The sequence below is a fragment of the Nicotiana tomentosiformis genome, chromosome 2 (genome assembly GCF_000390325.3).
Source record: "Nicotiana tomentosiformis chromosome 2, ASM39032v3, whole genome shotgun sequence".
Classification (NCBI taxonomy): Eukaryota; Viridiplantae; Streptophyta; class Magnoliopsida; order Solanales; family Solanaceae; genus Nicotiana; species Nicotiana tomentosiformis.
Genome location: NC_090813.1, coordinates 70,119,305 through 70,263,483, shown reverse-complemented (window position 1 = coordinate 70,263,483; position 144,179 = coordinate 70,119,305). Strand labels below are relative to the sequence as shown.

The window sequence follows — 144,179 nt, the reverse complement described above, 5'->3', positions numbered from 1 at the left end:
GATTCTTTAGCTCCTGAAAACTATGTTCACAAGCATCAGACCACTGGAACTTGGTAGTTTTCTATGTTAACTTAGTCAATGGTGCTGATATAGAGGAAAACCCTTCTACAAACCGCCTATAATATCCTGTTAGCCCCAGGAAGCTGCGAACTTCTGACGGTGTTGTAGGTCTCAGCCAATTCTTCACTGCATCGATCTTCTGAGTGTTGACACTAATACCCTCATCAGATATCACATGGCCAAGGAATGCTACTGAGTTCAGCAAGAATTCACATTTAGAGAGCTTAGCATATAACTTATGATCCTGAAGGGTCTGGGCATAAGCCTGAATACGGGAAATATCCATGCCCTCTACCAAGGAGGCTGTTGTGCACTCATTTATCAGATGTGGTCACCCTATCACTCATCTCGGCCACCATATGGGGAGTATACCTTGATAAAGAATCAAACTATATACTATACTCTCATGCACTCATATTACCCTGTCGAAGGTTCAAGAACTTATCAGCTCTAGCTCATCGTATCTCAGCTGGTAAGTAGTGATGAAGAAAGGCCTCAGAAAATTCCTTCCACACGGCTGGAGGAGCGTTCGGACCCCTAGATCTCTCCCAACTATCATACCAGAAAACCGCTAAATCCCGTAACTGATAAGAAGCCAACTCTACTGCCTCCGTATCACTAGCATGCATAACCCGCAATGTACAATGAACCTGATCAATAAATGTTTGCGGGTCCTCCTTGGGGTCTGATCCGGTAAACACTGGAGGGTCTAGATTAATAAAATCACGAACTCTCGCACTAACCGATTTATCAGCAGCACTGGTATTCTGCCTCTGAGCCTGAGCAGCTACCAAGCTAGTCAACAACTGCACCGCACTGCATATATCGTGGTCTGTAGTGCGAGACGGAGGAACTGGATGTACTGGGTGCCTCCTAATATCCTCTGGAGGAGACAGAGAGGTATGAGACGGCATCTCACTCTGAGGCTCACTTTGGCCTGCTATAGCTGGAGGCACCTGAATGTTACCCTTTCCCACAGCTGTATCAAGCCGTTTAATAATCGCTTGCTTCCTAGTCGAAGGCATCGCTAAAAGAAAACAAGGTGAATATTAGATATGAACACATACGACTCAACTCTACGCACGATCTAGATTCAGGAAGAAGGTAACAACCCTAGATGTCACGTAGCCTCCTGATTATAAATGTGGCGCGCTACACATCCATAATCAAAACTCTACTAGACACGGCTCATAGACAACCCCTAGGACAGACTTGCTCTGATACCAAGTTTGTCACGACCCAACTGGAGGGTCATGACTAGCACCCGGGCCATACTTGCCGAGCACCAACGTACATTTTATCTAACCTTCCTTATTATCTTTAAGGGCCGACAAGATCAATATAAATAGTAGACATGGATCATGAACATCCAACAATGAAAGATAATGTCATGAACATACATAACATGGGACGACAAGACTGTCAAGAAACTATATATAAGGTACGAGCTATCATGATGCCATGAAAGACTATACAACAAAAATCAGCTGAAAAGGCATTCTAAACCATACATAAGTCGACACCTGTCTATGAGCCTCTAAAAGAACATAAGTGCTACAACATTGCCGGAACAGGGCCCCGACATACCCATAAGGTCTATAACAAAAATGCATACCAAGACCACGGCAAGTCCGGAGAAGGGATCTCGCCAATAACCGCTGAACTGGACAGCCTACTGTGGTGGGGGAGCTACGTCTACCTGTCTATCAGGACCTGCAGCACGACATGCAGCGTCCACAAATAAAAAGGACGTCAGTACGAATAAAGTACTGAGTATGTAAGGCAGAATAGCATAAGTAAGAACAATAATATAAACAGTGATAGGGAATATACAACCTGTGACATCTGGGTACCTCTGAGGGCTACTGACATGAAATACATGATACATACATATATATATATATACATAAACGTTTAAAACATATGCCTTTGTGGGCATCATCATCATCATATCGTACCCGGCCATAATAGGCTCGGTAAAACGTACCCGGCCATCATAGGGCTCGGTAGAATCGTACCCGGCCACGTGGAGCTCGGTAAAACCCAACTGATCAGTGGTTGCACAATAGGTGCCGTACCCGGCCGACTATAGCGCGGCTCGGTAGAGTAAAATAGATACATATATATGATGCATGCTGGACTCATTGGAATCACATTTTGAACCTTTCGGAGTGACATAAGGTTGGTATCCTTCGTACACGTTATTAGGATTAACTCTTCATCAAGAATCTTATAAGAATCAGGAACTACCAACAAAATTGATAATATAAGAATAAGAGAAGTAACATCAATATCAATCGTTTCATAAGAAGGGCAGCAATGTAAGTACTGCTAGCTTCTAAGAGTAGAGTATCTTTGGGAGCTCGTTCATTACATTATGTACAATCGGAGTCGTGCAAAAGAATGAAGGGGATAGCCTCACATACCTTTTATATACTGCCCAACCTCAAGCTATGCAAATATCACGACTCCTTAGTCTACAATAAGACAAATGACACTATCATTATCGTTTAAGCGTCGTAACTATTATGTATCGACCACAACCTATTTTACGAAGAAACGGACAGCACCTCCCCTATTTATATGACTTCCCACAAGTCAATACAATCACCAAACAGCCCAAACAACATCATTAATAATTATATTGAGCCTCCAAAATAGTCCACCAACCAACAACATTACTACCAAGCTTTTCGATATATATTTCACAAGTTCTAGCTTCAACGACTTAGCTGCAACTTGGATAATCTTAAATATATATAGAGTAAGAGGTTCCTTACTTTTAAACAGAAAGAACAACTCCAATTTGACCTTAATTTTCCACGAAATATCCCTTCAATTCTGCCACAAGAACAAGGAAGCGAAACTAGCAATTAATTCGGGTTTTTCGGCACTAGAATTACTTTAGAAGACTTGAAATCACCTAGGGTTTATATTAAAAACTTGGAGGTGTATTTACAGGACATAAAACACTTAAAACAACCTCCCACACGAGCTGGAACAACACAAAAATCAGCAACAACAAGAAAAACAAGAAACTTACTAGCACCACGGGATTCCCGACATTTGATTTGTGTTGTTTGCCCTTTGTTTGGGTCTTGGATCATGAGAGAACCTTGAGAGAATGTTTTTAGGGTTATAAGGTCTGAATATACTGAAAAATAATGACTTAAAACGGGGTTGAGTTATCTTATATATGTCCAAATGTCTTAAACCGCCTTTGTGGGCCCCATAGAGAGCAGCTTGGCGCACTCTCGCGAAAACGCGAATATCTCTCTATTCCGAGATCGTATCGACGAACGGTTTAATGCGTTGGAAACTAGACTCATAGATCTTCAATTTGATAGGTAGATCACCCCATAATTCCAAGCACATTGGGAGTAAAATGCAGTAACATTTGACCTAAAGTTTAAGTAAAATTATAAACCTAAGTTGCGACAACTTTTATCGACTTTTATTTCATAACTCGCTTGACTTCAAGACTTATGATGCGGATATTATATGATTCAAATACATTAAAACAAGACCTCTTGGGACAGTTAATCACCTCTAGTGTTACCCGAAAATACGGGTTACAACATCCTTGATTCGTTTAACTTCTAATATTTGTTAACCACTCTTATACACCCTTGTATCGTTTAAGACCAATAGGATTAACTTCTTATCATCTCAAAGATAATCTCTTCTTGGATTTACATCGACTAACTTACGACGTGATCTATGGTATGCGAATTTGGGTTGTAGCAATAACCCTCTTGGTAGAATGACCAAGAGTCCCTTTCCACTCTAATCGAGGCAACCCCTGCAAGGCTAAGGTCACCATCTTGGCGTGACAATCTAATATAGCATGATAAAATAACATCCAATTCATACCCAGTTCGACCTAAAAATTAACCATATCGAGAAGTAGAAGATCTACATGAGTCTCATGACTCCCAATGGTGACCACACACGAACGATAAATATGATCTACAACAATAGCATCTCCCACTGGTATAGACACATACACATGAGCACTCAAAGAATCACGGGGCACAAACAAATATGAAGTAAAATAGGATGACACATATGAGTAAGTAGATCCCTGATCAAATAGAACTAAAGCATCTCTACTGCAAACTAAAACAGTACCTGTGATAACTACGTCAGATGACTCAGCCTCAGGCCTGGCTGGGAAAGTATAACACCAGGGCTGGGCCCCACCACCCTGAACTACGTCCCTGTGACAGCCTCTAACTAGCTCGTCTCCACCTCTAACGACCTGACCTCCACCACTTATAGTCTGGACTCTACCTCTGGCTGCCTGACCCCTGCCTCTGGCTGGCTGAGCATGTGGTGCAGCAACTGATGCCGGAACCATGGCACGAGAACTCTGATACTATGAGCTACCAATTGCCCAAGGGCAAAATCTAAAAATGTGCCTCGGATCACCATAACTATAACATAACCTCGGCTGCTGTGACTGCTAACCCTGAAACTGACCATGTCGACCTGAGTAATCACCCTGATAACTCTGGAGTGGAGGTGCACTAATAGGAGCTGGTGGTGCACTGTAAGCTAGCTGGTCGGAATAAGGCATACGAGGACCACGACCACCTAGGCACCATGGGATGCCTGGAGTGCTGAATAAAATGGCATGGGAAGATGGCCTCTACCAAAAGTACCCCTGCCTCTAGATGAGGCACCACTGAACTCACCGGAGTAACGAGATCTCTTTTCACACCCCTGACCTTCTTGAGCAAGAACCATCTCGATTCGTCTGGCGACATTAGCAGCCGTCTGAAAAGAAATTTCACTCCCAGTCTCCTTAGCCATCTGCAATCTGATAGGCTGAGCAAGTCCATCAACAAACCTCCTCACCCTCTCTCTCTCTCTCTCGGTGGGAAGCAGAAGAATAGCATGACAGGCCAAGTCCACAAAATAGATCTCATACTGATTAATAGTCATACTTCCCTGCTGGAGACGCTCAAACTGAAGACGATGCTCCTCTCTCAATGTGATAGGCAGAAACTTCTCTATAAAGAGCTGAGAGATTTGGTCCCAAGTAAGAGCAGGCGACCCAGCTGGTCTGGTCAACAAATAATCTCTCCAACATTTCTTGGCGGAACCAGTCATATGAAATGCAGCAAAATCGACCCCATTGGTCTCCACTATACCCATGTTCTGTAGAACCTCGTGACAATTGTTAAGATACTCATGGGGATCCTCTGAAGGAGCACCACTGAAGTGAACTGGGAAGAGCTTGATAAACCTGTCCAACCTTCATAAATCCTCAAAAGACATAGCTGACCCGTCACCGGTCTGTGGCGCAACAACTGGCTGAACTACTCCGACTGGATGAGCTACTGAAAGCTAATACTGGGGAGCTATCTGCTCTAGAGCGGGAGTAGTGGGAGTCTGGGATCCTCCCCCAGCCTGCGAGATGGCTGGTGCCATAGGAAATGCGCTAGTATGGGCCACACTCTCCATAAGGCCCACCAAACAGACCAAAGCGTCCTGAAGTACTTGGGTGGAAATGAACCCCTCCAGAACCTGAGCTGGCCCGATAGGAATTGTCTGGGCTGGAACCTCCTCGTCAAGATCTATCTGAGGCTACACAGCTGGGGCTGCTGCTCGGGCTCTGGGCTGAGCCCTGCCCTTACCTCGGCCTCTGGCACGGCCTCGGCCTCGACCTCTACCCCGCGTAGGAGCTGCCACTGGAGGCTCTGGCTGCTGCTCAGGTGAGGAAGCGGTACGTGTTCTCGCCATCTGCGAGAAAATAAAAGTAGAAGAGTTCAATCAGTATTGAGAAAACAACATCGCACGACAAAGGAGAATTGAAGTGAAATTTGTTCCTAAACTTCATAGCCTATGGAAGATAAGCATAGACATCTCCATACCGATCCTCCAGACTCTACTAAGCTTGCTCGTGAATCGTGAGACCAAGGCAACCAAGTGCTCTAATACCAACTTGTCAAGACCCGGAATTTCCACCGTCGAGACCGTGATGGCGCCTAACAATTCACTTGCTAGGCAAGCCAATACTAGAGAATCATTAAACCAATCCTTATTTCCATTCAGTAAATAACAATAATTAGCTAAGATGAAATATAGTCCGTGCAGAATAATATAAAAATTGTATTAATTACTACCACCCGGATCTAGAGTCACAATTCATGAGCATTCTAGATTTCACTACAAGTAATAGTCTGAACGAAATACAACTATCTGAATGAAAGAAACAGTAGAACAAAAAAGATAGGAGAGGACTTCAAGGTCTGTGAACGCTGACAGATTTACCTTGAGTCTACGGATAGTGGTCCAATAGCAAAATCTCGATCAACCCGAGCCGGTACCAAAATCTGCATAGAAAGTGCAGAGTGCAGTATCAGTACAACCGACCCCATGTACTGGTAAGTGTCGAGCCTAACCTCGACGAAGTAGTGACGAGGCTAAAGCAAGGCACCTACAAATCAACCAGTACAATTTAACAGTGTATATATAAATAATAGTAATGAAGTGCTAGACAGGAAATATCGGGAGGGGAAAACATGCTGGGGGAAATACGATATAAGGAACTACAGCAGAATGATAACTGGAATTACCAATATACTATGAATCAACAAAAACCACGAATACGGTAAAGGAAAAATGCACGACATCACCCTTCGTGCATTAACTCTCATATCATGGCATCACATCACCCTTCGTGCATTAACACAAACAATATGGCACGACATCACCCTTCGTGCTTTTACACTCACAATATGGCACGACATCACCCTTCATGCATTAACACTCACAATATGGCACGCATCACCCTTCGTGCATTAACACTCACAATACGCCGCTCACATGAATTTCACATAGCAAATAATCTGATGTTCGTAATTCCCTCAAGTCAAAGTTAGAAACAACACTTACCTTGCTCCGAAGGTCACTTAATTCTCAATCACAGCTTTTCCTCTAGAATTCACCTCCAAACCACTCGTATCTATTCAAAAATGACTAAATAATATTAAATATTTCTAAAGGAATCAATTATATTGCACAAATTAAAATTCCCAAATTTTCCTCCAAAAAGTCAAAAATTGACCCCGGGCCTGCTTGGTCAAAACCCGAGGTTCGGACCAAAATTCATTTACATATTCACCCCCGAGCCCGGATATATAATTGGTCTTGGAATCCGACCTCAAATTGAGGTCTAAATCCCCAAATTTCTGAAATCCCTAGTGTCTACCCAAACCCCTAATTCTACCATGATAACCCTAGATTTTAGGTTGAAAACTTATGAAATGAAATGGGTAATTGAATGAAATTGGTTTAGAATCACTTACCAACACTTTGGGGAAGAGGTTGGTTTAGAATTACTTACCAACACTGTCGCATTCGTGAAGAGTATAGGCTGCCAAGCCTTCGGGTTCGCGAGGCCCTGCTCGCGTTCGCGATGGTTACTCCCCCGGCCTTCGCGTTCGCGAGACATTGCTCGCATTCGCGATGAAGGAAGGACTGACCCTCCCCCAGGTCCCAAATGCTTAGTGTTCGCGATGATCCGGTCGCGTTCGCGTTCGCGAAGGGTAAATCCCCCATCACTTCGCGTTCGCAACCAGGCATTCGCGTTCGCGAAGAGTAAAAATCAGCCATCCCAATTTCTACTTCGCGTTCGTGAGAGTGCCTTCGCGAACATGAAGAAGGAAACCACAAGGTACCAGAATCTGCAGAAAAATAGATTTTCCAAAGTCCAAACATTTCATGGCCTATCCGGAACTCACCCGAGCCCTCGGGGATCCAAACCAAACTTGCACACAAGTCTAAAAACATAATGCGAACTTGCTCGAGAGATCAAATGTCCAAAATAACACATAGAACTATAAATTTAGCACCAAATCATATGAAATTCTCAAGAACACTTTAAAATTTCTATCTTCTCAACTGGACGTCCGAATCACATCAAATCAACTCCATTTCTCACCAAATTTCATAGATAGGTCATAAATATTATATTGGACATATACCGGGCTCCGGAACCAAAATACGGACCCGGTATCAACAAGGCCAAACATCAACCAATTCTTAAAAATAATAAATTTTCATCAAAAATTCATAACTCGAGCTAGGGACCTCCAAATTCGATTCTGGACATACACCCAGACCCCATAATTCGATATGGACCGACCGGGACCGTCAAAACACGGATCTGGGCTCGTTTACCAAAAATATTAACCGAAATCAACTAAAATCAACTTTTATAGCAAAAATTCTTGTTTTCATCAATTTTCAACATAAACATTTTTCGGAAACACGCCCGGACTGCGCACACAAATCGAGGAGGGTAAAAATGAGATTTTTAAGGCTTAAGAGTGCAGAAACGAGTTCTAAAACATAATATGACCCTTTTGGGTCATCACATAGATGCTTATGCATTCGTGACACCGGGGTTTGGGAATGCTTTTGGGTTGTTCTGTATCAAGGTTGTAAAAATATTGCCATTTACTTTGTAAATTTTATCTTTTACCATTTAATTAAAGGAAATTTACGATTTCAAAAATACTAAAATGAGTAATTAAGTTAAACTTTTATAGTTGGCTGGCTTGACAGTGGTGTTAGGTGCCATCACGACCTTTAATGGATTTTGGGTCGTGACAACATAGTATAAGAGCATTAGGTTCATTTAGGTCTCACGAATCAAGAGTCTTGCGGATCAGTGCGGAGACGTCTGTACTTATCTTCGAGAGGCTACAGGGCAGTTAGAAGCACTTCCCCTTCTTAATTCCCCATCGTGCGATTTGATTCCTTTGAGGCTTATGCCTTTATATCCTTCCTACTCATTCTTATACGATGTTCAACACTCGTGTCAATTGGGCATCAAGGAGATGTAGTGGTACTACAGATGTGTGGCAGGGTATTTCTCCCTGCGCATTCGAGCAAGTCATTATCATTTTTTTGCGGAAGGGTGTTCTGTCATTTCGGCTCAGTAGCTGTATTCCTGATGGTTTTGAGGCTATGCACATGTTACCATGATGTTCGTAAGTTATTATCGCACATTAATGATGCAATGGTAGGATGCTTGTCTAGGCGTTGAGGTAGTGAATGACTTGAAAGGAGGTTTTACTCAGTGCATGATTCAGAGATTCAGAATTTTATTTTCGGCGGAGGAAAGGCAATCGGACTAAGAATGTTCAGATTTGGGTTGATGGAGTAATGAGACTTGGTATTTTTGAGCGTGGTGAAATTTTCATCTGTGACGTGGTGCCGTTGTCCTTGTTGAATGTGCTAAGTTCGCTGGTATTATGGTTTTCTTTATTTCACCTTTGGGGTGGGGTATTGTGAAATGGTACCGGCGAAGCGGGTGTCAGAAATCGTGGTGTGTAGTGGTTCAGAATCGAATCGGTGTTCCTAGTGTTGATGGCTCGAGAAAGATGATCTTCGGGGAGGTTTAAAGTTGGTAGCAATTTATTAATCTAGGTTCTACAGAGATGGATTTTTGATTTAAGGCAACAACTGAGCAGCGAAGGATAAGTAAAGACATGTGGGAGGCGTTTTGCGGTGGTTAAATTCGTAGAAGGCCATGTGTAAGAAAGAGGAGTCAGGTAGTTGCTTAAAGGAGAGGGTTTGGCCAAAGTGGGAAGTGGCAGGATAGCATATGGGTTCTGTGGTAGGATAGCTGCACGCCTTGGGGAAAGTTTAGAGTGATTTGGGATTTATGGTGGACAATGACTAGGTCTACGGACTAATTTGGAATATTGGCTACAATATTGAGGAAGATTGGATACGACAGGAAGGAGTTGCTTCATATGAAGAAGAATGCAACATGACTTCGGATTGGAATGTATTGTCGCACCTATAGTTGATGTCAATGGGGAGTGAATGGACTTACACAGCTGGTGGAGGAGCACAAGATCATAATGGTTTATTGATTTCATAGTAATTGTACCCAGAGCAGCGTCGTTCGAAGATGCCAGCATAGAAATTTCCACAGGTGGGTTATCTACTGTGAGCAGGTCAGCGGTTGCATGATTTCGATGAAGTTTCTACAAAGCATTCTACTTACTACCCATCAAGAGGTCGAATATGCGGTTGTGGTTGATGGTTCAGAATGTTTATGCAAAGTTTAATATGGGATGGCAAGAATTTGGTGGGTTGACGGTGCAAGATCATGGTATTTGAGAAGGAAGAGTCGTTGTGGGATCTATATTTTGTGATGGTAGCTTAAAGCTAAGTGGGGGAGCCCACCGTCTGTGATTGGATCGCGTGGTTGTCTTCTTGTGCGGAATTCTGATGGGATCCGATGCGTTAGTGCTGGTATGATCGCATCCAGTGCAGATTCTGCTCATCGGTGTGTTGGTGGGTTATTATGACTAAGGAAAGAAAAACATTAGTGGTAATTTGAGCAAAGGATTTGAGGAATATATGCTATATTTTGGTCTTATCGATTTATGTTCAGGTTTTGGAAAGACTTAAAGTTTATGCTTCCCTGATAGGGTATTCACATGTTAGCAGCGCCCTAGATTGATTATATCCGTGACCAAGTCAGAGTGGGTGACTCTCAACAACGATCCTAGTGGGTTCAAAAAAGTTAAAGTGTGGTGCCCAAGGGTTTCGTGTCCGTGGTATGGTTAAGTATCGAGCTTTTGTAGTGGATTATGAAAGGGACTTGGAGTGTTCTATGTTATCATCAGTCTGCGGTGCAACATTAGATATATGGGAGAAAATAACTACGGATTCGTAGAGGAATTATCAGAATGGGTGTACCAGTTAAAGATGCGAATGTGCGCAGAAAGAGGGTATGAGATAGTTTGTGGATTTTGAGACATTGTGGTCTCGTGACATGGGGTCACTCGGGATGAGTGCGGATTGAGTTTGTTATATTTTGATTGGAGATATTGTTATTTCTAGGGCAAGTCCAGAGTAAATTAGAAGAAGTTGGTTCGGTTAGCAATGGTTGAATCGACATGGTGGTGGCAATGATCAGTTCCTTCAGTGTGTTAAGTTATACAGGTGATTTGTGGCGGTACGTGCGAGGCTTGACGACTACTGTAATTTGAGTTAATTGGAGGAATTTGATTATTATGGTCTGTTATGTGTAGATGGATCCCAGAAGAGTTATGGTGGTTTAGACCACAACTTGGAGTTTGTATTTTCTGCGGTTATGGGAATTTAGTCGCGGGTTGCAATGGTTCTCTTGAAATGAGTTAGGTGAAAAGTTTCTATATGATGATGTGTTTATTCTATTCTTGGTTCAGGATTTGTGGTGAAATTCTTGTACTTTCACATAGTGACAGGTTAGGTGCAGTGAGCGGCATGGGAATTGGAAGTTGCGGTTCGGTGTTGACAAGAATGTCATGAGCTCGGAGGAGCAGGAAAGAATTCAGATGATTAGTGTAAGATGGTATTTTCTTTAGCGTCACCTGAGAACGGTGTCCTGTGTAGGAGGATTTGTGTACTGATTTGCGGGTTCTCGATTTGCTTTACAACACTAGTATGGCCGGTGGTATGGATATGCCGACTTTGCTACCTGGTGCGGAAGGTCGTGGGGGTGTATCCCACGAGAAGATTATGTAAGTGTGATATGTAGTCACTTGATTGATTAAAGAGTGAAACCGAGTATGGAGATTATGGTACTATCACTAATGTGAGAGTTTAGTCCTGGAAGGCGCTCTATTCATTTGGTTGTGAACTGTGGAAGTTTGTTCCGGATTGGACAACTGCTCTTATGTGTCACGAATAGGGTTGTTGTGGATCCTTGGGAGGTTATTAGCCCAGTTCGATACGATCATAATCAGCTTGAGGTCTGTGGATGGAACTAAATGTGAATGTGTTCTCTACACCAACCTGGGTATGTTCATTCAGCATAACATTCCTTATGGAAAAACGTTCAGGCGTTGGATGTTATTTTCGTCGTCAACTATTTCATGTAATACTCTATTGTGCTGTGTGGGTTGTGAGACAGCTTGATTATTCGCACATGTGTTGAGATCCTGTGTATCTTGTGCTGTTATATGAGCATGATCGCTCTCGATATGCAGGTCATTTATCGCACCTTAGTCGTGCTTGAGTTTTGTAGCGTATGATGCTATCTGTCTCCCTAGGATTTGTATTATGCACTTCGCATTCTTGTGGTTGATATTCGGGTATTTCGTAGGTATAAACATTTCTGGCTTGATAGGTATTTCCCTATTTATTATTATGTGCGGATCGGGTGGCACACCGCCACAGAGATGTTGTTTGGATCGGGTGGCACGCCGCCATGGGTATTATGGTTGGATCTGGTTGCAAGACACAACGGTATCATGTGTGGATCGGGTTGCACGCCGCAACAACGTTATCTTGAGTACATTTCCCATATCTATTCTTGTGTGCTCTGTTTCTCACTTGTTGAGGAAGGTTCATAACATCCTTTCGGTTGTTTAACTAGTTACGAGGGTAGAGTAGCTCTTTCCAGAGTTCGTTTCCTTATGTATCACCTTCGAGTTTGTAGTTTGTTGGCACCTTGTGGCATCATATGAGACTTTTGGCAGTGTCTAAGATGGCTTATCGCCTGAACAACTTATACTGTGTGAGACGAGATCATTGGACCTGGTATTAGTGTGATCAAATTTATATGAGGCACATTAAAGAGCAAATATCATTATTTGGTTCATAATGAGGTGATGGTTCTTGTCAAGAAGAGAGACTCGATGATTTGTTGACTTGGAAGTTGGTTATGAATTTCTACACATCTCTTCCATCGTGGCGGCATCGCAAGAGTTGGAACAAGACTTATATATGTTATGAGGTGCGTTGTGAGCATCAGATTCGTGGGATTTCGACTATTTTTATCAGAGGACATTATTATGGTCATGTGAATTATGCGGTTCATGGTGTGAATCCAGTAAGGGTATACAATCATGTTTGGTACAGTTTGTCATGATTGATACGATGTTCATATGCTGGAAACAAGCCTGGTAGAGAATTTCAGATGTTGGAATTTGACTCTAAGGCTAACTTGACTGAATAAAAGGGAGAATCTTCAGATTGCTCTAGCTAATGTTCTCAACTGGGTTGTGGTAGCACGAGTAGGTGCACGAGGTGTTGACTAGTGATTTCGGACAACTCCAGAGAAGTTCTTAGCATGTTCGAGGACGAACGTATGTTTAAGTGGGAGAGAATGTAACGACCCAACCGGTCATTTTGAGCTTTAGCGCATCGTTCAGTGGTTTGAGGCCTTGAGTACTTTCACTTCAGGTATTATGACTTGCGCGTGTGGTCGGAATTGAATTTTGGGAAGTTCAGAGTTGATTTGGAAAGAAAACTCTCATTTCAGAAGCTTTAAGTTGGAAGAATTGACTAAGGTTTGATTTTTGAGTAAATGACCTCAGAATTGGGATTGGAAGGTTCCAACAGGTTTGTATGATGATTTTTTACTTGGGCGTATGTTCGGATCAGGTTTTGGATGACTTGGGAACATTTCAGTGCCTATTATGGAAAGTTGGCCTTTTGGAAGAATTTCATAAATTTGGGTTGAAGTACATTTCAATGTTATTGATGCCCCTTTGGGATTCTGAGTCAGGGAATAGCTCCGTATGGTGATTGTGGTATTGGGAGCATGTTCGGATGTGGATTTGGAGGTCTGTAGGTAATTTTGGGGTCCTTTGGCGAAAGTTAGAAATTTGAAGGTTTTTTGAGAAGCTTGACATAGAGTGGACTTTTTGATATCGAGATTGGATACCGATTCAGGAAGTTGGAGTAGGTCCGTAATATCAATTATGACTTATGTGCAAAATCTGAGGTCAATCGGACGTGGTTTGATAGGTTTCGGCATCGATTATAGAAGTTTTAAGCTTCAAAGTTCATTAGGTTTGAATTGGAGGGTGATTTGTAGTTTCGATGTTGTTTGGCGTGATTTGAGGCTCGACTAAGTTCGTAATGTGTTTTGGGATGTGTTGGTATATTTGGTTGAGGTCCCGAGGGCCTCGGGTGTATTCCGGATGGTTAACAAATCGAGTTTGGACTTGGAAGAAGTGCTGAGGCAGCTGATATCTGGTGCAATCCCACCTGCGTGAAAAGGGCCGCAAGTGCAAGCCCGCAGGTGCGGCGATGTGGTCGAAGAAGCGACATTTGGACGGAGCTAGGATGGCCGCATATGCGAAGATGTTTCCGTATCTGTGAGCCCGTAGATGCGAGGAAAGCTCCGCAGAAGCGGAATGCGAGCTGGGCAACTGGAGTTGCAGAAGCAGAAGATCTCCGCATGTGCGAGACCGCAGAGGCGCGTTTGGCATAGCAGGTGCGGAGCTGTGCTGGGCAGAGGGTATGTGTAGGTGCGAGGTTTTGGCCGCACCTCTGAGCCCCTAGGTGCGGTAGTCGGGCTGGGCAGTGTTCTTTTTAAACAAAGGGGTTGGATCAATTCCACTTCATTTTGTCCGTGGGAGCCGCTTTTGGAGTGCCATCTTCATCAGCTATTATGGGGTAAGTGATTTCTTCACATTGTGAGTTAAATACATAATTTTTATATGGATTCAAGCATGAAAATTTGTAGAAATTTGGGATTTTGAAGAAAAACCTAGAAATTGGTATTTTTGGATTTTGATCATGAGATTAGACTTGGAATTGAGAATAAATTATATATTTGAGTTCGTAATGTTATGGGTAATGGTTATCTTAAAAGATTTTCGGAATAAGGGCACGTAGGCCCAAGGGTTGCCGTATCGACTTTTCGAGCGGAGTTGGGAACATGTTTAAAATGATTTGTTATGAGTATTAGAGTGTATGTTTATGGGTTTGCACATTGTTTGACTAGTTTTGGAGCGACGGGCACCGGTTTGAGGTGTTAGAGTGGCATTGGATCCAGTTTTGGCACTCCGGAACGAGGTAAGTCTCCTGTCTAACTCTGTGAGGGGGAAACTACCCCTAGGTGATATATTTAATATGTGTAACTTGTTACCGGGACTATGTACGCACGAGGTGACGAGAGTCCGTACGTAGTTAAATTCATGTTATTGTCTGGGTAGACTTAGGTTTACATCATGTTGTACATGTACTGTAGGGATTATCCTTACTCGTCTAATTCTTCTATTTCGCATTATGACTTGAGACTAGACATGCGTAGAGTGATGAAGTTGCCATTGTAGAGGTTTCGCGAGTTTTATAATTTGCCATGGAATAATGGTGTTCCTCTTACGAATTTCTCGCTCTTTATGTGTTGTCATCGAATAATTTTACTTAAAAATTATAACTCACATGTTCATTCGTGAGTGAGAGTCAAGGACCCGTTCAAACTTCTTATTCTAATGGGATCGGGTCGTTCGGCTCGGCAAGATTTATGTACCACACTCTCATGGGAGTGGGCCATTCGCCTCGGCAGTTTAATAGATGCATCTATGGTTCGTGCCGTTCGACCTTCGGCAATGCACAATTTAATATTTATGTTGGATTGGGCCGTACGCCTCGGTATTTCTATAAAAATATCCTCATGGAATCGTGCGTAATATTTGGCAAGAAGCTAGAGTATCTGCAAGTTTTTCCTTGATTCGAATTATAACAACCTATTTGGTGAGGTCCATTATACATTATATATATATATATATATATATATATATATATATATATATATGCTCCGGTTGAGGAGGAATTTGCTAATTAAGATCTTGAGTTTATTGTAAGTGTAATGACCCAACCGGCCATTTTGACTTTTAGAACCCCGTTCCCTAAAAATATCAAACACCCCGAATGTGCTTTTAATGATTTATGACTTGCGGGGATGGTTGGTTCGGGATTTGGAATTGTTTGGGTTGAAATCAGAACACTTGGTTCCTTAAGTTAGTCTTAAAAGGCCAAGTTTGTCTTCGGCCAACATTTTGAGAAAACGACCCCGGAATCGGGATTTGATGATTCCAATAAGTTTGTATGATGATTTCGGACTTGGGCGTATGTTCGAATCGGGTTTTGGATAACCCAGGAGCGTTTTGGCGCTTAATAGTAAAAACAAATATTTGAAGGTTTAAAGTTCTTTAAATTTGGTTTGGAATAGGTTTTGGAGTAATCGAGGTCCGTTTGGAATTCCGAGTCTGGGAATAGCTCCGTATAGTGATTTAAGTCCTGCACGCAAAATTTCATGTCATTCCGAGTAGTTTAAGTACGTTTCGGCGCATTGGAAGTAAATTGAAGAACTTGAAGTTCTTAAGTTTGATTCAATTTGGTTTAAGGTATGATTCTTAGAATTGATGTTGTTTTACACGTTCCGTGAGTTCGAGTGAGTCCGTTTTATGATTTCAAACCTGTTTGTATGTTCGGGCGGGGCACCGGGCCCCCCGAGTGTTAACCGGACGAGGCTCGGACCAATTTTGGAAATTTGAGCCAAAGCTGAAGCTCCCAACTACTGTCAGAATCGCACATGCGCTTGGCTAGCCGCAGGTGCGACCCTCGCAGATGCGGGTTGTATGAGTAGAAGCGGAAAAGGGAAGGGGTAGTCGACCGCAGATGCGGATGTCTTTGTGCACCTGCGAAAGCTAAGCATTTCGTGCAGATGCGAGAGGGGCAAGCTAATTGAAACTCGCAAAAAGGTTTTGATGAAATCTTAGAAATCGCAAGTGCGAAGCATTTCACCATAGTAAATCTTAGAAATCAAAGGTTTTGATGAAAAACCTAGATTCTTATAAAAATGAGATTTTAACCTCGAAAATGGTTATGGAATTGGATAGAAATTATATATTTGAGTTCTTGAGATTATGGGTAACGTTTTCATCTGAGAATTTCCGGAATCCAGGCACGTGGGCCCGCGGTAAATTTTAGGATTTTTACCATTTTGGGTTGGGTAATTTATTTAATAGACTAAATTCTAATTATTGAACATGTATTAATTATTTTGTATAACATTTGGATAGTTTCGGATATTTCGGCATCAAATTGAGAATTTAATGCGATGTGGTAATCGGAAAGTGGACTTTGAGACAAGGTAAGTCTCTTGTCTAATCTTGTGAGGGGGAAATTATCCCATAGGTAATTAAAGTAATAATTGTTGCTAATTGTGGAGACTACGTACGCACGAGGTGACGAGAGTCCGTGAGTAGCTACTATTAATGCTAAAGTTTAGGTAGTTTAGGACTCACAACATGAATTTCTTGTGCAAATTATATTCTTTGTGCTAAAACTCAATATTTACATCACGAATATGGCTAAATATGCACAGAAACACAACAAAGAATTATCAAATAAGCCTAACAGGCATGACTTCCAATCAATACAATAGTACAAAATTTTAATTTCACAAAGGGAGAATTTAAACACTTAAACTTTCATCACAAGGATCTTGTCCTTATATAACTTCCACCATGGTTTGTAGCCAAATTTAAATATTTCACATCATATAAAAATGCGAGGATCTCATCCTCAACTCCGAATCACAAGTATTTTGCATATTGTGCCAACTGAAAATTTCAATTTCTTTCTTTCTTCTTTTCAATAAATTTCGTAAACAATTTTGTTTTTCACAACACATAATGAACCCTCATACCGGTAGGGCATATAATTCATAAAATTGAATTCAATTATTCCGAAATCACATTGAAACCCACTGTAGAGAGTAATAGAAAGTCACCTTTGGACTCATAGCCCACAATAATGTACAAAACAAAAATAATACACACGGGCTAACACCATAAAATCTCCCAACAGGGATAAACACATGAGTGGAGTACAAATTCACTAATCCACTATATAAGGAGCATGAAAGGAGTTGTCACCTTGATAATCGGAATCGAATCAAAATAAGAATGGTGCTCCTTTTATTATAAATTAAATCATACCTGTACTACATCATTTGGTGTATCGGCCTCAGCTAATTCATAGCAATTATATCAACGGGTCGGGCCTCCACCTCTTGGGCACCCTCTACCCGCCTGTCCTTCACCCCTAACTGGCTATGCACGTGGATTATTAACTGGAATAAAGCTTGTAGCATGAGTGTTCTGATGAAATCCACTCCTCCCAAATTTGGGACAATTTCTCTTGATGTGTCTAGTATCACCACTCTCATAACAACCCCTCTGCACGTGCGACTGCTCATACTGAGTCTCTTCCGAATAACTGGAATAACCATTGTAAGAACCCCGTACCGGTGGTGCACTAAAAGTATTAACTGAAGCACTACGAGTATTCTGAATTACGGACTGGGCTGACCGACTGCCCGAGCCTCCGCCATGATGAGTCATAGTTGCAGACTAGAATCCACTGAATTCTCCAAAATTCCGAGACCTCTCGGCCTCTTTAGACATTTTCTTCATTTTGAACACGCTCTAACATGCTAACAATCTCTACTACTTGCTGAAATGGAATGTCAGTCTACAACTCTCGAGCCATATATATTTTCAAAAATCATAATCGATCCCTTCAATAAATCTGCGAACTCACTCTCTAACTGTAGGAACCAAGATAGGAGTATGACATGCTAACTCACTGAACCTGATGGCATATTCTGACACCGCATGGTTCCCTAATGCAACCGTTCAACCTCTATACGCCACGCATCTCAGATAGTATGGGAAACAAACTCTTTTAAAATATATCTGAAAATACAGTTCAAGTTGGTGGTGTTGCATTGACTGGTCTATCCTCTTCAAAAACTTGCCATCATTGATACGCTGCTCCTGACAGCTGAAATGTAGTAAAGGAAACTCCGGTTACTTCTACAATACCCATGGTACGGAGAATACAATGACACTGTTTCCTTCTAGTGGGTATTCAGGTCCCTAGGGCCAGACACTTAGTCAGCAGGCCATCTCACCAAAGAGTTGTTACGAGTGCGGGGATCCAAGTCACATACAGAGATTTTGCCCAGGCTTCGGGGTAAACTAGTGCAACAGGGTCAACAACCTATGATTACTGCACCAGTTGCTCCACTAGTAGTCTGACCACTTAGAGATGGAGGACTGGTGGGTAGGGGCCGTCCTAGAGGTGGAGGTCAACTAGGTGGAGGCCAGCCAGTTGGCGCTCCAGCTCGTTTCTATGCTTTTCTGGCCATACCAGATGTAGAGGCCTCAGATTCCGTGATTACAAGTATTATTTCTATTTGCGGCAAAGATGCCTCAGTATTATTTGATCCAGGATCTACGTATTCATATGTATCATCTTTATTTGCTCCATTCCTGGGTATTTCTCGTGGGTCCTTGAGTACTCCTGTTTATGTGTCCACTCTTGTGGGTGATTCTGTTATTGTGAACCGGATCTACCGGTCCTGTAATATTACATTTTGTGGTTATTAAACTAGAACAGATCGTTTAGTGCTTGAGATGACTGACTTTGAAATTTTTCTGGGCATGCACTGGTTATCTCCATATCATGCTATTCTAGATTTTCATGCCAAGACAGTTAGCTTGGCTATGCCAGTGTTGCCTAGGCTGAAGTGGAAGGGTTCATCTGTTAGTTCATTTAATCGAGTTATTTCTTTTATAAAGGCTCAACACATGGTTGAGAAGGGTTGTTTGGCTTATCTAGCCTATGTTCGAGATACTACTATAGAGACTCCGGCTATTGATTCAGTGCTTGTAGTTTGGGAATTCTCCGATGTATTTCCTTTAGATCTTCCAAGTATGCCACCTAATCGTGATATTGATTTCTGTATTGACTTGGCTCTAGATACCCAACCTATATCTATCACACCGTATCGCTTGGCTCCGAAAGAATTGAAAGAACAACTTGAGGAGATTCTATCTAAAGGGTTCGTCAGATCGAGTGTATCACATTGGGGTGTACCGGTATTATTTGTGAAAAAGAAGGATGGAACAATGCGGATGTATATTGATTATCACCAATTGAACAAAGTTACTATTAAGAACAAGTACCAGTTGTCGCATATTGATGATCTATTTGACCAGTTACAGGGTGCTAGGGTGTTCTCTAAGATCGACTTGAGGTCGGGGTACCATCAGTTGAAGATTTGGGATTTGGATGTTCCGAAGACTGCTTTCCGGACTAGATATGGTCATTATGAATTTCTGGTGATGTCCTTCGGTTTAACTAACTCCCCGACATCGTTTATGGATATGATGAACATGGTATTCATGCTATATATTGATTCGTTTGTCATTGTCTTCATTGATGACATTTTGATCTACTCGCGCAGTAAGGAGGAGCATGAGAAGCATATAAGAGTAGTGCTTCAGACGTTGCGGGAACAAAAACTATATGCTAAGTTCTCCAAATGTGAGTCTGGCTAGTGTCTGTAGCATTTTTGGGGCATATTGTATCGGGTGAGGACATTAAGGTTGATCCTAAAAAGACTGAGGCAGTTCAGAATTGGCATCATCCCACTTCGCCGACTGAGATCAGGAGTTTTCTAGGTTTTAGTAGGTTATTATCGTCGGTTCGTGGAAGGTTTTTCATCTATTGCAGCACCTTTGACCAAATTAACCCAGAAGGGTGCTCCGTTCCGATGGTCCGATGACTGTGAGGTGAGCTTTCAGAAGCTCAAGACAGCATTAACTACAACACTAATATTAGTGTTGCCTTCCGGTTCGGGGATGTATATAGTGTATTGTGATGCTTCTCGTGTTGGCTTGGGTTGTGTATTGATGCAGGAAGGGCGAGTTATTGCATATGCTTCATGTCAACTGAAGCCCCACGAGAAGAACTATCCGGTACATGATTTGGAGTTAGTTGCGATTGTTCACGCTCTAAAGATTTGGAGGCATTATCTTTATGGGGTGTCTTGTGAAGTTTACACTGATCATCGTAGTTTGCAGCATTTGTTCAAGCAGAGGGACCTAAATTTGAGGCAGCACAGATGGCTGAAATTACTGAAAGATTATGATATTACTATTCTATATCATTCGGGAAAAGCAAATGTGGTTGCAGGCGCCTTGAGTAGAAAGGCGGAGAGTATGGGTAGTTTGGCTTTCATTTCAGTAGAGGAGAGGCCATTAGCTTTGGATGTTCAATCCTTGGCTACTAGGCTTGTGAGGCTAGATATTTCAGATCCCAGCCGAGTTCTTGCATATGTTGTAGCTTAGTCTTCACTATTTGAACAGATCAAGGCTCGCCAGTATGATGATCAACACTTAATGGTTCTTTGAGAAACGGTATTACGGGGTGGTGCCAAGGAAGTTACTATTGGAGCGGATGGTATTCTGCGACTCTAGGATTGTCTATATGTTCCTAATATGGATAGACTAAGGAAGAAGATCCTAGAGGAAGCACACAGTTCTCGGTATTCTATTAATCCAGGTGCTACGAAGATGTATCGTGACCTGAGGCAACATTATTGTTGGCGACGAATGAAAAAGGACATTGTTGAGCATGTAGCTAGGTGTCTAAATTTCCAGCAAGTTAAATATGAGCACCAGAGGCCAGGTGGCCTACTTCAGCAGATGACTATACCGGAGTGGAAATGGGAACGCATTACTATGGACTTTATAGTTGGGTTGCCACGGACCTTGCGGAAGTTTGATGCAGTTTGGGTCATTGTCGACAGGTTGACCAAGTCGGCACACTTTATTCCTGTTGTGACTACGTATACTACAGAGAGGTTGGCCCAGATATATATATTTAGGAGATAGTTCGGTTGCACGGTGTGCCAATTTCCATCATATCAGATAGAGGCCCTCAGTTTACTTCACATTTCAGGAGAGCAATATAGAGTGAATTGGGGACCCGTGTAGAGCTCAGCACAGTCTTTCATCCGCATACCGACGGACAGTTAGAACGAATGATTCAAATTTTGGAGGATATGCTCAGGGCATGTGTAATTCACTTTGGAGGTCAGTGGGATCATTTCTTGCCTTTGGCCGAGTTTGCTTATAATAACAGTTACCAATCCAGCATCGAGAAGGCTCAATTTGAGGCTTTATATGGTCGGCGATGTCGTTCGCCCATCGGATGGTTTGAGCCCGGTGAGTCTAAGTTATATGGTACTGATTTGGTGAAAGATGTTTGGAAAGGTAAAGTTGATTCAGGAGCGACTTCGTACAACACAGTCCAGACAGAAGAGTTACGCAGATCAGAAAGCACGTGATTTATCATTTATGACGGGTGAAAAAGTTCTCTTGAAGGTTTCACCGATGAAGGGAATCATGAGTTTTGGGAAAAAAGGGGAAATTGAGCCCAAGGTTTATAGGCCCATTTGAGGTGTTGAGACGAGTTGGGGAGGTTGTTTATAAGCTTGCATTGCCTCCCAGTCTATCAGGAGTGCATCCGGTTTTCCATGTATCTATGCTCCGGAATTATCATGCCGACCTATCACATGTGTTAGACTTCATCACAGTTCTGATAGATAATAGCGTGGGTTATGAAGAGGAGCCAGTTGTCATTGTTGATAAACATGTTTGCCAGTTGAGGTCCAAGAGGATTTCTTCAGTAAAAGTCTAGTGGATGGACCAACCAGTTAAGGAAGCGATTTGGGAGGCGGAGGAAAACATGCGAAGCAGATATCCACACTTATTCAGCACTCCAAGTATTATTTTAAACCCGTTCGAGGAAGAACGTTTGTTTAAGAGGTGGAGAATGTAATGACCCAACCGGTCATTTTGACTTTTAGAACCCCGTTCCCCAAAAAAATAAAACTTCCCGAATGTGCTTTTAATGATTTATGACTTGCGGGGATGGTTGGTTCGGGATTTGGAAGTGTTTGGGTTGAAATCGGAACACTTGGTTCCTTAAGTTAGCCTTAAAAGGCCACCTTTTAATCGTGAATTGTTAGGGAATAATATTAAAGATGAAAATCTCATATGCTTAATTTTCTGTTTAAATTAATTAATTATTAAAAAAAATTGTTCATCCTCTCGAATTGATCTTATAATAAATATACTCTCCTTCCGGAGGTACATAGGAAAATGTCCTCCTTTCTTGTGGAGCGGGCCGAACGCCTCGGTAAGATAGATGCATCTATGGATCATGCCGCACGTCCCTCGGCAGTGTACACGACACTCTGGATTGGGCCGTACGACCTCGGCAGAAATTATGCCTAATGATATTAATTACACGATACTTTGATAGTTTATTGCAGCTTGTGAAGCTAATTGATAAATTGGAAATCCTTGGAATATAAAGAATTATTATCCCTGCTTGATAAGGAATTACTGTTATTCCTGTAAATGAGATTAATTGATAAATTGAAAATTTATTGGAATTTAAGGAATTTAATTACTTCTGCTGGTTAAATAAATTATTGTTATATTCTGTGAATCATTCTGATTTAGATATTCTAGTTTTATGTCAACTGTTATTATTGACCCATAGTGAGTGTCAATGTCGGCCATCTCGTCTCTACCACTTCGAGATTAGGCTTGATACTTACTGGGTACACGTTGTTTACGTACTCATACTACAGTTGATGCACTTTTTGTGTAGGACCTAAGGCAAGTACTAGTGGAGGACCTATCATCTTACACCGACGTTATCCAGAGGCGGAGCGGTGAGCTGTTTTTCTGAACCGTTGTGGAGCTACCAGTGCCTCTTCTTATATTTACATTTTGTCTATTTTATTTCAGATAGTACTTGGAGTTTTGTATAATCTAATAGATGCTCATACACTTATGACACCCGGTCTTGGCATACATACATTGGTAGAACCAATGGAATCATTTTATAGCTTAGTTGGAAGTGTTCAACTAAGAAATCACCAAATTGAATGTTTTGAAAATGTTGGTTAAGGAAGACAATGAATAGTAATTTGGCGGTTGTTGGAGAATTAATTATTATCATTGATGACTTCAAATGGGTATTAAATTATAAGAGTGGAGTTGAATGTGCTAGTAAGTGAACCAATTAGACAATTTGAGCTGGAGGCTTGTAGCCAACTTGTGAGCCATAAATGGATATTGATAAATATTTTTGAATCATAGTTTGAAGTTAATTGGGATTGTAATTGTAGATATCAATTTGTTGGTGGCGTGTGAGCATTTTACTCAATGTTACGATGTCGGAGGAGGATTAAAAGCTTGTGAATGTTAATAAAGTGAAAGCGAGTTTTGGAGCGTTGGGCATCGGTCAAGTTGTTTGAAAGGCTTGGGAGCCGGCTATGGAACTTCGGAGCGAGGTAAGTCTCTTGTCAAATATTGTGAGGGGGAATTTACCCCATAGGTGATTAAATTAATATTCATTGCTAAATGTGGGGGCTACGTACACTTGAGGTGGCGAGAGTCCATGCGTAGCTACTATTAATGCTAAAGTCCGGGTAGTTTAGGACTCAAAGCATGCATTACTTGTGTAAATTGTATCTTTTATTTAATTTAATTATTTGATATATATTATGAATTTTTAATGTCACGACCCGAAATTTCCCACCGATGGGACCGTGATGGCGCCTAACATATCACTTTCTAGGCAAGCCAACATTAGAAAATCGTTAAATCAATTCCTTATTTCCAATCAGTAAATAACAATAACTAACTAAGATGAAATATAATAAGTGCGGAATATCGTAACACTGTATTAATTACTACTACTCGGATCTGGAGTCATAATTCACGAGCATTCTAGAATTTACTACAAGTAATAGTCTAAAAGAAATACAACTGTCTGAATGAAAGAAAAACAGTAGGACATAAAAAGATAGATGGGGACTTCAAGGTCTATGAATGCCGACAGATCTACCTTGAGTCTCCGGACAGCAAACCAATAGCAAATCTCGATCAACTTGAGCTGGTATCAAAATCTGCACAGAAAGTGCAGAGTGCAGCATCAGTACAACCGACCCCATGTACTGGTAAGTGTCGAGTCTAACCTCGACGAAGTAGTGACGAGGCTAAGGCAAGGCACCTACAAATCAACCTCTACAATTTAACAGTGTATACGCAAATAACATGAATGAAGAACTAAACAGGAATGTTGGGAGGGAAAACATACTGAGGGGACTACAAGATGAAGAACTACAACAAAATGATCATCGGAGCAGTCAATATACCATGAATCAATAGGAATAGTGAATACAGTATGGAAATATTCACGGCATCACCCTTCGTGCTTTTACTCTCAATCTCACCATAAAATTAATAGAAACGACACGGTATCACCCTTCATGCTTTACTCTCATATCATGGCACGACATCACCCTTCGCGCATTAACACTCACAATATGGAACGTCATCACCCTTCGTGCATTAACACTCACAATATGGCACGACATCACCCTTCATGCATTAATACTCACAATATGGCACTGCATCACCCTTCGTGCATTAACACTCTCCCTTACTATAATGCAATGCATAAATAACAACAGGGAGACAGAATAACAAGTACAAACCTTACTTCAACATTGGTTCCATAATATCAACCTCAATTTTGAAATAAAAACTCAGTTATCACCAGAAAAATCCGTAAACATGATAAGAACGATAATTTGAACAACACTAGTATAACACGTAGCAATTTGGCATAGGAATGAGACAATATTAGAAAAACAGAGAAACATGGAAAAATAGGTAAATTGGCGGCGCATAGGTACTCGTCACCTCACATATACGCCGCTCACATGAATTTCACTTAGCAAATAATCTAAGGTTCCTAATTCTCTCATGTCAGGGTTAGACACAACACTTATCTCGCTCCGAATACCACTTAATTCTCAATCACAACTTTTCTTTTGAATTTACCTCCAAACCATTCGTATCTATTCAAAAATGACTCAATAATATCAAATATTGCTAAAGGAATCAATTATATTGCATAACTTAAATTTCCCAAATTTTGCACCAAAAAGTCGAAATATCGACCCCGGGCCCGCTTGGTCAAAACTAGAGGTTTGGACCAAAATCATTTTACCCATTCACCCCGAGCCCGAATATGTAATTAGTTTTGGAATCCGACCTCAAATTGAGGTCATAAATCCCAAAATTCCCGAAATCCCTAGTTTCTATCCTAACCCCTAATTCTACCATAAAAACTCTAGCCTTTAGGTTGAAAATTCAAGAAATGTAATGGGTAATTGAAAGAAAATGGTATAGAATCACTTACCAACAATTTGGGGAAGAAATAACTCTTGAAAAATCGCCTCTCACCGTTTGGTTTTTGAGAAAAATGAATTTTTGGCTAAAATCCCGTTTTTGGGTTCTGTTAAGTGCTGGGCGACAGTGTTCATCGTGTTCGCGAGAGCACTGTTGCGTTCGCGAAGTGTATGGGCTGCCAAGACTTCGCGTTCGCGAGACAGTGCTCGCATTCGCGTAGGCTACCTTTCCCTGGTCTTCGCGTTCGTGATGAAGAAAAGGCTGACTCCCCCTCCCCAGTGCCTAACGCTTTGCATTCACGATGGGCTTGCCACGTTCGCGAAGGGTAACGCCCCCATCGCTTCGCGTTCGCGACCTAGCCTTCGCGTTCGTGAAGAAGAAATCCTCAGCTGCCCAGTTTACTCTTCGCGTTCGCGAGAGTACCTTCGCGAACGCGAAGAAGGACATGCCACAACACAGATTCTGCAAAAAAACCAGATTTCCAAAGTTCAAAACATCCCGTGGCCTATCCGAAACTCACCCGAGACCTCGGGGCTCCAAATCAAACATGCACACAAGTCTAAAAACATCATACGAACTTGCTCGCGTGATCAAATCGCTAAAATAACACCTAGAACTCTAAATTTAGCACCAATTCAAATGAAATTCTCTAGAACACTTTAAAACTTCTAATTTCTCAACTGGACGTCCGAATCACGTTAAATAAACTCCATTTCTCACCAAATTTCACAAACATGTCTTAAATATCATAATGAACCTGTACCGTGCTCCGGAACCAAATACGGACTCGATATTAACAATGCCAAATATCAATCAATTCTTAAAAACAAATAATTTCCAAACTTTTAATTTTCATCAAAAATTCATAACTCAAGATAGGACCTCCAAATTCGATTCCGGGCATACGCCCAGGTCCCATAATTCAATACGGACCTACCGAGACCGTCAAAGCATGGATCCGAGCCCGTTTACCAACAATGTTGATCGAAGTCAACTAAAATCAACTTTTAAGGCAAAAATTCTTATTTTCATTAGTTTTCAACATAAATGCTTTCCGGAAACCTTCCCGGACTGTGCACGTAAATCGAGGAGCGTAAAAAAATGAGATTTTTAAGGCTTAAGAGTGCAGATTCGAGTTCTAAAACATAAGATGACCTTTTGGGTCATCACAATTTCCACCTCTAAAACAACCGTTCGTCCTCGAACGGACAAAGAAAAATACCTGGGCCGATGAAAAGGTGGGGATATCTACTCCGCATATCGGACTCGGACTCCCAAGTAGCTGCCTCAATAGGTTGACCTCTCCACTGCACTCGAACTGAAGGGTAACTCTTGGATCTCAACTGGCGAACTTGCCGGGCTAGAATTGCCACCGACTCCTCCTCGTAAGTCAAGTCCTTGTCCAACTGGACAGAGCTGAAATCTAACACGTGGGATGGGTCCCCATGATATTTCCGGAGCATAGACACATGGAATACCGGATGAACTGAGGATAACCCTGGAGGCAACGCAAGTCTATAAGCTACCTCCCCCACTCTCTCGAGGATCTCAAATGGTTCGATATACTTAGGGCTCAACTTGCCCTTCTTTACGAACCTCATTACACCCTTTATGGGTGATACCCGAAGTAACACTCTCTCTCCGACCATGAATGCAATATCACGAACTCTACGGTCGACATAACTCTTTTGCCTGTACTGAGCTGTATGAAGTCGATCCTGTATAATCTTGACCTTGTCCAAGGCCTCCTGAACTAAATCTGTACCCAATAATCAAGCCTCCCCCGGCTCAAACCACCCAACTGGCGACCTACACTGCCTACCATATAATGCCTCATAGGGAGCCATCTGAATGCTCGACTGGTAGCTGTTATTGTAGGCAAACTCCACTAACGGCAAAAACTGATCCTAAGAACCTCCAAAGTCAATAACACAGGCGTAGAGCATATCCTCCAAGATTTGAATAGTACACTAAATAGTACGCTCAGACTGCCCATCCGTGTGAGGATGAAATGCTGTGCTCAACTCAACCCCTGTACCTAACTCACGCTGAACTACCCTCCAAAAGTGCAAGGTAAACTGCTTACCTTGATCAGAAATGATAGACACGGGCACACCGTGAAGATGGACGATCTCACGTATATAAATCTCTGCCAACCGCTCCGAGGAATAGGTAACTGCCATAGGAATGAAATGCGCTGGCTTAGTCAGCATGTCCATAATGACCCAAACTGCATTGAATTTCCTCTGAGTCTGTGGGAGTCCAACAACAAAGTCCATAGTGATACGCTCCCACTTCCACTATAGAATATCTAACTTCTGAAGTAAACCACCAGGTCTCTGATGCTCACACTTTACCTGCTGGTAATTTAGGCACCGAGCTACATAGGCAACTATGTCCTTCTTCATTCGCCTCCACCAATAAAGCTGCCTCAAGTCCTGATACATCTTGGCGGCGCTCGAATGAATAGAATATCGGGAACTGTGGGACTCCTCAAGGATCAACTCACGAAGTCCAGCCACATTAGGCACACAATACGACCCTGCATCCTGAAAACTCTATCATCTCCAACAGTAACCTGCTTGGCACCACCGTGCAGCACTGTGTCTCTAAGGACAAGTAAATGAGGATCGTCATCCTGCCGATCTCTGATACGCTCAAATAAAGAAGACTGAGCAACTGTACAAGCTAGAACACAGCTGGGCTAAGAAACATCTAACCTCACAAACTGGTTGGCCAAGGCCTAAACATCCAATGCAAGCGGTCTCTTACCAACTGGAATATATGCTAGGCTACCCATACTGACTGACTTTCTACTCAAAGCATCGGCCACCACATTGGCCTTCCCGTGATGATACAATATGGTTTTATCATAGTCTTTCAAAAGCTCCAGCCACCTCCTCTGCCTCAAATTGAGTTCCTTATGCTTGAACAAATACTGCAAGCTCTGATGATCAGTGAATACCTCACATGGCATGCCGTAAAGATAGTGCCTCCAAATCTTCAGCGCGTGAACAATGGCTACCAACTCTAGATCATGAACAAGGTAATTCTTCTCGTGAACCTTTAGCTGCCGTAAAGCATATGCAATAACCATATGCAATAACCTTTCCACCCTGCATCAATACCGCACCCAGACCAATACGAGATGCGTCACAATATACTGTATAAGATCCTGAACCTGTGGGTAACACCAATACCGGTGCCGTAGTCAAAGCTGCCTTGAGCTTCTGAAAGCTCGCTTCACACTCATCTGACCATCTGAATGGGGCACCTTTTTGGGTCAATCTGGTTAACAGGGCTGTTATAGATGAAAACCCCTCCACAAATCGACGATAATAGCCCGCCAAACCCAGGATACTACGGATCTCTGTAGCTGATGTGGGTCTAGGCCAGTTCTGGACTGCCTCAATATTCTTAGGATCCACCTGAATACCCTTTGTTGATACAACGTGACCCAAGAAAGCAACTGAACTCAACCAAAACTCATATTTTGAGAACTTAGCATATAACTGGCTGTCTTTCAGAGTCTGAAGAACGGTCCGAAGGTGCCGCTCATGCTCCTCTCGACTTTGGGAGTAGATCAAGATAACATTAATAAACACAACCACAAAGGAATCCGGGTAGGGTTTGAACACCCGGTTCATCAAATCCATGAATGCTGCTGGGGCCTTTGTCAGCTCAAATGACATCACTAGAAACTTATAATGCCCATACCGAGTTTGAAAAGCTGTCTTAGGAATATCGGATGCCCTAATCCTCAACTGATGGTAGCCAGATCTCAAATCAATCTTTCAAAACACCTTGGCACCCTGAATTTGATCAAATAAATCATCAACTCTCGGTAATGGATACTTATTCTTGATGGTGACTTTGTTCAACTACCGATAATCTATACACATCCTTATCGATCCATCTTTCTTCTTTACAAACAACACAGGTGCACCCCAGGACGAGACACTAGGTCTAATGTAGCCCTTATCCAGAAAATCTTGCAACTGCTCCTTCAATTATTTCAACTCTGGCGGGACCATGCGATATGGCAGAATGGAAATAGGCTGAGTGCCCGGAGCCAAATCAATGCAGGAAACATCTCTGGAAACTCACGAACAACCGACACCGAATCTATGGAAGGAACCTCCGCACAAGAATCGCGGACATAAGCCAAATAAGCTAGATACCCCTTCTCGACCATATGCCGAGCCTTCACATAAGAGATAACCCTGCTGGTAGAATGGCCAAGATTCCCTCTCCACTCTAATCAAGGCAACCCCTGCAGGCTAAGGTCACCGTCTTGGCGTGACAATCTAATATAGCATGATAAGGTGACAACCAATCCATACCCATTATGACATCAAAATCAACCATGTCGAGAAGTAGAAGATCTACACGAGCCTCAAGACTCCAAATAGTGACCACACGAACGATAAACACGATCTACAACAATAGCATCTCCCACTAGTGTGGACACATACATAGGAGCAATCAAAGAATCACGGAGCACACCCAAATAGGAAGCAAAATAGGATGACACATAGGATTAAGTAGATCCCGGATCAAATAGAACTGAAGCATATCTACTGCAAACTGAAACAGTACCTGTGATAAGAGCGTCAGATGACTCAGCCTCAGGCCTGGCTAGGAAATCATTACACTGGGGATGGGCCCTACCATCCTGAACTACATCCCTGGGACGACCTCTAGTTGGCTGGTCTCCACCTCTAACGGCCTGACCTCCACCTCTAACTGTTTGGCCCCGGCCTCTGGCTAGCTGAGCAGGTGGTGCAGTAACTAGTGCAGGAACCATGGCACAAGAACTCTGATGCTGTGAGCTACCCGTTGCCCGAGGGCAAAATCTGGCAATGTGCCTCGAATCACCACAAGTATAACATAACCTCGGCTGTTGTGACTGCTGACCCTGAAACTGACCATGTCGACCTGAATAACCACCCTGATAACTCTGGAGTGGATGTGCACTAATAGGAGCTGGTGATACACTGTAGGCTAGCTGGTCAGAATAATGCATATGAGGGCCACGACCACCTGAGGCACCGTGGGATGCCTGGAGTGCTGAGTGAAATGGCCTGGGAGGATGGCCTCTACTATAAGTACTCTTGCCTCTAGATGAGGCACCGCTGAACTCAACGGAATAACGAGGCCTCTTGTTAGACCCCTGACCTCCCTGAGTAAGAACCATCTCGACTCGTCTGGCGACATTAGCAGCCGCCTGAAAAGAAATCTCACTCCCAGTCTCCTTAACCATCTGCAATCTGATAGGCTGAGCAAGTCCATCAATAAATCTCCTCACCCTCTCTCTCTAGGTGGGAAGCAGAAGAATGGCATGACAGGCCAAATCCAAAAAAAGGGTCTCATACTGAGTAACAGTTATACTGCCCTGCTGGAGACGCTCAAACTGACGGCGACGCTCCTCTCTCGGTGTGATAGGCAAAAACTTCTCTATGAAAAGCTGAGAGAACTGGTCCCAAGTAAGAGAAGGCGACCCAGCTGGTCTGGTCAACAAGTAATATCTCCACCATTTCTTGGCTGAACCAGTCATCTGAAATGCAGCAAAATCGACCCCATTGGTCTCCACTATACCCATGTTCCGTAGAACCTCGTGACAGTTGTCAAGATATTCCTGGGGGTCCTTTGAAGGAACACCACTGAAGTGAACAGGGAAGAGCTTGGTAAACCTGTCCAATCTCCATAAAGCCTTAGAAGACATAGCTGGCCCATCTCCGACCTGTGCCGCAATAACCGGCTGAACTAATCCGATTGGCTGAGCTACTGGAGCCTGATACTAGGGAGCTATCTGCTCCGGAGCGGGAGTGGTAGGAGTATGGGCTCCTCCTCTAGCCTGAAAGATTGTTGGTGCCATGGGAAATGCGCCAGTCTGGGCCACACTCTCCATAAGGCCCACCAAACGGACCAAAGCGTCCTGAAGTACTGGGGTAGCAATGAACCCCTCCGGAACCTGAGCTGGTCCAACAGGAATAGTATGGGATGGAATTTCCTCATCAATCTTTATCTGAGGATCCACTGTTGGGGTTGCTGCTCGGGCCCTAGGCTGAGCCCTACCCCCTGCCTAGGCCTCTGGCACGACCTCAGCCTCGACCTCTACCCCTTGTAGGAGCTATCACTGGAGGCTCTGGCTGCTGCTCAGTTGAGGAAGCGGTACGTGTTCTCGCCATCTGCATGAGAATAAGAGTAGAAGAGTTCAATTAGTATTGAGAAAGCAAAATCGCACGACTAAGAAGAGTAGAAGTGCAACTTGTTCCTAAATTTCATAGCCTCTGGAAGATAAGCACAGACGTCTCCGTACCGATCCTCCAGACTCTACTAAGCTTGATCGTGAATCGTGAGACCTATGTAACCTAGTGCTCTGATACCAACTATCACGACCCAAAATTTCCCACCGACGGGACTGTGATGGTGCCTAACATTTCAATTGATAGGCAAGCCAATATTAGAAAATCGTTAAACCAATTCCTTATTTTCATTCAGTAAATAACAATAACTAACTAAGATGAAATATAATAAGTGCGGAATATCGTAACACTATATTAATTACTACCACCTGGATCTGGAGTCACAATTCACGAGCATTCTAGAATTTACTACAAGTAATAGTCTGAAAGAAATACAACTGTCTGAATGAAAGAAAAATAGTAGGACATAAAAAGATAGACGGGGACTTCAAGATCTATGAACACCGATAGATCTACCTTGAGTCTTCGGACATCGGACCAATAGCAAATCTCGATCAACCTTAGCCGGTATCAAAATATGCATAGAAAGTGCAGAGTGCAGCATCAGTACAACCGACCCCATGTACTGGTAAGTGTCGAGCCTAACCTCGATGAAGTAGTGACGAGGCTAAGGCAAGGCACCTACAAATCAACCTCTACAATTTAACAGTGTATACGCAAATAACAGGAATGAAGAACTAAACTGGAAATGTCGGGAGGGGAAACATACTAAGGGGAATACAAGATAAAGAACTCCAACAAAATGATCACCGGAGCAGTCAATATACCATGAATCAACAAGAATAGTGAATACAGTAAGGAAAAATGCACGACATCACCCTTCGTGCTTTTACTCTCAATCTCACCATAAAATTAATAGAAACGACACGGCATCACCCTTCGTGCTTTACTCTCATATCATGGCACGATATCACCCTTCGTGCATTAACACTCACAATATGGCACAACATCACCCTTCGTGCATTAACACTCACAATATGGCATGGAATCACCCTTCGTGCATTAATACTCACAATATGGAACGGCATCACCCTTCGTGAATTAACACTAACAATATGGCACGACATCACCCTTTGTGCATTAACACTCGCAATATGGCACAACATCACCCTTCATGCATTAACACTCCCCCTTACCATAATACAATGCATAAATAACAACAGGGAGATAGAATAACAAGTACAAACCTTACTTCAACATTTTGTTCCATAATATCAACCTCAACTTTGAAATAAAAACTCAGCTATCACTAGAAAAATCCGTAAATACGATAAAAACGATAATTTGAACAACACTAGTATAACACGTAGCAATTTGGCATAGGAATGAGACAATATCAGAAAAACAGAGAAACATGGAAAAACAGATAAATTGGCGGCTCATAGGTACTCGCCACCTCACATATACGCCGCTCACATGAATTTCACTTAGCAAATAATCTAAGGTTCCTAATTCTCTCAAGTCAGGGTTAGACACAACACTTACCTTGCTCTGAAAGCCACTTAATTCTCAATCACATCTTTTCCTTTGGAATTCACCTCCAAACCACTCGTATCTATTAAAAAATGACTCAATAATATCATATATTGCTAAAGGAATCAATTATATTGCATAAATTAAATTTCTCAAATTTTCCTCCAAAAAGTCGAAAAATCGACCACGGGCTCACTTGGTCAAAACCAGAGGTTCGAACCAAAATCCTTTTACCCATTCACCCCGAGCCCGAATATGTAATTAGTTTTGGAATCCGACCTCAAATTGATGTCATAAATCCCAAAATTCCCGAAATCCCTAGTTTCTACACTAACCCCGAATTCTACCATGAAAACTCTAGCTTTTAGGTTGAAAATTCAAGAAATGTAATGGGTAATTGAAAGAAAATGGTTTAGAATCACTTACCAACAATTTGGAGAAGAAATAACTCTTGAAAAATTGCCTCTCACAGTTTGGTTTTTGAGAAAAATGAGTTTTTGGCTAAAATCCCGTTTTTGGGTTCTGTTAAGTACTGGGCGACAGTGTTCATCACGTTCGCGAGAGTACAGTCGCGTTCGCGAAGTGTATGGGGTGCAAGCCTTCGCGTTCGCGAGGCAGTGCTCGCGTTCGCGTAGGCTACCCTTCCCTGGTCTTCGCGTTTGCGATGAAGAAAAGGCTAACTCCCCCTCCCTAGTGCCTAACGCTACGCGTCCGCAATGGGCTTGTTGCGTTCGCGAAGGGTAACGCCCCCATCGCTTCGCATTCGCGACCAAGCCTTAGAGTTCGCGAAGAAGAAATCCTCAGTTGCCCAATTTACTCTTCGCGTTCGCGAGAGTACCTTCACGAACGCAAAGAAGGACATGCCACAACACAGATTCTGCAGAAAAACCAGATTTCCAAAGTCAAAAACATCTCGTGGCCTATCCGAAACTCACCCGAGCCCTCGGGGCTTCAAACCAAACATGCACACATGTCTAAAAACATCATACGAACTTGCTCGCACGATCAAATCGCCAAAATAACACCTAGAACCCTAAATTTAGCACCAATTCAAATGAAATTTTCAAGAACACTTTAAAACTTCTAATTTCTCAACTGGACGTCCGAATCACGTCAAATCAACTCCATTTCTCACCAAATTTCACAGACATGTCTTAAATATCATAATGAACCTGTACCGGGCTTCAGAACCAAAATGCGGACCCGATACTAACAATGCCAAATATCAATCAATTCTTAAAAATAAATAATTTCCAAACTTTTAATTTTCATCAAAAATTCATAACTCAAGCTAGGACCGCCAAATTCGATTTTGGACATACGCCCAGGTCTCATAATTCGATACGGACCTACCGAGACCGTCAAAGCACCGATCCGGGCCCGTTTACCAATAATGTTGACCGAAGTCAACTAAAATCAACTTTTAAGGCAAAAATTCTTATTTTCATTAGTTTTCAACATAAAAGCTTTCCGAAAACCTGACCGGACTGCGCACGCAAATCGAGAAGGGTAAAGAAAATGAGATTTTTAAGGCTTAAGAGTGCAGATTCGAGTTCTAAAACATAAGAAGACCTTTTGGGTCATCACAGTTAGGCAAAGATATTAAAAGATGAAAATCTCATATGCTTAATTTTCTGTTTAAAATTAGTTAATTCTTAAAAGAAATTGTTCATCCTCTCAAATTGATCTTATAATAAATATACTCTCCTTCCGGAGGTATATAAGAAAATGTCCTCCTTTCTTGTGGATCGGGCCGAACGCCTCGGCAGGATAGATGCATCTATGGATCGCGCCACACGTCCCTCGGCAGTGTACACGACACTCTGGATCGGCCGTACGACCTCGGCAGAAATTGTGCCTAATAATAATAATTACACGATACCTTGATACTTTAATTGCTGTTTGTGAATTTAATTAATAGATTGGAAATTATTGCAATTGAAAGAATTTAATTATTTCTGCTGGTTAAATAAAAATCATTGTTAACTCTGTGAATCATGTTGATTTAAATATTCCTATTTTTATTTTACTTATTATTATTGACCCTTAGTGAGTGTCAAAGTCGACCATCTCGTCTCTACCTCTTCGAGATTAGGCTCGATACTTACTGGGTACACGTTATTTACGTACTCATACTACACTTGCTGCACATTTTATTGTACAGGTACATATATATCTAGCGGCCTTGTGGGCGCAGAGGTGTGGTAAAATTTGTGGGGACATAGGTGAGCTGCATTCTGTATTACTATCCCCAGCCAACAGAGTCTCCTTCAGAGTTATTATATTTTTCCTGTCTAATTTGTATTCCGAAAAAATGCTGTATTTTATTTTAACTCCCTAGTAAATTCTCATGCACTTGTGACACCGGATTTTGGGAATGGTTATGAATTGTTTAGAAATTTAGTTACTTAAAATATTTATCATTTACTCTACGAGTTTTATCATTATTATTTCACTGAAGAAATTTTGATTTAAAAAATACTAAAATGGGTAATTAAGCTAAGTATGTATTGATGGCTTGCCTGACAGCGGTGTCCGATGCCATCACGACCTTTAATGGATTTTGGATCGTGACAACATGGTATCAGAGCACTAGGTTCACTTAGGTCTCACGAGTCATGAGCGAGTCTAGTAGAGTCTTGCGGATTGGTATGGAGACGTCCGTGTTTATCTTCGAGAGGCTACAGGGCTGTTAGGAATACTTCTCTTTTTGATTCCTCATCGTGCGATTCGATTCCTTTGAGGCTTATGACTTCATTTACTTCCTATTCAATCTTATTCTACGTGAAGAGCTTGTTATAAATTGGGGATCACAAAATTTTTAATGGTACTACAGATGTAGTGTAGGATGCTTCTCCCTGCATAATTAATTGGGCTATTATCATCGCCTTGTTGAAGGTCGTTCTGTTGTTTCAACCCAGTATTAGTACTACCTAATGCTTTGAGATTTGGCATTGATTGTTATGACAATTCGTGCATTGCTATCTCACAGTGTTTATGTAATGGTAGGATGCTTGTCTATGTGTCGGGGCAGTAAATGACTTAAAAGAATGTTTTTCCCAGTACATGATTAAGAGGTTCAATGTTTTATTTCTAGCGGAGGAAAGGCAATTGGACTAAGAATATTCAGGTTTAGGTTAATGAAGTAACGAGACTTGGTATTTTCAAGCGTGATGGAATTTTTATTTGTGATGTGGTGACGACACATGTGATTGAATCTGTTAAGTTCACCGGTGTTATGATCTTCTTTGATTTTGCCTTTGGAACAGGGTATTGTGAAATGGTGCTTGAGGGACAGTTGTCAGATAGGTGTGTGCAACGGAAATAGCGGTGTGCGGCGGTTCAAGATCGAATGGGTAATTCGAATGTTGATGGCTCGAAAAAGATGATCTTTTAGGAGATTTAGAATTGGTAGTAGTTTGTTAGTTCAGGTGCTACAGAGATGGATTTTGATTTGATATGACATTTGGGTAATGAAGAATGAGAAAAGACATGTGGAAGGTGTCTTGCGGTGGTTAAACTTGTAGAAGTCCAAGTGTAAGAAAAACAGAAATCGAGTAGGTTCTTAAAGGAGAGGGTTTGACCAAAGTGTGAGAGTGGTAAGGTAGCATATGGGTTACATGGTAGGATAACCACACGCCTTAAGGAAAGTTTGGAGTGATTTGGGATTCATGGTGGACAGTGACTAGGTCTATAGACTTAATTTGGAATATTGGTTGTTATATTGGGGGAAGATTGGATGCGACAGAAATGAGTTTGCCTGATATGAAAAGGAATGCAACATGACTTTGGGTTGGGATGTATCGTCGTACCTGTAGTTGATGTCAACAGAGAGTGAACAGACTTGTACAGCTAGTGAATGAGCACTAGCTCAGGATGGCTTATTAGTTTAGTGGTAATAGTACTCGGTGTAACATTGTTGGAGGATGTCGGCTTGGAATTTCCACAGGTGGGATATCTCTCATAAATAGATTAGTGGTTGCACAATGTTGATGGAGCTTCTACGAAGAATTCTATTTACTATCCAGTAAGAGGTCAAGTATGTGAATGTGGCTAGTGATTCAGAATGTTCATGAAATGTGTAACATAAGGATTTCGAGGAATTTGGTGGGTCGATTATGCGAGATTGTGTCAATGGGGGATAAGGAGTCTTGGTGGGTTCCAGAGTTATGTAATTGTAGATTCAAGCTAAGTAGGAAAACCCCACTGTCTATAATTGGATTGCATGGTTGTCTATTTGTGAGGTTTCTGATTATCGGTGTATTGGTGGGTCATTATAACCAAGGAAAGAAAACATCAGTGGTAATTTGAGCAAAGGATTTGGGGAATGTGTTCCATAATTGGCCTTATCGATTCATGTTCAGGCTTTGGGAAGACTCAGAGTCTATGCTTCATGTTGATGTGATGTACAAGGAAGGTGATTTGGCCGGGTGCTTCTTTGAGAGAGTGTTCAATTGCTAGTAGTGCCTTGGAGTTGATTATATTCGGGACCAGGTCGGAATGGGTGACTCTCAACAATGGTCCTAGTGGATTCAAAACGTTAAAGTGCGGTGCCGAAGGATTTCGAGCCTGTAGTATAGTTGAGTATCGAGCTTTTGCAGTAGATTATGAAAGGGGCTTGGAGTGTTCTACATTATCTTCGGGTTGTGGTGTAGCATTGGAGGAATGGAAGAAAAATAACTTCGAATTCATAAAAGGATTTTCCAAAATAGGTGTACCAGTGGAAGATGCGAATATGCGCATGAGTAGGGTATGAAGTGGTTTGTGGGTTTTGGACGTGATGAGTGCAGATTTGGGTTCATGATGTTTTGAATGGAGCTATTATTATTCCTAGGGCAAGTCCGAAGTAAATTAAGAAGAAGTCGGATCAGCTAGCAATGGTTGAATTGGCATGATGGTGGCGATGATTAGTTCCTTCAGCATGCTAAGTTATACAAGTGGTTGTAGCGGTAGATGCGAGGCTTGACGGCCACCAAAATTTGATTTATTTGGAGGTGGTTGATTCAAATGGCTTTGTTGTGTAAATGGAGTCCAGAAGAGTTATGACGGTTGAGATCACTGTTTGAGGTGTGTCCTTTTCTACTATTTGGGGAAATTCGGTTGCGTATTGCATTGTCCCTTCTGAAATGATGCTAAGTGAAAGGTTTCTAGCCAGTGAAGTGTTTGATTCTACTAGTAGTTCAAGGGTGTTGGTGAATACGTGTATTATCGCGTAGCGGCATGAGAAGTGCGATGAGAGATATGGAATTGGAAGTTGAGGAACGAGGTTGCGGTTCGGTGTTGACAAGAATGTCACAAGCTCGGACGAGCAGAAAATGATTTAGAGGTTTAAAGCAAGCTGATATTGTCTTCAGCATCATCTGAGATCAGTGTTATATGTAGGAGGCTTTGTGTTTTGATTTGCGGATCCTTGATTCTCTTTACAACATTAGTATGGCCGGTGGTATGGATGTGCAGACTTGTTATCTGGTGTGGAAGGTCGTGGAAGCGTATTCCACGGGAAGATTGTATGAGTATGACCTATAGTCACTTAATTGATTAGGGATTGAGACCAAGTATGGAGATTGTGGTACTATCGCTAATTTGAGAAATTATGCCTGAATGGCGCTCTATTCAGTTGGTTGAGAATGGTGAAAGTTTGTTTCGAATTCGATGGTTGTTCTTGTGTGTCATAGGAAAATGGTCCATAGGATCAAAAATAGGTTTGAGGTCTGTTGATGGGTCCAAATGTGGATGTGTACTCTACACCAGCCTAGGTGTGTTCATGCAACATAACATTTATTACGGAAGAATATTCGGGTGTGGGATGTTAATTTCGTCGCTAGCTATTTCATGTGATACTTTATAGTGTTGTGTGGGCTGTGAGACGGCTTAATTTTTGTACAATGTGTTGAGGTCCCGCACAATGGTGGTATTATGTAAGCAGGATGGCTCTCAAGATGCAGATCATATATTGCACCTTAGTTGTGCTTGAGTTTTATAGCGTATGATGCTACCCGTCCTCCCAGGATTCGTTTTATGCACTTGGCGTGCTTATGGTTGATATTCAGGAATTCATGTATGGTTCGAGGTGTGTTTTCCTTAGATTATTATGTGTGGATTGGGTGGCACGCCGCCACGGGTATCGTATTTGAATTGGGTTACACGCCGAAGTAGCGTGATGTTGACCACAGTTCCCTATATCTATTCCTGTGTGTTTTGTCTGCATTTTCTAAGAAAGATTCATGACATCTTTTCAGTTGTTAAATTAGTTACGTGGGTCGAGTAGTTCTTTCCAGATTTCATTTTTCCTTATGTATCACATTAGAGTTTGTAGCCTGTTGGCGCATTATTGGCGTCATACGAGATCTTGGTTAGTGTTTGAGGTGGTTTATTGCCTGTGTAGCTTATACTGGGTGAAACAAGACTACTGGACCTGAAATCAGTGCAATCGGATTTATATAAGGTATATTAAAGAACGAATATCGTTATTCAGCTCAGAATGAGGTGATGGTCCTTGTCAGGAGGAGAGACTCCATGATTTGTTAATTTGGCAGTTGGTTATGAATTTCTACACATCTCTTCTGTCGTGGTAGCATTTCAAGAGTTGGAGCATGGCTTATATGTCATGAGGTGTATTGTGGCATCCGATTTGTGAAATTTCGGCTATTGTTATCAGAGGATGTTATTATGGTTATGTGAATTATGCGGTGCATGGTGTGGATTTAGCAAAGGTATGCAACCATGTATTGGTGCATCGTGTAGTGATTGATACGGTGTTCGGATGATGGAAACAGACCTGGCGGAGAATTTCGGATATTGGAATTGGGCTCAAAGGCTTATTTGACAAAAAAACAAAAAAGAGAATCTTCAGATTGGTTCGAGCTAGTGAGCTCAACTAAGTTATGGTACCACGGGTAGGTGCGCGATGTGTTAAACAATGATTTCAGAAAACTCCAGAGCAGTTCTTAGAACGTTCGAGGACAAATGTATGTTTAAGTGGGAGAGAATGTAACGACCCGACCGGTCGTTTTGAGCCCTAGCACGTCGTTCGGCGGTTTGAGGCCCTAAGCAGCTTCACTTCAAGTATTATGACTTGTACGCATGATCGGAATGTAATTTCGGAAAATTCAGAGTTGATTTGGAAAGAAAATAAAGAAAATTCTCATTTCGAATGCTTTAAGTTGGAAGAATTGACTAAGTTTGGAGTTTTTAGTAAACGACCTCAGAATCGGGATTTGAAGGTTCCAGCAGGTTCGTATGTTAATAAGTGTACTAGACATAATTATAAGTGATGTGGGGTCTAAGGAGCGCTCTAATTCTAAGTCAAGTTGGAAATTACATGATAGACTAAAGTCCCAAATGAGTACACACAAAACTAACTTTGGACGAGTATGCCTATATATATATATATATATATATATATATATATATATATATATATATATATATATATATATATATAGTATACAACATATCAAATGAAAGATCTTCGAGTCTAGTTTCTAACGCTTTAAACCGTTCGTCATTTCGATATTTCTACAAGGAGTTATGTACGTTTTAGTAAAAGGTGTCCAGCAGGAGAAAACTTTTAATATGAGGTACAACCTGCAAAGCACAAGGTACAACTCGATGAAGCACCTGTGCCTATATAAGGCAGTCACGGGCAGAAACCATTTTTGGGGATTTTCTTGAGCTAGGGATTGGTTCTTTCATGGTGTATTCGACCTTGGGGACTACTTAAGAATACAATGTGAGTTGTTTTTGGATATTTTAAGTTAATAACATCCTATTAACACTAGTATTAACATCTTTCAATCTTTGAAATCCCTAGAAATCTTTCAAGTTGTTCAAGAACACCAAATTTTCCAAATATTGGAATTTTAAGGAAAAGCTTCAAGAAGGTAATACTAATGCTTCAAGCTCATTTCTTATGAGTCGGTGAGAATAATTCTAATATTTGTTTCAAGTTGTTATGGTTGGATAATTGATTTCATAAAGCCTAGTTCATGGCATGAATAGTGTTCTTGAGAAAATGAGAAAAATATCAATAGTGTTCTTAGAAATGAAATTAAAGGGTGCAATGAACCTATGGATTCATTTTCTAGCTTAGTTGGAAGTGTTCAACTTAGTAATCACCAAATTGAATGTTTTGGAAATGTTGGTTAAGGAAAACAATGAATAGTAATTTGGTGGTTGTTGGAGAATTAATGTAGTATCATTGATGACTTTAAATGGGTATTAAATTATAAGAGTGGAGTTGAATGTGCTAGTAAGTGAATCTATTAGACGATTTGAGCTGGAGGCTTGTAGCCAACTTGTGAGCCATAAATGGATATTGATAAATATTTTTGAGTCATATTTTGATTGTAATTGGGATTGTAATTGTAGCTATCAATTTGTTGGTGGCATATGATCATTTTACTCAATGTTATGATGTTGGAGGAGGATTACAAGTTTGTGAATGTTAATAAAGCGAAAGCGAGTTTTGGAGCATTGGGCATCGGTCGAGTTATTTGAAAGGCTTGGGAGCCGGCTATGGAACTTTGGAGCGCGACAAGTCTCTTGTCTAATCTTGTGAGAGAGAATTTACCCCATAGGTGATTAAATTAAATTTTGTTGCTAAATATGGGGGCTACGTATGCATGGGGTGACGAGAGTCCGTGCGTAGCTACTATTAATGCTAAAGTCCAGGTAGTTTAGGACTCAAAGCATGAATTACTTGTGTAAATTATATCTTTTATTTAATTTAATTATTTGATATATATTGTGAATTGTTAGGGAAAGATATTAAAAGATGAAAATCTCATATGCTTAATTTTATTTTTAAAATTAGTTAATTGTTAAAAGAAATTATTCATCCTCTCGAATTGATCTTATAATAAATATACTCTCATTCCGGAGGTACATAAGAAAATGTCCTCCTTTCTTGTGGAGCAGGCCGAACGCCTCGGTAGGATAGATGCATCTATGGATCGCGCCGCACGTCCCTCGGCAGTGTACAGGACACTCTGGATCAGGTCATACGACCTCGTTAGAAATCGTGCCTAATAATAATTATTACACGATATCTTGATATTTTAATTGTTGTTTGTGAATTTAATTAATAGATTGGAAATTATTACATTTGAAAGAATTTAATTATTTCTGCTGGTTAAATAAAAATCATTGTTAACTCTGTGAATCTTGTTGATTTAAATATTCATATTTTAATTTTATTTATTATTATTGACCCTTAGTGAGTGTCAAAGTCGACCATCTCGTCTCTACCTCTTCGAGATTATGCTCGATAATTACTGGGTACACGTTGTTTACGTACTCATGCTACACTTGACACACATTTTATTGTGCAGGTACATATATGTCTCGCGGCCTTGTGGGCGCAGAGGTGTGGTTAAAATTGTGGGGACATAGGTGAGCTGTATCTGTATTACTATCCGCATCCAACAGAGTCTCCTTCAAAGTTATTATATTTTTCCTGTCTAATTTGTATTCCGGACAGATGCTGTATTTTATTTTAACTCCCTAGTAAATGCTCATGCACTTGTGACACCGAGTTTTGGGAATGGTTATGAATTGTTTAGAAATTTAGTTACTAAAAATATTTATCATTTACTCTACGAGTTTTATCATTATTATTTCGCTGAAGAAATTTTGATTTCAAAAATACTAAAATGGGTAATTAAGCTAATTATGTATTGATGGCTTTCCTAACAGCGGTTTCCGACGCCATCACGACCTTTAATGGATTTTGGGTCGTGACAAGTCTCCTCCAGAGTTATTTATATTTTTTCTGTCTAATTTGTATTCCGGACAGATGCTGTATTTTAGTTACTTCTTAGTAGATGCTCATGCATTCGGGACACCGGATTTTGGGAATGCTTTTGGGTTGTTCTGTATCAAGGTTGTAAAAATATTTTCATTTACTTTGTAAATTTTATCTCTTACCATTCAATTGAAGGAAATTTACGATTTCAAAAATACTAAAATGAGTAATTAAGTTAAACTATTATTGTTGGCTTGCCTGACAGTGGTGTTAGGCGCCATCACGACATTTAATGAATTTTGAGTCGTGACAGTAAGTACATGATAACAATTACTAGTATTTCACCTAGTGAGCTTACAATACATTTATCCGATATGGAGGAAGACCTAAAATCAACGCATAAATTTATTACTCACTTGAAATTAATAGTGAAAGGCAATAGAAATATATTTCTATAACCACTTAATCATAATTGCATTTTAATTACAAAATTGATTCAACCTTTAAACTCAGATAGATAGTCAATACATGTTATCAATAACTTGTAACTTTACCCTGTGAGTTCATAATAAATTTATCCGATATAGAAGACGACCTAAAGTCAACACGTTAATCTATTATCCCACTATAAATAAAAAATGGAAACCATAGGGGTTAATTCCTATCACCACGTGATCACAACCACAAAATTTTCTCTAAAGATTAAGTTTCTTAATTTGTTTAAAAAAAATGCTCAAACCCATCCAAACAGTCTTAAAACGCTAAAATTAATGCTTTTCACTGCATATCAGTGAGTATTGATCACTAGGTTATTTCTGACAAACCTACCAAATTTCAGACCAATCGGAGAAATTAAAATCACAATCTCCAAAACTGCGATCAAATTTGGGAAATTGCCATTTTAAGCACTTTTTAAGAATTTATAATATGACCTACATTCTTATCATATACCAATTCATGTCAAATCAACATGTGTTATCATATTCCAGATTCGACATAAACAAAATGATAGAAATAATGACTTTTCGTATATAAACCACATTTTAATTCGTCAAATCTCCAAAAAAACTCATCTAAACGATCTCGAATCGTCAAAATACGATGTGATTCTTAACTGATCGTTTTCGATGATCCTACCAAATTTCAGGTCATTTGGAGATTGTAAAATTCACGATCACCAAAAAACTAGACTAATTCGAATAAGTTAATTTTTGGCGTATTTATTATCAAATCCATGTGATTTGCATTCTTGCTATATATCATATCAAGTTAAATCATCATGTGTCATCATGTTACAGATTTAACACAAATATAGACGATATATAAAGAATAAATTTTCATATTTATAACAAATCCAATTTAATAAACTGCTTGAAAACTCATCTAAACGACTTCAAAATGCCGAAAAACAGCATGATTCATTGCATAGCAGTGAGTTTTACTCACTAGATCGTTTTCGATAAACCTATCAAGTTTCAGGTCAATCGAAATTCGTCAAATTCATGACCGCCAGCATGTTACCAAACTTAGAGAATAACCATTTTAAACAGTTTCATGAATTAAAATAAATATGATATTAATTTTCATTCTCCTTATAATTATACTATGAGTTCAAGGCATATATTATGTTCTTCCTATTTGTATGATAAATAATATCTTTTGCAATAAATTATCCTTTTATTAAACATACAAGAATCCAAGATATTATATTTTTTTCCATTTCGGTGAAAATCCAATATCTCTTCTCATGGATGGAGTTGGTGTCACTAGTACCCAAAGATAAAACTCTTTGTCTAGTTAAAACCTCCATCGCTAGTGTAGATTTATCAAGGATAACTTTCACATGTTCCATTATGCATATTCAATGACTCAAATAAATAGACCATTTTTGTAGATCCTACTTGTTAATCATAATGTTCAATTCATGAATCGACATAATTACACATGTATAAATTTATTAAGAATTTTCCATGAGTTCAAATAAACAAACCACTTTAGTGGCAACTATTTATTACTCACAAAATTCTCAATTTACGGGTGACATGTAACTCATAAAAATTATTTAACAGAAGAATATGGACCACAACTTAAAAGCCATATCAATAATACAAAACTCATGCAAAAACCAGTCATATTTTACTTAATTACAATCTCCAATCAGAGAACAAAATTTTTCATCGAAAATCCAAAACTAGTAATCACGTAGGGTATGAAAACATAAACCAAAATTTGAGAAATGTTTTATGCACAAATATGCCAAACGCACCAATCATTATTCATCCACGATATCAAACAAATGATTTCACTTTCTTACAAAATGATTATATCATCACACAATATCAAGCAGTGGCGGATGTAGCGTAGTATCAATGGGTTCAACTGAACCCATAACTTTTGACGCGGAATAAATTTTTATATGTAAAAATTCACTAAAATTACAAAAATAGTAGATATGAACCCATAACTTTAAAAATATAATAGGTTCAATGCTTAAAACTTTAAAAGTTGAACCCATAGAATTTAAATCGTGGATCCCCCTCTGATATCAAATATACCTTGTAAGACCTAGTTAATAAAATCCTACACCTCTATTATTGAATTTAATAAAATAACACATCTATTTACTAATAGTCAATGTGTAAACCCATTATATCACTAGTATTTAATCATGGAGACAATGGGGAGTCACCCCACCACCATTGAATTAAAAACGAATTAAAATTATTAAAAACTAATTTCCAGAAAATAGAAAAACATCCAAAATACCATCCAAACGACCTCAAAACACCGAAAAATCACATGATTCACTGCGTTGCAGTGAGTTTTCTCACCACATCGTTTCCGATGGAGCCACCAGATTTTTGCTCAATCGAAGTCCATCAAGTTCGTTGACCTCCGAAAATACGAGCAATTCGGTCAAAATCGGGTTTTGCGTTAATTTAGGGTTTACACAAAAAATTCAGATCATCCCAATCAAATATCAATAAAAAAACAGATATATCATGATTACAAGAATAATCCAAAAACTTTGCACAGTTAATTCATAAAATAATAATGCAATTTTTCAGAAAATAACATATCCTTGTAATTCAAAGACGCACATAAATACGACCTTGATAAAATTATAGAACAAGTTATTGTCAACTTGTCTTTTCCCTGTAAGGTTAACTATTAGATGAAACTTATCTGCTAAAAACATGTCCAGTTCTGCGAACCAACACTTTGGGCTTGGACTCATGTTCAGCACGGACCAGCTCAATCTGCAAAAGTAAACCCTCCTTGCTAAAGCAAATATTGTAGGTTTGTTTTCATGGTAATGGCCTATGGGTCCAATATTCAGTTTTGGTCCCCAAGTGTTCGTATCAGTTAGCTTGTCACTGGTACAACAATTTCTTTGCAATAACAAACTTGAGGCGCATGAACATTAACCCAAAAGCATAATTTTTTTTTGTTTTCAAAAACAGACTTACGGTTTATCTAGAATGATCCTAGTGAACGTTTGAGACTAGTTGTGAAAGTTTAATCTTAGTCTCAACATATAAGCAAGGGTGAAGCTAGGTGGGCGGAAGAGGATTCAGTAGAATCTCATTCACCAAAAATTACATTATATATATATATATATATAAGGTTAATTTTATTATCACACACAGGTATTTGAATCTCCTTAGCTTATTTGTGTATGTACTTTCTATTTTTTATTTTTTATACCCCTCGGTAAAAATTCTACTTCTGTTGCCGCATATAAGTGCTCCATATTTTCCTTTGGTCTTAAAACACGAGCAATAATGTAATATAAAGTAGACAAATTCTTTATATTTGAACGACAATGATACATAGGATGAGACCTTTCACTTATCGGCTCCTAGCTATACTATAATATTAATTTCGAAAAAAATAAAACATGTGCCTATTTCGTTTTTTGTGATGCCCATTGTTTTAGTCCCTGTCAATGAATTACTTGATATTTTGACTAACATAAAGTGTACTTAAGATTTTCTTTCTTAAAAAAGAGTATGATTACTTGATAATCCCAAAAGAATACAAAAACAGGAGGAGACCACACATCTTGACCTCACAACATCGGTGAATGGAGACCCATTACCAACCTTTAATTTATTAACAATGTAATTAAAAAAGAAAAACTACACAGTCGGGGTTACTTCTTGTAAAGAGAGTTAACCTCCTTTACAGAGCCACAATGAAGATAACAAAAAACATGCCAATTGATACGAACACTTAGGGGATTCAGTTTAAAACTCTTTCCTTGCATGTGGCTCTACACCACTGGTCAGCAAGTTAATTATTGAACTATAATGGCAAATCACTATAAAAAAATTATTGTTATTAACGATGAACCAATTCTTTAAGTTGTCACTCAAATAACCCAGCATTTGAACGTGACATTTCAATAATGTTATCTAATTACTAGTAATTTAATTTAATTGCAATCTACCAATGAATTATGAAACATGTTACGTGCTGATCCATACCACTGACTTGGTTATTCCTATACATATTATAATTAAAAATCATTTAAGAGGTATTACAATGTTATTTTCTACATTGAAATCATTTAACATGTTTCAACTACACGTATCATATCAAAAATAGAGAAAACTCAAGTGGGTAATATTGTCTTTAATTCAAACTTATCACCAGCACGGAGAACGAATTTTTATACATCTCCATTCAATTCGTTGTGGGCTATTTCGATTTCATTTACAAGATCTTTGATTTATAAATAAATACATAATCACTAAATTAAAATATGTTAGTCCATTTATAGGTTCTTTTGGCTCAAATCCTATTAAATAGAACTAAAAAGGAACATAAAAAGGTAATAGAACATTTTTATTAGGAAATTACGCCCCTTCAATTCAAACATAATGCAATTGAATCGTAGTCCCACAAAATTTTCAATTATTTATCATCACACTGCTTAAAAAACACAAGTCAAAGCAACAACTACAGAAAGAGATTCTTTCTAATAAAGTACTTAACAATTTGCGGAAACGAAAATCAGCCCTTGTCTAGGTTGGGATAGGTTATGTGTCCTGTTATGTTTTGATGATCTAACAAACTTAATGATGAGAACCAGATGGGGAACCTGTTACACATCCTTAAAGTACTCAACAACAACAAGTATCAAGTGAGAGACAAGTTCCAACAATCTGAGTCAAAGAGACGACAGAGGGAACAGATTGACATCAGTTCCCTTGCTGACTGTACAGTTCAACTGCTCACAGCTGTAATGTTGTTGCAACTGTTCCTCTGCACACACGCAACAGTGTGACCAGTGCATCAGCCACCTTCTAGGGCATGCCTTGTACCAGATATTGCTTGCATCATCCAAGTGACATAACTTGGATATTATTAACATGAAGCAATGAAGAGAACAACGCTTGCACATCCCAGAATTAAGAAAAATCTTCTCTCAAGTATGTTGCCATCTTGCAAGTGACTTCAAGGCTTCAAGAATAAAGAACAACATAGCGAAGGACCAGTTTCCAGCATTATGTTATTATATATCCCTAGTTATGTTGCACCTTTATTAGGGTGATTTACTTGTAATTCCTACTTAGCTTAGCTAGAAGCAGTTGTGTAGGAAACCAATTATAAAACCATAAACCTTGTGTTTATGTCTTGACTAGAGTTAGTCGAGTTGTGAGCTTTGTAATAAAGTTATTACAAAGAGGCTTGTAATAGAGTTATTACAAGTGAGTGAGGGATTAAGAGTTTAATTCCTAAGTTACAATAGGTTGTAATGTAAAGTTGCTCGGTTAGTGAAGTTAAAATCCTACGAGTGTAGATCGTGGTTTTTAATCCCGTAAGCTGGGAGTTTTCCACGTAAAACTCTGTTGTGTCATTTACCTATCTCTTTGTGTGTGTTCTGTGGGAACTAATAGAGAACCTGGTTCTCTATACAGTTTGGTGAACCCTAAGTTTTTATCAATTGGTATCAGAGCGGGTTCTTTCTATCAGGCTAACATCTAGAAAGGATTCTCGTGGCTTCTCTACCAAACTTTGAAAAAGGCCAATCTACCTACAAACCACCAAGATTCAATGGCCAATACTACGGATGGTGGAAGACAAGTATGCATGACTTTATCATGGCTGAAGATTCAGTGCTCTGGGACGTTATCTGCGATGGACCATTCGTCCCTACGAAGACCACTGGTGAACCAGTAGTGACCGTTCCCAAAACAAGGAAGGAATACAACGACGCTAACCGCAGAGCTATAGAGAAGGACTTTTGAGCAAAACATATCCTCGTTTGTGGTATTGGACTACACGAATACAACATGATCTCTACATGTCAATCAGCCAAGGAGATCTGGGAATCCCTCCAAATGGCACACGAAGGAACAACTCAAGTCAAGTAGTCAAAAATTGAAAGTCTCACCACTGAGTATGAACTCTTCAGGATGAAGGATGATGAATCCATTCAAGACATGCACACTCGATTCACCTCCATCATCAATGAGCTTCACTATCTGGGAGAAATCATTCCAAGGAACAAACTTTTCAGGAAAATACTTAGTGTACTACCTAATTCCAGGGAAAGCAAGGTCAATGCTAGCACAGAAGCAAAGGATCTGCAAAAGCTAACCATTGATGAACTCATTGGAAATCTGAAGACATATGAAATGAAGAAAAAGAAGGACCATGAAAGAAGAGAACCCAAGAAGGAAAAGAACCCGATCCTCAAGGCTGACAATAATGATTCAAGTGGTGAGGATGCTGATATGGATTACCTGACAAAGCGATTTCAGAAAATGGTTCGCAGGAATGGAGGTATTCTAAAACGGGGCAGCTCCAGCAAGCCAAGAGGGTATGACTTATGTCATAAATGTGGAAAGCCAGGACACTTCATCAAGGAATGTCCTCCCCTCCAGGAAGACCAATACAAGCATAACACAGACAAAACAGCCAAGAGGAACTAGGTTCCTAACAAAAGATTCTAGAGAAAAAGAGTCACTGATAATATTGTGAAATAATCTCTTCCTGCATGGGGATATTCTTCCAGCGACTCTGGAGAGGATGATGCAGATGGTGATACCTCCATGATGGCAGTTGAAAGTGAAGCAGCTGAATATAACTTTATCTTCGTCCTGATGGCAAAACTAACGATGATGAGGAAAACTTTCTAGACGTTCAAAGAAATTTGAAGTCTTACTCTAAAAAAAGCTTATATCTTTGACAAATGTTTTAATTGATGCTTATTACAGTCTTATAAATGATAAAAATGCACTAATTGTGGAACTAGGAGAGGTAGAAAATGAGAGAGATGATCCGGTAATCATAGTGGCTGACCTAAAAGAAACCATCGAGGATCTAATGAAAGAAAAGGATATTCTAATTAAAAAAAGTGAAGACGTAGAAAATGAGAGAGATGATTTGTTGATAGTAGTCATGCACCTAAAAGAAATAATAGAGGAATTAAAAAGAGAAAACAGTTCTGGGATTATCCAAAAGGGAAAGGAAGTTGCAAGTGAGGCACACATTAAGCTTGAAAATGAACTCAAATATGTGAAATATAGTCTGTGTGCTGAGCTTGAAAGAAACAGACAACTTCACAACTTCAAGAATATGTAGGCAGAGTTAAAAATGACCTAGAGAAATCTCTAAAGTGGACCTGGTCCTCTGATACAATTACTGCCATGTATGCAAGCAAGGGTGGGAATAAGGAGGGAGTCGAATTCTAAAAGGAAAAGATTCCCTACAATCTACATAGCAAGTATGTTACTGTCCCTGACAACTAGCTTTGCACTCACTGTGGCAACACTGGACACTTTAAAGAAAATTGTAAGGATAGATTTTAGTCCCACCAGAAAAACAAGGTGTTTGGTTAAAAGGTAAACACTACTAAGGAACCTAGTCCCTCTGTCAAAAAACGTGTACTGCCTGCCTGGACAAAAAGAAGTTTAATTCACCATTTTTCTCGCTACAAGGGACCCAAACTTATTTGGGTTCCTAAATCTAATCCTTAATTCTCTTGTGTAGGAAGAAGTTAAAGGAAGCAACCAAAAATGGTATATGGATAGTGGCTGCTCCAAGAACATGACTGGAAGCATCGATGATTTTCTTTCATTCAAAGCCCTGCAAGGAGGGAGTGTGTCCTTTGGCAATGTGTATTATGTAAATGGCTTGAAATATAGCCTACTGAGCGTTTTCCAAATTTGCGACAAAGGAAACAAAGTGAAATTTGTGTCAAAAATCTACATAGTCACAAATCTTGTGACTGGTGAAGTGGTCCTGATGGCAAAAATATACAAAAATATTTATGTTGCTGATTTTGAGTCCTTGCAAAATGGGGATCTCACATGTCTGAGTGCTGTTGATAATGATGCTGAACTATGACACATAAGATTGGGTCATACAAGTTTTACATAGCTGAACAAATTGGTCAAGAAGGACCTAGTTCGTGGGTTGCCTAAGTCAAGCTTCAAAGATCACAAGGTGTGTGATGTATGTGTAAAAGGAAAGCAAGTCAAGTCCTCATTCAAGCCCAAAAAGGAAGTTAGCACCTCAAGGCCACTTGATCTCCTCCATATGGATTTGTGTGGACCTATGAGGGTGCCAAGTAGAGGAGGAAAGAAGTACATTTTTATCATAGTGGACTACTATTCCAGATTCACCTAGACTTTATATCTCAAAACCAAGGATTAAACTTTTCCAGTGTTTGCTGCTTATGTGAAGAAGATCCAAGTGAAAATGAGCCATAATGTTGTGTGTGTAAGATCTGATCACGGCAAAGAGTTTGATAATGCTAAATTCGATGAATTCTGTACTGAAAATGGCATAAGTCATAATTTTTCAGCTCCAAGAACACCTCAACAAAATGGTATTGTGGAGAGGGAAAAAAGGACTCTTGAAGACATGGAAAGGACAATGTTGATTGACAGTGGTGTTGCAAAATGTTTCTGGGCAGAAGCAGTTAACATTGCATGCTACTTGGTGAACAGTGCATGATCATGTCCCTCCTGAACAAAACCCCATATGAACTGCTGAAGGGGAGGAAACCCAAGCTAACACATTTAAGGATATTTGGCTGCAAATACTTTGTCCTCAATAATGGTAAGGAAGCACTTGGAAAATTTGATGCTAAAAGTGATGAAGGAATCATTCTTGGCTATTCATCACAAAGGAAAGCCTACAAAGTCTACAATAAAAGAACTCAATGTGTTGAGGAAAGCATATATGTGATCTTTGATGAATCACACAACCTGTGGGAAAGATTCACATGATAAGATTGATCAAGACAGAGAGCACTCAATGGTTCCTGGTAAAGTCATTGATATGGAAAATGGAAAGGCTGACATGATGAGTCACGTCAAGGAATCAAATGAAGATGGTGCAGATGTATCTCCAACTGATGTAGAGGAACCTGGTCCCTCAATCACTACAACTGAAGCTGAGAACAGAGTTGTTGATGTTATGCAAGGAACCCCAAATGCTGAGCTGAGAAGTGGGACTCATGTCAACAATGGTTCACATTCGGAAGAACCTGGACCCTCTCACATGGGATTTCGGTGTCTAACTGGAAGCACAAAACTTCACACCCTATTCAAAATGTGATAATTCCTCTTGACTCAGGGATTCAAACTAGATCAAAGTCAAGAAACTCACTTGCCTTCTCAGCCTTTCTCTCTTAAATTGAGCCCAAAAATATCAAGAAAGCATTGAAAGATGCTGACTAGATTACTGCTGTACAAGATGAATCAATTTGAGAGGAACAACGTATGACACCTGGTTCCTCTACCTGCTGAGAGAATTGTTTTAGGAACTAGGTGGGTATTCAGAAATAAACTTGATGAGTTTGGAAACACAACAAGGAACAAGGCAAGGTTATTAGTTCAAGGCTACAATCAAGAGGAAGTGATCGACTATGAAGAAACTTTTGCTCCGGTTGCTCGAATGGAAGCCATCAGAATCCTCATTGCCTTTGCATCTCATATGGAATTCAAATTGTTCCAAATGGATGTCAAAAGTGCATTTCTAAATGGATATCTCAAGAAAGAAGTCTTCGTCAAACAACCACCTGGCTTCGAATGTCATGAGCATCCTGAGCATGTATTCAAAGTTGACAAGGCTTTATACTGGCTGAAGCATGCTCCTTATGCATGGTATGAAAGGTTGTCCAAATTCCTCCTAGAAAATGGCTTTACAAGAGAAAAAAATCGACAACACCCTATTTCTGAAGAAATGAGGGAGGAACATGCTCATTGTGCAAGTCTACGTTGAAAACATCATCTTTGGTGCAACAAACGATTCTCTATGTGAAGAGTTTGCAAAGCTCATGGGAAGTGAGTTTGAAATGAGCATGATGGGGGAATTGAATTTCTTCTTGGGTCTGCAAGTTAAGAAAACTCCTAAGGTCACAATGATAAGTCAGCAGAAGTACATCAAAGAGCTTCTAAGTATATTTGAGAATGAAAGTTCAAAGATAATTGATACTCCTATTTCCACTACCACTCGTCTAGACATGGATGAACCTGGTTACCTTGTGGACATGACCATGTACAGAGGTATCATTGGGTCACTCTTATATCTCACAGCAAGCATACCAAATATCATTTTCAACGTAGGATTATGTGTTAGGTTAAAATCTAATCCAAAGAAATCTCATCTGAAGGACGCCAAGAGAATTCTAAGGTATCTCAAAGGAATGCAGTACCTGGTTCTTACTAGTACCCTTCAGGAGACAATTTCGACTTGATTGGGTATGCTGTTGTTGATTATACTAGTTATCTGGTGAATAAAAAAAATACTTCTGGCATGGCACATTTTTTGGGATTGTGTCTAATTTCATGGGGTATAAGGAAGCAAAACTCAATGGCTCTTTCAACTGCAGAAGTTGAGTATGTCGCAGCTGTGTAACAACCCGGCCGGTCATTTTGAGAACTTAAGTCTCGTTCGGCGGCATAAGGCCCTGAGCAACTTCATATTATGTGTATTGACTTGCGTGCGTGATTGAATTCGGTTACCGGATGATTAAGAGTGATTTGGAACACTTAGTCGCTAAAACGGAAGCTTAAGTCTTAGGATTTTGACCGTAGTCGGAACTATGTGAAGACGACTCCGGAATGGAGTTTTGTCGGTTCCATTAGCTCTATTGGGTGATTTTAAACTTAGGAGTGTGTCCGGACTGTAAATCCGAGGTCTGCAGCAGATTTAGGCTTAAAATGGCGAAAGTCAAATTTTTGGAGATTTGGACCGGAAGTGGACTTTTTGATATCGGGGTCGGAATGCAATTTTGAGAGTTGAAACAGCTCCGTTATGTTATTTGGAACTTGCTTGCAAAATTTGACGTCATTTCAGGTTGGTTAGATTGGTTTCAGCATGAGTTTTACAAAGTTGGAAGTTTTGGAAGTTCATAAGTTCGATTAATGGTGCGATTTGTATTTTTGGTGTTGTCTGATGTGATTTGAGATCTCGAGCAAGTCCGTGTTAGGTTATGTGACTTGTTGGTATGTTTAGACGGGGGCCTCGGGTGAGTTTCGGATGGGCTACGGGTCTTTTCCCCCTATTTTTGAACTGTTGTTATCTGCCATCTGGTTTCCTTCATCGCGTTCACGTCCTTGCCTTCGCGTTCGCATAGTGTTATTTTGGAGGGTGAAATATTTCCTCTTCGTGTTCACAGTCACCCTCTCGCATTTGCGAAGTTCTGCCATCCCCTTCTTCATGTTCGCATTCCCTATCTCGCGTTCGCGAAGTGCAAACAAGGCCCTATGCACTAGTGATCATTTTCATCTTCGCGTTCGCATGTCACTTACGCGTTCACGTAGCTATTCCATTACACTCTTCGCATTCGCGTCTTCGCATTTGCGTACTACTTCACGCGTCCGCGAAGAGCAGTCGTTGGGCCATCATATTTTTCCTCTCCGCGTTCGCGAACGTGTTGTCGCGTTCGCCAAGAACAACTGGGCAGCTTTTGTTTCTCTTCTTCGTGAACGCATCCCTTTCTCTGCGTTCGCGATGCACAAAACCCCTGGGCAAAATATAAAGTCCACTATTCCGAGGGTTTGCCATTTTCACCATTTTTGGAGTTCTAGAGCTCGGTTTTGAGCGATTCCTTGTGGGTTTTTCATGCAAATCGATTGGGTAAGTGTTCTTCACCTAGAATTTATTTATTTCCATGATTCTATCTTTATTTTTATCATTTAATTTGTGTTTTTAGTTGAGGAAAATGGTGGTTTTTGAAAAAAAAATTCAAAATGAAAAATCACGATTTGATGGACGAAATGGTATCGGAATTTGATGATATTTGTATGGTTAGACTCGTGAATGAATGAGTGTTCATATTTTGTGACTTTTACTCGATTCCGATATGTGGGCCGAGGTCGACCTTTAGGGCGGATTTCAGGATTTTTGTTAAAGTATTAATTTTATTAATTAGATGAGTCTATTATGGTTGTATTCATGTTAAGAAATTATGTTTGGCTAGATTTGGGCCATTCAGAGTCGGATAATTGAAAAAAAAAAGAGCATTCTTACGGACTGGTTGAGCTTGGTTTGAGGTAAGTATCTTGCCTAACCTTGTGTGGGGGATTTTCCACTTAGGATTGAGTCTTCTATGTTGATTGTAGTCCATGCACGCAAGGTGACAGACTTATTTGTGAAAAGTTGGCCTTTTAGGATTCTTAGGTCCTTATATTCACTGAGTATGAAGTTATTCTTGATATGATTAAGTTCCTATTTACTAGTTTCACCTCTACATGCTCTAATTAGAATTAATTGCTTTCAGGATTCACTCTTATTTCCTATTTGACTCTTATTTGACTTAACTGAAGATTTTACCTCCTCTATTGTCATGCTATCTTTTGATAACTGCTTATCTTTATTTGAAATTATTATTATATCATCTTATAATTTGTTCAGTCTTAACTGAGATTATGATTATCTTTCCGCTGCTTATCCTTAATTAAATTATATAAAATCCTTAGTAATTCCTCAACCTTAAAAGAAGTTTTAGATATCTTATATCTTAGTCGACTTGTTTTATTTGGAATTATTTGACTCATGTAAGCTTCCCTGTTGTTGAAATGTATATTGTGGGATCGTTGATACACATTAGTTTCCCTTTGTTGAGTTGTTTCCTTTACGCCTAGCATTATTTATTGTGGATATTCCATGTGAATTTGCTCTACCGTTTCTTTTTGAATTAAAGTTCTTGAGTTGATTTACTTGTCGTACTTTGTATTATTGTCATTGTTGTTATGGTACTTGTTGTGGTGATGCACGAGGTTTCTGTCGAGCGGCTGTTATTATTGTGATTCACGAGGTTTCTGCCGTGCGGTTGTTACTATGGGGTTGCACGAGGTTTCTGCCATGCTATTGTTACCATTGATATTTTCACATGCGGCGTGACAAGGCGAGATATGTATATATATATCTATGGGTTGCACATGTGGCGAGACAAGGTGGGAACATTATTATGCACGTGTGGCAAAACAAGGCGGGCATTTGTGTTACTATTGCACACATGGCGAGACAAGGTGGGCTGTGTCAGGGATTGAATCGCGATGATTTATGGCGTGGGGGCATTCTTGTTGTTGATATTTGTGTAGTGGTATACGTACTTGTGTGAGCTTTATCTTGTGAAAGCTGAGAGAAAATATTCTACGTGTTGTCCGTTCTTCTTCTTCCTTATGCTTATTTGCTGGTATGGACTATGTTAGGAGACTTGCACAAGCATACACGTAGTTAAGCACTCTTATCGGATAAGAGGTGTTATTGATATTGTTGAGCATAGATGCTCACCCTTGTTTACTTGCCTTCCATGTGAGATTGGCTCTATTGGCACGTGACTCGTCAGTGTGGTTATGAGGTGTTATGAGGGCACATGATGCCAAGTGTTAGGGTTCAGGTATTGAGACCGGTGAGTTATGAATTGTCCGAGGTTCGGTATCTCGTGGAGTTGTGGACTAAGACCTGATGTAAAAGCGATTGTAATTACTGAGTTATTACTTGTCCTTGTTGTACTCGTGATTCCGGATTTAGGTTGTGTTCCATTCACTATGTCTGTGTCATTTTCATGATATTCCGCTGATACTTGTTGTTTCCTTCCTTATTGCCATTACTGTATTGTGAGCCATATTGCATAGTCTTTATGTAGACATCATACTTCTGTTATTCATGTACTTATATTTATTCAGTTTATTAGACTAGTGGGTGTCTTGACTGTTCCTCGTCACTACTCCACCGAGGTTAGTCTTGATACTTACTGGGCACCGCTGTGGTGTGCTCATACTACTCTTCTGCACATTTTTGTGTAGATCCAGGTACTTGTTAGTTAGCTAGCTATGTGGACTGTTACTGTGGAGACTCAAGGTAAACCTGTTGCTCCGTTCGCAGGCTTCGGAGTCACCTTCCAGTTTTCGTTTTGCACTGTTTATCCTCATTTCTAGACATTTATATTTAGAAGTTTTCTAGCAAACACTTTGTAGAGCTTATGACTTGTACCACCGATTTTGGAAATTTTAAAAGATTCTATTTAAATAATGTTGTTGTTTTAATTATTGTTAGGCTTACCTAGTCCCTAAGACTAGGTGCCATCACGATACCCAACGGAGGGAAAATTGGGTCGTGACAAGTTGGTATCAAAGCTCTAGGTTCATAGGTGCTAAAAGTCATAAGCGGTTTAGTAGAGTCTTGCAAATCGGTACGGAGACGTCTGTACTTATCTTCGAGAGGCTACAGAACTATTAGGACAATTTCACTTCTTTCATTCCTATCGTGCGAGCTTATTGATCTCGGAGTTTGAACTTTTATCATTGCATTCTCTCACAGATGGTGAGGACACGAGCTGCAGTTATCGACGATGCTGCTCCCGGAGCAGGTATCGCTAGAGGCAGAGGAAGAAGCAGAGGCCAACGAGGAGTAAGTGCCACAACCAGAGCACCTACCAGGGCAGCAGTTGAGGAGCCGCCAGTAGTTCCAGTTGGGGAGCAGGTAGCGGAGGCGCCTACTGTTACCCTCGGACTTCAGGAGACCTTAGCACAGTTCCTAAGCATGTTTGGTATATTTGCTAAGGCGGGGTTGATTCTGGTTTCACTAGTTATTTCACAGACCGGGGGAGGAGCCTAGACTCCCGCCGCCCACTCCCCAGAGCAGCGAGTTCATGTTGGTCAGGTTCTAGGTGTCATGGAGACACAGCCTATGGTCCCAGTTCAGCCCGTGGTCAGGGCAACAGCATCTGAGGAAGAGCAGCTTAGACTTGAAAGGTTAAAGAAATATGACCGTCCTACATTTAGTGGTTTGGTTTCAGAGAGTGCACATGGTTTTCTGGAAGAGTGTCACCGCGTTCTCCGTACTATGGGTATTGTGGAGAAGAACGGGGTTGCTTTTACTACGTTCCAACTCAGGGGAGCGGCTTACCAGTGGTGGTGGGCATATGCGTTGGGTAGCCCAGCCGAGTTAGCTTCACTTACATGGGTTCAGTTTTTAGAGATGTTCCTGAGAGAGTTTGTACCTCAGTCCCTTCGAGATGCGTGGCGCGCGGAGTTTGAGCAGCTGCGCCAAGGCACTATGTCAGTGTCAGAGTATGCCTTGAGATTCAGTGACTTGGCCAGGCATGCACCTGCTTTGGTCGCCACAGTTAGAGAGCATGTCCGTAGATTCATTGAGGGACTCAGACATGATATTCGGTTCAGCATGGCTCGGGAGTTAGAGTCAGATGTTTCGTTTCAGCATGTGGTAGGAATCCCTCACCGAGTAGAGGGCATGTGGGACCAGGAGAGAGGAGATAGGCGAGGCCACAAGAGAGAGTACAGGCGAGATCAGGAGAGAGAGGACAGGGAGGTAAGGAGGCCTCGTAAACCGGAGAGATCTACTGGTCCTTATTTTGGAGGTAGGGTACGACATGGTAGAGGTTTTGTGGGTCAGCCAGTTCAGTTTGCACTTCAGGCTTCGCACAGTGCTTTAGGTGCTCATGGGTCTGAGAGTACCTGTACCGCACAGTTTCCACAGCCACGTCAGCAGAGAGGTTGCTTCGAGTGTGGAGATAACAGCCACAAGGTGAGAGATTGTCCTAGACTCCGGACAGGCGTGTCACCGTGGAGTATTCAGGCGAGTAGAGGGCGCCCAAGAGGGGAAGGCCCGGCCTATTGATGTGTTTCATATAGTAGGCTTAAGGTCATTGCGCCAGATGATGTCATACATGTATGCTTTTGATTTGTTACAAAGGGGCACTATTCGTATTTGATTCGGTTCTGCTTATCGGGGCGAGTTCCCCTATTTGTTATTCCACCTGTGGGTGAGTTCATGACTCATTATTCTGTATATATGTTTCCTCTGTTGGGAGGCTCTATGAGTGGTAGCCCGTGTCTATCGTTTGTTTCTATTCATTATTGAAAGTTACGAGACTATAAGTGAATTCACGTTGTCCATTATGGTTCTATGTTTGGAGGGTATGGTGGCATTTCTTCTAATGATGAAGATTGGGCCACTGAGGGAGCTGGTGATTTATGGTTCTATGTTTAGTAGGGTATTGTTAGAAAGTTGTGTTTGTCGGGCTTGTTTGATATTTATCTTCTGTGTTTCCCTTTACATACTTAGTCAATTTCGTTATGTGCTTCTTGAGTTTTGGCTTGCGGGGTGTGTGCCCGATGGTGTTAGTTGTAACTTGTTGAATTGGATGTATAGTTATGAGGTATTCGTATTTCTTGCATCATTATCAGCATTGTGGAGGTTTGAAACGAGTTGCTAACAGATATGGGTCTAATTGTCGGTGCTGGTTTTGATTTCGGGAACCTATTATGATCAGAAATGTTATTATGGGCCTATGTGTGGTGTTTTGTTGTGTGGTCGTACCTTATGGGTGTAGGCATGAGTTATTATAGCTGGTTGAGACTGTTGTCGGTTATGGATTTAGAATCGGGTCTTTTGAAGACAAATGGAAGGTGAGAATTTTGAATCTAAGGCTTATCGGTGTTGGCAGAAAGGATGAATTACAGTTGGGATGGTGTCGTCAGGCTTATGTGGATTGGGGTGATGTGGAGTCACCCACGGGAGTGTGTTGGATATGTACTTTCAGTGATTTAAAGACTTCGAGGCGATTCTTAGCACGTTCGAGGACGAACATTTGTTTAAGAGGGGAAGGATGTAATGACCCGACCGGTCGTTTTAAGAACTTAAGTCTCGTTCGGCGGCATAAGGCCTTAAGCAGCTTCATATTATGTGTATTGACTTGTGTGCGCGGTTAAATTCAGTTACCGGATGATTCAGAGTGATTTGGGACACTTAGTCCCTAAAATGGAAGCTTAAGTCTTAGGATTTTGACTGTAGTCGGAACAATGTAAAGACGACTCCGAAATGGAGTTACGTCGGTTCCATTAGCTCCATTGGGTGATTTTGGACCTAGGAGCGTGTCCGGACTGTAAATCTGAGGTGTGTAGCTAATTTATGCTTGAAATGGCAAAAGTCGAATTTTTAGAGATTTGGACCGGAAGTGGACTTTTTGATATCTGGGTCGGAATGCAATTCCGAGAGTTGGAACAGCCCCTTATGTTATTTAGGACTTGCCTGCAAAATTTGACGTCATTCCGGGTTGGTTATATTGGTTTGAGCATGAGTTTTTTCAAAGTTGGAAGTTTTGGAAGTTCATAAGTTCGATTCGTGGTGCGATTTGTATTTTTGGTGTTGTCAGATGTTATTTGAGACCTCGAGCGAGTCCGTGTTAGGTTATGGGACTTGTTGGTATGTTTAGACGGGGTCCCGGGGGCCTCGGGTGAGTTTCGGATGGGCTACGGGTCTTTTCCCCATATTTTTGAACTGCTATTATCTATCATCTGGTTTCCTTCATCGCGTTCGCGTCCTTGCCTTCACGTTCGCATAGTGTTATTTTGGAGGGTGAAATATTTCCTCTTCGCGTTTGCAGTCACCCTCTCGCGTTCACAAAGTTCTGCCACCCCCTTCTTCACGTTCGCATTCCCTATCTCGCATTCGCGAAGTGCAAACCAGGCACTGTGATCATTTTCCTCTTCGCGCTCGCGTGTCACTTACGCGCTCGCGTAGCTATTCCATTACACTCTTCGCGTTTGCGTACAACTTCACGCGTTCACAAAGAGCAGTCATTGGGCCATCATATTTTTCCTCTCCGTGTTCGCGAACGTGTTGTCGCGTTCGCGAAGAACAACTGGGCAGCTTTTGTTTCTCTTCTTCACGAACGCATCCCTTTCTCCGTGTTCGCGATGCACAAAACTCGTGGGCAGAATATAAAGTCCTCTATTCCGAGGGTTTGCCATTTTTACCATTTTTGGAGTTCTAGAGCTCAGTTTTGAGCGATTCCTTGTGGGTTTTTCATGCAAATCAATTGGGTAAGTGTTCTTCACCTAAAATTTATTTATTTCCATGATTCTATCTTTATTTTTATCATTTAATTTGTGTTTTGAGTTGAGGAAAATGGTGGTTTTTGAAAGAAAAATTCAAAATGAAAAATCACAATTTGAGGGACGAAATGGTATCGGAATTTGATGATTTTTGTATGGTTAGACTCGTGAGTGAATGAGTGTTCATATTTTGTGACTTTTACCCGATTCCGAGACGTGGGCCCAGATCGACCTTTAGGGCGGATTTCAGGATTTTTGTTAAAGTATTGATTTTATTAATTAGATGATTCTATTATGGTTGTATTCATGTTATGCAATTGTGTTTGACTAGATTTGGGCCATTCGGAGTCGGATAATTGGAAGAAAAAAAGAGCATTCTTACGGACTAGTTGAGCTTGGTTAGAGGTAAGTATCTTGCCTAATCTTGTGTGGGGGATTTTTCCCTTAGGATTGAGTCTTCTATGTTGATTGTAGTCCATGCACGCGAGGTGATGGACTTATTTGTGAAAAGTTGGCCTTTTAGGATTCTTAGGTCCTTATATTCACTGAGTATGAAGTTGTTCTTGATATGATTAAGTTCCTATTTACTAGTTTTACCTCTACATGCTTTAATTAGAATTATCTGCTTTCAGGATTCACTCTTATTGCCTATTTGACTCTTATTTGACTTAACTGAAGATTTTACCTCCTCTATTGTCATGCTATCTTTTCATAACTGCTTATCTTTATTTGAAATTATTATTATATCATCTTATAATATGTTCAGTCTTAATTGAGGTTATGATTATCTTTTTGCTGCTTATCCTTAATTAAATTGTTGAAAACCCTTAGTATTTCCTCAACCTTAAAAGAAGTTTTAGATATCCTATATCTTAGTCGACTTGTTTTATTTGAAATTATTTGACTATTAGCTTCCCTGTTGTTGAAATGTATATTGTGGGATCGTTGATACACATTAGTTTCCCTTTGTTGAGCTGTTCCCTTCACGCCTAACATTCTTTATTGTGGTTATTCCTTGTGAATTGGTTCTACCGTTTCTTTGTGAATTAAAGTTCTTGAGTTGATTTACTTGTCGTACTTTGTATTATTGTCATTGTTGTTGTGGTACTTGTTGTGGTAATACACGAGGTTTCTGCCGTGCGTTTGTTATTATTGTGATTCACGAGGCTTCTGCCGTGCGGTTATTACTATGGGTTTGCACGAGATTTCTGCCGTGCTATTGTTACCATTGATATTTGCACATACGGCGTGACAAGGCGAGATATGTATATATATCTATGGGTTGCGCATGTGGCGAGACAAGGTGGGAACATTATTATGCGCGTGTGGAAAAATAGAGCGGGCATTTGTGTTACTATTGCACACGTGGCAAGACAAGGTGGGCTGTGTCAGGGATTGAATCTTGATGATTTATGGCTTGGGAAAATTCTTGTTGTTGATATTTGTGTAGTGGTATACGTACTTGTGTGAGCTTTATCTTGTGAAAGCTATGAGAAAATATTCTACGTGTTGTCCGTTCTTCTTCTTCCTTATGCTTACTTGCTGGTATGGACTATGTAAGGACACTTGCACAAGCATACACGTAGTTAAGCACTCTTATCGGATAAGAGGTGTTCTTGATATTGTTGAGCATAGATGTTCACCCTTGTTTACTTGCCTTCTATGTGAGATTGGCTCTATTGGCACGTGAGTCGTCAGTGTGGTTATGAGGTGTTATGAGGGCACAGGATGCCAAGTGTTAGGGTTCAGGTATTGAGACCCGTGAGTTGTGAATTATTCGAGGTTCAGTACCTTGTGGATTTGTGGACTAAGACTTGATGTAAAAGTGGTTGTAATTACTGAGTTATTACTTGTCCTTGCTGTACTCGTGATTCCGGATTTAGGTTGTGTTCCATTCACTTTGTCTGTGTCATTTTCATGATATTCCGTTGATACTTGTTATTTCCTTCCTTATTGCCATTACTGTATTGTGAGCCATATTGCATAGTCTTTATGTAGACATCATACTTCTGTTATTCATGTACTTATATCTGTTCAGTTTAGTAGACCAGTGGGTGTCTTGACTGTTCCTCGTCACTACTCCACCGAGGTTAATCTTGATACTTACTGGGCACCGCTGTGGTGTGCTCATGCTACTTTTCTACACATTTTTGTGCAAATCCAGGTACTTGTTCGTTAGCTAGCTGTGTGGACTGTTGCTGTGGAGACTCAAGGTAAACCTGCTGCTGCGTTCGCAGGCTTCGTAGTCACCTTCCAGTTTTTGTTTTGCACTGTTTATCCTCATTTTTGGACAGTTGTATTTAGAAGTTTTCTAGCAAACACTTTGTAGAGCTTATGACTTGTACTACCAGTTTTGAGAATTTTAAGAGATTCTATTTAAATAATGTTGTTGTTTTAATTATTGTTAGGCTTACCTAGTCCCTCAGACTAGGTTCCATCACGATACCCAACAGAGGGAAAATTGGGTCGTGACAAGCTGCCTCTTGTTGTGCTCAATTGCTGTGGATCAAGCAACAGTTGTAGGACTTTGGTGTGTTTTCTGATTGTGTACCATTACTGTGTGATAAGATCAGTGCTCTCAACATGGCAAAGAACCCAGTGCAACATAAGATAACAAAGCACATTGATGTGCGACATTATTTTCTCAAAGATAATGTTGAAAAAGGGCTTAACTGCATGAATTTTCATAGTACATAAGACCAAATTGCAGATATTTTTACCAAAGCACTAAGCAGAGAGCACTTTGAAAAGAATCAATTGGCACTGGGGTTGATAAAATCAAGTTGAGCACCTCGTCCCTCAATGATTGGCTATGAAAGAAATGAACATGTAAAACAGCTAAAGAGTGTTTTCTAGCAAAATCTAACTTATTTCCATACCGTTACAGGTAGACACACATGGCAATTACAGAGCAAACAAGAAGCTAGTGGTATTGCATTTTGGTAAAAGGACGAGGCTCACATTTACAAAACTTGTCTGGGAACCCGGTTCCCTTGACACAGGTTAGTAGTTCCTTTGTACACTCATACACAAATTTTTAACTGCAGAGAAAGTGCCACATCATTAAAATGTCAGTTTCTCTCTCCTCCATCTTTAGAATCCAAACGTCGTTCCCGTTACCAAATGACCCGCCTACCTTGCAAATTCATACCCATTTGTAACCGGTCCCTCACCCTCTTTAAATAAATCCAAACGATGTCTTTTTCATCACTGTTCACATCAAAAGCCAAAAATTCACTTTTTCTCTCAAAAACCAAAATACTCCTTTTCTTTAATTCTCACTGCAAATTCCCACCATGTCTGAGAATCTATAATCCTTAAACATTCCCAGCGTAGTCCCCCTATGTTTCCTCTCACGAAGAACTTGCGACAGAGTCTAAGTCCCTTATATCACCCACTCAAAACCCTACACCAGACGGCCAACCACATACTACTTCCTCTCCAAACCATTCGAGTTCTGGTTCTCATCAGAGTCGTAAGCCTCAGAACCCCAAAAGGTTCATTGCTGAGATGGTGAAGAATGGAAGAGGGAAAAATAGTAGATGGTGATGATAGTTAGGAAGTCTCCAGTCTGGCAGTTGAAGAGAGTGTTGAAGCCCCACAGACTATACTCCGTAGCAGTGACGGTTCAGTATCAACCATTCCGAGCTTCGATTTGAATGCTGCCAACTCCATAGGTAATATTCCTCTTGTGTCTTCTGAGTCTACTTTGGGGGTAAATGAACAAGAAGACATTGGGGATATGTTGTTAATCGCTACTGAGGGAAATTTGGTTGGTGATTGTGAGGATGTTGATGAGACTGTTGGGTCTCAGGGGGGAGGTAAAGGTCATTCGGAGGAGAGTAGATAACTGGTGCCTCTTGAAAGTCTAGCACCTGATAGTATTACTGGGGAAGCAAATAAGGGACTTGTTCCCTCATCCCAAGAGGAGCTCTCTGCTCCTACTTGGGATGAAACTTCTGCTTTACAAAAGAGCCCCAGGTCAGTACAGATCCTGCTCCCTCTCCTCATTTTGATGTTGAGCCATTAAACTTCGTCATCCCTGAGATGAGATCTCTATCTAAAGAGGAAAATAATGAGGATGACTATGATGATATGCCTGTAGCAAGCTTCATTGCTGCTCGTAGTGGAAAAAGAGTTCCCAGTGTGCCTACTCTTAAAAGACCCAGTACTAGGTTGCAAAAGAAGGAGGTCCTTGAAACTGCTCTGAAGCAAAACAAAGAAGCGAAGAAAAAGATGAGGTTGGTAAAAGGGGGGAAAGCTGGTGAATGAGGGAGAAGTGTCTCCAGCACTTGTTGTTGATATTGATGAAGAGGTGAATGAGGAACCTGGTTCCTTAATTCGTAAATCCTCTAAGAAACCTACAGTTCCAAGACCTAGGGAGAGTCATATGTGAAAATAATGGAAGTTAGCAATGTTGAGGAAGAAGAGTCTGGTGAGAAGGTGTCTGAAAAGTCTAGCGAGAAAGTGTGTGAGAAATTGTCTGAGAAATCTGCATAGAAGGGTAAAAGTGTGCGAAAATCTGTGAAAAGGAAGGCTAGTGTCAATGAGGAACTAAGTTCCTCCAAGAAGGCCAAGGTGGGTGTGGTCAAGGATGAAGGACAAGAAAACCTAAGAAATCAGAAGGTGTTGTAGGGCAGAACATTTGCTCCTGATATTCTTGACCTGATAGGGATACACCAACTGGTTGATATCTATGAATTTCAATAGTGGACACATTTGTTCACCAATGAGAGCCCTAAGGTGTATGATGTAGAGGTGCACAGTTTCTATGCAGACATGTTCACGGTGGAGGATGACAACATCTGCCTCAAGGTGAATGGTGTTGACTTTGTGATGGATGAGGCTGTGTTGGGAACAATTCTGGGAGTGCCTACTGGAGGAATATCATCCATTGAGGGGACTTGTTCTCCAAACTTCAAAAATGCCATTTAAAAGGATAATGCAGTATAGCAAGGGGAAGGGGTACACAAGAAGGCTCTTCGTCCAGTGTACCAATTGTTGTTCGAGATGGTGAACAAGATTTTGCTCTCTCACGTAGAAAGGCATTCCATTACGTAACGAGCAGACCTGTTCCTCATGGAAGCATTGGATGCCTACTCCACTATCAATCTGTCGGGTATCATGATTGAGCACATGAAGAAAGTGATAGGTTTAAGGATGGTAATCATGAGTTGCCCTACGGGTTATTACTCGCTAAGGTATTTAACTTCTTCAAAGTCCCTTTGGGAAAAGCTACAGTGGGTACCCGCAAGCAAACCTTCTCCAAGACCACCTTAGAAGAGTGTAAGTGCATTGATAAGAAAGGAGGGGTCGACAACAATTCCATTATCTCTCAACTGATTGAGGCTCAGAATGCTACAAATGAAGAGATAAGGAAGTTGAAGGCGCATAATGTTATTCTTGAGGGACAACTTAGTCAGGCTCAGGAGACACCTGGTTTCAGCAGTGCACAAGGCACAGAGGTTGTCTGTCTATCTAAAGAAAATGCAGATCTCAAGAAATATGTCGAGGACTTGAAGGAGCCATTTCTCAACGAGCAAATGTTTACAAATGCCATAATGGATATTCTCCTTCGAACTTTTGCCTCTTCATCCTTGCCTCCCCTTCCAGTGCTCCTTAAAATCGTCCCCTTCCCCGTGTCCAGTTCAAAGTTGTTTGTCCTCTGTTTTGGTCCTTTTGTTTTGATATGTTTAATGGCTGGTACTTTTTCTTTTGTTTCATTTTGTGGATCGTTATGTAATAATTGGTACTGCTAATTCTGCTCCCTTTTCAATTAATGAATATCCCATCCTTTTGCTATGCATGCTTTGCTCTTATGCTCAGTTCTTAGTCATATATATGTGCACACATGTGGCATGAGTTAACCATGCTAGACTTCTTTTTTGCTTATTAATTGTAACTACTCTTTTTATGATGCCAAAAGGAGGAAGATAAATTGAGAGGGGAATAGTTTCAGGGCGAATACATAACATACTATAGTACTTTGGTTCTTTGGTTCTTTGGTTCTCTATTCTCAGGGGGAACTTCTATTATAAGTTTGTCATCATTAAAAATGGGGAAATTGATAGGTTATATGCCCTGTTATGTTTTGATGATCTAACAAACTTAATGATGAGAACCAGATGGGGAACATATTACACATCCTAAAAGTGCTCAAGAACAACAAGTATCAAGTCAGACACAAGTTCCAACAATCTGAGTCAAAAAGATGACATAGGGAACAGATGGATATCAGTTCCCTTGCTGACTGTACCAGTAACCCGCTCACAGCTGTAAAGTTGGTGCAACTGTTCCTCTGCACATACGCAACAGTATGACCAATGCAGCAACCACCTTCTAGGGCATGCCTTGTACCAGATATTGCTTGCATCATCCAAGTGACATCACTTGGATATTATTAACATGAAGCAATGAATAGAACAATGCTTGCACATCCCAGAATTAAGAAAAATCTTCTCTCAAGTATGTTGCCATCTTGCAAGTGACTTCCAGGATTCAAGAACAAAGAACAACATAACGAAGGACTAGTTTCCAGCATTTTGTTATTATATGTCCCTAGTTATGTTGCACCTTTGTTAGGGTGATTTACTTGTAATTCCTACTTAGCTTAGCTAGAAGCAGTTGTGTAGGAAATCAATTATAAAACCATAAACCTTGTGTTTGTGTCTTGGCTAGAGTTAGTCGAGTTGTGAGCTTTGTAATAGAGTTATTACAAGTGAGTCTTGTAATAGAGTTATTACAAGTGAGTGAGGGATTAAGAGTTTAATTCCTAGGTTACAATAGGTTGTAATTTAAAGTTGCTCGTTTAGTGAAGTTAAAATCCTACGAGTGTAGGTCATGATTTTTACTCCCGTGAGCATGGAGTTTTTCACGTAAAACTCTGTTATGTCATTTACTTATCTCTTTGTGTGTGTTCTGTAGGAACTGATAGAGAACCTTGTTTTCTATACAGTTTGGTGGAACCTAAGTTTCTATCAATTGGTATTAGAGAGGGCTCTTTCTTTCAGGCTAACACCTAGAAAGGATCCTCATGGTTGCTCCACCAAACTTTGAAGAATGTCAATCTACCTACAGACCACCAAGATTCAATGGCCAATACTACGGATGGTGGAAGACAAGGATGCATGATTTTATCATGGCTGAAGATTCAGAGCTTTGGGACGTTATCTGCGATGGACCCTTCGTCCCTATGAAGACCACTGGCGAACTAGCAGTGACAGTTCCCAAAACAAGGAAGGAATACAACGACGCTGACCGCAAAGCTATAGAGAAGAACTTTCGAGCATACGTAATTTCAATTAAAAAGAATTAATTTCAATTATGAGTATAAGATTTCAATTATGAGTATAAGATGACCCCTCCTATCACCACCACAATTAAAAAGAATAGTCCCAATACGACTCATATCTCACACGAATTAATTTCAGTTATGGGTATAAGATTGTTTTTATAGATAAATAATGGAGAAGTACTTAACAATTTGCGAAAAATAATCAGCCCTTGTCCAGGTTGCCTCCGGTTCCTAATCTATAGTTGCAAAATATTGACAACAAATAATAAATCCAAGAGAAAATTCACCTTGAAGCATTGCTACTCTTGCAATGTATTTCTATCTTCATTATTTGGATAATACACATTTAATGATGATTGTAATTTTAGCATACAAGATGATGCTAGTAGTTTACAAGTAAAAATAAGTCATGATTATAAAAGTCTAATTTAAAGTCAGATCCATGTGAGAACACGAGATAAGAAATTTTGGCTCTGCATGTGAGAAACAGTAAGAATCCCCATGCTTATCCAACGCATCCGAGATTATTTTGTCGCTTTTCGGTGGCACCCTTTAATATATGGAGTATCAATTTTTGTAAAAAAACATTTATAAAATTATAAAATTCATTCAAATGTCCGAGTGCCGGGGTAGAACAAAGGGTACGGTGGTAGTTAGAAGGTATGGAGATGATTACAATTAATAATTAGCACTACTGCTTGGTCATTTCAATTATTGGGCATTGAGATTGTGAATTATTAACAAGGAAGAATTACGAACATGTTTCATGCACGTGAAACCCTATAGACAAATGAATTAGCTTCACTATATAAGTTCGAGCTTGATGGCCAAAATGATAAGCTCATACCAAGAAAAAACAAAGAGAGTAAAAGGTATATATAAAAGAAAAAAAGATCAATATATGGCTAGCATGGCTGAGAAATGGGAGCATCTTAGTGGCAAAAACAATTGGGAAGGGCTTTTAAACCCATTGGATGTTGATCTTCGTAAATACATCATTCAATATGGAGAATTAGCTCATGTAACTTATGACACCTTCATCGATGAGAAAGCATCCAAATATGCAGGAGCTAGCAGATACTCGATGGAAAATCTTTTTACTAGAGCTGGACTTGACCCACTCAATTATAAAGTAACCAAATACTTTTATGCAACTTCATCCATTCCACTTCCTAGTGCTTTCCTTGTTAAATCATTGTCAAGGGAAGCATGGAGTAAGGAATCAAACTTTATGGGGTATATTGCTGTGGCTACTGATGAGGGTAAAGTTGCACTGGGAAGGAGGGATATTGTAATTGCTTGGCGAGGAACAATTCAGACACTGGAGTGGGTTAATGACCTTGAATTTTTACTTATTCCAGGACCAAAAGTATTTGGTGATGGGGGTTTACTTCCTTTGTTCAAGCCATTGGTGCATCATGGCTTCTATAATATTTATACATCAGAAGATCCACGTTCAAAGTTTAATCAGGCTAGTGCCAGAGACCAGGTGCATATTAATCTCTTACTTCTTGATACTTTCATGTTTTTATTCTTTCTGGAATTATTATTTTTTACTTCTGATTGTTGAAGCGAGTGAATATTTCATCTAAAGTTTAAGCTGTAGAGCACACGATTAATTACTTAATTATATTGCGTTTCAACTCTAATAGTGACAATTTAAATGATAAAATTTTAATTTTCATAGTGACTGATATTAACAAATTAAGAATCTAGGTCTACATTCTGATGTTCTTGTTTTCAGGTTCTTGAAGAAGTGAAAAGATTGGTTGAGGAATACAAAAATGAAGAGGTTAGCATAACAGTTGCTGGCCATAGCTTAGGTGCATCACTTGCAACCCTAAATGCAGTTGACATAGCTTTCAATGGTATTAACAAAACGAGCAGTGGCAAGGAGTTTCCAGTGACAGCTTTTGTATTCGCAAGTCCTAAAGTTGGGGATCTCAATTTTCAAAAGACCTTTTCCAAACTGAAAAATCTTCATATCCTAAGAATTCATAACCTATTAGACATTGTTCCGAAATACCCACCCGTCGGGTATATAGACGTTGGGGAGGAAATAATAATTGACACCACAAAATCCCCGTATTTGAAGCTTAATCCAGGAGACCCGCACACAAGGCATAATTTGGAGGGTTACTTGCATGGAATTGATGGAACTCAAGGAATAGGAATTTTAGCAGGTTTTAAACTAGAGGTGAATCGTGATCTCGCACTTGTCAACAGGATATGGGACATGCTAAAAGATGAATACTGTATACCTGCCGCTTGGTGGACTGAGAAGCACAAAGGAATGGTTCAACAAGAAGATGGAACTTGGCTTCTTTTGGATCGCGAGGACTATGACTTAGTCAGAGAGATATGATTTTATATGTGTGGCTTTAGTCTATTTATTTTCATGTAATGTTTGAATAAAGGGGTTTTTCGCACATCATCTACCATATAGTATTATGGTTCCTCTTATCACAGAGGATAATGGAAATGAGTGTTGCGGAAGCTTATTGTCAATCTGTTTGTAAAATTTGTCTACTTGTCTTAAATTTCGTGTAGTTATATTTTTAATTATTAAGAGAAATAAATAATGACTCTTAATGTACTCATGCACAATACGATAAAACAATAATAACAACAACCTAGTATAATTTCATTAGTGGGGTCTAGGAAGGATAGTCACTAGAGCAACTCACTCATAAAACAAGAACCATAGTATTAAATATTTTTGCAAATACAGCTTATATGTCAAGGGAGAAGTTACTGAAGTTTCAGACTCCTTAATTCTATTGACTATCATTAAAAAAAGTCATTCAAATCTACTCACATTTCAGATACATTCCATTCCGATCCACATGCTTGATTATTTCAAATATAAATATGGATAATGCCACCGTAATATCAATCAACGGTCGAAGTTGGAGTACATGTTTATAAAATGTAGCGTCCTATGGTGGGTTAAGAAGCCCCAGTCCATAAATTAAAATAAATTAAGATCCAAGAATTTAAGTTCCACTTCTAGTACTGGCCTGCCCTAAGAAATAAACTGAATCACACGCATATTTACATGTATGTTTGGATTTATAGATACGGATACTAAGAATGTAAAATTCTTTTCCTAATCTTTTTTTCGGCTGATCAACGTGTCTACTTTTCATAAGAGCAGTCAATAGTGAAATGACCTCTGTTAAAATAGTTAAAATATTACCACATGTTATTCAAGAAAGTTAAAATAGTTATGGATCTCTCTTAAACTATTAAGCTAATAATTACTGCTGTAAATTATCATGGTAAAAGCTTAATAGATTTAATACTGACTCTGAAATTGTATAAAGTACTACCATAATTTAGGATAAAAGGAAGCACAAAGTATAGCTTATAGATGGACATGAGAGTTTCTTTAGCTTAAAGGCCATTAAACCAATAAAGTTATGATGATAACAGAAAAGTACAACATGCTGATGAAATGTACTACATGAGTATAAACTTACAAGTCATTAGTTTTAAATAGTTAATGCAAATGTGTATAATTAATACATGAGTATAAACTTACAAGTCATTAGTTTTAAATAGTTAATGCAAGTGTGTATAATTAATGAATGACAGAGGTGATCCATATGGTACGTTGCACACAACTATTCGATATTCATTTTTATTAATTGTCATAATTTTTTAAGATCCAATGAATGTGGTGATGTTTCTATTGAAAGACATCTTCATGGTTTGATATTCGGCTTAAAGTATTCATATTTTTATGTATATTACCTCGCATTATGCTCATGTCTCGTAGATTTCGAATTATAATATAATGATTTGTGCTAATTTGTAATATTTCTATGTATAGGAATCATTTTGATGTAATTTGTGATGAAAGTGTGCGAATTGAAGCGAAAATAGGAAGAAAAGGCAAAAGTGCACATTTGAGCGCCACAGGTAGCGTGGGGCACTACATGTGGCCCAGTTTCCACAAGTGCATAATTTTCAGTGCCAGGGCTAGCGCCCCATGCTACCCTGGGCACTGGTAACGGGGACTTGTTATATTTTGCCCGGGACTTGATTATTTCGGCCCTGCACACCCCCAACTTGTACAAAAGGGGCCCTAAACCTATTTTGGAGTGAGGAGGACGTTTGAGAGAGGAAAATACAAGCATAGAGACGCCGTGAAGGCCAGAATTCACCAAATTCCATCTTTTTCTACCAAATTTAGTAATTTTTATGTTTCTTTGTATGATTTGTTGTTTTGTTACCATGTCTATGTGGAGCTAAACTTTACATTCTAGGGTTGTGGTTCTTTCATGACTATTGTTATTCGGATATTGATTTCGCTTTATTGATTTATCATATTGGTTTATTTATTCAATCATGTGCTTAATTATTTGATTTGTTGATCACCAATTAAATACTATCTACGAATCTAGAATTGAACTCGAAAGTGGGAATTCTAGATTGCATATAGGATTGAGTAGAGCAAGTTCTTGAAACAGGGCATCAGGGAATGGATTCGCGGTTAGGATAAACATATACCTAATTGCCTTGCTTGGTTGATGTAAAGGAATTATAAATGCATTCTCGTTAGTTCTAATTCCATAGGCATATAGGCGTTAGGTTAGCTTGAATAGGTGAGTAAGAAGTCGATAGATTCTTGTGAGCGATATTAACCCTGTCAACCAATAAGCTAGATAAATTAGTTAGTCAATTTAATTGAAGAATACAATAGGAATGTTAGTGTCACGACCCCAAATTCCCTCTGTAGGATGTCGTGATGACACCTAGTCTCTAAGACTAGGTAAGCCTATCAATGCAGAATAACAATAGAAATCCAAAATAAATAAATCTGCAAATTCACATAATTACAACTTCTAAAATCCGGTAAAAATAAGTCACAAATTTCTAAGAATTTATCTTCAATATCTCTATATATCAGAGTTTAAATAAAATAAGGAAGCAACATAATAAGGATAGAAGGGGACTCGGAAGTCTGCGGACGTTGGCAAATATACCTTGAGGTCTCCTCGTATGGCTAATTCAGTGATGCCTGGTCTGATAAGATGTACCTGGTTCTGCACAAAAATATATGCATAAGCATAGTATGAGTACACCATAACGGTACCCAGTAAGTGCCAAGCCTAACTTCGGTAGAGTAGTGATAAGGTCAGGTCAGGCCCTACTGGAATAATAAAAGACAGGGAGAAAAGTTTAACAATATAATAACAATAATGACAATGAGGATAAATCAAGTAAGTAGTATGTCACAATTTAACTATACAGAATAAGGGAAATTAACACCTCGCGGAAGGAAACAAAAATTTACAACTTTAAGGAAAACACCAAAAATGACCAAAGGCAATGCAGCCATAAAGAAATATCAACAAGGGCACTCCCGAAGTACCGCCTCGTAGTCCCAAACCATAAATAAATTTATAATATCTCATTTTCTTATATCACCGCGGAGTCTTCACATTAAATTTTAAAGAAAATATTTTTTTTCCGAAATAGCATCCCGCGTTTTAGCCACCCTTATCACACCGCATGACTTCTAGTAGTTCCCCTACTAGCCACACGTATCAAGCCACCCTTATCTCACCGCTTGCGTTTCAACACCCAGACCTTATACCACCGCATGCATATCAATATTACAATATATCACAATTTGTACCTCAAGTGCCCAAATATTTCAACTTACCAAAATAAATCAACAACAATATTTTTCCACAAAAAAGAGCTCACGACTCATGCCAAAATAAATCAACAACAATAATATTTTTCCACAATAAGGAGCACACGGCTCATGCCAAAATAAATCAACAACAACAATATTTTTTCACAATAAAGAGCTCACGGCTCAATCACAATGAGTAGAAATAATCTTACAAAATATTCAGCAAAAATAATATTTCACAAATTTAACACCTTATCTAAATATCAAAATTTTAAATGTAAAATACTTCATTTTTAATAATATTTAAATTTTAGAAAATTTATCCTTCAAATAATGCACAGAACAAAAGAAACAGAATTTCAACTAAACAGGTAACACACTTAGCAAGAACAAGTCAGGCAAATTTAAAATACGAAAATATATTAAGGATGATAAATATAACAGAATAAAATAATTTAATCAATATGCAACAGTGCTCTACACAATTTAAAGATATAATCTTCCATATTTAGCCTGTGTAGACACTCGTCACCTCGTGTACACAACTTTCAACACGTCAACCTTTTCATATCAATACCAATCCTAAGGGAATTTCCCCCACACAAGGTTAGACAAGTCACTTACCTCTAACCACGCTCAATCAGTCAAGTAGTATGCCTTTTCCTCGATTTTCCGACTCCGACCGGCTTGAATCTAATCATAATTAATTTGATTTAATCAATACAAATTATAGGAATAAATTCCATGAGAAAATATAAATTTTCTAACAAAAATCCAAATTTTAACCTAAAAATCGCCCGTGGGGCCCATGTCTCGGAATCCGACGAAACTTACAAAATCCGATAACCCATTCAATTACGAGTCCAACCATACTAGTTTCACTCAAATCCGACTCCGAATCGATATCGAAATCTCAAAAATGCGTTTTATGATATTTCTACAATTTTCTCCAAATTTCCATCTCAAAACACTAATTAAATGATGAAAACAATGATATATTCGTGTATATTGACTAAATCCGAGTTGGAATCACTTACCCCAATATTTTTCCTTGAAAATCTCTCAAAAATCGCCTCTCCCCAAGCTCCAAATTGTCAAAAATGGAAAATGGGATGAAACCCCCGTTTTATAACTTAAAGTATCTGTCCAGGCGCTGCCCTCGATTTCCTGACCTCGATTTCCTGACCTCAATTTCCTGCCCTCGATTTCCTACCCTTGATTTCCGACCATCGATTTTCTACCCTCGATTTCCTGACCTCGATTTTCTGACGTTGATTTCCTGACCTCGATTTTCGACCCTCGATTTCCTGATCTCGATTTTGACCTCGATTTTTGACAGATGAAGGAAACAAGATTAGCCAAAAACCAGCAAACTCAACTTCAGCAGTCTCCCAACTTCAATTCTTGATCCGTTAACCATCTGAAACTCACCCGAGCCCTCGGGACCTCAACCAAATACACCAACAAGTCCTAAAACATCATACAAACTTAGTTGAAATCTCAAATCACGTAAAACAATGCTAAAACCACGAATCATACCCCAACTCAAGCTTAAGGAACTTAAGAATTTTCAAGTTCTATATTCGATGTCGAAACCTATCAAATCAAGTCTGATTGACCTCAAATTTTGCACACAAGCCATAAATGACATAACGGATCTATGAAAATTTTCAGAACTGGATTCCGACTCCAATATCAAAAAGTCAACTCCCCGGTCAAAATTCCCAAAAATTCAACTTTCGTCATTTCAAGCCAAATTTCACTACGGACTTCAAAACAAAAATTTTGCACACGCTCCTAAGCCCAAAATCACCATACGGCGTTATTGGAATCATCAAAACTCCATTCCGGGGTCGTTTACATATAAGTCGACATCCAGTCATTATTTGAACTTAAGCTTTAAACCTTGGAACTAAGTGTTCCAATTTATTCCAAAACCTCACCAGACCCGAACCAATTACCCCGGCAAGTCACACAACAAAGGTAAAGCACAAATTGAGCAGTAAATGGGAGAACGGGGTTGTACAACTCAAAACGACCAAACGGGTCGTTACATTCTCCCCCTCTTAAACAAACGTTCGTCCTCGAACGGGTTTAGAATTATACCTGGAATCTCAAATAGGTGTGCCAAGTAGCTTCTCCGTCTGGCTGCCCTCTCCACTGCACTTTCACTGAAGCTATGTTTTCTGATCTTAGCTTTCTAACCTGTTTGTCCAAAATGGCCACTGGCTCTTCAGCATAAGATAGATCCTTATCCAACTGGACTGAGCTGAAGTCTAACATATGAGATGGATCGTTGTAATACTTTCAGAGCATGAAAACATGGAACACTGGATGAACTGCAGAGATATTAGGTGGTAGTGCAAGTCTATAAGCCACCTCTCCAATTCTTTCAAGAATCTCAAATGGCCCAATATACCTAGGGCTCAATTTGCACTTCTTCCCAAATCTCATAACACCCTTCATGGGCGAAACCCGGAGCAAGACCCGCTCATTAACGATATATGCAACATCACGAACCTTCTGATCCGCATAACTCTTTTATCTAGATTGGGCTGTACGAAGTCGATCCTAAATTAATTTAACCTTTTCCAAAGCATCTTAAACCAAGTCCGTACCCAATAGTCTAGCTTTGCCAGGCTCGAACCAAACCACTGGAGAATGGCACTGCCTACCATACAAGGCCTCATACGGAGCCATCTGAATGCTCGACTGGTAGCTGTTATTGTAAGCAAACTCCGTAAGTGGTAAGAACTGATCCCAAGAACCCCCAAAATCTATCACACAAGCATGAAACATATCCTCCAGTATCTGAATAGTGCGCTCGGACTGCCCGTCCGTCTGAGGGTTAAATGTTGTACTCAACTCTACCCGAGTACCCAACTCTCGTTGTACGGCTCTGCAAAATTGTGATGTAAACTACGTACCCCGGTCAGAGATGATAGATACTAGTACGCCATGAAGCCTAACAATCTCACGAATGTAAACCTGAGCCAGCTGCTCCGAAGAGTAAGTAGTAACCACAAGAATGAAATGAGCTGACTTGGTCCATCTATTCCCAATCATCCAAACTACATCGAACTTCCTCTAAGTCCGTGGGAGCCCAACAACAAAATCCATAGTGATCCGCTTCAATTTTCACTCCGGAATCTGTAACTTCTGGAGCAATCCACCCGGTCACTAATGCTCATATTTCACCTGCTTACAATTTAGGCACCGAGCTATATATTCCACAATATCTTTCTTCATCCGCCTCCACCAATAGTGTTGTCTCAAGTCTTGATACATCTTCGCGACACCTGGATGTATGGAGTTCCGCGAACTGTGAGCCTCTTGGAGAATCAACTCATGCAAACCATCTACATTAGGCACACATAACCTGCCCTGTATCCGTAATATACCGTCATCTCTAATAGTGACTTCTTTGGCATCACCGTGCTGAACAGTGTCCTTACGGACAAGCAGATGGGGGTTATCATACTGACGCTCCCTGATACGATCATACAGAGAAGACTGAGAAATCACACAAGCCAAAACTTAGCTCAGCTCGGAAACTTCCAATCTAACAATCTGGTTGGCCAAGGCCTGAACATGCAAGGCTAAAGGTCTCTCTGCTACCGGTAGATATGCAAAGCTGCCCAAACTCTCCGCCTTACTACTCAAGGAATCAGCCACTACATTGTCCTTTCCGGGATGATAGAGAATGGTGATATCATAATCCTTAAGCAACTCCAACCACCTCCGCTGCCACAAATTAAGATCTCTCTGTTTAAACAGATGTTGTAGACTTCGGTGATCAGTATAAATCTCACAATGGACATCGTACAAATAATGTCGCCACATCTTCAAGGCATGAACAATTGGTTCTAACTCAAGGTCGTGGACCGGATAATTCTTCTCATGTACCTTTAACAGTCTGGACGCATAGGCAATCACCCTACCGTCTTGCATCAATACTGCGCCGAGACCAATACGCGATGCATCACAATATACAGTATAAGACCCTAAACCTGTAGGCAATACCAATACTGGGGCTGTAGTCAAAGTTGTCTTGAGCTTTTGAAAGCTCTCCCCACATTCCTCGGTCCACCTGAACGAAGCACCCTTCTGGGTTAATTTGGTCATAGGTGCAGCAATAGAAGAGAAACCCTCTTCAAATCAGCAATAATACCCCGCCAAACCAAGAAAACTCCAGATCTCAGTAGATGATGATGGTCTGGGCCAACTCTGTACTGCTTCAATTTTCTTCAGATCTATCTTAATCCCTTCGCACGAAACTATATGACCCAAGAATCCCACTAAATCAAGCCAGAATTTACACTTTGAAACTTTTGCATATAACTTATTTTCTTTCAAAGCCTGAAGCACAATCCTCAGGTGTTGTTCATGATCCTCCCGATTTTGGGAATACACCAGAATATTATCAATAAACACAATGACGAAAGAATCAAGATAGGGCTGAAATACACTATTCATTTAGTGCATAAATATTGCTGGGGCATTGGTCGGCCCAAAAGACATCACCAGGAACTCGTAATGACCATACCTAGTCCTGAAAGCAGTCTTCGGGATATCGAGACCAGGGTGGCAGACCGAGGTTCAATCCCAAATTATATTGGATTGTTACATGAATAAATATTGCCTAGCTCGTGATTCCGGGATCGATTGAGATCGAGATCAGCTAAGGTCGAGATCGAGAAGGATAGAGATCTAGCGAGATCGAAGGAAGCCTACTAAGTCAAATAACAGAAAGTCGAGGAATCCGTGACCGGGCGAGGATTGTGGCGGAGATCTAGGCACATATCAAGTCAAGACCGGTTCATTAGCCAATCAAGAGATTTTCTTCTCTATTTAAAATTGTACCATATGTAAAACTCCTCTACTATATAAAGAGGGTTCCAATCATTTTGTAAGGACATTGAACTTATTCCCGGGGTGTGTGTTACTGATTCCGACTTTAAAGTCGAGAAACCCTCATTGGTTCCTGGTCGATGCGAGCCGATATCGAGATATATATGCTCGATACCCAAAAGCCTCCTTGACCAGGTGAAGAAAGATTGCAACTGGGAAACAAAAAGGTTGTGACACCGGCACCAGAAGAAGCGATCACCACCCACGTGGAAGGGTTCCTGAGTGTTTACACTTATCTTTTCACGCTGGGTCCTCTCGATCCGATCATCGTAGACTTCTGCAAGAAATACCAGGTAATCCTTGGCCAAATTCAGCCCCATTTCTGGAGGATCGTGATACTGCTCCGTTTCTTCGTGAGCAAAATCGACGAGCTTCCCTTCACCCTTGACCACCTCATAAGATTATATAGCCCTCGACTCTATTGAGGTGGGCTGATAAAGCTTCAATGACGGGCCACCAAGGGTCTTATCTCGAGTATAGCTGAAGATAAATATCGGGGCTGGATGAGCCGGTTCGTTCGGGTGAAGACCACGGACCTAATCCTGGCTGAGAGCATGCCATTTTCTGAGAAATGGAATATGAAACGTAAGTATGATTCCGTCTTTAATTTATGTTCGCTGTTTTTACTTCTTCATCCTTTCTTATCAGTGTTTTTCTCGATGCAGTAGTTGCTTGGATGTCGGGTGTGGTTCCCTACCTCAGGAACTGGGTTAGGAGCCTGGTTTCGACATCAACACATGACGAGCACGCATGGCATGAATTATCAAAAGGTCGGTGGGAGGCTCGTACTCATGGTAAGCCTTTTTCCTGACTTACCAATTTGTCTATCGTTCAAAAATCTTTTCAAACATGAGTTTACTTACTTTCTCTTTTTGTAGGTCTCGGAAGGACGCGACTATGAGACCCCCATCCGGTGATGAAGAAGTTTCATCACCTATCTCGAAACCAACGAAGGAGAATAAGAGGAAAAGGGCCTCGAACTCCGAGGGTCAAAAATCCAAGAAGAGAACAGCCCGTAAATCCAAGGGGAACACAATCCCACTGACTATGGAGTCAGTCCAAAGGCTAATGGAAGAAGAAGAAGAAGAAGAAGAAGAGAAAGAAAATGATTCTGGGCTGGTGGCCCATGCGCGAACTAGCACCGAGATTCAGAGAACTCCAAAACTAGTTGGAGTTGATACTACTCCGTCTAGGCTCGATGAGGTCGAGGAGGAGACTTCGTCCCAAGTCCCCGAGACGAGAGGAACCGAAGATGCTTTATCTCGGGGCAAAGAGACCGTTGAAGATGTGGTGGATGCTGGTGCAGTAACCGGGCTCGAGGCTCCCCAAGACGGAGGCAGCGCCCCAAAAGACCCACTTGGGGAAATAGAGATCGGGGATTCCCCCTCATTTCCTTTATTTTCCGAGTCGATGATACGCGACGCTCAGGCCATGGAGACTTGTTACGGGGAAGGAGCCCATGGAGAGGAAGATCGTTTTCATGGTTATTTTGTTGGGGTAGAAGGTGTCATCGATCTGAGTGACTTGGAGGTTCCGAAGAAGAGTTCGGGCGAGGCTTCCTCTAGTTTTAAACTGAACAATCCATTTTTGTCCCCTAGTGTCGATCCTGGGTGCAAGCGAACAATCGTTATCACGGTCCCGGAGGATTCCCGGGTTCTTGCTGCCCCCGTAGGGGTGGCTAGCTACCTCCAACATTTGGTCACAGAAAAAGACCAAGCCCAGATGTACGAGGTGGGAGCGCCTTGTCTTTTCAACGAATCCCAAATTGAACCGGGTAAGTTCATATTTTCTTTGTCAATTTTCATACTTGTACTTTTCTCCCCTTGTATAATTCCTTCTTTCTATTTTTGTAGGCTTTTGTACTTCATCACGAGACTTTCTTCCGATCCCGAGGGGATCTGAGCCGGTACGAAGATGAAAATCGAGGGCTTACTGAGGAAAGAGATGCCTTTAAGCTTCTCAGTGAGCAGATAGAAGGAAAAGCAAAAGGACTTCGGGCTGAGCTGGAAGTAGTTCAGAAAGAACAAGCTGATCTTGCCGAGCAGGTAAAAAGAATCTTTGAAGTTAATAACATTGACTCGGGCGTGGTGGCTAACAATTCGGTCCCACAGGTCCAGCAAAAGCTCGATATGATCGGACAGCTTCGTGAGGAAGTGGACGCAGTGAAAGCGAAGGCCGAGGCGTGAAAGAAGAACATGGACCGCCTTGCCTCAGAAAAGGAAGCTGCCCGAGCTCAAATGGCCTCGGTTGAGACCCAAATCCAAAGCTTGAAAGAGAAGGCCTTGGTGCAAGCCAAAAAATTGAGGAGTTCCAGTCTCGCTTAGGTTCAGCAACTTCGGATCGAGAGAGGCTGGCCACAGGACTTGCAGCGACCAAATCGGAGGTCAAAACGGCCAAGGCTAATGCTGATGTAATGGTGGCCATCTACCGATCTGACGCTGAAGCTGCTTAGGTTCGAGCAAAGAAGGTTGCCGAAGTTGCTCAGGCTCGAGCAAACTGGGTGGCTGAGCATGCTAAATGCCAGTCTCGAAGGGAGACTCTCGAGGAGATCCATGCTCGTAGCTTCGATCTTACAACCGAGATCGAGAATGCTAAGGAGCTCGAAGCTGAAGCTAGAGTGTTGGCCTTTCCTGATGATGATGATTCTGGGAGTATGAGCGGATCTAAAAGCAGAGAAGGCCTCGAGAGCGAAGATGCTGCTCCCGGAGAAGACTAAGTCCTTTAGGATTAGTATTTTTTGTGTTTCTTTTAAGACTGTTTCGGTCTTTTGTAGAAAAATTTGATCGGGCCATATTTCCCTTGCAAATGATTTTTGACATATATATATATATATATATATATATATATATATATATATATATATATATATATATATATATATATAAACTTTCTTCCTTTCTGCCTTATAAAATTATGAAGTTGTATTCTAAAGTCCGAGGTTTAGACAATTTGATTAAAACCGAACTAGTATAGCCCTTAGGCTTTACGATCGAGTGAGTACTTGTTCGAACTCGAAGTAAGGTAACCCTTAGGTTTTTTATTTGAGCGAGGATGGTCTCTTGAACTCAAAGAAAAAACAGCCCTTAGGCTTTTGTATTAGGCCGATATAGCCTTTGTAAAAATATTGTTTATGGCTTTCTCCCCTTTTCGGCTTGAAAAAGTTTTTTATCATTTGTATTTGCAAAACTTGTAATGCCTTAGCATGCAATAAGGAACTGTTCGAGAGTTCAAACAATTTTGTACTCATTAGAATTTTCGATGCTTGATATTATCGAAACCTTTTATGATTTTGCTGGGGGCAGCCCTTTTAACCGGTTTATGAGGGAATTCGAAGGCCTGTTTTCTTATAAAATTCGGACGTCTCCGAACCGTGTTAATTCGGCCGTAGACTTTTTAGTTCGGGATTTTCCCATTGGGCTTATTTTCCCATTTTACTTTGAGCTTTCCCGAAGTGTCAGTCCCCGAGTGGGGTGGTCGTGGCCTATAAAAATCAAGGGTTGCCTAAAAGGTCTTATGATCTCTGAGTTTTAATAATTCGAACTCGTTTATTTTTTGAACGACAGTCTCCGAGCGTGGGGGTAATTATCCGAACTCTGGTTATGGTCGGCCCTTAATCCTTTTTACATAATAGATCGAGAGTATGAAATTGTAAAGTAGAAAAGTTTTTCTAAGGTATGAGATATCGGTAAAGAAAAATACTTCTCCTTATAAATAATTATACATGCATACATGTTTTGTGCCAGGGCTCGAGCAAACTACGCAGGCACGGTTTGTTTGATCATTTGTCCCTCACAAATTTTTCCTATCGAGACCCTGCTGCCATGGAGTAATTTCTTCGCATCAAAGTTGACATTCGAGGGCAATGCCCCCCAGTATTGGAGGTTGATTGTAAAAAAACTCAGATACTGTTGAATTGTTCTAAGTTAGCATGATAAATGGTTGCCTCATTAAAAACCTCACCGGAAAACCCATTTGGGACAAAACCGGTCTAAGGGAAAAAGAGTGCAACGTGTGCTTTCAGACTTAAAAGGCTTCGTGTCGAAGAATCCATCGTTGTTTCTGGTCGAACACCTGCAAGGGTTAGTTTAAAATATAAATGAAAATGGAAGGGACCGTACCTTAGCAGTAATATCATTTTAGTTGCGATACATTTCAATTGCTCAGCAGTTGTTCGCCATTCATCGTGCCGAGCTTATAGGATCCTTTTTCGATGATTTCGAGAACTTGGTGCGGTCCTTCCCAGTTCGGACCCAGTTTCCTTTCATTCGGATTTCGGTTGTTGAGGGTGACATTTCTTAGCACCAAGTTCCCGATGTTAAAATGTTGAAGATTGGCTCTTCGACTGTAGTACCTTTCGATCCGCTGTTTTTGGGCGGCCAATCGGACGAGAGCGGCTTTGCGTCTTTCGTCCAACACCTCTAGGCTCGTATTTATGGTTGCGTTATTCGACTCCTCTGTTGCATATCAAAATCTGATGCTAGGTTCTCCGACCTCGACTGGGATCAGAGCTTCGGCGCCATAAACTAACGAGAACGGTGTTGCTCCGGTACTGGATTTCGATGTTGTGCGGTATGCCCGTAGAACCTCGGGTAGTATTTCTCTCCATTTTTCTTTGGCGTCGGTCAATCTCTTCTTAAGATTTGGATGATGGTTTTATTGGTCGATTCGCCTTATCCATTCCCGCTGGGATGATAAGGTGTTGATAGGATCCTTTTGATCTTGTGATCCTCGAGAAATTTAGTTACTTTGCTGCTGATGAATTGTTTTCCATTATCACATACAATCTCAGAGGGCATCCCGAATCGACATAAGATTTGGTCCCAAATGAAGTCTATGACTTCCTTTTCTCTGACTTTTTCGAAAGTCTGTGCTTCAACCCATTTAGAGAAATAATCAGTCATAAACAAAATAAACTGAACTTTACCTGGGGCCGACGAGAGAGGGCCAGTGATGTCCATTATACATTTCATGAAGGGCCATGGGGACAGGACCGAATGGAGTAGTTCCCCGGGTTGATGAATCATGGGCGCATGCCTTTGGCATTTGTCGCACTTTCGAATGAACTCCCTTGCATCCTTCCCTATATTGGTCCAATAGTACCCTGCTCTGATTACTTTGTGGACTTGCGATTCGGCACCAGAATGATTTCCACAAGTGCCCTCGTGAACTTCCCGTGGGATGTAGTCAGTAACTCCCGGTCCCAAACATATTGCCAACGGTCCATCGAATGTCCTTCTAAACAGCGTTCCGTCTTCGGAAAAAGTGAACCATGCTGCCTTTGTGCGCAGAGCTCTCGACTCCTTTGGATCTAATGGAAGCTTCCCGTTCTTTAAGTACTCTATGTACTTGTTTCTCCAATTCCAGGTTAAACTTGTGGAGTTTACCTCGGTGTGACTTTCTTCGATTACCGATCTCATGAGTTGTACGACAGTCCACGAGTTGGGTTCGTCATCTTCGACCGATGAACCTAAGTTTGCAAGAGCGTCGGCCTCACTGTTCTGTTCTCGAGGTACATGTTGCAAGGTCCATTCCCTAAATCGATGTAGAGTCACCTGTAGTTTTCCAAGTACCTCTGCATTCGGTTTTCTTGGACTTCAAACGTCCCGTTAACTTGGTTTACCACGAGGAGGGGATCACACTTAGCCTCTATGATCTCCGCTTTCAAGCTTTTAGCTAGTTCGAGACCTGCAATCATAGCCTCATATTCGGCCTCATTGTTAGTTAATTTTGTAGTTCTGATAGACTGTCTAACTACATTACCTGTGGGTGATTTTAGTACGATGCCCAATCCGGGCCTTTTCGCGTTCGAAGCACCGTCCGTAAAGAGGGTCCAGACTCCCGAAGATGTACCCAATTTTATCAGTAGTTCTTTTTCAACCTCGGGTATGAGGGCCGCCGTAAAGTTAGCCACGAAGTCCGCTATGATTTGAGACTTGATGGTGGTTCGGGGTCGACACTCAATATTGTACCCACTAATTTCTACGGCCCATTTGGCCAATTGACCCGAATGCTCGGGTTTGTGCAAAATATTTCGAAGAGGATAAGTTGTTACATCACATATTGGATGACATTAGAAATATAGTTTTAGTTTCCTAGAGGTGCTTATTAAATCAAGCACTAATTTTTCTAAGTGTGGATATCTAGTTTCGGCCTCACCTAAGGTCCCACTAACATAATAGACAGGGAATTGCATACCATGTTATTCTCGGACCAGAACTCCACTTACCGCTATCTTTGAGACTGCCAAGTATAGTTAAAGTCGTTCGTCCACTTTCGGGGTGTGAAGCAGCGGCGGGCTCGATAAATACCACTTTAGTTCATCCAAGGCCTGATGGCATTCCGGAGTCCATGCAAAATTGCTCTTTTTCTTCTTAAGCAGCGAGAAGAATCGGTGGCTCCTATCCGAGGATCTCGAAATGAATCGTCCTAGGGCGGCTATCCGCCCCTTCATCCTCTGCATGACCTTTACATTATCTACTACTGTGATATCCTCGATAGCTTTGATTTTATCGGGGTTGATCTCGATTCCCCGATTGGACACCATGAAACCAAGAAACTTGCCTGAGCCAACCCCGAATGCACACTTTTTGGGGTTGAGCTTCATATTGTACTTCCTCAGTATACCGAAAGTCTCTTGCAAATGCTTTAAATGGTCATCTTCTCGCAGGGACTTAATTAACATGTCATCAATATAAACTTCCATTGATTTTCCTATTTGTTCTTCGAACATTCAGTTTACTAGGCGTTGATAAGTTGCACCAGCATTTTTTAGACCGAATGACATTACATTATAAAAGTAGGTACCATAGTTAGTGATAAACGAGGGCTTATCCTGATCCTCCGGGTTCATCTGTATCTGGTTGTACCCGGAGTAGGCATCAAGAAAATTGAGAGTCTCGTGGCCGGCCGTGGCATCGATCATACGATCGATATTAGGCAAAGAAAATGAATCCTTGGGGCATGCTTTATTCAGGTCTTTATAATTTACACACATTCTAAGTTTGTTTCCCTTCTTAGGGACTACCACTACGTTTGCTAACCATTCGAGATATTTTACTTCCCGAATGGATCCTATTTTGAGAAGTTTGGTTACCTCGTCCTTGATGAAGGCATGTTTGACCTCGGACTGGAGCCTTCTTTTTTGCTTCACCGGGCGGAATTTAGGGTCCAGATTCAGTTTGTGCGTGGTAATTTCTGGTGGGATCCCTTTCGTTCGGGCTGATTCTTGCCCAGTGTGACTTGTTCCAGCTCTTCGAACATTTTCAAGATAGCGGGGTCAATCCTTGACTCATTCACATTTGACCTCCCAGGTACTGGTTCGGCCCTGTGAACAACTTCCTGTGATGGCTCAGGTTCGACCCTACTCGGTGCGTGGTTCTGATTTTTAAGTTGTGCTATTACAACTTGTTGAGCCTGCAACATTTCGAATATTATTCGAAGATTGATTTGGCCTTCTTCGGTGCCCTGTGCATTCTGACCGGCTGATCGAACGTATCTGCTGACACTATTTTTTGGGTCGACGCCCAGATTTGCATTCAGGGAAACATGGGAACTGACGTCGATGAGGTCTGCAACTGGTACTCCCTCAAGGTCAACTGGAAGCACTTCGTTTCCTGGGATGGCTACGTTGTCGTTTTCGCCATGAAAACCAAGGCCAATGTCGATATGTGTGGATACTGCTCGAGAGTACAACATGCTAATCCTGGAATCTAAAATGCTTACAAGAACAAGTATAAAGCAGTGTGTGTGTTATGAAAATTAGCACCAGGCAATCACTATTATCATTAGCCCCACGGTGGACGCCAAACTATTTACCCTTAAAATCGGATAAAAATTAAATTTTTAAGTGGTTTTAAGGATATGTGATTTCACTTGGTACAAACTGAGAAATATGAGAATTGAAGTTAGAAATTAACTGTAAAATGAAGCAAGCCAATGTAACGCGCAACTTTGACCCTCGAGCTAGGTCGCCCTTGAACCAACTGAGTATATTATTGAAAAGCAAGAACTGAACAACTAAATAAGAGAGCTTAAGAGAGAAAACGTAATATATTGCATTGTTGGCTCCACCACTGGTCGCCGGCCGGCCGAGATGAGGAAGCAGCCTCTTTCTGTAGAACAGTTTTAGATGTTTTGGCCATTTAGTTTTTGTGGGCAAAGAAGAATGGAGACTGAAGTATTTGGTGTTTTAGGAAGAGCAAGTAAAGAAACTCAGAGATCTGAAGATAGGAAGCTTTGAAGAAGGCAAAGAACTATGGAGATTGGAATGAAAAATATTTGAAAGTAAAGTTTGAAATAATGAAGAAGGGGGCTATTTATCGGTTTCGCAACGACGGTTCAAAACTGGTAGTGGCCGACCGTCGACTGACGTGCATTAAATACCTGAAAAACTGTACCGACTAGACGTTTCAGTCACTTCTACTGCTTATGTCACGACGATTACGTCAAGATCGAAGGCTCAAATCGTTTCTTGTCATTACTCTCCAAAAAATAAGGGGACTATCTGTATGCGGTCAAAATCGGGCTAATCGAGACCGAGGTGGCGGACCGAGGTTCAATCCCAAGTTATATTGGATTGTTACATGAATAAATATTGCCTAGCTCGTGATTCAGGGATTGATCGAGATAAAGACTAGCTAAGGTCGAGACCGAGAAGGATAGAGATCTAGCGAGATCGAAGGAAGCCTGCTAAGTCGAATAACAGAAAGCCGAGGAATTCGTGACCGGGCGAGGATTGTGGCGGAGATCTCGGCACGTATCAAGTCAAGACAGGTTGATTAGCCAATCTGGAGATTTCCTTCTGTATTTAGAATTGTACCATATGTAGAACTGCTCTACTATATAAAGGGGGTTCCAATCATTTTGTAAGGACATTCATGCATAGCAAAGTAATATATTACATTTTCTCTCTTAAGATCTCTTACTCGGTTGTTCAGTTCTTGCTTTTCAATAATATACTCCGTTAGTTCGAGGGCGACCTAGCTCGAGGGTCAAAGTTGCGCGTTACATTAGTTTGCTTTATTTTACAGTTAATTTCTAACTTCAATTCTCATATTTCTCAGTTTGTGCCAAGTGAAATCACATATCCTTAAAACCACTTATAAATTTAATTATTATCCGATTTTAAAGGTAAGAAACATATTTATCATAACAGAGTATTTTTTTTTCCTAAAAGGAATTGTAAATCTCTCATATTAGCTAGTCTTTTTTCTTGGATGAAAATATTTCTGACTTTTATAAATTAAGGATCTTTCCTTCCCATTTAGTAGCATCCATAATGTAGCCATAAGGGATTTAAAAGTCTTATTTATGAGAAAATATATTTTTAGACAAGTCTTATCCTACCATTTGTGTGTGCCTCTTTGTGAGGTTGTTCTCTCGATATTTTGTACTCTTTTTTATACAGTGAATTGTTTATCTTCACACGTGGATGTAAGTTTATTAACCGAATCACGTTAAATATTTTGTGTCTCTATTGGTAGATTTCTCTTTGTTGTCTAATTTGTCATCATTGAAGATATGTTTTGTTAGCTTTTGTATAATACCTAATTATTTCAACCCTAACATAAAGGACGTGATATTAGCCCATGGTCCTCATTTCGCACATTTAGTTTTGGAAATTAGATAAAGAATGGGAGTTAAAGAAGGATAAAAGAGGAAAGAGAGAGAAAGTCGGTATCCTTTGGAGTTTGGATTGGGAAGTTTACAGGGAAAGAAAAAGAGGAAAGAAATTTTATCAAACATTGCAACTGTTAATTTTATTTTGCTTTCTTCTTATGGTGGAACAAATATTTAAGTTAAAAGACTGTAATCAAATTTAAATTTTGTCATGCTTCTTTTATAATGCATATATCAGCATCCATCAATTTTACCAAGACATATATTTCGTTTCTCAAAAAAAAAAAAAGAGAGGACATATTTCGTATCTTATCTTCTAATATGAAGAATCGAAAAACTGATATATTTCTTATTCTTATTTTTTCTGTCAAAGGAATATATTACAATTTCTTCTTTATTAACCTATAGTTTCACTGGCCAAGCTTTTCCAAATCAAAAAGTATTTTTTTTAAAATATTATTATTTTTCAAAGTTGAATAGTTTGGCCAAGCTTTTAGGAGAAAAAAATATTTTTGAGTAGAAGCAGAAACATGTTTGAAGAAGTTGAAAAAGTAGTTTCTCTCCAAAAATAAGTACATTGATGTTCGAGAATTGATGATAAACTTGCTTCACAAGGAGAAAGTGAAATGAATATTTGCGTAGTGAACTTGTAAGATATGATGTTATTCAAATTGAGATCTAAAGTAAACTCAAAAGTTACAAGTACAAGTGAAGGTATAAATCACCCACGTGACGGATGGACCTAAGCAAGACAAATATCTTGTTGGTATTCGGTTGGGATAAAAGAAGTATTATGGAAGGAGTTGGCAACTAGAGAATCAAGGGTCCTATGAGGACTAATTATGCTTAGAAGTAATTTTATATTAATGAGAAAGTCTTTGAATGGAAGAAATAGAATTTTAATGTATGCAAGAAATGCTCTTTCACGCGCGACTTGGTGTATACATAATAGAAAGAGAATAAAGATGTGCATGATGGTAATATGTGTTGCAATATAGATTAATCGGTGTTAGAATGAGCGAGGTATAGATGTGCAACTGTTTAAAATAATAAAGAATTATTTGATGCAATTTTGGTATATGCGCAGCCATGTGAGACTCAGATATTTTGTTGTTATACGTTGATGACGTATGTGTAGTTGTGCGAGTCCTAAATAGTTTGTTGTTCTACATTGAGCATATATGTGCGGTCATGTGGGGCCTAGACATCATATTATGTAAAGATACGTGGTTGTTGAATTATGTTAAAATTGGTGACCGTGTTGGGGGCTTGTTCTGAACAGGTTGAATTAATTAGATGGTCACAGTTACAGGGGATACTCTGCCAAAAATTTTAAGAATTTAGAGAGAGAGCCAAATTTTGGGGCCTTAAGGAAGTCGAAATTTTGGAAGAATATCTAAGACCCATATGAAGTCAAGAACGATTAAGAATGATAGTTAAGGTAAAAGGAGGATAATTATGTTCCTAATAATCACTTGCAAAATATTCGAGGACAAATGTTCTTAAGTGGGGGAGAATGTAACACCCCGGAAAAATAATTTAGAAGAGTTTTAAGACCATCGAAGAGATTGGCGGGTGCTAATTATATTAATTCGGGTATGAACAAGACTGATAATTTGAATGATATCAATTGATAATGATAATATATGTATGAGGTGCATTAAGAATGGTTTATGGTCTAAAAATATCCCTAAGGCTAAGTCAAGTTGAAAATTATATGACGGGATAAAGTTTCAAGTGAGTTCACACAAGATTTAAGGTCAAACGAGCATAACTCTCAAGATATGAAGCGTTATATGGTGTATAACCTATCAAACGAAAGGTGTATGTGTCTAGTTTCTAATGTTGTAAACCGTTTGTCATTTGGAGATTACTACAAGAAGTGATGACGTTTTTACTAAAGGGTGGCAGAACAGCTACGCGAGTCTTGCGTAGCCTACGCAGCACTGCGTAGGCAAATCCAGTAGCTTCAAGGGTCATTTTAAGAGTTGAAAATGTGGGTTTAGAGAGAGAATGGGTTAAATCTTCATCTTGGAATGGATTTCTAGAGAGAAGGAAGAGCTCTTCCACCATGGATACACTTCAAGGTAAGTTATTTTGGTACAATGATGATTATATAACATCATTTAGTAATAATACAAACATTATTATGGATCAAATCCATAGAAAATGGGTTGAATCTTCAAGAACACCAAAAAAGAAAAAAAGTTAGATTCTTCCACCAAGAGGTAATCCCTTCACTTGAGCTTCATATATATGTCATATTGGAGTATGGGTAGCATGTTTACGAGTTTTATTTGAAGTTGTAATGGGATATTGTATGAACCCTAAGGGAGGATCTTGAAAATGATATTTTGGGCAAAGAAGGAGATGAATAGTGATGAATTGATATAAAAGGAATTGTTTTGAGTTTCTAATGATTCCAATAGACTTGATAACTTAATTGATGAACTAATTGAATAGGGAATCACCATTTTGACAAGATATAACACTAGTTCTTAAAATGGGTGCTCTTGAACATAGGGTTTTGTTGGAGAAGACAATGAATAGTGATTTAATAATGTTGGGTAATTAACATAGTATTATTAATGACTCCAAATGAGTATTAAATGATAAGAATGAAATTGAATAGGCTAATAGATGAGCCTATTGGATAATTTGGGATGGTTAAAGGCTTGTTGCAAATTATGAAGCCTAAATTGATATTTATGAATCTTTTCGTATTTATTTTGATGTAGTTGGGATATCTAATGGTAGGTATTGAATTGTGGGTGATATTTGGACATTTTAATCAATTGGAGCATTGTAGTATTTTCGGAGTTTGAAGATTCGAGGGTCGAGTTGAGGTCAGATTTTGGTAAAATTGGTATGGCTAGACTCGTGGTTGAATGGGCTATCGGATTTTATAACTTTTGTCGGGTTCCGAGACGTACTCCCCACGGGTGATTTTTTGGGGTGTAATTTCAGATTTTGTAAAAAATATTAGTATTTTGATATGGAATTAATTCCTATAATTTTGTGAACTGAATCAAATTAATTGTGGCTAGATTCGAGCCGCTCGGAAGTTGATACGTGCATAATGAAATTTCTGGAGCATTGCTTATCTTGCTCGGCATGGGATTTAGCATGTTCGAGGTAAGTAACTCTTCTAATCTTGGAGCTGAGGATATGAACCCTGAATATACGTATTATGTAAATCGTTGGGACGTAACGCACATGCTAGGTGACGGGCGTGTGGGTGTGCACTATAGAAATTGTGACATAATTATTTCTATGGAATTTTGTTGTTAAATAATCTTGGCATTTTTCATGCAGTTTTAGGTGTTAAAGAAATTGAGCTGAAAAGCATATTAAAAATCATGTTGAGGCTATGTGCCAGTATTATTGGGACCCACAGAGGTCATATTGCTGTGAATTATTTATTTTAAATTGAACATTTATACTCAGTCATATTCATGTCATTACACATTATATCTCAGTCTCTGTTGTTATTTATTGGTACATCATATCATCATTTTTGGGATGACCCAAAAGGTCATCTTATGTTTTAGAACTCGAATCTATGCTCTTAAGCCTTAATAATCTCATTTTCACCCTCCTCGATTTGCGTGTGCAGTCGGTGAAGGTTTTCGGAAAGCTTTTATGTTGAAAACTAATAAAAATAAGAATTTTTGCCTTAAAAGTTGATTTTTGTTGACTTCGATCAACATTTTTGTTAAACGAGCCCGGATCCATGTTGTGACTGTCCTGGTAGGTCCGTATCGAATTATGAAGTTTTGATGAAAATTAAAAGTGTGAAAATTAATTATTTTAAAGAATTGATTGATATTTGGCATTGTTAGTACTGGGTCCCTATTTTTGTTCTGGAGCTCGGTACAGGTTCATTATTATATTTAAGACCTGTCTATGAAATTTGGTGAGAAACGGAGTTGATTTGACATGATTTAGACGTCCAGTTGAGAAAATAGAAATTTTAAAGTGTTCTTGAGAATTTCATTTGATTTGGTGCTAAATTCGCAGTTCTAGGTGTTATATTTTGGCGATTTGATCGCGCGAGCAGGTCCGTATGATGTTTTAAGACTTGCGTGCATATTTGGTTTGGAGCCCCGAGGGCTCGGGAGCCATTCGGGCAATTCATGAGTTGAGTTCAAACCTCAACAAGGTTACTGGTGCACCAAATCTGGTGTGCCTGCACCTGCGAGCCTTTGGTCGCAGGTGCGAGCGATAGCCCCGCAGGTGCGACCCAGGCCTAGACTTCATTTTTTTGCAGATGCGGACTTCTCTCCGCAGGAGCGGGACCGTAGTAGCGGAACCCTGTCCGCAGGTGCGGCCCCAGTTGGCCCAGTCCTTTTCCGCAGAAGCGCACATCTTTTCCGCATGTGCAGATGCGCATGTGCGACCAAAGCACCGCAGGTGCGAAGGTCGCTAGGCAGTGAGTTCATTTAATTCGGACTCTAGCCATTTTTCTTCTCGTTTCAAAAGGATAGGAGGCCTAGGGAGATTTTTCAAAGATATTTTCTTCCCCAAATCATAGGTAAGTGTTCCTTAACTCGTTTCTTTCAATCTTTTACTTCATTTTACAAGAATTCAACCAAATATCTAGAGTTTTCATGGTGGAATTAGGGGTTAGGGTAGAAACTAGGAATTTTGGGAATTTGAGAATTTAGACCTCAATTTGAGGTCGGATTCCAAAACTAATTATATATTCGGGTTCGGGGGTGAATGGGTAAGTGCATTTTGGTCCGAACCTCGGATTTTGACCAAGCGAGCCTGGGGTCGATTTTTTAACTTTTTGGAGGAAACTTGAGAAATTTAATTTATGCAGGATAATTGATTCATTTAGCAATATTTGATATTATTGAGTCATTTTTGAATAGATACGAGTGGTTTGGAGGTGAATTCCAAAGGAAAAGTTGTGATTGAGAATTAAGTGGCCTTCAGAGCGAGGTAAGTGTTGTGTCTAACCCTGACTTGAGGGAATTAGGAACCTTAGATTATTTGCTAAGTGAAATCCATGTGAGCGGCGTATATGTGAGGTGACGAGTACTTATACGCCGCCAATTTATCTATTTTCCATGTTTCTCTATTTTTCTTACATTGTCTCATCCCTATGCCAAATTGCTACGTGTTATACTAGTGTTGTTCAATTTATCGTTCTTATCATGTTTATAGATTTTCTGGTAATAATTGAGTTTTTATTTCAAAGTTGATATTGATATTATGGAACCAAATGTTGAAGTAAGGTTTGTACTTGTTATTCTATTTCCCTGTTGTTATTTATGCATTGCATTATGGTAAGGGAGAGTGTTAATGCACGAAGGGTGATGCCGTGCCATATTGTGAGTGTTGATACACGAAGGGTGATGTCGTGCCATATTGTGAGTGTTAATGCACAAAGGGTGATGTCGTGCCATATTGTGAGTGTTAATGCACGAAGGGTGATGTCGTGCCATATTATGAGTGTTAATGCACGAAGAGTGATGTTGTACCATATTGTGAGTGTTAATGCACGAAGGGTGATGTCGTGCCATATTGTGAGTGTTAATGCACGAAGGGTGATTCCATGCCATGATATGAGAGTTAATGCACAAAGGGTGATGTCGTGCCGTTTCTATTAATTTATGGTGAGATTTTGAGTAAAAGCACGAAGGGTGATGCCGTGCATTTTTTCTTACTGTATTCACTATTCCTGTTGATTCATGGTATATTGACTGCTCCGGTGATCATTCTGTTGTAGTTCTTTATCTTGTATTCCCCTCAGTATATTCTCCTCCCGACATTTCCTGTTTAGTTCTTCATTTCTGTTATTTGCATATACACTGTTAAATTGTACAGGTTGATTTGTAGGTGCCTTGCCTTAGCCTCGTCACTACTTCGTCGAGGTTAGGCTCAACACTTACCAGTACACGGGGTCGATTGTACTGATACTGCACTCTTTACTTTCTGTGTAGATTTTGATACCAGTTCGGGTTGATCGAGATTTTTCTATTGGTCCGCTGTCCGGAGACTCAAGGTAGATCTGTCAGCGTCACAGACCTTGAAGTCCCTGTCTATCTTTTCTTTTCTACTGTTTCTTTCATTCAGACAGTTGTATTTCTTTCTGACTATTACTTGTAGAAAATTCTAGAATGCTCGTGAATTGTGACTCCAGATCCGGGTGGTAGTAATTAATACAGTTTTTAAATATTCCGCACTTAATATATTTCATCTTAGTTAATTTTGGTTATTTACTGAATGGAAATAAGGAATTGGTTTAACGATTTTTCTAACATTGGCTTGCCTAGCAAGTGAAATTTTAGGCGCCATCACGGTCCCGTCGATGGGAAATTTCGGGTCATGACAGTTGGTATTAGAGCACTAGGTTGCCTAGGTCTCATGATTCACGAGCAAGCTTAGTAGAGTCTGGAGGATCGGTACGGAGACGTCTGTGCTTATCTTCCAGAGGATATAAAGTTTAGGAACAAGTTTCACTTCTTTTCTTCTCTATCGTGCGATTTTGCTTTCTCAATACTGATTGAACTCTTCTACTCTTATTCTCTCGCAGATGGTGAGAACACGTACCGCTTCCTCAGCTGAGCAGCAGCCAGAGCCTCCAGTGGCAGCTCCTATGTGGGGCAGAGGTCGAGGTCGAGGCCGTGCCAGAGGCCGAGGCAGGGGCAGGGCTCAGCCTAGGGCCCGAGCAGCAGCCCAACAGTGGAGCCTAAGATAGAGCATGATGAGGAGGTTCCATCCCAGACTGTTCCTGCCGGACCAGCTCAAATTCCGGAGGGTTTCATTGCTACCCTACTACTTCAGGACGCTTTGGTCCGTTTGGTGGGCCTTATGGAGAGTGTGGCCCAGCCTAGTACATTTCCCATGGCACCAGCAGTCTCTCAGGCTGGAGGAGGAGCCCAGATTCCTACCACTCCCGCTCCGGAGTAGATAGCTCCCCAGTATCAGGCTCCAGCAGCTCAGCCAGTTGGATTAGTTCAGCCGGTTATTGCAGCACAGGTCGGAGATGGGCCAGCTATGTCTTCTGAGGATTTATGGAGATTGGACAGGTTTACCAAGCTCTTTACTGTTCACTTCAGTGGTGCTCCTTCAGAGAACCCCAAGGAGTATCTTGAAAGCTATCACGAGGTTCTACGAAACGTGGGTATAGTGGAGACCAATGGGTTCGATTTTGCTGCATTTCAGAAGGCTGGTTCTGCCAAGAAATGGTGGAGAGATTACTTGTTGACCAGACCAGCTGGGTCGCCTGCTCTTACTTGGGACCAGTTCTCTCAGCTCTTCATAGAGAAGTTTCTGCCTATCACATTGAGAGAGGAGCGTCGCCGTCAGTTTGAGCGTCTCCAGCAGGGTAGTATCACTATTACTCAGTATAAGACCCGTTTTATGGATTTAGCCCATCATGCCATTCTTCTGCTTCCCACCGAGAGAGAGAGGGTGAGGAGGTTTATCGATGGACTTGCTCATCCTATCAGATTGCAGATGTCTAAGGAGACTGGGAGTGAGATTTCTTTTCAGGCGGCTGCTAATGTCGCTAGACGAGTCGAAATGGTTCTTACTCAGGGAAGTCAGGGGTTTAACAAGAGGCCTCGACATTCCGGTGAGTTCAGTGGTGCCTCATCTAGAGGCAGGAGTACTTTTGGTAGAGGCCATCCTCCCAGGCCGTTTCATTCAGCGCTCCAGGAATCCCACGGTGCCTCAGGTGGTCGTGGCCCTCAGATGCATTATTCCGACCAGCAAGCCTACGGTGCACCACCAGCTCCTATTAGTGAACCCCCACTCCAGAGTTATCAGGGTCAGCAGTCACAACAGCCGAGTCTATGTTATACTTGTGGTGATCCAAGGCACATTGCTAGATTTTGCCCTCGGGCATGGGCAGCTCACAGGAGTAGAGTTCTCGTGCCATGGTTCCGGTACCAGTTGCTGCACCACTTGCTTAGCCAGCTAGAGGAAGGGGTCAGGTAGCCAGAGGTAGAGGCCAGACTGTTAGAGGTGGAGGTCAGGCCGTTAGAGGTGGAGACCAGCTAGTTAGAGGTTGTCCCAGAGACGTAGTTCAGGATGGTGGGGCCCAGCCCCGGTGTTATGCTTTCCCAGCTAGGCATGAGGCTGAGTCATCTGACGCTGTTATCACAGGTACTGTTTCAGTTTGCAGTAGAGATGCTTCAGTTCTATTTGAACCGGGGTCTACTTACTCATATGTGTCATCTTACTTTGCTTCCTATTTGGTTGTGCCCCATGATTCTTTGAGTGCTCATGTGTATGTGTCCACACTAGTGGGAGATGCTATTATTGTAGATCGTGTTTATCGTTCGTGTATGGTCACCATTGAGAGTCTTGAGACTCGTGTAGATCTTCTACTTCTTGACATGGTTGATTTTGATATCATACTAGGTATGGATTGGCTGTCACCTTATCATGCTATATTAGATTGTCACGCCAAGACGTTGACCTTAGCCTTGCAGGGGTTGCCTCGATTAGAGTGGAGAGGGAATCTTGGCCATTCTGCCAGCAGGGTTATCTCTTATGTGAAGGCTCGGCATATGGTCGAGAAGGGATGTCTAGCTTATTTGGCTTATGTCCGCGATTCTAGTGCGGAGGTTCCTTCCATGGATTCAGTGCCGGTTGTTCGTGAGATTCCAGAGGTGTTTCCTGCAGACCTGTCGGGGATGCCACCCGACAGGGATATTGATTTTTGCATTGATTTGGCTCCGGGCACTCAGCCTATTTCCATTCCGCCATATCGCATGGCCCCACCAGAGTTGAAAGAATTGAAGGAGCAGTTACAAGATTTGCTTGATAAGGGCTTCATTAGACCTAGTATCTTGCCCTAGGGTGCACCACTGTTGTTTGTGAAGAAGAAAGATGGATCGATGAGGATGTGTATAGATTATCGGTAGTTGAACAAAGTCACCAACAAGAACAAATATCCATTGCCGAGGATTGATGATTTATTTGATAAGCTTCAGGGTGCCAAGGTATTTTAAAAGATTGATTTGAGATCTGGCTACCATCAGTTGAGGAATAGGGCATCCGATGTTCCTAAGATAACTTTTCGGACTCAGTATGGGCATTATGAGTTTCTGGTAATGTCATTTGGGCTGACAAATGCCCCAGCAGCATTCATGGATTTGATGAACCGGGTGTTCAAACCCTACTTGGATTCCTTTGTGGTTGTGTTTATTGATGATATCTTGATCTACTCCCACAGTCAAGAGGAGCATGAGCAGCACCTTCAGATCGTTCTTCAGACTCTGAAAGATAGCCAGTTATATGCTAAGTTCTCAAAATGTGAGTTTTGGTTGAGTTCAGTTTTTTTTTTGGGTCACGTATCCGCAGAGGGTATTCAGGTGGATCCTAAGAAGATTGAGGCAGTTCAGAACTAGCCCAGACCCACATCAGCTATAGAGATCCGTAGTTTCTTGGGTCTGGCGGGCTATTACCGTCGATTTGTGGAGGGGTTTGTATACATAGCAGCCCCGTTGAACAGATTGACCCAGAAGGGTGCCCCGTTCAGGTGGTCAGACGAGTGTGAAGCAAGCTTTCATAAGCTCAAGACTGCTTTGACCACGACACCGGTATTGGTGTTACCCACAGGTTCAGGAACTTATACAGTATATTGTGACGCATCTCATATTGGTCTGGGTGCGGTATTTATGCAGTGTGGCAAGGTTATTGCATATGCTTCACGGCAGCTGAAGGTTCACGAGAAGAATTACCATGTTCATGATCTAGAGCTAGTAGCCATTGTTCACGCGCTGAAGATTTGGAGGCACTACCTTTACGGCGTGCCATGTGAGTTATTCACTGATCATCGGAGCTTGCAGTATTTGTTCAAGCAGAAGGAACTCAATTTGAGGCAGAGGAGGTGGCGGAGCTATTGAAAGACTGTGATATCACCATATTGTATCATCCCGGGAAGGCCAATGTGGTGGCCGATGCTTTGAGTAGAAAGTCAGTCAGTATGGGTAGCCTTGCATATATTTCAGTTGGTGAGAGACCGCTTGCATTGGATGTTCAGGCCTGGGCCAACCAGTTCGTGAGGTTAGATGTTTCTGAGCCCAGCCATGTTCTAGCTTGTACAGTTGCTCGGTCTTCTTTGTTTGAGCGCATCAGAGATCGGTAGGATGACGATCCTCATTTACTTGTCCTTAGAGACACAGTGCAGAACGGTGGTGCCAAGAAGGCTACTGTTGGAGATGACGGAGTTTTGAGGATGCAGGGTCGTATTTGTGTGCCTAATATGGATGGGCTTCGTGAGTTGATCCTTGAGGAGGCTCACAGTTCTCGGTATTCTATTCACCCGGGCGCTACCAAGATGTACCAGGACCTGCGGCAACATTATTGGTGGAGGAGGATGAAGAAAGATATAGTTGCTTACGTAGCTCGGTGCCTAAATTATCAGCGGGTAAAATATGAGCATCAGAGACCCGGTGGTTTGCTTCAGCAAATGGAGATTCCTGAGTGGAAGTGGGAGCGTATCACTTTGGACATTGTTGTTGGACTCCCACGGACTCAGAGGAAGTTCGACGCCATATGGGTTATTGTGGATAGGCTGACTAAGTTAGCGCACTTCATTCCGGTGGTAGTTACCTATTCCTCGGAGCGGTTAGCAGATATTTATATTCGTGAGATCGTCCGTCTTCACGGTGTCCCCATGTCCATTATATCTGACCGAGGTACACAATTTACCTCGCACTTCTGGAGGGCAGTATAGCATGAGTTGGGTACTCGGGTTGAGCTGAGCACCGCATTCCATCCTCAGATGGACGGGCATGCAGAGCGCACTATTCAGATATTGGAGGATATGCTTCGCGCTTATGTTATAGACTTTGGAGGTTCTTGGGATCATTTCTTGCCACTTGCGGAGTTTGCTTATAATAACAGCTACCAGTCGAGCATTCAGATGGCTCCCTATGAGGCATTATATGGTAGGCGGTGTCGGTCGCCAGTTGGGTGGTTCGAGTTGGGAGAGGCTCGGTTGTTGGGCACAGACTTAGTACAGGATGCCTTGGATAAGGTCAAGATTATTGAGGATCGACTTCGCACAGCTCAGTCCAAGCAGAAGAGTTATGCCGACCGTAGAGTTCGTGATGTTGCATTCATGGTCGGAGAGAGAGTGTTACTTCGGGTATCACCCATGAAGAGTGTAATCAGGTTCGGAAAGAAGGGCAAGTTGAGCCCTAGGTATATCGGACCTTTTGAGATTCTGGAGAGAGTGGGAGAGGTGGCTTACAGCCTTGCGTTACCACCTAGTTTAGCAGTTGTTCATCCTGTATTCCATGTGTCCATGCTTCGAAAGTATCACGGCGATCCATCCCATGTGTTAGATTTCAGCTCTGTCCAGTTGGACAAGGATTTGACTTACGAGGAGGAGCCGGTGGCAATTCTAGCCCGGCAAGTTCGACAGTTTAAATCAAAGAGTTAACCTTCAGTTCCAGTGCAGTGGAGAGGTCAGCCTATTGAGGCAGCTACTTGGGAGTCCGAGTCCGATATGCGGAGTAGATATCCTCACCTTTTCACCAGCCCAGGTACTTTTCTATGTCCGTTCGAGGACGAACGGTTGTTTTGGAGGTGGAGATTATGATGACCCAAAAGGTCATCTTATGTTTTAGAACTCGAACCTGCGCTCTTAAGCCTTAAAAATCTTATTTTTACCCTCCTCGATTTGCGTGTGCAGTCCGGGCAGGTTTTCGGAAAGATTTTATGTTGAAAACTAATAAAAATAAGAATTTTTGCCTTAAAAACTGATTTTTGTTCACTTCGGTTGACATTTTTGGTAAACGGGCCCGGATCAGTGTTTTGACGATCCCGGTAGGTCCGTATCGAATTATGGGATCTAGGCATATGCCCGGAATCGAATTCAGAGGTCCCTAGCTCAAGTTATGAATTTTTGATGAAAATTAAAAGTCTAAAAATTAATTATTTTTAAGAATTGATTGATGTTTGGCATTGTTAGTACCGGGTCCGTATTTTTGTTCCGGAGCCGGTACAGGTTCATTATGATATTTAAGACCTTTCTATGAAATTTGGTGAGAAACGGAGTTGGTTTGACATGATTCGGACGTCCAGTTGAGAAAATAGAAATTTTAAAGTGTTCTTGAGAATCTCATTTGATTTGGTGCTAAATTCGTAGTTCTAGGTGTTATTTTGGCGATTTGATCGAGCGAGCAGGTCCGTATGATGTTTTTAGACATGCGTGCATGTTTGGTTTGGAGCCTCGAGTGCTCGGGTGCAATTCGGGCGATGCGCGAGTTGAGTTCAAACCTCAACAAGGTTGCTGGTGCACCAAATCTGGTGTGCCCGCACCTGCGAGCCTTTGGTCGCAGGTGCGAGCTCGCAGGTGCAAGCGATAGCCCCGCAGGTGCGACCCAGGCCTGGACTTCATTTTTCCGCAGATGCGGACTTCATTTTTCCGCAGATGCGGACTTCTCTCTGCAGGAGCGGGACCGCAGAAACGGAACCCTGGCCGCAGGTGCGGCTCCAGTTGGCCCAGTCCTTTTTTCGCAAAAGTGCACGACCTGTCCGCACGTGTGGATGCGCAGGTGCGACCAAAGCACCGCTGGTGCGAAGGTCGCTGGGCAGTGAGTTCATTTAATTCGGACTCCAGCCATTTTTCTTCTCGTTTCAAAAGGATAGGAGGCCTAGGGCGATTTTTCAAAGACATTTTCTTCCCCAAATCATAGGTAAGTGTTCCTAAACTCGTTTCTTTCAATCTTTTACTTCATTTTACAAGAATTCAACCAAATATCTAGAGTTTTCATGGTGGAATTAGGGGTTAAGGTAGAAACTAGGGATTTTTGAAATTTGAGGATATAGACCTCAATTTGAGGTCGGATTCCAAAACTAATTATATATTCGGGCTCGGGGGTGAATGGGTAAGTGCATTTTGGTCCGAACCTCGGGTTTTGACCAAGCGGGCCCGGGGTCGATTTTTTGACTTTTTGGACGAAAATTTGGGAAATTTAATTTATGCAATATAATTGATTCCTTTAGCAATATTTGATATTATTGAGTCATTTTTGAATAGATACGAGTGTTTTGGAGGTGAATTCCAAAGGAAAAGCTGTGATTGATACTTAAGTGGCCTTCGGAGCGAGGTAAGTGTTGTGTCTAACCCTGACTTGAGGGAAGTGAAATCCATGTGAGCGGCGTATATGTGAGGTGACGAGTACTTATGCGCCGCCAATTTACCTGTTTTCCATGTTTCTCTGTTTTTCTTACATTGTCTCATCCCTATGCCAAATTTCTACGTGTTATACTAGTGTTGTTCAATTTATCGTTCTTATCATGTTTATGAATTTTCTGGTGATAATTGAGTTTTTATTTCAAAGTTGAGATTGATATTATGGAACCAAATGTTGAAGTAAGGTTTGTACTTGTTATTCTATCTCCCTGTTGTTATTTATGCATTGCATTATGGTAAGGGAGAGTGTTAATGCACGAAGGGTGATGTCGTGCCATATTGTGAGTGTTAATGCACGAAGGGTGATGCCGTGCCATATTATGAGTGTTAATGCACGAAGGGTGATGCCGTGCCATATTGTGAGTGTTAATGCACAAAGGGTGATGTCGTGCCATGATATGAGAGTTAATGCATGAAGGGTGATGCCGTGCCATTTCTATTAATTTTATGGTGAGATTGAGAGTAAAAGCACGAAGGGTGATGCCGTACATTTTTCCTTACTGTATTCACTATTCCTATTGATTCATGGTATATTGACTACTCCGGTGATCATTCTGTTGTAGTTCTTTATCTTGTATTCCCCTCAGTGTGTTCCCCTCCCGACATTTCCTGTTTAGTTCTTTATTTCTGTTATTTGCATATACACTGTTAAATTGTACAGGTTGATTTGTAGGTGCCTTGCCTTAGCCTCGTCACTATTTTGTCGAGGTTTGGCTCGACACATACCAGTACAAGGGGTCGGTTGTACTGATACTGTACTCTGCACTTTCTGTGCAAATTTTGATACCGGCTCGGGTTGATCGAGATTTTGCTATTGGTCTGCTGTCCGGAGACTCAAGGTAGATCTGTCGGCGTCACAGACCTTGAAGTCCCCGTCTATCTTTTCTGTTCTACTGTTTCTTTCATTCAAACAGTTGTATTTCTTTCAGACTATTACTTGTAGAAAATTCTAGAATGCTCGTGAATTGTGACTCCAGATCCGGGTGGTAATAATTAATACAGTTTTATGATATTCCACACTTAATATATTTCATCTTATTTAATTATGGTTATTTACTGAATGGAAATAAGGAATTGGTTTAACGATTTTTCTAACATTGGCTTGCCTAATAAGTGAAATGTTAGGTGCCATCACGGTCCCGTCGGTGGGAAATTTCGGGTCGTGACAATATTTGGGCTATTTTTATGGCATTGTGAGCACATGAGAGAGAGACTGGAGGGATTGATGACTGAGTGAGGCCGAGGGCCTAATTGTGAGGATTATTATGTGGATCGGGGTTGCCCGCCTGCAGCAGGTCTTATAGGCTTTATTATAGCACGTGGTTGTCCGTGCGGATCTAGATATTATTATAGCATGTGAGTTGTCCGTGCAACACGTGAGTTGTCCGTGCGGATTCGGATATTATTATAGCACGTGAGTTGTCCGTGCAACATGTGAGTTGTCCGTGCAGATCCAGATATTATTATAGCATGTGAGTTGTCCGTGCGGATCCAGATATGATATTATAGCACGTGAGTTGTCCGTGCAGTACGTGAGTTGTCCGTGCTTATAGCGCTTGGGCTGTAGGATCCCCTCATGAGTTTGTATACACCCCCAGTGAGCGCAGTCGACTATAAATAGGGATCGGGTTGCACGCCGCAGCAGGTATGGTATAGCGTTGAGTGATTGAGTGTGCTGAGCATAGTGAGAGAGAATGCGAGATAGTGAGATTGAGTACTCTGAGAGTGTGAGTACATGAGAACAATCTATGAGATACATTGCATTGACATGCACACATGACATACATGCATAGAGATGTATTTTTCTCATACTGTACAGTATCACATCATTCATGATTTCTCACACATGTTGACAGATAGGCATAGTGATGCATTTGTTTTGCACGGTTTATCTAGGAAGAAAATTAAACATATCATTTACTATTGAAAGTATTTTGGAAAAATTATTACTTTCAAACTTATTCATATTTTTGGAAACTTCGGTAAATTATTTGGGTTTTTCACTGAGGTACTTGAAAGGGAAGTACTATTTTTAGAAATCATGATTTAGCTGAGTATTTTATTTCTGAGTTACTTCTTATATTATTGGATTTACGTTGTTATGGATTGTGCTGAACTATTGGTTTTGGACATGACCTTGGTAAAAGCTCGTCACTGCTTTCAACCTAAGGTTAGGTTTGTTACTTACTCAGTACATGGGGTCGGTTGTACTGATACTACACTTCTGCACATTGCGTGCAGATGTTGGCTAATGTTGTTGATGTGCTCGACGGTTGTCGGATTTGAAGATGTACATGCGTTCCTGTTGTAGCTGCCTCTTGTTCATAGTAGCATTAGATTTATGAAAGCTCTATTTATGTACTATTCAAACAGACTATGTATTTATTTCATCTCCTCTTTATAAACTATATTCTTAGAAGCTCATGATTTGTACTACCAGTTCATGGGGGGAATGTTTAAAATTCAGATAATTCCTTTTATTTAATTATCTTATTAATATTATTGAAATTGGATAGTTGAAAGTTGGCTTACCAAGCGGGTTGGGTTAGGTGCCATCACGACTAGTTGAATTTTGGGTCAAGACACTCACTGGTCTAATAAACTAAACAGGTACAAGTATATGCGCATCAGAAGTATGATGTCTACATAAAGACTATGCAATATGGCTCATAGTACAGTAATGGCCATAAGGAAGGAAACAACCAGTGTCAGCGAAATATCATGAAAATGACACAAAAAAATGAATGGAACCCAACCTAAATTCTGAATCACAAATACAGCAAGGACAAGTAATAACTCAGCAACTACAACCGCTTTTACATCAGGTTTTAGCCAACAACTCCACGAGGTACCAAACCTCAGACAATTCACAACTCACGGGTCTCAATACCTGAACCCTAACACTTGGCATCCTGTGTCACGCCCCGAACCTAGGAGCGAGACAAGCACCCCGTGCCTCACCTAACCTGGCGTACCAAATTGCGACTAAGGGACTCTGAACACATAATGTCATACTTTGGCCATTGGGCCACCTTGCAAGACAATTTGCGAAGCAAAATATAAAACTGAATGGAAACTAGCACTAACTAAATATCAATATAAAGCTAGGCCGACAAGGCCGTCATAGCTACTACAGCTGACAAACCACCAATTTATACAAACCCAACATACTGCACTAACCAATAGGATATGCCTACAAGCCTCTACTGATAGATGTACTGTGATCGGAACAGGGCCCCGACCTACCCATAACATATATACAGATATACATAAGATGTACACAAAACTCTAGTCCTGGCAACTCCGAAAGACGTGGAGCTTACCGATCAGGCGGAACTCGGAAAACACCTACTGAGGAGGTCTACCCGTCTGTCTGTCTGAACCTGCATGCATGAAATGCAGCGCCCCCAAAAAAGGGACGTCAGTACGAAATAATGTACCGAGTATGTAAGGCAATAAAATAACTGAAATCTGAAACTGAACTGATAATATGATAACTGAAATTAACTGGGAGTCAAAGATGATCTGGAGATATACTTACCTGCTGATACTGACTCAACTCCTTCAATATAGTAAGTAAAATAATTGTACGGCCTTATAAGGCTCGATATATATAACTGCTCTGCCATAGTAGGCTCGCTTATAGGCGCTCGGCCATACTAGGCTATGTATCTCGACCATGCTGGGCTCGCTCATAGGCGCTCGGCCACAGTAGGCTCGGTATATAACTTTTCATCTGATCAGAGGTTGCCCAATAGGGGCCTGCCCATCGATTATAGCTCGATGGTAATGAAAATACTGTAATACTGTATATATAGGCTTGCTGCTCTCTTGACTGAAAGAAGACAATACTAAAATTGAATATAGAGTCTCGATAAGGAATAATATTGTAACTTATGAGACTAGAATAGTGTGAATAAATTCATGAATATGAACTTCTCTTTTTGTCTCATTACTAACACATGTAGCTACGAGATCATGCCAAAATGAAGGAAGGCTTAGCCTTAACATACCTTATCACAATCTTTTCAATCACCAAGTTGAACTCACCTCTTCGCACCTTAATCTACAAGAATGATAATAATACTATCGTTAAGTTACGAAAGGTACAACTATCGCACAACGAACGACAAACTTATTTTGTATTAAAACGGGCAGCATCTCCCCTATAATATGCCCTTCCTCCAACTTCAAGATAACACCAACAATACAAGGACAGAACAATAACAACATATATACATCATTTTCCAGCCCTATATACACCATCAAATACTACAAAAGAGCCCAACACACCCCAATCTCTTCGTACACAAAACGACCACCGTAGTAGTGTCAAACGACCCGAAAATGTTATGACGAACGACCAGCCAACCACCCTACATTTATATGGTGTTTATAAACCCCCTTCCTCCTCCAAAACTCCACAAAATAGTAATAAAACACGCAGCCCAACAGCAACACAAAACAGTCCACAAAACAGTCCGCTACAAGTGAATAACTCGAACTCACGGCTTCCGATCACCATCCCGTGAGTTCTTACAAGTATAGAACGACTTACCATGAATTTACAGAAGAAAAAATGGATGAAAGAGAGCAGTAAACTCACCTTATTTGTTGGATAACTCAGCTCCTATCTTGGTTCTTCAAACTCTAAGTTTTACCTCCAATTGGAACTTGAAAGGGAGAGAAAATCAATTAGGGTTTGTGGGAAATTTTTGGGAGGATTCTTTGCAGAGCTTATGTCTGGTTATTATGCTCTATTTTGAGTCTAATATATGAAGAAAATAGGCCCTTAAAAGGCCTCTTTGGACGACCCGAAATGGCCCATTTTTGGGCTTTCATTTAAGCAAGTAGGTGACACACCTACTTGTCACCTAGCAGCTTGCGCAGTATCGCAAAAATGCACATATCTCTCTACTCCGATGTCGTATTGACAAATGGTTTAATGCGTTGGAAAATAGACTCATAGATCTTTAATTTGATGGGTGGAACACACCATAACTCTAAGTATATTGGGAGAAAATTGCAGTTACAGTTGACCCAAAGTTTCAGTAAAACTTATGAATGTAACTTGTGATGACTTTCATCGACTTTTGTTCCACAACTCGCTTGACTTAAAAACATAACACACGGATGTAATACGACTAATATAAATCATAACATAATCTCTTTATCAAGTTAATCACCCTAGTCTCACCCCAAAGGTACATGTTATAACATTCCCAACTTGTCGACTTTCGATGAAACATTGTTTTATTTAATTGCTTTAGCTTCTGAACTGTCCAACCCTCTTTGTACTTGTTGTTCATGATCTTCAATATTTGTAACCTCAGAGCTAACATGATTAACTTACTTTATATACTTTTAAATATTATCTCATTTTTTTGTCCTACATTAGTTTGCTTACGACGCATTTTTACATACGAAAATATAGGGTGTAACATCACTCCCCCTTGGGAACATTCGTCCTCGAATGTTTACTCTTGGAGACTTTGGAAACTTTTTCCAAAGTATCCTTCGTACACTAGGTTAAAACCAACCTGCACGTAGCCAGAAACATACTATGCATGCCACACATGGCCAATCTTTATAAATAGCAGCAATTTGCCTCACCGACCGTAAATCATAAATATTGAAAGTGAAAAATAAAAGCTTACCTGATGACCTGCTAGCCTACATAGAGCTATGTTGTAGCGTCCCATCTCGAACCATATCTTCATTTTGAAATAGGTGGGGGTATTTAGACTTCATTTCTTCCTCCGATTCCCACGTCATCTCTTCTACATTCTTGCTCCTCCATAAAACCTTTACGGAAGCTACCTCCTTATTTCGTAGATTGCGGATTTGTCGGTCTAGGATGGCAACTGGAATTTCCTCGTATGACAAGTCCTCTGTAATCTGTACATCATCCGTGGGCACCACTCGGGTAGGATCACCAATGCACTTCCGTAGCATAGATACGTGAAAAACCGGATGGACAGACTCCAATTCTGAGGGCAACTCTAACTCATAAGCTAGTTGGCCCACTCTCCGAATGATCCTATAAGGCCCAATATACCGTGGGCTAAGCTTTCCTTTCTTGCCAAACCTCATCACGCCCTTCATAGGTGATACCTTTAAGAATACCCAGTCATTAATCCTGAACTCTAAGTCTCGTCGCCGCACGTCAAAATATGACTTCTGACGACTCTGAGCTGTCAACAGTCGCTCCCGGATAACCTTTACTTTCTCTATGGCCTGCTGAACCAGGTCTGGCCCATGTAACCCAGATTCTCCAACATCAAACCACCCTATAGGAGATCTGCACTTACGCCCATACAAAGCCTCGTACGGAGCCATCTGGATACTGGAGTGGTAACTGTTATTATATGCAAACTCGATAAGAGGTAGATGTTCATCCCAACTTCTTTTAAAATCCAACACACATACTCGTAACATATCCTCGAGCGTCTGAATTGTGCGCTCGGCTTGTCCATCAGTCTGTGGATGAAAAGCTGTGCTGAGATTCACCTGAGTCCCTAGACCTCTCTGAAATGACCTCCAAAAATGTGTTGTAAACTGAGCCCCACGGTCAGATATAATAGAAACTGGTACTCCGTGTAGCCGCACTATCTCCTTAATATATAACTTTGCATAATCTTCTGCTGTATATGTAGATCTGACCGGTAGGAAGTGAGCTGATTTCGTGAGCCTATCGACTATCACCCATATGGAATCGAACTTACGATTAGAACGAGGTAAACCCATGATAAAGTCCATGTTTATCGCCTCCCATTTCCATGTCGGGATCTCTATAGTCTGCATTAGCCCTCCGGGCTTCTGGTGTTCTACCTTCACTTGCTGGCAACTAGTACATTGGGCGACAAACTCAGCAATGTTCTTCTTCATATCATTCCACCAGTACATATCCTTAATGTCATGATACATCTTCGTCGATCCAGGGTGGATGGAATACCATGAATAATGTGCCTCTAACATAATCCTGTCTCGTAGCCCTGCTACATCTGGAACACACAAACGACCCTTGTATCTGAGAACCCCATCTCCCTTGAGCTCTAACAATGGCTTCTTCTGCTGCGGAACTCGCTCTCTCAACTCGACCAACTCTGGGTCCTCGTACTGCCTTTCCTTGACTTCAGCTATGAGGGATGATTTTGCAGTGTTTTGGATTACAACTCCACCATCCTCAGAATCTACTAACCGAACCCCCAACGAAGCCAATTGATGAATCTCTCTAGCTAATTGTCTTTTCTCGGGCTCTACATGTGCTAAGCTACCCATAGATCGGCGACTTAAGGCATCTGCTACAACATTAGCTTTCCCTGGATGGTAGAGAATGTTAACATCGTAATCTTTCAATAACTCAAGCCATCGCCTCTGTCGCAAATTCAACTCTTTCTGCTTGAAAATATATTGTAGGCTTTTATGATCAGTAAATATATCAACATGAACACCATATAAATAATGCCGCCATATCTTAAGTGCATGGACAACCGCAGCTAACTCGAGGTCGTGGGTCGGATAATTCCTCTCGTGCTTCCTCAACTGCCTTGAAGCATATGCAATTACCTTCCCATGTTGCATCAGGACACATCCTAACCCGACACCTGATGCATCACAATACACGGCATAACCCTCTAGACCCTCTGGAAGTGTTAGAACTGGAGCTGAGGTCAACTTGTTCTTAAGCTCTTGGAAACTCCGCTCACAAGCCTCTGTCCATTGAAACTTAGTTTCTTTCTGTGTCAACTTCGTCAATGGTGCCGAAAGGGAAGAAAAACCCTCTACGAACCTTCGATAGTATCCTGCTAAGCCTAGAAAGCTACGAACCTCTGTCGGAGTGGTAGGTCTAGGCCAAGATTTCACGGCCTCAATCTTCTGAGTGTCCACCTTTATCCCTTCATCTGATACAATATGCCCCAAGAATGCTACAGACTTCAACCAGAACTCACATTTAGAAAACTTAGCATACAACTTACGATCACGGAGGGTTTGGAGTACCGCTCGCAGGTGGTCCGCATGCTCATCCTCTGAACGGGAATAAACCAGAATATCATCAATAAATACTATCACGAACAGATCTAAAAATGGCCGGAATAGGCTATTCATCAAGTCCATAAATACAGCGGGTGCATTAGTCAACCCGAAGGACATGACAAGGAACTCGAAGTGGCCATATCGGGTCCTGAAGGCTGTCTTCGGAATATCTTTTTCCCGAACTCTGACCTGGTGGTACCCCGACCTCAAATCAATCTTGGAAAAGCATCTAGCTCCCTGCAACTGATCAAACAAGTCATCGATCCTTGGAAGTGGATACTTATTCTTAATAGTTACCTTGTTCAACTGCCTATAATCGATACACATCCTCAGCGAGCCGTCTTTCTTCCGCACAAATAGTACCGGTGCACCCCAAGGTGAGGTACTGGGCCTAATGTAACCTTTCTCCAGCAAATCTTTTAACTGCTCCTTCAACTCCTTCAATTCGGCAGGTGCCATTCTATACGGAGGGACGGATATTGGTTGAGTTCCTGGAAGCAAATCGATGCTAAAATCAATCTCTCGCTCTGGAGGAATACCTGGAAGCTCATCTGGAAACACATCTGCATACTCTTTGACTATGGGAATAGACTGAAGTGTAGGTATCTCAGCATCTGCATCTCTAACTCGCACAATATGATAAATGCACCCTTTTGCGATCATTTTCCTCGCCTTCAGATAGGAAATAAACCTACCTCTGGGTGTTGGTGTATTACCTACCCATTCAAGGACTGGCTCACCCGGAAAATGAAATTTGGCTACCTTTGCTCGGCAATCAACTGTGGCATAGCAAGCTGCCAACCAGTCCATGCCCATGATAGCATCAAAGTCCATCATCTCTAGCTCAACTAGGTCAGCTGAGGTCTGACGACTACAAATTGTCACCGTACAACCTCGGTAAACCCGTCTAGCAATAATCGATTCTCCGACCGGTGTAGATACCGCAAAAGGATCACTTAGTATTTCAGGCACTATACCAAACTTCCTCGCGACAAATGGGGTAATATACGATAAAGTAGATCCTGGGTCTATCAAAGCATAAGCATCGTGAGAGAAAATGGTTAATATACCTGTCACAACGTCTGGTGAAGACTCCTGGTCCTGTCGACCCGCTAAAGCATAGATACGGTTCTGATTACCACTTGAACTGGAACCTCTACCTCTGCCTCGACCTCTACCAGCCGAAGACTGAGACTCACGCCTTGAAGGATGCACGGACATAGACGATCCTGTTGCTGAACTCGCTGGTTGTGCCATTCCCCCAGAATCTCTATTTGGGCAATCTCGCATCATATGCCCCGGACGCCCACATGTATAACAAGCATCAGAACCTGCTCGGCATTGACCCAAGTGTCCTCTACCACAGATGTCACACCGCGGAGGAAATGACCATGTCTGCGCAGAACCTCGTTGTCGCTGCAAACCCGACGCCCGTGAGCTCTCACCTGGTCCTGACTGAGTATAGCGGTCATACCCGTAACCCTGTAACTGAGGTGGCGGAGGCCTAGGTGGCCGTCCGAAGTACTGGGTCCTATAACTACCCTGAGATTGCTCCTGAGACCTGGGAAATCTCATCCTCTTACGTTGCCCTTGCTCAGCCCTCTCTGTACCCTGCTGCCGACGCCTACCCCTTTCTATATTCTGGGCGAATGCCTGAATTCGGGAGATATCCATACTATCCTGCAATGCAGCGGTGGCACATGCCTCGGTTAACTCTGGGGCTAACCCTGCTATAAACCTGTGAATCCTGTCCCGCATAGTAGAAACTATGGATGGTGCATATCTGGCCAATGAGTCAAAACGGAGACTATACTCTCGAACACTCATATTACCCTGCTTGAGGGCTAGAAACTGATCGACTCGAGCCTGTCGGATCTCCCGCGGTAAGTACTGGTCAAGGAAAGCATCTAAAAAATTCTCCCAAATAGCTGGAGGTGTATCACGTCCCCTGGACCTCTCCCATCCCTCATACCAAAGGATGGCTATATCTCGGAGTCGAAAAGCTGCTAGCTCAACTGCCTCTTTCTCCGTGGCATGCATAACACGAAAGATCCTGTGAAGCTGATCTATGAAATCCTGCGGGTCCTCCCTCTGATCTGTCCCCGTGAACTCTGGGGGACTCAAAGCAATAAACTCTCGGACCCTTGAACTCCTAGACCCCTCAGAAGTTCCTGCACTAGCTGATGCCCTAGCATGTTGCTGGGTAGCTACCAACTGTGTCAACAAATGCACCGCACTCCTTAAGTCCTGATCTGATGGAAGTGGAGGGGGAACTGGATGTGCGGTTTCCCTAGGAATCTCCGTAGTTGGTGGAGGAGCCGGTAATGGCTGAGTAGGGGTCTCCCCTTGAGCCTCAGACTGGGCCCCATCTACTGGGGGTACCCTGTTGGTCCCCTCACCTACTACTGTATCTCTCCTCTGGCTAGCCGTAGTCTTCCTAGTCACCGTCATCTGTGCATGCAAACACCAACACATAAGTTTAATTCAAATTTCCTATAACTCAGTTCTATAGCACGATTTAGATTTCAAAGAAGTGTAACCAACTCCTAAATGCCCTGTAGTTCCTTGCTTATATAATGTGGTGCACAACACATCTATAAACAAGACCCTACTAGACACGGCTTGTAGACTCCCTAGGACAGAACTGCTCTGATACCAAGTTTGTCACGCCCCGAACCTAGGAGCGAGACAAGCACCCCGTGCCTCACCTAACCTGGCGTACCAAATTGCGACTAAGGGACTCTGAACACATAATGTCATACTTTGGCCATTGGGCCACCTTGCAAGACAATTTGCGAAGCAAAATATAAAACTGAATGGAAACTAGCACTAACTAAATATCAATATAAAGCTAGGCCGACAAGGCCGTCATAGCTACTACAGCTGACAAACCACCAATTTATACAAACCCAACATACTGCACTAACCAACAGGATATGCCTACAAGCCTCTACTGATAGATGTACTGTGATCGGAACAGGGCCCCGACCTACCCATAACATATATACAGATATACATAAGATGTACACAAAACTCTAGTCCTGGCAACTCCGAAAGACGTGGAGCTTACCGATCAGGCGAAACTCGAAAAACACCTACTGAGGAGGTCTACCCGTCTGTCTGTCTGAACCTGCACGCATGAAATGCAGCGCCCCCAAAAAAGGGACGTCAGTACGAAATAATGTACCGAGTATGTAAGGCAATAAAATAACTGAAATCTGAAACTGAACTGATAATATGATAACTGAAATTAACTGGGAGTCAAAGATGATCTGGAGATATACTTACCTGCTGATACTGACTCAACTCCTTCAATATAGTAAGTAAAATAATTGTACGGCCTTATAAGGCTCGATATATATAACTGCTCTGCCATAGTAGGCTCGCTTATAGGCGCTCGGCCATACTAGGCTATGTATCTCGACCATGCTGGGCTCGCTCATAGGCGCTCGGCCACAGTAGGCTCGGTATATAACTTTTCATCTGATCAGAGGTTGCCCAATAGGGGCCTGCCCATCGATTATAGCTCGATGGTAATGAAAATACTGTAATACTGTATATATAGGCTTGCTGCTCTCTTGACTGAAAGAAGACAATACTAAAATTGAATATAGAGTCTCGATAAGGAATAATATTGTAACTTATGAGACTAGAATAGTGTGAATAAATTCATGAATATGAACTTCTCTTTTTGTCTCATTACTAACACATGTAGCTACGAGATCATGCCAAAATGAAGGAAGGCTTAGCCTTAACATACCTTATCACAATCTTTTCAATCACCAAGTTGAACTCACCTCTTCGCACCTTAATCTACAAGAATGATAATAATACTATCGTTAAGTTACGAAAGGTACAACTATTGCACAACGAACGACAAACCTATTTTGTATTAAAACGGGCAGCATCTCCCCTATAATATGCCCTTCCTCCAACTTCAAGATAACACCAACAATACAAGGACAGAACAATAACAACATATATACATTATTTTCCAGCCCTATATACACCATCAAATACTACAAAACAGCCCAACACACCCCAATCTCTTCGTACACAAAACGACCACCGTAGTAGTGTCAAACGACCCGAAAATGTTATGACGAACGACCAGCCAACCACCCTACATTTATATGGTGTTTATAAACCCCCTTCCTCCTCCAAAACTCCACAAAATAGTAATAAAACACGCAGCCCAACAGCAACACAAAACAGTCCACAAAACAGTCCGCTACAAGTGAATAACTCGAACTCACGGCTTCCGATCACCATCCCGTGAGTTCTTACAAGTATAGAACGACTTACCATGAATTTACAGAAGAAAAAATGGATGAAAGAGAGCAGTAAACTCACCTTATTTGTTGGATAACTCAGCTCCTATCTTGGTTCTTCAAACTCTAAGTTTTACCTCCAATTGGAACTTGAAAGGGAGAGAAAATCAATTAGGGTTTGTGGGAAATTTTTGGGAGGATTCTTTGCAGAGCTTATGTCTGGTTATTATGCTCTATTTTGAGTCTAATATATGAAGAAAATAGGCCCTTAAAAGGCCTCTTTGGACGACCCGAAATGGCCCATTTTTGGGCTTTCATTTAAGCAAGTAGGTGACACACCTACTTGTCACCTAGCAGCTTGCGCAGTATCGCAAAAATGCACATATCTCTCTACTCCGATGTCGTATTGACAAATGGTTTAATGCGTTGGAAAATAGACTCATAGATCTTTAATTTGATGGGTGGAACACACCATAAATCTAAGTATATTGGGAGAAAATTGCAGTTACAGTTGACCCAAAGTTTCAGTAAAACTTATGAATGTAACTTGTGATGACTTTCATCGATTTTTGTTCCACAACTCGCTTGACTTAAAAACATAACACACGGATGTAATACGACTAATATAAATCATAACATAATCTCTTTATCAAGTTAATCACCCTAGTCTCACCCCAAAGGTACATGTTATAACATTCCCAACTTGTCGACTTTCGATGAAACATTGTTTTATTTAATTGCTTTAGCTTCTGAACTGTCCAACCCTCTTTGTACTTGTTGTTCATGATCTTCAATATTTGTAACCTCAGAGCTAACATGATTAACTTACTTTATATACTTTTAAATATTATCTCATTTTTTTGTCCTACATTAGTTTGCTTACGACGCATTTTTACATACGAAAATATAGGGTGTAACATCCTGTGCCCTCATAATACCTCATAACCGCACTGACGACTCACGTGCCAATAGAGCCATTCTCACATAGAAGGCAAGTAAACAAGGGTGAGCATCTATGCTCAACAATATCAAGAACACCTCTTATCCGATAAGAGTCCAACTATGTGTATGCTTGTGCAAGTGTCCTACCATAGTCCATATCAACAAATAAGCATAAGGAAAAAGAATGGACAGCACGTAGAATATTTTCTCACAGCTTTCACAAGATAAAGCTCACACAGGTACGTATACCACTTCACAAATATCAACAACAAGAATGCCCCCAGGCCACAAATCATTCCCTGACACATCCCACCTTGTCTCGCCATGTGTGCAATAGTAACATAAATGCCCGCCTTGTCTCACCACACGTGCATAACAGGGAAGCTAACATGAATCAAATAATGCCACAAGTTGACTAAGATATAGGATATCTAAACATCTTTTAAGGTTGAGGAAATTACGAAGGATATTCAACAATTCAATTAAGGATAAGCAGCGGAAAAATAATCATAACCTCAATTAAGACTGAACAATTATAGGATGAAATAATATAAATTCCAAATAAAGATAAGCAATTATGAAAAGATAGCATGGCTATAAAAGAGATAAAAGTTTCAATTAAGGCACATATGAATCAAGTAACAATAATAGAGGATCATGAAGCAATTGATTCTAATTAAGCAGGTAGATGTGAATCTAGTAACTAAGATATATAATCATAACAAGAACAACTGTATATCCAATGAATACAAGGACCTAAGAATCCTAAAAGGCCAACTTTCCACAAATAAGACCGTGCACGCACTCGTCACCTCGTGTACACGGACTACAATCAACATAGAAGACTCAAATCCTAAGGGGAAGTCCCCCACACAAGGTTAGGCAAGATACTTATCTCGAACCAAGATCAAACAATTGGTCACAATGCCTTTTCCATGAATATCCGGCTCCGAATAGCCCAAATCTAGCCAAACACAATTGCATAACATGAATACTGCAATAATAGACTCATCTAATCAATGAAAGCAATATTTTAACAAAGATTCCGAAATTCACCCTAAAAAGTTGACTCGGGCCCACATCTCAGAATCGGGTAAAAATCACAAAATACGAACATCCATTCACTCACGAGTCCAACCATATAAGAATTAATCAAATCCGACCACAAATACCCTTTCAAAAATCAAAATCTTTATTGAAGAAGTTCTTCCAATTTTTCCCAATTTCAACCCCAAAAATCCGAAATTAAATGGAGAAACAACTATAGATTAATGCAATAAAACCAAATTCGAGTAAGAAATCGTTACCCACAAGATTCCTCTGAATATCCCTCAAAGAATCGCCTTCTCCCGAGCTAAAAATCAAAAATGGATTGAAAATGAACTAACCCTTGATTCCAACCCCTTTCTGCCCAGTGATCCTCGCACCTGCGACCATTTCTCGCACCTGCGTCTACCGCACCTGTTGTCTAACCAGTCGCACCTGCGGAAGTCACTAACTCCCACATTCTCCGCACCTGCGAGCCTCCTGCGCATCCACGGGCATCGCAGATGTGGAACTTCCTCGCACCTGCGACCCAAGGCCAACTCTCAATTCTCGCATCTGCGCTTCCATCTCCGCACGTGCGAGTCCGCTGATGCGCACAAATTCTCCGCACCTGCGAAGACTGCCAAGTCCAGCTCTTCTCACGCATGCGCCTCCATCTTCGCACCTGCGACCATCGCCCCTGCGCCCAAGGTCCGCAGGGGCAATTACACCAGAACTCAGACCTCCCCAAAACCATGGAAAGCATCCGCAACTCGTCCGAAAAACACCCGGGGGCCTTCGGGACCCTATACAAACATACCAACAAGTTCTATACCCTAACATGGACCCGCTCGAGGTCTCAAATCACATCAAACAACGTTGAAACTACGAATCACACCATGAATCGAACTTATAAATTTTCAAATCTTTCAACTTCTAAAACGCATGCTGAAACCTATCAAATCAAATCGGAATGACGTCAAATTTTGCAGGCAAGTCCCAAATAACATAACGGAGTTGTTCCAACCTCGGAATCACATTCCAATCTCGATATCAAAAGGTCCACTTCCGGTCCAAATCTCCAAAAATTCAACTTTCTCCATTTCAAGCCTAAATCAGCTACAGACCTCAGATTTACAGTCCGGACATGCTCCTAAGTCCAAAATCACCCATCAGAGCTAATGGAACCGACGGAACTCCATTCCGGAGTTGTCTTCACATAGTTCCGACTACGATCAAAATCCTAAGACTTAAGCTTCCGTTTTAGGGACTAAGTGTCCCAAATCACTCTGAAACATCCGGTAACCGAATTCAACCATGCATGCAAGTCAATACACATAATATGAAGCTACTCAGGGCCTTATGCCGCCGGACGGGACTTAAATTCTCAAAACGACCGGCCGGGTCGTTACATCCTTCCCTTCTTAAACAAATATTCATCCTCGAACGTGCTAAGAATCGCCTTGAAGTCTTCGAATCACTAAAAGTACATATCCAACATACACCCGCGGGCAACTCCACGTCACCCCAATCCACATAAGCCTCACAACACCATCCCAACTGTAATTCATCCTTTCTACCAACACCGATAAGCCTTAGAGTCAAAAATTCTCACCTTCCATTTATCTTCAAAAGACCCGATTCTAAATCCATAACCGGTATCAGTCTCAACTAGTTGTAACAACTCATGCCTATACCCACAAGGTAGGACCTCACAACAAGACACACCACACATAGGCCCATAATAACATTTCTGATCACAATAGCTGCCCAAAATCAAAACCATCACCGGCAATTAGCCCCATATCCGTTAGAACCCTATTCAAACCTCCACAACACTGACAACGATGCAAGAAACACGAAGACCTCTTAACTATACACCCGAATCAATAAGTCACAACTAACACCACAGGGCACACACCCCACAAGCTAAAACTCAAGAAGCACATAACGAGAATGACTGAATACGTAAAGAGAAATGCATAAGAGAAATATCAAACAAGCCCGACAGGAACAACTCTCTAACAATACCATACTACAAATCAATTTAAATAGGAAAAATCAAAGTATATGAACAAATCACAAGAATCTCATCCTGATATAACTTCCACCGCGGCACGCAGCCCGGCTCAAACATATCAAATCACATGGAATCGCGAGGGTCTCGCCCTCAACTCTGAATCACAAGTCGAATACACATCATACCAATGGAAATCTTTCACTAATTCAATTCTGCCAATAAAATCTAAACACTTGCTAAACTCTCACCCCGGTAGAGTATCAAATCACAAATTATATCGAATTTACTCAGGAATCACATCAAACCTGCCATAATGGACAACATGAATTCACTTCTAGTCTCGTAACTTTCAAGAATGAATAGAAAAAAATGATAGACACGGGCTACCACTCATAGAGTCTCCCAACATGGGTAAACACCTAAACATAATACTAAGTCATGAACTCACCCATAGGTGGGACAATAAATAGGAGAACCTGCCCTGATGAGTAGAATTGAATCAAAATACGAATGGTGCCCCTCGGTAACAAATCAAAAGCTTACCTGTATGATATCATCTGGTGCAGGGGCCTCAAGCCTAATATATGAAACACATTAATGGGTCGGGCCTTCCCCTCTTGTACGCCCTCTACTCGCCTGAATACTCCGATGTGACATACCTGTCCGGAGTCTAGACAATCTCTCACCCTGTGGATGGTATCTCCACACTAGAAGCAACCTCTCTACTGACGTGGTTAGGAGAACTGTGCGGTACGGGTACTCTGAGACCCATGAGCACCTGAAACACTGTGCAAAGCCTGAAGTGCAAACTGAACTGGCTGACCCACAAAACCTCTACCATGTCCTACCCTGCCTCCAAAATAAGGACTAGTAGATCTCTCCAGTCTACGAGGCCTCCTCACCTCCCTATCCTCTCTCTCTTGATCTCTCCTGTACTCTCTCTCATGGCCTTGCCTGTCTTCTCTCTCCTGGTCCCACATGCCCTCTACTCGGCGAGCGATCCCTACCACCTGCTGAAACGAAACATCTGACTCTAACTCCCGAGCCATGCTGAACTAAATATCATGCCTAAGTCGCTCAATGAATCTACGGACACGCTCTCTAACTGTGGAGACCAAAGCAGGTGCATGCCTGGCCAAATCACCGAATCTCACAGCATACTCTGACACTAACATAGTGTCCTGGCGCAACTGCTCAAACTTCGCGCGCCATGCATCTCGAAGGGACTGAGGTACAAACTCTCTCAGGAACATCTCTGAAAACCGAACCCATGTAAGTGAAGCTAACTCGGCCGGGCTACCTAACTCATATGCCCGCCACCACTGATAAGTCGCTCCCCTGAGCTGGAACATAGTAAAAACAACCCCGCTCGTATCCACAATACCCATAGTATGGAGAATACGGTGACACTCCTCCAGAAAACCCTGTGCACTCTCTGAAGCCAAACCACTGAATGTAGGAGGGTCATATTTCTTGAACCTTGCAAGTATAAGCTGCTCTTCCTCAGATGCTGCTGCCCTGACCATGGGCTGAACTGGAACCACAGACTGTGTCGCCATGACACATGGAACCTGACCAACATGAACTCGCTGCTTTGGGGTGTGGGCGGCGGGAGTCTAGGTTCCTCCCCCGGCCTGTGAAGTATCTGGTGCAACCGAAATCAACCCCGCCTTAACCGATGTACCAAACATGCTCAAGAATTGTGCTAAGGTCTCCTGAAGTCCGGGGGTAATAACAGGCGCCTCCGGTACCTGCCCCCTAACTGGAACTACTGGTGCCTCCTCAAACGCTGCTCTGGTAGGTGCTCTAGTTGCGGCACGTACTCCTCATCGACCTATGCCTTTGTCCCTAGCGACTTCTGCTCCGGGGGTAATGTTATCAACAACTGCAGCTCATGTCCTCACCATCTGTGAGAGAATGGAGTGATAAAAGTTCAAACTTCGAGATCAATGAACTCGCACGATAGAAATGAAAGAAGTGAGATTGTCCTAATAGTTTTGTAGCCTCTCGAAGATAAGTACAGACGTCTCCGTACCGATCCGCAAGACTCTACTATACTCGCTTATGACTCGTAGCACTTAGCTCTGATACCAACTTGTCACGACCCAATTTTCCATCCCTATGGGTATCGTGATGGCATCTAGTCTTAGGGATAGGTAAGCCTAACAATAATTAAAACAACAACATTATTTAAATAGAATCTCTTAAAATTTCTAAAATCGGTAGTACAAGTCATAAGCTCTACAGAGTGTTTGCTAGAAAACATCTAAATACAATTGTCTAGAAATAAGAATAAACAGTGCAAAACGAAAACTTGAAGGTTACTCCGAAGCCTACGAATGCAGCTGCAGGTTTACCTTGAGTCTCCGCAGTAACAGTCCACACAACTAGCTAACGAACAATTACCTAGATCTACACAAAACAATGTGCAGAAGAGTAGCATGAGCACACCACAGCGGTGCCCAGTAAGTATCAAGACTAACCTCGGTAGAGTAGTGACGAGGAACAGTCAAGACACTCACTGGTCTAATAAACTAAACATGTACAAGTATATAAGCATCAGAAGTATGATGTCTACATAAAAACTATGCAATATGGCTCAGAGTACAGTAATGGACATAAGGAAGAAAACAACCAGTGTCAGCGAAATATCATGAAAATGACATAGAAAAATGAATGGAACCCAACCTAAATTCGGAATCACAAATACAGCAAGGACAAGTAATAACTCAGCAACTACAACCGTTTTTACATCATGTTTTAGCCAACAACTCCACGAAGTACCAAACCTCAGACAATTCACAACTCACGGGTCTCAATACCTGAACCCTAACACTTGGCATCCTGTGCCCTCATAACACCTCATAACCGCACTGACGACTCACGTGCCAATAGAGCCATTCTCACATAGAAGGCAAGTAAACAAGGGTGAACGTCTATGCTCAACAATATCAAGAACACCTCTTATCCGATAAGAGTGCTTAACTACGTATATGCTTGTGCAAGTGTCCTACCATAGTCCATATCAGCAAATAAGCATAAGGAAAAAGAACGGACAACACGTAGAATATTTTCTCACAGCTTTCACAAGATAAAGCTCACACAGGTACGTATACCACTTCACAAATATCAACATCAAGAATGCCCCCAAGCCACAAATCAATCACTGACATAGCCCACCTTGTCTCGCCACGTATGCAATAGTAACATAAATGCCTGCCTTGTCTCGCCACACGTGGATAATAATGCTCCCACTTTGTCTCGCCACATGTGCAACCCACACACACACACACACACACATATATATATATATATATATATATATATAGGCAAATATCAATGGTAACAATAGCACGGCAGAAATATCGTGCAACCCCGTAATAACAACCGCACGGCAGAAACCTCATGCATCACAATAATAACAACCGCACGGTAGAAACCTCGTGCATCACCACAATAAGTACAACAACAACAATGACAATAACACAAAGTACGACAAGTAAATCAACTCAAGAACTTTAATTCACAAAGAAACGTTAGAACCAATTCACAAGGAATAACCACAGTAAAGAATGTTAGGCGTAAAGAGAACAACTCAATAAAAGGAAAACTAATATGTAGCAACGATCCCACAATATACACTTCAGCAACAGGGAAGCTAACAGGAATCAAATAATGCCAAATAAAACAAGTTGACTAAGATATAGATATCTAAACTTCTTTTAAGGTTGAGAAAATTACGAAGGATATTCAACAATTCAATTAAGGATAAGCAACGGAAAAATAATCATAACCTCAATTAAGACTGAACATTTATAGGATGAAATAATATAAATTTCAAATAAAGATAAGCAGTTATGAAAAGATAGCATGGCTATAAAAGAGATAACAGTTTCAATTAAGGCACATATGAATCAAGTAACAATAATAGTGGATCATGAAGCAATTGATTCTAATTAAGCAGGTAGATGTGAATCTAGTAATTAAGATATATAATCATAACAAGAATAACTGCATATTCAATGAATACAAGGACCTAAGAACCGTAAAAGGCCAACTTTCCACAAATAAGTCTGTGCACGTACTCGTCACCTCGTGTACACGAACTACAATCAACATAAAAGACTCAAATCCTAAGTGAAAGTCCCCCACACAAGGTTAGGCAAGATACTTACCTCGAACCAAGCTCAAACAATCGGTCACAATGCCTTTTCCACGAATATCCGACTCCGAATGGCCCAAATCTAGCCAAACACAATTGCATAACATGAATACGACAATAATAGACTCATCTAATCAATGAAATCAATATTTTAACAAAAATTCTAAAATTCAACCTAAAATGTCGACCCGGGTCCACATCTCAGAATCGGGTAAAAATCACAAAATACGAACCCATTCACTCACGAGTCCAACCATATAAGAATTACTCAAATCCGACCACAAATCCCCCTTCAAAACTCAAAATCTTTATTGAAGAAGTTCTTCCAATTTTTCCCAATTTCAACCCCAAAAATCCGAAGTTAAATGTAGAAACAACTACAGATTAATGCAATAAAACCAAATTCGAGTAAGAAATCGTTACCCACAAGATTCCTCTGAAAATCCCTCAAAGAATCGCCTTCTCCCGAGATAAAAATCAAAAATGGAGTGAAAATGAACTAACCCTCGATTCCAACCCCTTCTGCCCAGCGATCCTCGCACCTGCGACCATTTCTCGCACTTGCGCCTACTGCACCTGCGGTCTAACCAGTCGCACCTGCGGAAGTCACTAACTCCCATAGTCTCCACACCTGCGAGCCTTTGCGCATCCGTGGGCATCGCAGATGCAGAATTTCCTCGCACCTGCGACCCAAGGCCAACTCTCAATTCTCGCATCTGCGCTTCCATCTCCGCACGTGCGAGTCCGCTAATGCGCACAAATTCTCTGCACCTGGGGACACTGCCAAGTCCAGCTCTTCTCGCACCCGCGCCTCCATCTTCCAACCTGCGACCATCGCCCTTGCGCCCAAGATCCGCAGGTGCGATTACTACAGAACTCAGACCTCCCCAAAACCATGAAAATCATCCGCAACTCGTCCGAAAAACACCTGGGACCTTCGGGACCCTGTCCAAATATACCAACAAGTTCTATACCCTAACACGGACCCGCTCAAGGTCTCAAATCACATCAAACAACGTTGAAATTACGAATCGCATCATGAATCGAACTTATAAATTTTCAAATCTTTCAACTTCTAAAACCCGTGCCGAAACTTATCAAATCAACCTGGAATGACGTCAAATTTTGCAGGCAAGTCCCAAATAACATAACTGAGCTGTTCCAACTCTCGGAATCGTATTCCGGTCCCGATATCAAAAAGTCCACTTTCGGTCCAAATCTCCAAAAATTTGACTTTCGCCATTTCAAGCCTAAATCAGCTACAGACCTCGGATTTACAGTCCAGACACACTCTGAAGTCCAAAATCACCCATCAGAGCTAATGGAACTGACGGAACTCCATTCTGGAGTCGTCTTCACATAGTTCCGACTACGGTCAAAATCCTAAGACTTAAGCTTCCGTTTTAGGGACTAAGTGTCCAAAATCACTCTGAAACATCCGGTAACCGAATTCAACTACGCACGCAAGTCAATACACATAATATGAAGCTGCTCAGGGCCTTATGCCGCCGGACGGGACTTAAATTCTCAAAACGACCGGCCGGATCGTTACAATATTTTTCTCTTCACCAAGATTCTCATATCCTTTAAAAACTTTAATTCGAAGACAAAAAAGTAAACAATAGGTAGATATTTACTTGTTCAATTTTATATCAACTAGTCTTAGGATACGCGCGTTACGCGTGTGCCTCGTCTCGATATTAGAACCTATGTTTAAGTTATAAAATAAAATTTTAAAAGAAGAAAATTACGTTTCAAAATGATTAATTATTAGTCTTATTTAGTTATTCAATAAAGGAAGAAACGTTATCCCATAAAAGTACTAAATCATCTCAATCAATATGTAACTTAAAATTGATTCCAATTTTATAATTCAATTTCTTAAGTTTCACAAGTTGCCATATTTCTTTGAAGTTTTAGCAAGAACACATAACTTTTTGAAGATTTAAAATTTTTAAACTAAAGCTATTTTTAAAGAACTTTGATTTCGTAAAAGATTTAATATCCCAACGAAAAACTATGTTTATCCTCTCATTGGTATTTCTTCGGCAATAGTCTTGAATCACGCATGAACTCGAAGTAGCAAAATCATTGGCCACATAGCTATCCGAAATAAGCGAAGGATTTTATTTACAATCTGTTACAAAATCATGGAGAATTCGCATTCCATTATCCTAATAAATTTGAATTATGAAGATTTTAAAAATAAATTATAGGTTTTTTTATATAGTTCAAAAAAAGGAATTTATATAAAGCAAAATCTTAATTGATTTTAGAGTAATAAATATTATTACTTCTTACTTAGTTCAAATAATAAAAAAAGTTATAACAAAAAAATTTAGTTAATTGCAAAATCTTATATTGTTAAGAAGCATAATTTAATATAGTTTTGTCCAATATAAGATCTATTAAAAGTTGTTAAAAACTGAGAAAAGGGTCCAATGAGAGCACACAAAAAAAAGTAGAAGAAATAACTTGACAAAAGATTGAAATTAACGCAAAAAAGGCGACTATGCAATTAAGATTCACAATCAACAACAACAAAATAAATATGTATAGGTTGAATTCGTACATGCAACATTCAACTACTAATATAAATACATGAATGCAAAATTCAACTACTAATATAAAAAAAATTACTCAGAGAAAGAGAACTTGAAACCCTTAATTTTGTAGTTGTTGCTTTAACCATGCAAAGTTTTATAATGATGAAAAGGTGTAATTATAACTTCTTTTATAGAAGTGCCCGTGTATATAATTGTTTAAAAGTTTATTCAAAAAACTCTAATAAAAAAGAATTTCACAAAGAACTCGTTTTCACCTAATATATTTTATAAAAAAATTAGTGTCAAACATTTATACCAAAACTTTCCTAGTATGTGCATGTGAATTAGTTAAAATTTTGTTTACTAAAAAGGTTTTTCAAGTGTGAAAATTTTAATACTTCTAAATTTGAATATAGTTGAAAGTATCGAAAGTTTCATGGTGTATGTGAATTAGAGAAAATGTCACGACCCAAAATCCTACCACATGCTTCGTGATGGCACCTAGTCTCTAAGACTAGGTAAGCCGATTTTTATTACATTTTGAAGCCATTTTCTTTTTAATTAAATAAGTAACCAAAACTAACAGCGGAATAAACATGAATATACAACCTCCCAAGACTGGTAGTACTGAGTCACGAACTCTAACTGAATACATGGAATGATCACGAGGACCGAATATACCATACTGTTTGATTAAGAATTAACAGTACAATGAAAAGAAAAGACTCCAAGGGACTGCGACGACCAAGCAGCTCTACCTTGAATCCTTATGGTCCCGCTTTAGCTCTGCTCAAGTCTGATATCTCCAATACCTGGCTCTACACAAAAATGTGCAGAAGTGTAGTATGAGTATACCACGATCGGTACCCAGTAAGTATCAAGACTAACCTCGGTGGAGTAGAGACGAGGTACAGTCAAGACACTCACTAGTCTAATAGCCTGTGCAATATAATACACAAGATAGTAGGAAACAAATAACAATAAGGACATCATAAAACATCCTGTGATATGCACATCAAGACAACAAAACACCATTTAATATCGCTCATCAAATAATAAATACAAGTACACCCAATTAAATTAAATTCTTCAAATAAATGTCCTTCATATATAATTCTACCAAATAACTCTCTTTCAAATATAATTTTTCTCAAATAAATATCTTTCAAATATAATTCTTTCATATAATACTTTCTAAATAAAAATTCTTCCAAATAAATATTTTGAATATAATTATTCAATTAAAAAGTCTCCATGTGACACCTCATTTCATAATCATAAAAATTCGGGTCTCAGCCCATGTTTCGTATCTCCACGGCACTTCGTGCCCATAATTCAATCATCATATTTTTCCGGCACCTCGTGCCCTCATTTCATATCACAACTGCACGGACAATTCACATGCCAATATCCTCAATGTATATAAGATCCACATGATCAATTTATTTCCACTAAAGTGAGTTTAGAATTTTTTAAAATCAAGTAAGAAATTAACAAAGAATTGAATTTATTATTTTTTTTGAAATCATTTGGGTGAATAAAATAACATTGAACTTAAATTAAAGCATTAGATAAACTACTGGTTTGGTTGCAAAACTATTTAATTTAAAACATAATAATAATTTCTTTCATTTAAATCAACTCATTCATCGAAAATTAGTAAGAAAAACCAGAAATATACTTTTTCAGAGTCTCGTGCTAAAAAGCCAAAGCCAACACAATACAACTAGGAGCACAAAACACATAATAATAAAGTCAACTAGTACATCACGGAAGAAGACAAGAATTTACATATTAAATGAAACAAAATCACCCAAGGCAAGAACATAAATAAAGAAATATCAACAAGGCACTCCCGAGGTACCGCCTCGTAGTCCCAAATCATAAATAAATTCACAATATCTCATTTCTTATATCACCGCAGGAGCCTTCACATTTAATTTTAAAGAAATTATTTTTTTTCCGAAATAGCATCCCGCGTTTTAGCCATCCTTATCACACCGCATGACTTCTAGTAGTTCCCCTACTAGCCACGCATTTCAAGCCACCCTTATCTTACCGCATGCGTTTTAACACCCTGACCTTATATCACCGCATGACTTCTAGTAGTTCCCCTATTAGCCACGCATTTCAAGTCACCATTATCTCACCGCATGCGTATCAATATCACAATATTTCACAAATCGCACTGTAAGTTCCCAGATATCACAGCATAATATAACTTGCACCTCAAGTGCCCAAATATTACAACATTTCACAAATTGCACATCAAGTGCTCAAATATTACAACATATCACATACTGCACCTCAAGTGCTCAAATCTTACAACATATCACAAATTACATATCAAGTGCTCAAATCTTACAACATATCACAAATTGCACATCAAGGGCCCAAATATTACAACTTGCCACAGAAATTAACAATATATTATTTTTCACAATAAGGAGCCCATGGCTCGACCATAATATGCACAAAATCTTAACAAAAATATCCGAAAGTGAACAGCTCAACCAAATAATATTTCACATAAAATCAAGGTGGCAATCACACCAAATCATCGTATAAAATAATTTCAACAAACAAGGATCTAGGCATGACAAATAGAGGATTTAATAAGTGTTAATAATTTCTAATTTAATACCTAAGGGCGTTTAAGGATTTTAATCAACGAAATTTGTATATATAAACCAAGTACGTACTCGTCACCTCGTGTACATGGTTTTCAATTAGATAATTTGCACATAATACTCAATGCCTAAGGGGTATTGCCCCTACTCGAGATTAAGCAAGACACTTACCTTTTTGAAGTTATGCCGATATTCCAAAATCACCTTCTTGCTTGAATTGACCTCCGGGCCGCTCAAATCTATCAAAATTAATTGTATAACTTCATTAAAATTCATCGAAAATAATTCCGGATAATAATACGTCGACTTAAAAATTTATTCTAAAAAGTCAACAAAAGTTAACGCGGGGCCCACCCCTCGGAACCCGACAAAAGTTTTATGAAATCCAAACAATCATTCCGATACGAGTTCAACCATACCAAATTTATCGAATTCCAATAACAACTCGACCTTCAAATCTTAAATTTTTGTTTTTGGAAGATTTTACAAAAATCTTGATTTTTTCCATTAAAATCCGAATTAAACGATAAATATAATCATAGATTGATGAAATATAAATACTTTAGGATATAGAACACTTACCCCAATCCATATGGTGAAAATCGCCTGAAAAATCGCTTCAATCCGAGCTCCATAGCTCCAAATATGTTAAAAATGGCTGAAATCTCGAAATATAGCTACTGCCCAGGTATTTACTCTTCGCGATCGCGAAGCACAAACTTTTTCCGCCCCAACATTGCTCTTCGCGATCGCGGAAAACCAATCGCGCTCGCGAAGAACAAACTCTCCAACTCTTCCAATCAGCCTCTAGTATAATGGTCATAACTCTTTGTACAAAACTCCAAATGCTTAATGCTTTAACTTTCTGAAAACTAAACTCCAAGATCTATAATTTTCATTTGCTTTGCATCTCCTAATTCCTTATAGATTTCGAGATATAAGCTTCCAAAATCAGCCCTATGCAACAGAGATTTCAAACTCTTCCCAGACAACTTGTAGTATATCTACCATAACTTTTTGTACATACCTCCAAAAGCCAATTGGTTTATCTTTCTGAAAATTAACACAAAGGGCTACAACTTTCATTTTTATATCATCTCCAAATTCCTTATAGATTGCGAGATATGAGCTTTCAAAGTCGGGTCAGTGCGGTAGGAGTTTCCTCTATGCGATCGCGAAAAGTCTTCCCCGATCGCGATTCACAGTGTAGAAACAGCAAAAATGCTCATCGCGATCGCGACCGTTTGTCCGCGACCGCGATGCATTCCTCTGTGGCCAAAAACCAGCAACTAAAAATGGCCTAGAAATGGTCCGAAACCACCCCGAAACTCACCCGAGCCACTCGGTACCCCGTCCGAGCATACCAACAAGTTTCAAAACATATTGCGGACTTAGTCGAAACCTCAAATCACATCAAACAATGCTAAAACCACGAATCATACCCCAATTCAAGCTTAATAAAACTAAGAAATTTTAACTTATACATTCGACGCCGAAACCTATCAAATCAAGTCCGATTGACCTCAAATTTTGCACACAAGTCATAAATGATATAACAGACGTATGAAAATTTTCAGAACTAGATTCCGGCTCCGATATCAAAAAGTCAAATCCCCGGTCAAACTTCCAACTTAAACTTCCTATTTTTGCCATTTCAAGCCTAATTCCACTACGGACTTCCAAATAATTTTTCGGATACGCTCCTAAGTCAAAAATCACCATACGGAGCTATTGAAATCATCAGAATTCGAATCCGAGGTCGTTTACACATAAGTCAAATCTCCGGTCAACTCTTTTCATTTAAGCTTCAAAAATAAGAATTGTTCTTTTAATTAAATTATGAATCTTCCGAAAATCAAACTCGACCACATTCGCGGCTCATAATACATATTATGAAGCTGCTCGAGACCTTAAGTCACTGAACGAGGCGCTAATTCTTAAAACGACAAGTCGGGTCGTTACATTCTCTCCCTCTTAAATATATGTTCGTCCTCGAACGTGCCAAGAATCTTTCTGAAAACTTAATTTACTGAATGTATTTACGGCACACATACTCGCGGGTGATTCTATGTCACCATAAATTTAAAAGGGGTCCGACAATACCATCTCAGTTGAGATTACTTCTTTGCTCCACGTTTATAAACTTTGAAACCAATTTCTTACACTCCCTGTAAATAGGGCCTATCCACCTGCCAGAGTAACACCAAAACAACTCCTAACAACACATCCACAACCCAACAAAGCACCACAATGTATATACCAATAGCACTAATCTTAACATTATAAGCACCGCATTATTATAATGATATCATGACATGAAGCACATCATATGTATGCCCATCAATACATCTCTGGTTTTAATAATTGTTCATAATCGATTATGTAATGACCCAACCGGTCATTTTAACTTTTAGAATTCTGTTCCCTAAAATAAAATTTCTCGTATGTGCTTTTAATGATTTTTGACTTGCGGGGATGGTTGGTTCGGGATTTGAAAACGTTTGGGGTGAAATCGGAACACTTGGTTCCTTAAGTTAGCCTTAAAAGGTCAAGTTTGACTGCGGTCAACATTTGTAGAAAATGACCCCGAAATCGGTATTTGACGGTTCCAATAGGTTCGTATGATGATTTTGGACTTGGGCGTATGTACGAATCGGGTTTTGGATAACCCGGGAGCGTTTTGACGCTTAATAGTAAAAATCAACTATTTGAAGGTTTAAAATTATTTAAAATTTGGTTTGGGGTAGGTTTTTGAGTAATTAAAGTCCGTTTGGAATTCAGAGTTTGGGAATAGTTCTGTATAGTGATTAAAGACTTGCACATAAATTTTCGTATCATTCCAAGTAGTTTAAGTATATTTCGGCGCATTGGAAGTAAATTGAAGAACTTGAAATTCTTGAGTTTGAATCAATTTGGTTTAGGGTATGATTCTTAGATTTGATATTGTTTTACGCATTCCAAGAGTTCGAGCGAGTCCGTTTTATGATTTCAAACCTGTTGGTATGTTCGGGAAGGGCCCCGGGGGTCCCGAGTGTTAACCGGACGAGGCTCGGACCAATTTTGGGAAATTGAGCAAGAACTGAAGCTCCCAGCTACTGTCATAATCGCACTTGCGCTTGGATAGCTGCTGGTGCGAGCTCGCAGGTGCGAGCCACCAATCGTAGGTGCGAACGAGAGAAGCCTGCCCAGCCATTGCAGATGCGAAGCATTTGGCGCACCTGCGAACGCGCAGGTGCGATGACCTTGTGCGCAGAAGCGGAAAAATGCGCAGGTGCGAAGGGATGGGCGCACCTGCGCTTGCGCAGAAGCGAGCACTTCTTCCGCAGGTGCAAAACCAGAAAAAGAAAAAAAATGCGCACCTGAGAGGAATTTCCGTAGGTGCAAAAGCCGCATGTGCGATACTCCATCCGCAGGTGCAAAAAACTGTCTGGGCAGAACCTTAAAACGGACGAAAATTCAGTCCATTTCTTTCTATTTTTCATCCATTATTGGGCAATTTCAGAACTCTTTGTGAGGAGTTTTCAACTAGCAATTTGAAGGTAAGTTAATTCCACACCCCTTGAGTTAAATACATAGATTATAGGTAGATTATAACTAGTAAATCTTAGAAATCAAAGATTTAGATGAAAAACCTAGATTTTTATAAAAGTGAGATTTTAACCACGAAAATAGTTATGGAATTGGGTAGAAATTATATATTTAAGTTCTAGAGATTATGGGTAACGTTTTCATCTGAATATTTTTAGAATCCGAGCATGTGGGCCCGGGGTGAATTTTACCATTTTGGATAAGGTAATTTATTTAATAGATAAATTTTGAATCATTTAGCATATATTAATTATTTTGTATAATATTTGGATAATTTTGGATTTTCAGCGTCAAATCGAGAATTCAACGCGACGTGGTAATTGGAAAGTGGACTTTGAGACGAGGTAAGTGTCACAACATGAAATTTCCCACCGACGGGACCATGATGGCGCCTAACATTTCACTTGCCAGGCAAGACAACGTTAGAGAATTCATTAAACCAATTCCTTATTTCCATTCAGTAAATAACAATAATTAACTAAGATGAAATATAATAAGTGCGGAATATCATAAAACTGTATTAATTACTACCACCCGCATCTAGAGTCACAATTCACGAGCATTCTAGAATTTACTACAAGAAATAGTCTGAAAGAAATACAACTGTCTGAATGAAAGAATCAGTAGAACAGAAAAGATAGATGGGGACTTCAAGGTCTGTGAATGCCGACAGATCAACCTTGAGTCTCCGGATAGCAGACCAATAGCAAAATCTCGATCAACCCGAGCTGGTATCAAAATCTGCACAAAAAGTACAGAGTGTAGTATCAGTACAACCGACCCCATGTACTGGTAAGTGTCAAGCCTAACCTCGACGAAGTAGTGACGAGGCTAAGGCAAGGCACCTACAAATTAACCTGTACAATTTAACAGTGTATATACAAATAACAGAGATGAAGAACTAAACAGGAAATGTCGGGAGGAGAACATACTGAGGGGAATACAAGATAAAGAACTACAACAGAATGATCACCGGAGCAGTCAATATACCATGAATCAACAGGAATAGTGAATACAGTAAGAAAAAATGCAAGGTATCACCCTTCGTGCTTTTACTCTCAATCTCACCATAAAATTAATAGAAACGGCTCGGCATCACCCTTCGTGCATTAACTCTCATATCATGGCACGGCATCACCCTTCGTGCATTAACACTCACAATATGGCACGGCATCACCCTTCGTGCATTAACACTCACAATATGGTACGGCATCACCCTTCGTGCATTAACACTCTCTATTGCAATAATGCAATGCATAAATAACAACAGGGAGATAGAATAACAAGTACAAACCTAAATTCAACATTTGGTTCCATAATATCAATCTCAACTTTGAAATAAAAACTCAATTATCATCAGAAAATCCGTAAACATGATAAGAACGATAAATTGAACAACACTAGTACAACACGTAACAATTTGGCATAGGAATGAGACAATATAAGAAAAACAGAGAAACATGGAAAACAGGTAAATTGGAGGTGCATAAGTACTCGTCACCTCACATATACGCCGCTCACATGAATTTCACTTAGCAAGTAATCTAAGGTTCCTAATTCCCTCAAGTCAGGGTTAGACACAACACTTACCTCGCTCCGAAGGCCACTTAATTCTCAATCACAGTGTTTCCTTTGGAATTCACCTCCAAACCTCTAGTATATATTCAAAAATGACTCAATAATATCAAATATTGCTAAAGAAATCAATTATATTGCATAAATTAAATTTCCCAAATTTTCCTCCAAAAAGTCAAAAAATCGACCCCGGACCTGCTTGGTCAAAACCCGAGGTTCGGACCAAAATCCTTTTACCCATTCACCCCGAGCCCGAATATGCAATTAGTTTTGGAAACCGACTTCAAATTGAGGTCTAAATCCCCAAATTCCTGAAATCCCTAGTTTTTACCCTAACCCCTAATTCTACCATGAAACTCTAGATTTTAGGTTGATAATTCAAGAAATGTAATGGGTAATTGAAAGAAAATAGTTTAGAATCACTTACCAACACTTTGGGGAAGAAAATGACTCTTGAAAATCGCCTCTACCCATTTGGTTCTTGAAACCTGTTGAAGAAATGGCTTAAACCCGTGTTTGGAGTCTGTTTTAAGTCACTGGACATGCCTTCATTGCGTTCGCGAGAGGCCTGTCGCGATCGCGATGCACAGCGGCCTAAGGCCTTCGCGTTCGCGAGTCTTTCTACACATTCACGTAAGGCAGTTCCCCCCAAGCCTTCACGTTCGCGACCCAGTGGACGCGTTTGCATAGAAGAACATGGCCCCCTCCCCCAGGTCCCTTAAACTATTGCGTTCGCATAGAAGAACATCGTGTTCGCGAAGGGTACCACCCCCAACGCTTCGCGTTCGCGACCAGTCCTTCGCGTTTGCGAAAAAGAAATTTCCCCTACCCCATTTTACCTTTCGCGTTTGCGACACTACCTACCCGAACGCGAAGAAGGGCACACCAGAACAGCTGCTGCAGCAAAAATCACAGATTTTCTAAGTGCAAATCACCCCGTAGCCTATCCGAAACTCACCCGAGCCCTCGGGGCTCCAAACCAAACATGCACACAAGTCTAAAAACATCATACGGACCTGCTCACGCGTTCAAATCGCCAAAATAACACCTAGAACTCTGAATTTAGCACCAAATCGAATGAAATACTCAAGAACACTTTAAAATTACTAATTTCTCAACCGAAGGTCCGAATCACGTCAAATCAACTCCGTTTCTCACTAAATTTCTCAGATAGGTCTTAAATATCATAATGAACCTGTACCGGGCTCCGGAACCAAAATACGGACTCGGTACTAACAATGCCAAACATCAATCAATTCTTAAAAATAATTAATTTTCAGACTTTTAATTTTCATCAAAAATTCATAACTTGAGCTAGGGACCTCTGAATTCGATTCCGGGCACACGCCCAGGTCCCATAATTCTATACGGACCCACCGAGACCGTCAAAATACTAATCCGGGCCCGTTTACCAAAAAAGTTGACCGAAGTCAACTAAAATTAACTTTTAAGGTAAAAATTCTTATTTTCATTAGTTTTCAACATAAAAGCTTTCCGAAAACCTGCCCGGACTGTGCACGCAAATCAAGGAGGGTAACAATGAGATTTTTAAGGCTTAAGAGCGCAGATTCAAGTTCTAAAACATAAGATGATCTTTTGGGTCATGACAATCTCCACCTCTAAAACAACCGTTCATCGTCGAACGGACATAGAAAAGTACCTGAGCTGGTGAAAAGGTGGGGATATCTACTTCGCATATCGGACTCAGACTCCCAAGTAGCTGACTCAATAGGCTGACCTCTCCACTGTACTCGAACTGAAGGATAACTCTTTGATCTAAACTGGCGAACTTGCCGGGCTAGAATTGTCACCGGCTCCTCCTCGTAAGTCAATTCCTTGTCCAACTGGACAGAGCTGAAATCTAACACATGGGACGGATCGCCGTGATACTTTCGAAGCATGGACACATGGAATACCAGATGAACAACTACTAAACTAGGTGGTAACGCAAGCCTGTAAGCCACCTCTCCCACTCTCTCCAGAATCTCAAAAGGTCTGATATACCTAGGGCTCAACTTGCCCTTCTTTCAGAACCTCATTACACCCTTCATGGGTGATACCTGAAGTAACACTCTCTCTCCGACCATGAATGCAACATCATGAACTCTATGGTCGGCATAACTCTTCTTCCTGGACTGAGCTGTGCGAAGTTGATCCTGAATAATCTTGACCTTATCCAAGGCATCCTGTACTAAGTCTGTGCCCAACAACCGAGCCTATCCCGGCTCGAACCACCTAACTAGCGACCGACACCGCCTACCATATAATTCCTTATAGGGAGCCATCTGAATGCTCGACTGGTAGCTATTGTTGTAGGCAAACTCTACAAGGGGCAAGAACTGATCCCACGATCCCCCAAAGTCTATAACACAGGCGCAGAGCATATCCTTCAAGATCTGAATAGTACACTCGGACTGCCCGTCCATTTGAGGATGGAATGTTGTGCTCAACTCAACCTTCGTACCCAACTCACACTGAACTACCCTCCAAAAGTGCGAGGTAAGCTGCGTACCTCAATCAAAAATGATAGACACAGGCACACCGTCAAGACGGATGATCTCACGAATATAAATCTCTGTCAACCGCTCCGAGGAATAGGTAACTGCCACAGGAATGAAATGTACTGACTTAGTCAGCCTGTCCACAATAACCCAAACTGCATCGAACATACTCTGAGTCTATGGGAGTCCAACAACAAAATCCATAGTAATACGCTCCCACTTCCACTCAGGAATATCTAACCTCTGAACCACCAGGTCTCTGATGCTCACACTTTACCTGCTGGCAATTTAGGCACCGAGATCATAGGCAACTATGTCCTTCCTCATTCGCCTCCACCAATAATGTTGTCTCAAGTCCTGATACATCTTGGCAGCGCCCGGATGAATAGAATACCGGGAACTGTAGGACTCCTCAAGGATCAACTCACGAAGTCCATCCATATTAGGCACGCAAATACGACCCTGCATTCTCAAAACTCCGTCATCTCCAACAGTAACCTGCTTGGCACCACCATGCCGCACTATGTCTCTAAGGACAAGTAAATGAGGATCGTCATCCTTCCGATCTCTGACGCGCTCAAACAAAGAAGACCGAGCAACTGTACAAGCTAGAACATGGCTGGGCTCGAAAACATCCAACCTCACGAACTGGTTGGCCAAGGCCTGAACATCCAATGCAAGTGGTCTCTCACCCACTTGAATATATGCAAGGCTACCCATACTAGCTGATTTTCTACTCAGAGCATCGGCCACCACATTGGCCTTCCCGGGATGATACAATATGGTGATATCATAGTCTTTCAATAGCTCCAACCACCTTCTCTGACTCAAATTGAGTTCCTTCTGCTTGAACAAATACTGCAAGCTCCGATGATCAGTGAATACCTCACTTGGCATGCCGTAAAGGTAGTGCCTCTAAATCTTCAGCGCGTTAACAATGGCTGCCAGCTCTAGATCATGAACATGGTAATTCTTCTCGTGAACCTTCAGCTGCCGTAAAGCATATGCAATAATCTTGCCACCCTGCATCAATACCGCACCCATACCAATACGAGATGCGTCACAATATACTGTATAACATCCTGAACATGTGGGTAACACCAATACCGGTGCCGTAGTCAAAGCTGTCTTGAGCTTCTGAAAGCTCGCTTCACACTCGTCTGACCACCTGAACGGGGCACCCTTCTGGGTCAATCTGGTCATCGGGGCTGCTATGGATGAAAACCCCTCCACAAATGGACGGTAATAGCCCGCCAAACCCAGGAAACTACGGATCTCTGTAGCTGATGTAGGTCTGGGCCAGTTCTGAACTGCCTCAATCTTCTTAGGATCCACCTGAATACCCTCTGCTGATATAACGTGACCCAAGAAAGCAACTGAACTCAACCAAAACTCGCATTTTGAGAACTTAGCATATAACTGGCTATCTTTCAGAGTCTGAAGAACGATCTGAAGGTGCTGCTCATGCTCCTCTCGACTGTGGGAGTAGATCAAGATATCATCAATAAACACAACCACAAAGGAATCCAAGTAGGGGTTGAACACCCGGTTCATCAAATCCATGAATGCTGCTGGGGCATTTGTCAGCCCAAATGACATCACCAGAAACTCATAATGCCCATACCGAGTCCGAAAAGTTATCTTAGGAACATCGGATGCCGTATTCCTCAACTGATGGTAGCCAGATCTCAAATCAATCTTTGAAAATACCTTGGCACCCTGAAGCTTATCAAATAAATCATCAATCCTCGGCAATGGATATTTGTTCTTGTTGGTGACTTTGTTCAACTGCCGATAATCTATACACATCCTCATCGATCCATCTTTCTTCTTCATAAACAACGCGGGTGCACCCTAGGGCGAGACACTAGGTCTAATGAAGCCCTTATCAAGCAAATCTTGCAACTGCTCCTTCAATTCTTTCAACTCTGGCGGGGCCATGCGATATGGCAGAATGGAAATAGGTTGAGTGCTCGGAGCCAAATCAATGCAGAAATCAATATCCCTGTCGGGTGGCATCCCGGGCAGGTCTGCTAGAAACACCTCTAGAAACTCACGAACAACCGGCACCGAATCTATGAAAGGAACCTCCACACTAGAATCGCGGACATAAGCCAAATAAGCTAGACACCCCTTCTCGACCATATGCCGAGCCTTAACATAAGAGATAACCCTGTTGGCAGAGTGGCCAAGATTTCCTCTCCACTCTAATTGAGGCAACCCCTGCAAGGCTAAGTTCACCGTCTTGGCGTGACATTCTAATATAGCATGATAAGATGACAGGCAATCCATACCCAGTATGACATCAAAATCAACCATGTCGAGAAGTAGAAGATCTACGCGAGTCTCAAGACTCCCAATGGTGACCACACACGAACGATAAACACGATCTACAATAATAGCATCTCCCATCGGTGTGGACACATACACAGGAGCACTCAAAGAATCACGGGGCATAACCAAATAGGAAGCAAAATAGGATGACACATAGGAGTAAGTAGATCCTTGATCAAATAGAACTGAAGCATCTCTACTGCAAACTGAAATAGTACCTGTGATAACAGCGTAAGATAAATTAGCCTCAGGCCTGGCTGGGAAAGCATAACACCGGGGCTGGGGGCCACCACCCTGAACTACGTCCCTAGGATGGCCTCTAACTGGCTGGTCTCCACGTATAATGGCCTGACCTCCACCTCTAACAGTCTAGCCTCTACCTTTGGCTGCCTGACCCCTGCCTCTCACAGGCTGAGCAGGTGGTGCAGCAACTGGTGTCGGAACCATGGCACGAGAACTCTGATGTTGTGAGCTTCCCGTTGCCTGAGGGAAAAATCTAGCAATATGCCTCGGATCACCACAAGTATAAGATAACCTCGGTTGTTGTGACTGTTGACCCTGAAACTGACCCTGTCAACCTGAATAACCACCCTGATAACTCTGGAGTGGAGGTGCACTAATAGGAGCTGGTGGTGCACCGTAGGCTAGCTGTTCGGAATAATGCATCTGAGGGCCACGACCACCTGAGGCACCGTGGGATGCCTGGAGCGCTGAATGAAATGGCCTGGGAGGATGGCCTCTACCAAAAGTACTCCTGCCTCTAGATGAGTCACCGCTAAACTCACCGGAATGACTCGTCTGGCGACATTAGCAGCCGCCTAAAAAGAAATCTCACTCCCAGTCTCCTTAGCCATCTGCAATCTAATAGGATGAGCAAGTCCATCGATAAACCTCCTCACCCTCTCTCTCTCGGTGGGAAGCAGAAGAATAGTATGACGAGCCAAATCCACAAAACGGGTCTCATACTGAGTAACAGTCATACTGCCCTACTGAAGATGCTCAAACTAACAGCGACGCTCTTCTCTCAATATGATAGGCAAAAACTTCTCTATGAAGAGTTGATAGAATTGGTCCCAAGTAAGAGTAGGCGACCCAGCTGGTCTGATCAACAAGTAATCTCTCCACCATGTCTTAGCGGAACCAGTCATTTGAAATGCAGCAAAATCGACCCTATTGGTCTCCACTATACCCATGTTTCGTAGAACCTCGTGGCAGCTGTTAAGATACTCCTGGGGATCCTCTGAAGGAGCACCACTGAAATGAACAGGAAAGAGCTTGGTAAACCTGTCCAATCTCCATAAAGCCTCACAAGACATAGCTGGCCCATCTCCGACCTGTGCCGCAATAACTGGCAGAGCTGCTGGAGCCAGATACTGGGGAGCTATCTGCTCTGGAGCAGAAGTGTAGGGAGTCTGGGCTCCTCCTCCAGCCGGAGAGACTGCTGGTGCCATGGGAAATGCGCCAATCAGGGCCACACTCTCCATAAAGCCCACCAAACGGACCAAAGCGTCCTGAAGTACTAGGGTGGCAATGAACACCTCCGGAACCTGAGTTGGTCCGGCAGGAACAGTCTGGGCTGGAACCTCGTTGTCAAGCTCTATCTGAGGCTCCACTATTGGGGCTGCTGCTAGGGCCCTAGGCTGAGCCCAGCCCCTGCCTCGGCCTCGACCTCTGCCCCGCGTAGGAGCTGTCACTGGAGGCTCTAGCTGCTGCTCAGCTGAGGAAGCGGTACGTGTTCTCGCCATCTGTGGGAGAATAAGAGTAGAAGAGTTCAATTAGTATTGAGAAAGCATAATCGCACGACAGGGAAGAATAGAAGTGAAACTTGTTCCTAAACTTCATAGCATCTATAAGATAAGTACAGATGTCTCCGTACCGATCCTCCAGACTCCACTAAGGTTGCTCGTGAATCGTGAGACATAGGCAACCTAGCGCTCTAATACCAACTGTCACGACCCAAAATTTCCCACTGACGGGACCGTGATGGCGCCTAACATTTCACTTGCCAGGCAAGCCAACATTAGAGAATTTATTAAACCAATTCCTTATTTCCATTCAGTAAATAACAATAATTAACTAATATGAAATATAATAAGTGCGGAATATCATAAAACTATATTAATTACTACCACCCGGATCTGGAGTCACAATTCACGAGCATTCTAGAATTTACTACAATAAATAGTCTGAAAGAAATACAAATGTCTGAATGAAAGAAATAGTAGAACAAAAAAGATAGATGGGGACTTCAAGGTTTGTGAACGCCGACAGATCTACCTTGAGTCTCCGGATAGCGGACCAATAGCAAAATCTCGATCAACCCAAGTCGTTATTAAAATCTGCACAGAAAATGCATAGTGCAGTATCAGTACAACCGACCCCATCTACTGTAAGTGTAGAGCCCAACCTCGATGAAGTAGTGACGAGGCTTAGGCAAGGCACCTACAAATCAACCTGTACAATTTAACAGTGTATATACAAATAACATAGATGAAGAACTAAACAGGAAATGTCGGGAGGGAAATATACTGAAGGGAATACAAGATAAAGAACTACAACAGAATGATCACCGGAGTAGTCAATATACCATGAATCAACAGGAATAGTGAATACAGTAAGAAAAAATGCACGGCATCACCCTTCGTGCTTTTACTCTCAATCTCACCATAAAATTAATAGAAACGGCATAGCATCACCCTTCGTGCATTAACTCTCATATCATGGCACGGCATCACCCTTCGTGTATAAACACTCACAATATGGCACGGCATCACCCTTCGTGCATTAACACTCACAATATGGCACGACATCACCCTCCGTGCATTAACACTCTCTCTTACCATAATGCAATGCATAAATAACAACAGGGAGAAAGAATAACAAGTACAAACCTTACTTCAACATTTGGTTCCATAACAATTTGGCATAGGAATGAGACAATATAAGAAAAACAGAAAAACATGGAAAACAGGTAAATTGGCGGCGCATAAGCACTCGTCACCTCACATATAAGCCGCTCACATGAATTTCACTTAGCAAGTAATCTAAGGTTCCTAATTTCCTCAAGTCAGGGTTAGACACAACACTTACCTCGCTCCGAAGGCCACTTAATTCTCAATCACAGCTTTTCCTTTAGAATTCACCTCTAAACCACTCGTATCTATTCAAAAATGACTCAATAATATCAAATCCTGCTAAAGGAATCAATTATATTGCATAAATTAAATTTCTCAAATTTTCCTCCAAAAAGTCAAAAAATCGACCCCGGGCCCGCTTGGTCAAAACCCGAGGTTCGGACCAAAATCCTTTTACCCATTCACCCCCTAGCCCGAATATGTAATTAGTTTTGGAATCCGACCTCAAGTTGAGGTCTAAATCCCCAAATTCCCAAAAATCCCTAGTTTCTACCCTAACCCCTAATTCTACAATGAAACTCTAGAATTTAGGTTGATAATTCAAGAAATGTAATGGGTAATTGAAAGAAAATAGTTTAGAATCACTTACCAACACTTTGGGGAAGAAAATGACTCTTGAAAATCGCCTCTACCCATTTGGTTCTTGAAACCTGTTGAAGAAATGGCTTAAACCCGTGTTTGGAGTCTGTTTTAAGTCACTGGACAGGCCTTCATCGCGTTCGCGAGAGGCCTGTCGCGATCGTGATGCACAGCAGCCTAAGGCCTTCGCGTTCGCGAGTCTTTTTGCGTGTTCGCGTAAGGCAGCTCCCCCCAAGCCTTCGCGTTCGCGACCCAGTGGACGCGTTCGCGTAGAAGAACATGACACCCTCCACCAGGTCCCTTAAACTATCACGTTCGCGTGAGATAGATCATGTTCACGAAGGGTACCACCCCCAATGCTTCGGGTTCGATAAGAAGAAATTTCCCCTTCCCCATTTTACCTTTCGCGTTCGCGTAACTACCTATGCGAATGCAAAGAAGGGAACACCAGAACAACTGCTGCAGCAAAAATCACAGATTTTATAAGTGCAAATCACCTCGTAGCCTATCTGAAACTAACCCGAGCCCTCAGGGCTCCAAACCAAACATGCACATAAGTCTAAAAACAATATACAGACCTGCTCGCGCGATCAAATCGCCAAAATAATACCTAGAACTCCAAATTTAGTACCAAATCGAATGAAATTTTCAAGAACACTTTAAAATTACTAATTTCTCAACCGAAGGTCCGAATCACGTCAAATCAACTATGTTTCTCACCAAATTTCTCAGAAAGCTCTTAAATATCATAATGAACCTGTACCGGGCTCCGGAACCAAAATACGGACCCGGTACTAACAATGCCAAACATCAATCAATTCTTTAAAACAATTAATTTTCAGACTTTTAATTTTCATCAAAAATTCATAACTTGAGCTAGGGACCTCCGAATTTGATTCTGGGCACAGGCCCAGGTCCAATAATTCGATATGGACCCATCGGGACCGTCAAAATACTGATCCGGGCCAGTTTACCAAAAATATTGATCGAAGTCAACTAAAATCAACTTTTAAGGCAAAAATTCTTATTTTCATTATTTTTCAACATAAAAGTTTTCCGAAAACCTGCCCGGACTGTTAACGTAAATCGAGGAGGGTAAAAATTAGATTTTTAAGGCTTAAGAGAGCATATTTAAGTTCTAAAACATAAGATGACCTTTTGGGTCATCACAGTAAGTCTCTTGTCTAATCTTGTGAGGGGAAAATTACCCCATAGGGATTAAATTGAATAATTGTTGCTAATTGTGGGGGTTACGTATGCAGAGGGGACAAGATTCTGTGCGTAGCTACTTTTAATACTAAAGTCCGGGTAGTTTAGGACTCAAAGCATGAATTACTTGTGTAAATGATATTCTTTGTTTAATTAATATTAATTGATATATTGCGAATTGTTAGATAAAGATATTAAAGGATGGAAATCTCATATGCTTGATTTTCTGTTTAAATTAATTAATTGTTAAAAGAAATTATTCTTCCTCCCGAATTTATCTTATAATAAATTTACTCTCCTTCCGGAGGTACATAAGAAAATGTCCTCCTTTCTTGTGGAGCGGGCCGAACGCCTCGGCAGGATAGATGCATCTATGGATCATGCCGCATGTCCCTCGGCACTGTACACGATACTCTGGATCGGGCTGTACGTCCTCGGGAGAAATCGTGCTTAATAAAAATAATTACACGATACTTTAATAGTTATTTCAAGCTTGCGAAGCTAATTAATAAATTGGAGAATCCTTGAAATTTAATGAATTATTATTCCTGTAAATGAGATTAATTGATAAATTGGAAATTATTTGAATTTAAGGAATTTAATTAATATATTGAGAATTGTTGCATTTGAAGGAATATGATTATTTTCGCTGGTTAAATAAATTATTGTAAATTTTGTGAATCATGCTGATTTAGATATTCTAGTTGTATTTCAGTTATTATTATTGACCCATAGTGAGTGTCAAAGTCGGCCATCTCGTCTCTACCACTTCGAGATTAGGCTTGATACTTACTGGGTACACGTTTTTTTTCGTACTCATACTGCATTTGCTGCACATTTTATTATGCAGGTACATATATGTATAACGGCCTTGTGAGCATAGAGGTGTGGTTAATAATTGTGGGGACATAGGTGAGCTGCATTCTATATTACGATCCGCAGCTAACAGAGTCTCCTACAGAGTTATTATTTTTTCCTATCTAATTTGTATTCTGGACAGATGCTGTATTTTATTTTAATTCCCTAGTAAATGCTCATGCACTTGTGATACCGGGTTTTGGGAATGGTTGTGAATTGTATTCTAGACAGATGAGTTTTATCTTTACTATTTCATTTAAGAAATTTTATTTCAAAAATACTAAAATGGGTAATTAAGTTATTGGAATTATGGTTGGCCTGCCTGACAGTGGTGTCCAGCGCCATCACGGCCTTAATGGATTTTGGGTCGTGACAACATGGTATCAGAGCACTAGGTTCACTTAGGTCTCACAAGTCATGAGCAAGTCTAGTAGAGTCTTGCGGATCGGTACGGAGACGTCTGTGCTTATCTTCGAGAGGCTACAGGGTTGTTAGGAATACTTCCATTTTTTATTCCTCATCGTGCGATATGATTCCTTTGAGGCTTATGCCTACATTTCCTTCCTATTCA

The 144,179-nt window shown here is 40.8% G+C and overlaps 3 protein-coding genes across 3 annotated transcripts; all 3 read left to right on the top strand.

Annotated features, from left to right (window-relative positions):
- The first annotated feature begins 49,864 nt into the window (after positions 1-49,864).
- On the top strand, positions 49,865-51,035 carry LOC138905006 (uncharacterized). Its single transcript, XM_070193511.1, has 2 exons — positions 49,865-50,271; positions 50,669-51,035. The coding sequence occupies exons 1-2, from the start codon at positions 49,865-49,867 to the stop codon at positions 51,033-51,035; spliced, it is 774 nt and encodes a 257-aa protein (XP_070049612.1).
- Positions 51,036-53,739: 2,704 nt separating this feature from the next.
- LOC138905005 (uncharacterized mitochondrial protein AtMg00810-like) lies at positions 53,740-54,159 on the top strand. Its single transcript, XM_070193508.1, has one exon. It carries the CDS (start codon positions 53,740-53,742, stop codon positions 54,157-54,159), a length of 420 nt encoding a protein of 139 aa, XP_070049609.1.
- A 15,777-nt stretch (positions 54,160-69,936) lies between these two features.
- Positions 69,937-71,613, top strand: LOC104111342 (phospholipase A1-IIgamma-like). Its single transcript, XM_033660031.2, has 2 exons — positions 69,937-70,554; positions 70,810-71,613. The coding sequence occupies exons 1-2, from the start codon at positions 69,967-69,969 to the stop codon at positions 71,428-71,430; spliced, it is 1,209 nt and encodes a 402-aa protein (XP_033515922.1). The 5' UTR covers positions 69,937-69,966; the 3' UTR covers positions 71,431-71,613.
- The last annotated feature ends 72,566 nt before the right edge of the window (positions 71,614-144,179 follow it).

Coding starts and splice junctions, on each gene's coding strand:
- LOC138905005 (XM_070193508.1), top strand. CDS start 53,740: ATGGGAAGTGAGTTTGAAATGAGCATGATGGGGGAATTGAATTTCTTC.
- LOC104111342 (XM_033660031.2), top strand. CDS start 69,967: ATGGCTAGCATGGCTGAGAAATGGGAGCATCTTAGTGGCAAAAACAAT. Junction 70,555..70,809: donor AGGCTAGTGCCAGAGACCAG/GTGCATATTAAT, acceptor TCTTGTTTTCAG/GTTCTTGAAGAAGTGAAAAG.
- LOC138905006 (XM_070193511.1), top strand. CDS start 49,865: ATGAAGGATGATGAATCCATTCAAGACATGCACACTCGATTCACCTCC. Junction 50,272..50,668: donor AGCTCCAGCAAGCCAAGAGG/GTATGACTTATG, acceptor TGCTTATTACAG/TCTTATAAATGATAAAAATG.